The sequence below is a fragment of the Carettochelys insculpta genome, chromosome 19, assembly GCF_033958435.1.
Source record: "Carettochelys insculpta isolate YL-2023 chromosome 19, ASM3395843v1, whole genome shotgun sequence".
Classification (NCBI taxonomy): Eukaryota; Metazoa; Chordata; order Testudines; family Carettochelyidae; genus Carettochelys; species Carettochelys insculpta.
This window is the reverse complement of record NC_134155.1, coordinates 6,322,531-6,444,953: the sequence shown is the minus strand read 5'-3', so window position 1 is coordinate 6,444,953 and position 122,423 is coordinate 6,322,531. Positions and strand designations below refer to the sequence as shown.

Sequence of the window (122,423 nt, the reverse complement as noted above, 5' to 3'; positions counted from 1 at the left end):
TGGATTAGCACCCCAACTGGTGTGAACAGCACTCTGGGATCTTTAATCATCTCACGCAATCAGTTCCTAAATTTTACAAACCCATTCTCATTAGCCTGAACCCCAAAACAGTGCATCCTTCAGTGATCTGACCAAAGAATGGTTTCTAGGTAAGATTTTCCATCTTTATAACTTATAAACCTCAAGAGACACACTACACATTTAAACGTCAAATGCTTTAAATAAACATTTCTTACTAGTTCGTAATAATAGAATTATTAAAAGAGAAAATACAATTTACGTGTCACTATTTACACCATATACGTCTTCCAATTTGAACAATTAAAAGTAAGAGTTGAAAATGGTATATAGTCAATTTCACTTTCATGTTCAAAGCTGTAATGTTTAGATTTCAAATACAGAAGAGAAAATATAGGGTTGCTTGTTTGAAAATAACTATTTGCCATTTTTTTCTAAATTGAGGAAAATAATTCCTATAGATCATTTTACAAAGATAAAATTTGGGACCAGATTTAGCAACACCCTTTTCATTGATTAATTCACTAGGGCAAGTCCCCTGTCTCCCTGGACGGCCACCAAAGAAGTATCATATGATTGGTATGACACAGCCCCATCAAAATCCATCTCACTCTGACCCACCCACCCCCTTATAGAAATCTACCTACCAAAAAAAGAATGTTACCACCTCTCCTTGCCCAGCTCCCACATTGAGAAAACTTTCTCTCAAATGTACTCAAAGGTGGTGTGTCTCTCCTCCACAAAGACAACTATGCCTGCGTCCAAACAGTCTTTATGAAAGAAAACAAGGTCCCCAGCTGAAGGAGACAAATATACATCCATCCAAAGGCTACTTGGAGAGAGATGCAAAAAGGAGACCGACCTAGCAGGACACTAGTCTGAATTTACAGAGCCGGTTAATCTCTTCAAAACTTTGTGTTGCGTCAATGACCATCTAGTGAAAGTTTTGCTGGGGTGACGTAGGAACTGAGGCCCCCAACCTGCTACAGCTTTTTTTTTTGGGGGGGGGGGGCGCACGGGGAGGGGAAAAGCCAGGAGAGTAACACGTGTAGTTGTTTTATTTAGTTACTTTCTTATTCACTTAGCACAAGCCTTTCCCACCCCATGCTCAAAAGATTGGGGTTGAGATGCGGATTACAGGGGGAACTTCTGCACGGCCCAGGAAGAGGAAAATTACAGGGTTCCCCCAATTCCCTGACGAGAGCAGAGAGAAGATATACCAGGGGTTTACCCGCCCTACGATAGACCCTTGGGGTAAGGGAAGCCCAAAGGTCTGCGCTCCGTACCACACCTCACCTCCCAGGAGAGAAGAGGGGGGCGCCACACGGATCCCCACCCCTGCTACACAAGGGCTCATCGCCAAGCCCTCTCCCTAGAGCGAAGGAAAGGGCAACTACCGCAACCCCCGAGCGAAAGGAGACCAGCCCCCCAGCCTCACAGAGCACGCCCTTCCCTCCCCCACCTCTCCTCCGCCTCCATTTTGGATTCCCTCCCCGACCGGCAGACGGCCACACCTCCCAGCCCGTGCCCGGAAGAGGCAGGAGGTTAGACCACTCTCCGGACCCGTTACCTCAGATTGCGGGGTAGGGGGAAGCCATCCCCCCTTCCGCTTCTTCAAGTCTTCCCGCCTCCAGCTCAGCCTGGTCCATCACCCACCAATCACAGCTGACAGGAAGGGGAGCCACCACGGCCAATCAGAAGCCTCGACCGCCAAAGAGCTCCCTCCTCCGCCTCTCGCTGCTGGAGCCAATCACTGAGGCCCATATTCGTGCCAGCGGATGGGGAGGGGGGAGTCCCAGAGTTGCCTGGGTAACCAGGCGCAGGGGCGGGGGCTGATCTGCGTCCCGCCCAACCTCCTTCCCCTGGAGCTGACTGGCGCCAGCAGGGGCCCGTGCCCGCCCCCCACCTCCCCCGGAAGCACACAGAGCACGGGGCTTGCTGGGGTTGGGGTGTCCAGCTCCCCATTTGGTAAAGCCAGGCCCAAGAATGTTTCTTTCTTATGTTGGTGTCTACGACCCACAACCCCCATCACACTTGGTATCCGGCCGTCCTGGCTGGGGCACAGCAAGCTAACTGCAGGCCCTGCCTTCACCTCCACCTGACGCAGGTGTGTTCGTTTTTGCTCCCTTCTTACAACTGAGTTTACGACAGAAATGTCTTTTTCTGTAAAATGCTGCGCTTTATATAATTTTAATGAAACAGCCCCCATAGGTGCTTTTTTAAAACTAGATCAGCAACATCAGTTTTTAAAATGTGAATAGTAATATCAACATTGCTATTTCAGTAAGTATGCTAACATATCACGTGTGCAGTTTGAATGACTAGACTTTGTGACACGTGACACCATTTCCTACTCTAACCACATCTGTAGTTTTCCCTTTGCAGTTTGATCAATATTATGGGTAATGCCTCAGCCTCCTAGGACATTGAAATGATTAGCCCAAATGATGAAAGATTAAACAAAATACACAACATAATGCAAAAGTCACAAAACACATACATTTTTTTTTAATACCTAATAACTGTGCACCAGTTACATGGCTCCAGGACTGGCAAAAGACTACATCATTTATCAGAATTTTCCAGATCTGAAGAACTGAGTCTGTCCACTGAAAGCTCATCATCTAATAATTTATATTGTAAATCTTTAAAGTGCTAGAGGAGTGCTTTTTTGTTTTGTGACAATACAGGCTACCATGTCTATGTCTTATGACTTACATGAATAATGTTAGGGTTTAGTTTAAACTATCATTAGTAACCAAAAGCACTGGTCATTTGATGTCTAGTTTACTATCCTATCTGAAGTGGGGTATTGTTCCACACTGGTTCTTAATGGTGACAACAAAAAAAACCTGATACACTTAGAGTAAAGGAGTCATGGGAATCATAGCAATGTAGAGGTCGGGTTATTGCAGTGCAGGGTTGCAGCTGAGGTATGTGTAGTATTTTAAAGAAATTTCAGGCATTCAAGATAATGCAAGTAAGGTTCTTTATCTGGGTTGATTGTTAAAATGATGAAAGCCCTGTTTTAAAATAGGAGGGGTAGGGTAGCAGAGAGTATTTGGCAAAGCAGCTGTGGTTCTGGAGTTATCTTCCACTTGGTTCAGAGTCCTAAGATAGGACACTGAGAGACACCCCAGTTCTTCCTTAACAGATTGCCTTCAGGTTATGAAAATCTATTCCTGAAGAGATTTGAGAAAGGAGGGGTTAATTCATATTTCAAATGTTTACAAACAAACCCCAGCCCACTGAATAGGTAACTGGAGGCAGGGAGTGTAACTTGTCTATTGCAAATGAAGGGCTTGAACCTACAAACCTAATAGAGACAAAATTCAGTACTCTATTTTTTAACTTTTAGAACACAATTACATCTAACCCTTTTACCATTTATGAGGGAAGGTTTTGACTTCGTAAAAAAGTAGTTTGTAAAGCCATTTGGTTTGTGCATTAGAGGCCCGAGGGAAGTACTCCTTCACTAAGTCTGGCATTCAGTTTGGAAAATAATTTAAATTTGAAATTATCAATCCATACAAGTCCATTTGCAACAGTTTCTGAATCCATCCAAAACACATACATAAGGCTTCAGTTAAAAGTCCCTACCGCATATAAAATATTAGAATCTTGAGAAAGATGAAATTTAACTTATATACATATCTTACATCCATACATACAGCAAAAAAGCACACAACTTTCCTACTAACTGTGTATTAACACATGGTTATTGCAGGCTTTGACCAATCAATACAGCAATAAAACTGGAATGTGTATTCTACACTTAGTTTTGCAAATTTCAGTATTAGTTTTTCTGCACCTGATCAGATACCTTTGAAGGACAAGCTACACAAAAGTTAAGGCCCCAGTTTTCTGAGAATCAGGCCTTTTCTTCACATGAATAAAAACAGATTTAATCAAATGTAATGTTTTACCTTTCCTCTTTTTGAAAGATCACAGATGCTACCATTTTAATACAACAGAATAGCCTCTTACAATGGTAAGTTTAATAGCAAAATGCCTGCTAGAAGTATTACACTCACCTCACATAACATACCCATTTGCTATCATATTTATGGCTTTTGTTGAGATTGTTATCCTGGTACACCAAAAGCATTTGTGTATGGCTACAGAAGAGGCTGCTGAAGGGTGTACCAGGCACAATGCAAGACAGAACAAAGGCCTCATCCTGCAGTTTTCTTGCATGCTATAATTACGCCAACGTTTAAAGTTCTGAGTGCCGGAAGTACTGATGAATTGATCCTTTTAAATCATGAAAACTGCACACTGCTCCATTACATACCTCTTTTCTCAGAACCACTTTGCTATGGCTACAAATCAGCCATTAATCACAAGACAGTTTAGCTTTAATCACTTTGGCTTTAAGAACACAGGATTTAAAAATAAATCTGGATGATAAACCAAGAGCTCTTTTGCATTTAGCACTTTAGGTGCCTCCTCTTAAAAAAACATACTAAAGAAATTGAGCAGCATTAGAAAACTAAAGTTCTTAATAAGAATGTTTTGCAGTATTAACATTTGTTGAAACTTTTAAGACAATTTCAAAACTTCTAAAATGTCATCCCAAACAGGTTTGACCAATGTTTTAAAAGTTAACTCATTTGCAAATGAATTTGTTAGTATTTTGAGAGTTGCTGATTTCAACTCAAACCTTGTGAAGTGGTTTGAAAAGTGAGTAAAAAGACTTTTAGTCTTCAACGTGGTGAAACTGCAGAAGCAATTTACAGTGCTTTTCCAGTCTTGTCTTCCATGCTCTTCTTTAGGGACCATATTGCATCTTGCTTTGCAAGACACTGGTGCATTTGTCTGAGCGCATGCTTTTCAATCCCAAATTTTCCCTGCATGTTTTTCTCTTCACCAGCATGTCGCTGCACGATGGGAAGGCTCAACAGGCTAAGACAAACATCAGACTTATTTCACAGGCTGCTTTTGAAAAAAGCTGTTACATGAAAATACGCAGGTGCGCTCCTCTCTTGCTTCACAAGCTAAGCAAAAAAGAATTTCGCAACCTAACTCAACTAGAGCAGACTTCATTTAGGAACATCCCTTGAGGCAGATTGGCTTTCAGAGGAAAGCAATGCAGGTCTCCTTAAGAATTCTCCTCATGCTCAGTCCATGACTTTGTGTAGAGTCAAAATACAATTCCAATCCAATTCCTGATTCCCCTTTGGCAGTTGGTAACATCATCAAAAACTGTACATTGCACTTGCTGTAGTGCAACTTCATTTGTTTTTCCCTAAACTCCACTAACAGTCATGTTAATTATTTCAATAATGGTCCTTTCAATACACTGGCACAGCTGAACGTCAGGGTCCATACTTCCCATGTTCTTTAGTCCTCTCTTATAAAACAAATCTTTACAAAGTCCTGATTGTTCATTTGGCTTCTCCTTTAGTTGCTGGAGACCTATAGAAAGTCAGATAGAAACAAACATAGGTCAACAAAAACTGTTTTTTCTCCTATGTACATAGATAATATATCCCCAGATGGTGAACTGGAAATACTGCTACCACCAAGGAGTCAGTTCAGAACTCAGGCATGTGCTGATTTAATTCCACCAGCCTTTCTGGAGAACACTTCTGGCTGGTTTCACTTAGGTCCACTTGCTTTTATTTTTGGTTGGTTCTTTTCTGACAGAAAAACAATGGTTTTAATAACTCCTCTGGTAAGGGGCACAAGGTCTCACTGCACTCTGTGAAATGCTTTAGAAAGGGGAAGAAGCACAAACCTTGAGTGACATGCCCAAGATGACATAAGTCAGCAGTACAATTGGGAATAGACTTGGCTTTCCTGCGCCAGCCATTACACACTTCTCCACCCCTTACAGATGCAGCAGACATCACCCACCCAGGACGTTCCATTACAAGCAGTTTCTTCACTTTAGAAATGGAACCGCAGGCACTTACACCTGAACTTTACATATCTTTTCACTGTGGGTTACAAGCTAGCCACTAACAGAACCAGACAGACAATCACTTCTACTGTGTCCACCATTTCCCTTTCACAGACCATTATAAACGTACAGGAAAATGGAGTACAGCCTTGCCTACACTTACCTTTACTGTTGGTCTACTTAAACTACACAAATTGCATAGCTGAAGTCGACCTACCTCCTGTAGTGTCTTCCATGCAATAAGGTTAACAGGGACTGCTCTCCTGTTGACACTGGCTTCTTCTCATTCTGCTGGAATACCGGTGTCAACAAGAGTACATTTGGAGATCAATTTAGTGCATCTTCAATGACGCACTAAATCAACACCTGGTGGATCAGTCCCTGCCGGGTCAATCTCAAGCATGGTGTAGACGTATCCTAAAAATCAAGCTTCATGGGACATATTCAAAGGATAGCAAAAGGGCTTAACTTGGGCCTCTCAAATTAGGAGGAGTTGCACAACAAACCTCAAACAACTCTGGATTTTTACTTCACAGAATAGGGATAACACTGTGCTCTTTATATTCTTAGCCCAGTTCCAAAATGAGATATTCTACCCAATTAGAGCTTGTTTATACTTTAGAAGCAGAACATTTGATTTCATTTATTCTTAAAGAAGGAAATAAACAGTGTAAGTAGTCCATAAAGTATGCTAGAAGTCAAAAGCCTCTGTTCATCGGTTTGTTTCAAATCTGCTATCGCAAATACCATGTATCTCATCCTCTCATGGCTCCATCTGTATTTTTAAACCTGTCGGGACCACCTTCACAGCTGTCTCAAAACATGACTAACTTTCTAAGCTGTTAAAGATGCAATTACTGTCCTCAATTCTCTCTCTAGTTATGGAATACACAGTGTCATTACTTACGTGTAATAATAGGATCAAAATCTCTAGTCTGTGTAGCAACATCAGAGGCACAAACTTGTCCTATCTGTATCAGCAGAGACATAACATCATCATACAGTGGAGGAAAGGCTTGGCAGAAGGAGACCAAACAGGGCAGGGTTGGCATGAAGAAAGCATAGCGCTTCGTCTGAGTTAAAACTGGAAAGGAAGGAGAAAATGTGTAAAAGAATCAAGAGCTGTCACTACATTTATGATTGTAACCTATGTCTTAAAATGCCATTTAATGCTTTGTATGCTGTAAATCAAAACAACATAGCAAACATGCAGCATTATACCACACTTAGGGTGTGTCTACACTAGCCGGCTACTTCGAAGTAGCTGGCACAACATCGAAATAGCAAGCGTCGCTGTGCACTATTTCGACATTAGGCGGCGAGACGTCAAAATCACTATTCCTATCCGAAGATGGGAATAGTGCCCTACTCCGACATTCAGCGTCGAAGTTGGGCATGTGTAGATGATCCGCATCCCGCTACATCAAAATAGCGGGGTCCTCCATGGAAGCCGTCAGCTGAGGGGTTGAGAGACGCTTTGCCCAGCTACTGTGGGGCTCTATGGTCGCTTTGTGCAGCAGCCCTTAGCTCAGGGCTTCTGGCTGCTACAGCTGCGGGTCCATGCTGTGTGAATGGGATCTGCAATGGGTTGTCGGCTCTGCGGACCTCGTGCTGTGCAGGCCAAGGGTGTCTGGGAGGGGCCCTTTAAGGCAGCGGCTTGCTGTTGCCCCAGAAGGGCTAGTCCAGCCTGTGATGCTATCCCGCAAGCTTTGCTGGCCCCTTATTTTGACGGGGAGCACTTGTGTGTGTGGACACTCCGCACTTCCTTCCGGGGTGGCTCCTTTCGACATTCCCCGTCACTACTTCAACGTCGAACATCGACGGCACCAGCCCCCGGAGGATGTGTAGACAATAAGCATCAAAGTAGCCTATTTCGATGCTCTTACTTAGAAATAGCCTACTTCCACGTAGTGTGCTAGTGTAGACATAGCTACAGTTGTACGTCTTAGGTCAGGTTTACACTAAGAGATAAAATTTATTTTCAATGTGCAATTCCAGCTATGAAAATTGTGTAGCTGGAGTTGATGTATTGAAAATTGATTTTTGTCACTGTTCCCACAGTGGGAGGCTGCAGAAGAAACTCTCCCACTGACTTCCCTTACTCCTCATAACCACCAGGAGTACCAGGGTCAACGGCACTATGACAGTTCAATTTAGCACATCCTCACTAAGCATGCTAAAGCAAACCTTGAAGATCGACCACTAGTGTCAATCTTCCCATAAGCGTAGCTGTACCCTAAAAAACACAATTCTTCTGGGACATTAGCAAGATAAATAGGATAAAATTATGCAGTAAGTTTCCTTCCTCCTTTACAAGTAGGAAGGAATTCAAATTTCCTACATGCTAACCTCTTAAAGGTTACAGTTAAATTCTAACAAGTCATTAGAAACTCATAAGGGTAAGAGAACAGTTTACTGCAGGTTTACAAGTTTCTTCATTCTGCCCGGCACAACTGTCTAAAAGTTACATTAACAGAAATGAAGAATTAGTACAAATATAAATAACTATTTCTTAATTTTGGTGTTTCCATGAGAAGACAAATTAGCATACTAAAGGAGTATAGCAGAATGTGTAGTGCCCCGACAATAAAACTACAGCCATTTCGCCACAATTTTATTCCACTGTGTTGATGTTATCTGGATGCTTACCTGTTAACAGAGTTCCCATGACATTGATAGCTAAGCGAGCCACACTGAGAGATTTAGGTAATGCATACTGGATACACAAATATGAAAGAAGCTGGATGGCAAATATCTGTGGGGATCAACGAGAGAGAGAGAAAGAGATACACACACAGGTGAAAAAGGGTTATTTTTAATACCAATTTGCTTTGCACTTCAACACTTTCAGTCCAAAGATCCATACAAAATTAATTTGTGCCCATTTTACAGATGGGGAAACTAGACCTATACAGTTATGTTTGTGAAAATGTTTTCCAAAGCTAACACTAAGGAAGAACATGGAAATTAACTGAACAATGGAAAATGTTTTTTCAGCATTCCCCTGCAATATTCTGCAGCCCAGAGTACGATTTCTCCAAGGGTAAATACTTCCAGTGCCATACAGTACCTGTTTTTCAAGTTCAGGCTGAGCAATGAGCTCCGGTATAAAATCCAGACAGATATGCATGGAAGGAATACCCGCTACGGTCAGTGACAGAAGTTCACATGGATAACCCTATTTGAGCAAGAGAAGAAAATGTCATTCAATTTCATCGTCATACCAGAAGCTTAATTGCATTTCTTTTAAAGAAACTCTTTATTTCTGTTATTTTAAACATTTAACTCATAACACTTCCCAGTGTCCTCACCCAAACCAAGAGAAAGTGTCATCCAAGCCATGTTTGCATTGAGACAATTCATTTTGCTCAATCTTCAGCCTTTTTACAAGTACCACCCAGCAATTTATGCTAATGCAATCCTTCTCCTTCCATTCTCTCACTCTCAGCCAAGTTCAGGCTTTTGGCACAGGCATATATTAATAGGCTTAAAAAGCAATATCAACACAAGCCAATATACAGAATGCAGCCCCAAACACAGAAATTTCCTGCCAAGGAAAAAAGCGATGTGCACAAATGGAGAACAGAATGACCACTGCAATGCTATTTGTAATGGTGCATGGGTACATATGAACACGTGTGGTAGGCAGCAGAAGTTGCACCTGGCTGTTCCCCTCTTGACTACTGCTTTTTTGAGTGTCTGCATTAGTGCAGATATCTGCAATGAGCCGTGGGAGCCTAGGTGCCACCTCAGAAAATAAACCATTGCCATTCCTTTCGTTGCAACAGCGCATGAGCGCACCCTTTTGGGATTCATCCTGCGCTTCCCCACCCTCTATCACTTCCCAAAGAGCCATTACAAAAAACGTGAGAATAAGAGGTAACCAACAAAATACTGACCTGGAAGTGAACTAATTTAACGATGTTGGGATCTGCAATGTACATTTGATGCAGCAGGCAGCAGATGAGACATTGCACCTCTCGAAGATTGCACAAGAGGCTATCTTCTTCCTCTTCTAGACCCTTACTTTGAAGTCCAATGGCAGCAGCACTTTGAATGTTTTTTAGTAGGCTGTGAGGGTTGCTGCCCTGAGCTTTCTCCTCTTCTGTAGGTAAGCAAATCTCTAAAAGGATCTGCACAGCAGCACTGTCCTGCAAAGAAGGCAAGCGGCACAGAAGTTAATAAAAGAGAATGAAGCATGAAGTATGCATGCGTACATGGAATCATTTTAGTGACACAACCATTATATACAAATACGTTGTGCCTGTGGAAAAAGTTGATTCATAAATGAAACGGTTGCATGTGGCACATTTCTATTCATCAGATATGGTCAAACAATGAACATAAACCACAATAAGTGCTATTATCCTCCCAACGCATGAGTTTTAAATCAGTTGTAATGTGTTTCGTAGTTCTCTCTTCCCATTGCTTATAACGTTCAGCTTTTGTTCACTGAAGCTGTTGAACACTACTGCAGCTACCAGGGACTAGTTTATGGTTCATTAAAATCCTACTGTCAGCATAGGATGTACTCAGTCTCACCTTACCTAACTATGGCTGGGTCTACACTTGCCCCCTTCTTTGAAGGGGGCATGTTAATCAGGGCGAAGGGAGATTACTAATGAAGTGCTGTAGTGAATACACAGCACTTCATTAGACTAATTCTCCCCCGCGGCAGCTCTGAAGCTTCGAAGATGTGGCATGCACGTAGCTGCGGGCACTACTTCAAAGTGCCTTTACTCCCCAAAATTTTGAGGAGATCACAGATGGATACACAAATGCCTACAGTACACTGCATCCAGAGGACAATAAGCTAACCACAGAAGCATGAAAACCTCTTGTTGCCTTATAACGGATGTGAAACTGACTGCTCAATTACTCTCCCAGCTGGAGGCAAACAAGTGGTTACATACACTTGTTAGCACAAGATAGGAAAGAACCATGTTCGTAAAATAAAAAAGTACTCACAACAAGAGCTCTGAGACATTAAGGTAAGCAAACCAACCATTCCCTAGCCTTGCACTTCATAAAGTTACTTAACAAGAAGCAGCAAACATCACTGAAATGGCCTTCAGGGAGCTGTCACATTTGCTCATGCTCTATTACTCAAATCTTATGAAGGTTTAAAAATATTCCTCTGGACAATGGGAGAGAAACATAAAAAGGGTAAGAAAGGCAGAACAAGTTTCTATTCCACTGTAAGTGAAAGATGCTGTTCTAATGGTCAGCCATCAGCATGGTGCTCCAGGATAGAAAATAAATGAGTGAAAAGAGTTCAATCTATCAGATACAATTTGGAAGTTGAATAGAGAGTCAGTTTTCCACTTCTAGGAGAAATCAGCATAAAATGCAGGCTCTCTGCTTTCCCTATTCCATACATTGGCATGTAGCGGTTATTGATACTGGAGCTTTTATCTTTAGCTTTGTATCTTCATTACCATCCACTTCACCATATTACCTGGGCAGCAAGCAACGCATTTTTCAGCTCCTCTCTGGTAACTTCTGGGGCCTCTGGGCCCATCATATTATTTTGGGGTGGCCTGATGTCCTGCTCAGCTGTTTCCTTTAGGTGGGAACTAAGGTAGGCTTTTGAAGCAAGGAGATACCCATTCAACATGTGCAGAGTAATATCCATCAGAGGAGGACACCTAACACAGAACAGATGACAAACAAAAGGTAGTTAGTGGGTAGGACAGGCAGAGTGGGCACATGTGATAAAGCAGAGTAAGGAATGTGAAAAACCTCCTCTCACTGACAAGACCCCTACAGGCTTTACCTCAAGCTGCTAACCCAAGTTGCCATGTCTTAATGGCTATTTTAACCCAAGTTAGTTACCCTGAGGTACAAACAATTTTTGGGAGGTGGGGGAGCAGTAAGGAAGTTCCCTAGGTTGCAGGCTGAGTAATATGACAGCTCTTCCATAAATAAAACAAACTCCATAATAAAGAGCAGCATGTTTTTAGCCAAAAAATCTCCTCTAGAGTATTGCCATTTGACTCTGCCTTCCACACAAACCATGAGTAAATTGCAAAAGAAACTGACCTATTGTAACCTATGTACGAAAGGGAGCAGAAAAACACCATTGAAAGTTCAATAGTGGTAATGCACTATCGCTATAGACAAACATGGCTGACCTCCCAGCATTAGCAATTCTTTGTGAGTATTTAGACATGAAATCCAATTTGACTGGCTTAAGTCACTATTTTCCCTTCCATTTTTAAACACATGGGATCTTTTAGTCGCACTTGGATAGCCAGGGATAGACAGAAGGATGGGCTTTTAGTCTCACTCAATGCATGACACTAAAATGATGCCAACAGAGGGATACTGAAAAGAGCCTGGAGTTAACTGGAAAATACATACTCCAGCAAAACAACAGATCAAGCAGTATGGATACCATTGAAGCTGGAAAGGAGAGACACTACACAGAGAACATGAAAAACAAACCTAGATAAATGCTATTTATAAGTCAGTGAAAGAGGAAGGCTGGATGCCAAAGAAAGAAAGGCAAAGAAAAAAAATTAAAGCTTGAGAAGATTTTGAATATTAGAACATTTTACAGAAGTCAGCCAAGGAATACCATTATGTGGTAATACTTTAAGTAAACTCAATAAATAAAAAAATTATTTGTTTTACCCACGGTACTTTTGGGCCCCAGTCACGAAACAGAACCCTGTTTTTCTGCTAGATCCTATGCAGACAGATGGAAAAAGCACTTCTTGCCCCAAAGTGCTTATTGTCTCTGAATACAAGGTAAGAGGTCACAGGCAGATGCCAGTAGATGGGAGAGTACAAGGGAACAAATATTGGTAGGCGGTGGTCTCAGAACACCTTATTTAGCTGGAGTTTAACTTACCTGTGAACTCTCTGATCACATCTTAATACAATCAGAGGGTCAATCATCAGATCTTTCTGAGTATACTTTTGCTGTCGGATTATTTTTACTGAAGGCTGCAATGCATTAACAGTCATCACCCACAACCTACAAAACAATTTTTTTTAAAATCTAAAAGATGCTGCTTAAGTCAAACTGGATCACATAGATTAGACAACAGGTGCAATAAATGTGCGGCAGTTAATTACGCATTCTGGGCATATAGTTATAATCTTCAGTTTAGTGTGCACTGATTATACAATACTACTTTATGGCTTAAAACAAGACACTCTTCTTACAATATACACTTTCCTGGAACGTCATCCACCCAAGATGTATTTTCAGTGCAATACAGAGAACCTACTTGTTTTAAAAAGCAAGGTGTTACTACATACATTCTTCAAAAGTACCTGGGTCCTAAGATTAATATTCAGCCAGCTCCATACATGGCTGCATGTTATAAGCCTGTTCTTAAAGCAGATCTGAAGACAGCTGAGAGTTTCTAGGGTTTTTTTTTGTTTGTTTTTTTTAATGTGACCTTTATTCTTTTTAATTAATTTTAATTTTACGATGATAAAGGAAATTTGCTTTGGAAAACAGAGACAAAGTTTAACTCCAGCAACTTCATTTTAAAAAGGACCTGATCTTATAAGGTGCAAAGCCAATCAAGGTGCGATCAATTCCCTGGCTTACCACCACTAATAGGGGCTATGAGTCAAAGCTTAAGAGATGGGAGGTGGCAGTCTACCAATTTACCTGCAGCATTAAACTTGAACAGTAAGCTGAGCCTACCTCCTAGGCATCACAGTGTTAAGGACCATCCAAAGCTTATTGACTGTTTGAAGAATTCTCCGTGGGACTCCAGCATTCAGCAGTTGGTTCATATTTGATGTCAATACCTCAGCATATGGGATCAGCTCCCCAGCAGATAGTAGAGTTAAGTGTTCTAGAATCTGCATCACTTGGGTATGATTTCCTGGGAGCATGGAAAATGCTACAGAGAAAAAGCAGGAAGAATTTACATCATCAGCCTCGGCTTCTGCCCTTTTATGAATCCTTGCTTAAAATGAAAAAGTGATAATCTTCAGTACCAGCAAGCTCACTACTGTGTAGTTCCAAATGCAATTACCTGAGCTCAACCTAGAAGAAGAGGTCAGAAAGAGCAAACAGTTTCCAGCCAGTCAGCTGGAGTCACAAACCCAGTTTGCATAGTGAGTAGAATTAGAACCCACACCAAAGAAATAGCGTAGCTTTTCCTTGAGGAGAAGCATAAAACAGTAATAAATTTTTGCTGCAAAGTAAGAAGTAGTATTTCTAGTGTTCAATGAACTCTGTGAAGAGCCACTAATGTGGCTGTAATTTCAAGTAATTTCTGTATCCTAGGTAGGAATGCCAACTAACCTTATGGTACACATAACAGAGCTGACCTGTGCAGCACAATCCCATACAGGAGGAGCCACAATGGACATAATGAAGATGTTATACTGAAGTGAAAAAAATATACGTATTTTCCTATCTAGTGACAGTGTATTTGTAGTGGTGCATTTAGGAATCTGATCTAGAGGTTTAATCCCCTATCAAGCTATTATAATCCTCAATTGTCATGCACATCCAGATTCACAAATGAAAGGAAGGAGGAAACAGCTGAGCTGTGGATCACATGCACGTTATTTTCAATGTCTATGTAGTCCAGACAACGAAGATATTAGGAAGAAAAGAGGAATCTCCTGGTTCACAGATTACTTACCTTCTTGAAGTTGTTTGGGAGAATGCTTTTTGGCGGTGTTGGTAAGAAGCATCCGACGCAGTAAGGCATCCGTGCCCGTGATTTGCTCCTCACAGATCCAATCATTCACAATACACAAGTGTGGGTAGTTAGTAGCAAGGAGGCGCAGCAACGCAGAGTGCAAGCCTTAGAGAGTTAAAGAGAGCTCAGTCGCCAATCTAAATCCCAATACGATTGTGTCCCCCTATAACCTCAATCACAAAACTTGATTGAATGACATCTGGGAACATAATGCAGTGCATGTAGTTCACCTCAGCTGTATTAAGCAAGCTTGCCTATGTACAGCCTCAGATCAGAACTCAAATGCCTACAAATACGAAGGAAATGATGATGGGGCCTGCTACCTTCCCAAAATGTCAATCAGGTAGACTGAGAAAAAAAGTAAATTAAAAACACTCAGTCACTTTTACAGAGCTTTTGATATAGGTCAGATTCCACTGTCAGAAATGGAAGCTTGCTTCCCAGGTTTCAGAGAGGTGTATGGGATGGCTAGTGTTATATGGCAACTTTCTCTAAGTATGAATCGAATCTCACTCTAGATTGACAGAGTTTAAGCAGAAACACAGCATAATCTGAAGTACCAAATGTAGGAGAACAGCAAGTTTTATAATTAATAAAAACACATCACAAAGCAGGAGAAAGCTACTTTCTTATATTCTGCTCAACAACTGCAGGACAGCCAAAAATACAGATAATCCTCAGTTTCCTCTCCCTTATGTTATACACTCAGATATACCTCCCAGTTCCTGCTGCAGTCCTTGGGCCTGCCGGATAAGGTACTTGATTGGAATCTGATCCATCAGTGCTGAAGAGTAAGACTTGGGCTTTTTTTGCATGGCAGCTGTAAGGAAAGAGATTAAGAAAGAATTCCTACCGCCATTAAAATCTTATGTACTAGACTAGAAGGCACAAGTGAATTGAGAGCTCAGGCTGCCAACCTACTTGTGAACTGCTCACACTGCAGTTCATAAGGACAAAAGAATCACCCTTTTTTCTGAGGACTATTGATAAATGGAACTATTTAAATAGCTATCTGGAGAAACAGCAGCAAGAGGGTGAGGTCTAAAAGGAGTTTTAATTCAATTCTATTTTCATGGTCTTGAGACATGAAGTCAAAGCCATACACCAAGCACTCTTTTTTCAAAGCAGTACTAATAAATGCAGCGTTACTTCCCTGCATTTTCCTAGCATTTCTACCCATCCCTCATGCTGAATGACCCGTCGACAACACAAGCACATCTGAGGCGGCCATTTTGTGCCAGGAATATTACATAACTGCTAATAAATGATCAGCTTTGCCAACTGAAGGTGCAGTGAGAATTTCAGGAACCACACTATAGCTGGTCAAGATGAATTCTGATCAGGACACTTAGGGAATGCTCAATCTTGTGCAGAGTATCAGGGAATCTTTAAAGACCCCGTGAAGAGTTTCACCAAACATCTCACCCTTGGGTTCATGGACTGTCACTAGATCTTTACCGTACTAGTTTTGAACAGGTCCAACCCTTGTGTCTTACGAGATCACAGCTGATGTCTGAATGGGCTTTATTCAAAGAACAACGTGGACAGGTAGTGCAGGGCTGCGTAGAACGTATTCTGCCAGCACACAACGTACTCCAGCAGCAGAGTGCGAGCTATCAGCACAGGAAGAAGCTTGAGCAACAATACAAACCAGGGGCAGGCAATAAACAAGAGGCAGGCTTAGTCCTTGGCAGGCTTCCACCACTATAATTATCTGCGCCTCCACAGGTATTGGGTGATTGCAGTCTCATCGGCCGCAGGTTGCCATTCATAGCCAATGGGAGTGTTGGGACGCAGCACAGACCAGGACACCACTTCTTGTTGCTCCCACCGACCATGAGCAGTGACCTGTGGCCAACAGAGCTGCAAATTGCCAGATACCTGTAGAGATGACTAACCCTGGAGGACCAGATCCGACCCACAGCTAGCAAAAAAGCTTTGATATTTTCATCGCTAACTTAGAATGCAGTTTGTTACAGAAAAAACTGAGGTAACTTTTCTGCCAAGTTCCACCTCAGCTTGATCTGAAATGGCTGATTTAGCACAGACGACACAAACATGGCTACACAACTCCTACACCGAATCTCTAGAGTCTTCAGACCACTGATATAATAGTGTGTTACATATGAGAGTCCGTGCCAGAGAGAAGAGGAATATCAAATGGGTCTTACTGCTGTGCTTATTACTTCAGCACTTGAAATTCAGGCCACGTGATCTATTTTAGGCAGCCACAGTGCTTACTGCCATCAGATTGTGACACTTGTTCATACAAGAGCTCATCAGCTTCCATTTGACTTTCAGTCACAATGACATGCGCAACACTCACCCACACGTACCTAATGTCTTTGTGTTAGCCAGGAGCGCCTCTTCGTAAGAGAGAACATAATAGAGGACAAGCAGCTGGGCTGTGATACTGTAACGTGGATTAACGCGAGCATTCTCTCCCTGCACAGAAAACCATACAGAGGTCATGTCGCAACACTGCCCTTACTCTTAAAGGAAAAGTTTGGACTCAGCAGAGAGCATGGCAGGAAGGCAAGACAGCCAGGTTTCAGTCAGAGTGACGCTGTCAAGCTAAATTTGCCCCAAAGCTAGGGCTGCAAGGTGTTTTAAAAGAAGTAATTTAGAAAATGTCACTAAAATGTTTTCATCTCTAACATTTCTTTGGTTAGAAGCACTGATCTGCCTTCAGAACTCTGGAACAGAGCCCATTATGTTAGTTTTGGCCTCCTGTTCTCATGCCACACATAAACAACTGCTTGCCAGAAATGTAAAATAGGGCTCTTCTAATTAAAATCTGGTTTTTAACCTGGACGCATATGAAACAGCACGAGAAGTGTTACTGTGAAGGTCATCCTCATTTCCCACTTTAATTTGTTGCTGGAAAGAGGAATTATTTGACACCCATGTACTTAGAAGAGTCAAGGGTTGGTGGGGACCACAAAGACAATAAGTTCGGCATTTTCTCAGGAGCAGGGCAAAGTATGGCAGCGATAAACTCTGAAGGAAACCTCATTTGGCCATCTCTGGACACAGTTTAGGTGCAGTTTAGGACATGAGAAGTACAAGCAGGAAAACATAACTAGGCACTGGTGAGATTTTGCAGCAAGTTTCTGTGCAATATATTGGATGCTTATGAATCGACTCTTCTGAGAACAGATACGTGAGAAGTAAGAAATAACAATTTACCCCAGTAAGTCCTTGAAAAACATTCAAGATCTCCTGTTCTGTGATTGGCTGATTTGTGGCCTCCGGGTTGGATTTAGATGCAGGAGTAAGAACAGAGTTAATGTAGACATCAATAAGAGGAAGTAACTGAGGATGGAGTGGTGTGGTGGTTTCACACAGCTGTCTATAAATCCAGTCCTAAAACAAACACGTTACACTTAATAGCAGCAGCACAGCATGAACTAAAAATACTGCTTCTACTTTTAGGTGCAAGTACAATTCTTTTTTAACCAAACGAATTAACATAGATCTGCTAGAGGCTTACATTCACACTTTCAAAATAAAGGAAAACGATCAGCTCTGAACTGAGCCAAATATCCTAATCAAACATTGGGATACTATCCCCATGCTACAAAGCTCTAATAATACATCTTGGTCCTACTCAGGAACATTCTTACTCCTCCCTCTTCCTGATAAGGATTTTAACAAGTGTACAGGAGGAAACTGGGATAAACTGTGTGTGACTTGGGTTGTGAACACTGGCATACAGAGCTTAAAGGCTTGCACGCAAATCTAATGTACTGTAAAATCCCCAGTTACAGGATAGGGGTCACTCCCCAGCCAAATTAAGATTTCATTCATACGTTATGTTTTAATTTTCACACACACAGCGGGAATTTGTATCTCTATAGATTGGGCGTGGGGAACTCTTTTCAGGTCGGGGCCACTGACCCATACACAAACCAGGTAGGGGCAAAAAACAGCCCTCGCTTATGTAGTCCTCAGCTGAAAAAAAACAAAACAAAACAAGGCAACATTCACCTCACATGGCAGCCCCAGAGCCAGTATTTTTTGTGGGTCACTCAAGGCTCTGGACCTGGGCCAAAAATAAGGGGTTCAGTGTCGGCAGGTGCTGCCAGGAAGTGGGTTTGGGGTCTTGGTAGGAAGCAGGGTGCAGGAGAAGGCTGGAAATTGGCGGTTAGGTCTCAGCCAGAGCAGGCTGCACGCCTGGGCAGGACGGTTTATGGTTCAGGGTTCTGGGTCCAGAAGGAAGGGCTGCAGGGGGATGAGGGGTTTGGGAAGGGGGTGTGAGTGAGTGTGTGCGTAGGAGGGAGGCTGCAGATGGGAAGTTGCGATGGGAGGGAGGATGCAGGAACAGTCTAGGAGCATGGGATCTGGGCATCAGGGATGCACCTTACCTGGGTAGCACCCCTGGATGCACATGGCTCTGCACCCTCCCATCATCACTCCCAGGCACCGCCCTCCACTGCTCTGATTGATTGGCTGAAATTACAGCCAAACAGAGCAGCAGAATTAAGCCCCCGGGAAGTACTAAAGCTGCCTCTCCCCCTCCCTTCTCCTCAGCTGGGGAAACAGCAGTGAGCAGCAGTGGAGCCTGAGGTCAGTTTCAGCTCTATATCCCCCAGAAGAGCCTGCAGTCTGGATCTAGCCCCAGCTTGCCTTGGGGTTCCCCACCACCTACCCCACCCAAGGGTGGAGATGGGGAGCCCTGAGCCATGGGACTCGACCCAGATAAACCACAATCCAGATCCGGACCACAGGACAGGGGTTCACTACCCTTTCTGTAGAGTCTGTTTGGCAGCGGAAGTTATTAGCAGAACCTAAGCCTGACACTATGCAGAGTTCTGCAATGTGAATGGAAGACGAGTCATACCTTTATGGACACTTTGTGCTTGGTGAATGACCGGCTCCTTAGAAGCTGGTAGATACAGTGAATGGGCAAAAACCCAGTAATGTTGGCACTCAGATTTCCTGTCACAGGCACACGAACTGCGTGGGCAGTGACAACCTGTGGGGAAAATTGTAACATTCAAGAAAAACACTCTCATTCCTTCTCCATTATCAAATGATTTTCTACAGTAGTCGCACAAAAGCATTTCATATAAACATTAAGTACAAAAATCTCTGTTAAACGAATATTAAGAAGGTTGCAAAGTCAAGCTCTCAGAAGTCAGAAAATGATAAAATTTGAGTTTCACGGACAATTTTAATTTGGCCACTTTGTGTGATACACCATGATCACGTAATTAATGGAAATATCATGAGGCATATGCACTAGGGGGTCAAAATTAAGATTTCACAGGCAATTTTAATTCTGGCATTTCCTAAAATTTGAAAGCTTGATTTTGCAGCCTTACTGTTTTTCAAATGGCATGTACATGTACAATTCCCTAGGCTTCTCAAAAGAGTAAATTATGAAATAACGTCAGACAATCCATCCTGGGGCCGGCAGCCACAGGATTGATCAGCAGAGCTGGAACCTACAGAGCTATTACCGCACAGATCTCTGCCAGTCCAGACAGACTAATTGACAGCTATCACAGGTTGTCCTCCTCTTCATGACCAGCACCAGCAGGGGATGAGAGACACTACCAGTGGGTTTCAGAGATGTGTATGTGGCAGAGGAATGGCACCACTCAGGAAAAAACCAGTTACCTTGCCTTTCGTAACTGCTGTTCTGTGGGATGTGTTGCTCACGTCCATTTGAACAGGTGTGCACGCACCACATGCACAAGCATCAGAGAATTTTTTCCTTAGTGGTGACTACTGGGTCGACTGCAGAGCCCCCCGGAATGGCGCCTTCAGATGTGGTATGCACCTGCCACCCCCCTCAGCTCTTTCTTGCCCGACAGAGGAGAGGCGAGTTGGATGTGAAAAGGACATAACACATTTCAAAGAACAACAGTTACAAAAGGTAGGTAATGGGGGCTTCTTCATCGAGAGATTTCTCATGTGCTTTCCAATAGGTGACTCACCTGCAGTCTCCCTGGAGAAAGGGTTGGAGATCAACTGGCTGCCAACTGCAGGACTGCCCTATCAAAAGTGGCATCGCCTTGTGCCTGCGGGTCGATGACCTAGTGAGACAGGACGTCATGTATGGATGACCATGTGGCTGCCCAGCGGGTTGGGGTGCTGGAGGCGACCAGGCCCTGGGACGGTGCCAGCCACTGTGCTGGAGCTGGTTTCCCCATTGAGAGTTGCGACAGTGCTGGGCCAATGGTGTCACGACTGAGTTTTGCGGAGGCGGGGATTGTGTCACTACGGCAATCACGTCGCTGGTGGCTTCAAATGATTTCAGGAGTGGAGGGAGAGTCCAGCTCTTCCAACAAGTCTTCTTGACTGGGAAGACAAGGAGCACCGGACTTGATGAGCCCCCCCCAACAGGTCTGGAGTCGAGGAAATTGTGGCTTTCAGGGGGCCCACTGTATGGCGTGCTGTACTGAGGTCCGTATGAGGTGGTCTGCCTGGAGACGGGTCTCCAGCCATCCTTTTGTTCTTACACAGCACCATGGAGAGGGAACGGTGTCACAAGCTCGAACTCACCTGTGGTGAGGAGCAGTGATCCTTCGTGGCCTTCCGGCACAGCCCTGAGGGGTCCCGCAGCGAGGCTGGTGCAGTTTACCCACACAGAGCTGACTCCATAGTGGGCTGGAGATGAAGAGCTGTCTCCGTGAGTAGGAGCTCCAGGCAGAGGTCTCTTTCTTTTTTAGTGTGAGGTCTAAGGCACCTGCAAATAGGGCACTTACAGGTGTGACAGCCCTCACTGAAGCACTTAGAGCAGGAAGAATGTGGATCTCTCTTGCACAGAGGTTTCTTGCAGTCCTCACGCACCTTAAACCCCAGATCGCGACATGTCCCAGTCGGGGGAATTCCCCCAGGCTACCTACTCCACTTAGAACTGAACCGAACTAACAGCTACCAAAGTGCTTGCAATGTAAAAGGCAAAGAAACTCAAATGTCCATCACTGGCAGTAAAAAGGAACGGAGAGGGTAGGGGGATGAAAGTGTCCTACACACTGTGCCCAGAAGCCACCACACCAGAGGCTCAACAGCTGACCCAAAGGGTACCACTGATGGAAAAGTTCTCTGTCAGTCATCACATCTATTGGAATGCACATGAGCAATCACTCAAATCTTAGGTTCCATTCCACTATCCCTTTTACCCCAACCTGCGAGGCAAAAGTTTAGCAATGCTATAATCAGCTGTACACAAAGTCTTAAATTACCATCAGCTCTGCCTCTGAGCCTCCTTTAAAACTGGTTTGCTCTTTAAAAGTAGATATGCTTCTAATGCTTTTTTTCAGCTGTGATGTGTTTGTGCAGCCATGGATCATCATAGGTGTTTGGGAGGGTTTTAAATCACCATCTCCACAAAAATAAGCAAAAGCCACAAGACCCAGCTCTGCCAGTTCAGTACACAAGAAGCAGGACCACACTAAAATCAGAGAGGTTAATGACATAGTAGGGTATTATTCAGCATGGGTAAGGATCACAGGAACAGGTCCTAGAAGACCTTCCTTCTCCATTAGATCAACAACAATAACTCTGTCAACAGAAAGAGCAGTCTCAAATGCATTTTTAAGAGTTTATATTGAACTAACAAGAAGGAAAAAAAAAGTATGACAAAGCAAAGATACCAAAAGCAAGAGAAATAGATGTTCTGAAATTTTTAAAATGGTTGAAAAGAACCAAACAAAAAAATTAAAATGATTAAAAAAGCCAAAGACTACCTGTTCAGTGAAAATCTCCTGCGTAAAGATGGTCTTCATTCTGCTCAGCGAGCTGGGTTTAATAACAATCTGAAATAAATTACAGTGCTTTTGCTCTTATCTGGTCTGTTCAAATATGAAGAACATTACAAATAGCTTTTAGTGTTTAATCTAGTTCAGCCTGGTATGGCTAAAATTTGCCACTGCCCTAGTTAAAGCAATGTTCCACACGTTAAACAGCTATATTTGCTATACAGTTAATTTTACATTCCAGTGTCATGACTTCAAAGTTCTGTCTCTCTTCCCCACACTGAAAATTCAATGATGTGGTTAGATCTAGTGAAGTCAAAAGCTCCACTATGGGGAAAAAAAATGAATCCAAGACTCAGCTTACAAGTAAAACAGACCGTCAGCTATTGGTTAAGAAGTTCACATGATGTGATTTCTCTACTTTTTTTTAAATAAATTTACAGCTCCTCTTAGAAAGGACTTTGCATTACGACCTGCAAAAAATGAAGTTTGTTAGAATTCAGTGTCTATTAAGAACACAAAGTTAATTTCAATAGGGCAATTCCTTTCAAAAATACTTAGTCTGATCTCTTTATACACTATTTAGCATACAGAAGACTAACGTTAACAAGCATTCGTGTTTCAGTTCCACTACTCACTACATATTTTGCTTTTACACAAAGGAAATCTGTTTATGATAAGATTCTTCATTTAAATATACCTATGTTCAAGAACACAGTAAAAACACTGACTTTCAGTTGTCTTTAGATAGAAAAGTCAGATACCACGGGGGAAAATGGTGTATTTATAAGAAAAACTCATTTGGAGGAAGGCATTGAGAAGTTACCTTCATTCCCAAAGTAGAACAGACCAAATCAATTATTGCGTTCAGCTGATTACTGTGGAAATACATGGCGACCAGCAAGAGCATCTCTCCAAAGGAAGCAGACACTCCAGAAATGCTGTGGGAACAGAGATGAACAAGTGAGTCTCTCAAGAGGACATAAAATGTTGGCGTATTGGGTTAGTTTGAAAATTTGTGTCTCACCTTTCAAAGTACGCTTCTTCTTTTATCATCCAGCTCAACCACATGACCATCAGCTGCTCCTGTTCCGGAGTACTAAAAGAAATTCCAAAACAGCCCTTTCATTTCTGGAGCTGCATGTAATTTTACTAATAATCAGCAGACCCAAAGAGTTCATGTTCAACGACGTACAAACCAGAGCTCTGTGCTCTTAGGCTGAGAAAAGCTTTTCCTCACTTGCCCATTGGTGTCAAACAGGCTGATAAACAGGGTAACTTTTCAATTTGATACTACACATGGCAAAAGCTGTAAAAGATTTTACCCTTCTTAGGTCATTGTCCTGTTTTGAGAGCACACCAAGGGATCCTCAAAAAAGACAATTCTTGTTCCACTTTAATTAGGCCACTTCCATTTCTTTTAACAGCAATGAAGGGTCCTGTGGCACCTTATAGACTAACAGAAAAGTTTTGAGTATGAGCTTTCGTGAGCACAGACTCACTTCATCTGATGCTGGTCTTGGAAATCTACAGGGCCAGGTATAAATAAGCCAGAGCAAGGGTGGGGATAACAAGGTTAGCTCAGTCAGCAAGGGTGAGGCTTACTACCAGCAGTTGATCTGGAGGTGTGAACACCAAGGGAGGAGAAGCTGCTTTTGTATTTAGCCAGCACAAAAGCAGCTTCTCCTCCCTTGGTGTTCACACCTCCAGATCAACTGCTGGTAGTAAGCCTCACCCTTGCTGACTGAGCTAACCTTGTTATCCCCACCCTTGCTCTGGCTTATTTATACCTGGCCCTGCAGATTTCCAAGACCAGCATCAGATGAAGTGAGTCTGTGCTCACGAAAGCTCATGCTCAAAACTTTTCTGTTAGTCTATAAGGTGCAACAGGACCTTCGTTGCTGTTACAGATCCAGACTAACATGGCTACCCCTCCGATACTTTCCATTTCTTTTGTCAGCTCTGAGTGGTGGCTCAAGATAATCACCCAAACGTAGTCAGTGAAAAAGGAATACAGAAGGCCTAATCCAGGGGCCCAACTATAGCAACCTGCAGTGTCACATGGAAAACCAACCCAATGCCAGTATTCCACTTCCCAAAGCACTTTGCACTGGAGAGCTTGAGCTATGACAATTTAACCCCACCAGAGGGAGCTCCACCAGCTAGAGGAAGATGGAAAGTCCAAATGCTCTGGAATATCACTGCTCTGGGCCATGCTCAACTAATACCCCTAGGAAACCTCTGACTCTATTGTTCTGGTACCTGACGAGGGTAGAGAAAGCCAGGAGCATACAGAATGAGAGCGATACAAAGCGAACGCCAGCTGGAGTTGCAGGAGGACGACTTGTCATTAGCTGAAGTAACTGCTCAGCTTCTTCATCAGTTGGTCTAAACAGCAACAAAAAAAAGCAAAAGATGTTTCTCCCCTACGACAATTTCCCTCATGGCCAAAATCACTTCCAACCTGGCTAGAGACACTATTTACGTTAGAATTACAAGTTACTCTACCAAATCACTATGCCAATGTTTGGTTGCAAGAACTCAGATGCTCTCTCCCTTGGACTCAACCATTCACAACGTAACTGTTTTAAAGATTTCATTATAAAAATCTCTGCTTTAGAATTCCCAAAACAACCAGATCACTATCTCATGCACTCACAATTAGTACAGGTTGACCCTCTCTAGTCTGGCACCCTCAGGATCTGACCAGTGCTGAACGAGGGAATTTGCTGGTCCACACAAGGTCAAGACTGTCTAGCAGCATTACCAACACTTCCACTGCATACTGGGCCTTTTGAAGAAATTCAGAGGTAAATTACAGCTATATAACAGCCCAGAACGCTGAGAGCCAGGACTGGTGGCTGTAAACAAACTTTACGGAACCACAGGAAACTTGGCCGCATCCCTGATAAGTGGTCATCTGGTTAAATAAAATCATGATGAATTACGTTGCTGGACAAAAGTTCTGGATTAGAGAGGTTCAACCAGTGTCATACCTATACTCATACAACTAGAAACTGCTTTGTAAGAAGGTACTATGTTATCAATCTATCCACAGGAAAAAATCAATATAAAAATTAATTCAAAGTAAAAGCAATGTATTTTGTGACTTCATCCACCAAAACCAGAATTTTCAGCAGTTTTCTGCCTTCCGTACTGTTCCCAGGACATTTGAAAATGACTCTACAAGACTGAGTTTTATTGCAAAAGGGAAACTAAGATTTCTCATACGTCTCACTTTAGATGGTGAGACTTCTCACAAATGCATTCACCCTCAAAAGTGGAGGGCAGAAAGCTTTCCTGCTAAGAATGTAGCAGGAAAAGGAACTGAGCAGCAGTTTGCACAGATTTTAAGCAACGTACATATATTCTGCACAAAAGAGAAGGCACAATCTAACAATTTCAACTCCAACAGGTAAGGAGACAGAGCAGGAGAGAGCAAGCTGACTGCACTCTAATTCTTAAAGAAGGCAAGTCCTGCTAGGTAAGCACCAAAGACACGGAAGAGGAAAAAAGCTCAGAGTGGAACTGAATAAGGTTCCTAAAAGCTGAAAGGTCTTTTCAAATGGATGGACAAACAGCTAGTAATACCAATAGGAGGAAAATATCAATTACTTCAAACCAGCGATCCCCATCAACGCGCAATAGAGACGTAACAATGCACTGGCTTTCACAACATGCTCTTCTTTCAGGCCGGAATACACAGATACATTTGGCTCCATGTCAGCATCTGCTTCTTCTACAATGTGCGTGCTGCGAACAGTGGGAAGGATTCCCATTAACTCCAGGAGCAGCTGCCTTCTCATTTGCCAAAGCACAGAGCTGACATTCTCCTTTTTCCTCTGTGTGAAGAGCAGAAAGAAGCAAGAGACAGTACTTCAAGGAAAAGAAATCCATCTGGTCATTTTATTACAAGGTACCTTGCAAGGATTGGACAAGCTCAGTGAAAATACAACGTGGCACATTACCAATCATTTAATTGGGCACAGAAAAAACTTCATTGTGATGTACTATTTCAACGCGGTACAGGCATTAAATAACTGCAACAAGCCAACGTATCACTTTCTACTCCTGTCAGATTGACAATAATGGACCTATGGTCTAAAATTGCCTGGGCTCTAAACTCTTACTGGATCTATGGTCCCACATTCCATATGGCTATCAGACAACTGAAACTCCCTAAGAAAGTAGAGAGGGACCACTAGATGGCGCTCGTCAGTGACCCTATTCCACAACTGGAAGACCCACAAGAGTTGTGTCCATTCATTCTCAGCTAGAGGAAGGTTTCCCATAAGTCAGGCCTTGCAGCAAAGTATAAAAATAGGGTCCCTGGAAACAAAACGCACATAAAATCCAAACTGTTGAACTTTACTTGTACCAATTCCCAAGGAATTCTCAGATTCTTACCTGTTGTCCATTTCGGATAAAAGTCCCAAACCATGTCCGAACTTTTGCATTCGTTCCCAGAAGTAATCCACTCACAAAACACACCAGGTCGCTCACTCCATCATCTGAAGTTTCGTTCTTTGTGTGATCCAGGGTCAAAGCCACCCCCAGACCTGGTAGATGGCACTCTTCCACCTAGAACATAGCCAAAGAAAGCCAGTCTCCATTTTGCACCTTATCCTTAATGGACCTTTAGAAAACAATTTGGATTCTCATGCCATTTGATAATGAACCAATCACAGGCTTACCACCATGCCTCGGATCCTCAAGGCCTGGGACGGGTTCATTTTACACAGGTGACGGAGCGCCTCTGTCCTGCGACGGCCTCCAAGGCTCTCCTCATCTTGACGTTCACCATTCTTAATCAAACCTCTACAAACTAAACATATGGTGGGGGTGGGGGTTTCTGAAAAGCCGTATGATGTTCTGGACAGACATTCTCACACACAGCTCTAAGGTGGTCACTATTTCCTGTATGGATTATGGTTGCACCTCGCAGCCCGAGTCGTGGACTATGGCATCAACATGCAAAGTGCCACACAGAATAAAAAGACAAGTCTTTGCCCCGAAGCACTTACTGTCTCAGTACAAATTTAGACATGAGCCAACTGACCCCAGGCTAATGATAATCAAAAATGCTGAATAAACTGGAGAACAGGACAATGCCATGCTGGAGTGCCATCTAGCAGCCACGAGGGAAATCGCCCACTTCTGGGCCGGGAGTCCTGCTTATTCAGTAAATGCAGAGAGTCCGAGGGAACGTCTACACTTACCAGGAGATCAACCAGATCAGGGTCAATTTCACATGCTGAGTTGGGACACATGAAATCAAACTACCTGGCCTTGACAATCAGCCCCTGCACTCCTCATTTTCGCAAGGAGTAAGGCAGGTTGACAGAAGAGTTTCTCCCTCACTCCCTCTGTGAGGATGGCCAAACAACAGATACATCTGTTCCAGCTATGCGATTGTCCTAGCCGGAACTGTGTCGAGGATCAACTTTCAGGTCTATCGTAGACCTGGCCAGAGATAAACAGGGTAAGCAGTCCTTCCAGGTCAGCTTGAGGCATATACTGAGTAGGTACAGGGGAGAAACTTGGCACTGCTCTTGTCCATGCTGGTTTGCATACACTGACAGAGACTCCAGGACTGCCAGATATTTAGAAATGCAGAGACAGGCAGAGCAGTGAGTTCCAAATTAGGCTTCCTTATGAGAAGCAGCAGCCACACCACTGAGAGTGAGCATTAAGGGAGGGAAAGTAGCAGGACAGGAATTCCCCCAGACAGACAGGTTTCCAAACTAATTTTTTCAAGTAAGTATTCCTGAGCTACTAGAAGGTAAAGTACTTGGAATGAACTTGAACCTGGAAGGAATTTTTAATGCTCAAGTTGTTACAAACTCCCAGAAACATATACGGTGAAGAGCAAAAATTACAGCCTACCTTCGTTAAAGCTATCAGGGACATTGGCCACTAGGAGACACAAGAACCAGGCTCCATTTTTCACATGGAGCAGAGCTTCAGCCACATCAACAATGGGTAACAGCGAAGGCAGTTCTGAATGGAAACAGGGGTTTAAAAGTCATGACGCTTTCTAACACAGTTTTAAGTGTCAAACTGCACTAGCATTAGGCTTTTAAGATTAATGTATGGTCCACTTATCCTTCAGAAGAGCTGGCCATTAATTTTAAATCAGTTAATAAGAGGATTGCAGAAATTAGGGTGGGCTTTTAAGTCTCAAACCCTCTATGAAATTAGAACGAGTTTAGTCAGAGTAAAAAACAGCCAATTTAAAAATAGCATTACTGAAAGCTTCACATACAGAATAGCGCACCTGCTTGTAAAATACAGAGAACATCTGCGGCTTCCTCCAAATAGACAGGACTCTCGAAGAGTTCAGATGACTTGAAGAAAAACTCACCATTTGACTCCAAAACCTAGAACAAGAAAAGCTGTTCATTAAGTTGTTGTGCAGGCTTAAGGTGACTAAATAGCTGTGGCAGATCTCGGACTGCAGCCGACAGGTGCCTGATGGAGGGGGTACATTTTGGGTGCTGGAGGAACCCCTTTTTGTTCCCCTTGTAAGTTCACAGAGGGTGCAATCCTGCAGGCTGGAAAGGCAGCTGGGACTCATCAGGAGTCAGCCAGCAACAGGCCATAATTAAAGCGCCTATGACCAGTTAAGGCCTCCAGGCTTCCTATAAAAGGATTTCCCCAGGCAGCAGGAGGGGAGGGGAGTGGTACCGAACTGAGCACAGTCAGGTACCCCAGCAACATCGCATGGGGTGAAAGACACCAGAGGGTAATGGTGGGTGAAGAGGCCCAGGGAAAGGTCGCTGCCCTGGGGCAGGGGCAAAACGCCCCACCAGCTCCCTCCTTCCCTAGGGTCCCTGGGCCTGAGTCTAGGGCATTGGGCAGGGCTGGACTCTCCCCACCACTTCCCCGGAGGGTAGACCAACTGGGGCAGAGCCTGAGCAGCTCAAAGCTGGTGGAGAGGAACCTGCTTCACCCCAAATTCAGACTGGCCTGTGATGAAAATAGCTTGGTAAAGGGAGACCCTTGCCCTTGGGAAGTCCCAGGGCAACGAAAGGGGTCTCTGAGGTACACAAGGAGCTGCCTGGAAAGGCAGAACACTTAAGGGGCAGTTGAGGGGTCCATCACATAGTATAGCTGCCCACTAAGTTCCCGTGGATCTGAACTCAACATATGGTATATGTTAAGAATGGCCGATAAAAGTGAATATTTTGTCACTATGCCAGTTCTGCTCTCACAAGTTTCTTAAGAGCCACACAGCTGCTCGTAATATTTGATCGTCCGACTGAAATTCTGTAGAACAAGAAGCCTCTGAATTTCTACACAGCAAACCAATTGAACCAACAGTTAGGTGGTCCTCAAACTGGTGCCTCACCTTTTGGGAGCAGCTCGTTAGTCTAAAAACTAGGAATGTGGTTAAAAACAACAACAACAGACATTTAGGGCACTAAAGAACCTCAAATGCCTGAAACTACATCCTAATAGTAATTATTTATCTCATTAAAAGACTAAGTTTTCTATTAACTCTCTATGCTTTCTGTTGAGTGTTCTTAATACATATACTGTAGATAGACACAAACTTTCCAGTATAAAATATTTCACTATAGTCTGGTAGCATAAAAGGCTATGATGTAATTAACCTGCTTGTAACATCAGTTACAGCACCGTCATCTACTGAATCCTGGATCAATCATGCTGTAATACTATAAAAGGTGTGTCCATTTTTATGGTAAAAAGAACTAACTTACAGGAGAAGAATGCTTATTATTTGCGAGGTTACAGACTAACATGGCTAATACCCCTCTGAGACTAGTTAAAGTACAGCTATAGAAACAATAATGCTTGCTACATATTAAGATTGAAAGTAGTTTTTCTAACTAAAGAACACAGTTGACTGACAGGTATACCCCTCTTAAGTTTTCAGGAGGAACAGTAAAATAAGAATTCAATATGAAGGGTCAAAGTGGTCCGGCAATGTTTGCACAACAGGTCAGAAGTAAAATTTCAGGAGTGCCTACTTCACTTAAGAATCTAACTCTCATTTTCAAATGGGACTTGGGCACTTTAGAGAATTGGGGCCTGCGGTATTAAGTGCCCAAGTCACTTATAAAGATGTGAGTTAGATGCTTCTGAAAATCTTATTCCTGGCCTCTGAGATCTAGAAACTGGATTCACACAAGGTTGAAATACCAGCAGAGGTTGTCTAAGCAGGAGTCCTAGTTCCTTTGACAATTTAGCACAGTTCATGATTTCTGGTTCATGGCAGCCTGCAATTAAGATAGTGAAGGCAGTCAAGGGCAGTACTCAGATGCAATAGCAAGGTCAGATGTGGCGTGCAATACCGACTGTTTTTTTGCCAGGTTCTCAACATTGCCATCTATCTGGGGTCCTCATCTCCACCAAGACCACGTTCACAATCACTAAGGAATAATAATTAAACAAAGACATTCACCTTATTCATTATGGCCAATAATTCACTGAGCACAAGACGAAGCCGACGAGGGGAATCACTGTGCTCAAACTCCAATGTCAGACCACGCTGAAGCTGCGACACCAAGATGCTTTCACCACTGCCTCCTCCAAGTTTATGTCTAACAGATAATTAAAAGGCAAAAAACCACAGCTGTTTAAAAAATAAGGCACAGAAGTCAGTAGCATGTCTGAATATTTGGCTCTGATTTGGTTCTTACACCAAGCTCAGCACCATGAACATTTGAGCACTTTAAATATTAAGCAAGAAAGACAGCAAAAATTCACACTTGTTTTGCTGATTCTATGAAAATCCTTGATAGTCTTCTTGGGTCAATAGAAGAATTATCATAAATTTCTACATGACAAACCCTCATCCACTCACAATACCCAGGCGCCTCTACGTCAGTGGTTCTCTCACTTTTATACTTGCGACCCCTTTCCACGCTGCAAGCCTCTGAGCAGGACCCTTTTATAAAATAAAAACCACTTTCCATATCTTTAACATTATCATCAATCCTAGAGGTGAAGCTGTGTTTGGGGTAGAAGCAGACAGCATGTGACCCCCTCCCAAATCATAACCTCCTGATCCCTCAGTGCCATGACCCATCACAGAATCTCTGCTCTATTCATGCCTCAAAAACACATAGCCAAAGACAACAAATACATCCTTATGGTTCCAAGGGGTGGCACCCACTTTGAAGAGCCCCCTATTTCCCATCCACCCTCAGAAGCCCTAACTTCTGACACTTATTCCTTCTGCTAAAATATGATTGGATAGGACTTCCATTTGGAGGGCATCAGTGCTCCTTGCCCAGCTTTGGAGGTGGGAGAAGAATGTTATGTTGGGGGGTGGGAGGGGAATCAATAAATTCCACCTCTTCCCCTGCATGATGCCCTATCGAGCCCAAGGTACTAGAAACTCACATGGGGCGTGACGCAGCATTTTAGGAGTACCATTTGACCATTGGAATAAGCCAACAACATTAGCTATTGCTATTACCTTCTGGAAAATAATGGCACCATTACAGGAAATACTCATACAAATTTCTAAACAATCCTATTCACATGAAAAGCATATACTTTTATCTACCTAAGCTGCTGCTCTTTATTTGCATCCTGCTCCAAGGCATGAAAATCCACAGACAACAAGGCAACAATTGAGTTGACAGCTTCCACTCCTGAAAGGAGCCGCAGGATAAGTTTTTTATCTTGAGCCCAGCTTTGGCTCTGGTCAGCTGGAGCACAAAGGGCCATTCGCACCAAGCAAGGCAACAAAAGCCTCAGCTCTGGATCACTCAGCGCCGCCAGACGCACAACATCCACCTTTTGCATCGCTTCAAATGCATAAGGGCTGACAAACTGAAGGCCAGAACATTCTGCCATTTTTATCACCAACCCTAAAAACAAAACAAAAAGATAATTATCAGCAAGAGGGGAAAAAAAGCAGAGGCCTCATTTGCATAGGCTGCATCACAACTTTTGAGAGCTCTGGGTAGGTAAATGTGGTCTAGCAATTAAAACAGAATTAGGAGTCAGAATTACTGATTGTGTTCCTGTCTGAGGGGTTTGAGCTAAGAGTTAAAAGAAGGAAGCTGTGTCAAGACTCCTGTCTTCTACTTGCACCTCGAGGAGGGGAGAAAAATTTAGTAACCAGTATTCCTGGATGCTAGCTTCAACTGTCACTAAAACCTCATAAGAAATTGAGTTTGTAAGTATCTCCAAGATGCTCTGCAATCCTGGGACACCAGCTCTCTAGAATGGGGCACATCTCTGAGCTCCAAAGCAGTGATTCACTTTAACTGAATGAATCTGAAAGAAGTGGCAGAGAGCACCTGCAAGCCGTCTAGGCAGCAACCTCAGCTCAAACCCCTAAAGGTTTGAGGAAGTAAAGGGCACTGGTAGCAGTGCTGCGGCAGGGGAAGGGACACGGGGCAATAACGGGCTGGGACAGTCCTGCAGGGGCTCTGGGGCAATGCTCGCAACCCTGAGCTGAAAGCAGAACTGAGGCACCTAGGCCTCAGCTCTGAACCATCCTCCTTCCAGAGGGGAGGCAGGACCAAGGCAGCCCGGCCATGGGGATTCTGACAGCCTTACCCCGCACACCCCCAATCCCAACGTGCGGTCCGTGGGGGGAGGGGGGCCCTCCTACAATGGTTCCCTCCTACGACAAGGACCCAGGCGTCCAAGCCCATGGGAGGCTCTAACATCCTCGCCCCTCCCCCACAATCAGAATCCAGGCGTCCAAGCCCTGGTGTGTGGGGGGGGTCGAACAGCCTCACCCCTCCTCCCAACCAAGCCTCGGAGGTTCGAAACTTTCACCGGGAAGCGGTGAAGAAAGTCCCTGACTCCAACTAACCCTGGCCTCGGCCCCTTCCCCGGAGTCCGCCGGCGGCTCCGCCCCGCCCACGCCGCCACTACCTTCTGGAGGGGACCGCAGCCGCCCGTCCCCTACTTATGACATCACACCCGTCTCTTCCAATTACGCTGTTCGCGTCACAGGCGCTCTGAGCAACGTTAGGACGTAGGAGGAGGAGTAACGGGCAGACGAAACCAGTGGCGGGGCTGAGGGGGGCGAATGGGCGGCACCGCTGGCAGGCGCTCCGGAAGTGGCGTCAGCCAATTGCTGCTGGGTCCGCAAAGGCTGTTGCCAGGGCAGTCGTTGGTGACGTCAACCGCAGCCGTTAGAGGCCTGGGGAAATGGCGTCTGACACATCATTGACACAGTGACGTAAAGCGCCGCCCTGCGTGTGACGTTTCAACGCGAACCCAACCCTGCTGTGAGGGGCGCGACTCCCCCAAGAGGTTGATCATGGTTTAGGCGGGGCGGGGAGAGGGCTCGACTGGATGTCCTCTTGAGGTCGTTTCAAGCCCTAAGACTTTGAACACCCCCCCCGTAGCCCCACTCTTAGCATGATGAGATCACTGCTCCTCACGCACACCTCAGATCCTTTTCCCCCCAAAACGTGAAAGAACGAAGTTGCCTGGGGCACAGTGGAAGCGAGGCGTTATCAACACAGCGGACATGGGCTAGGGCTTCCCGAGAGGGCTCTGAAAAGCCTACACCAGAACATTGACTTCATCCTCATCATCTTCACCAACCAGCACTGGGGGGGTCACTGCCATGTAGTGTCTGACGCCTTCCTCACAATTACCTTCCAGCTCTTGCTGTCCAGTGCGGTGGCTTAGTTTCTGTACACTAGCTCTGCCCCAATCTACTATATCATCTCCCCATTCTTTGGGGGGGGCGTGTCTTCCTCTGCTGGGCTGTGTCTACACTAGCTCCCCAGTTTGAAGGGAGCAGGGTAAACGGGGTTAGGAGATTATTAATGAACATGCAGCACTTCACTAAGCTAGTTCTTCCCCACGGCAACTTTGAAGTGCCAGCTTGCCCACAGGTGCTTTGAAGAATTTAAACTAAACAAGTATATAAACATGTTTCCTCATCACATCTTTTTAAAGTGTTCCTTGCAGTAATTTTATATTTGACACAATATTGGGGCTGGGGAGGGAAGCTGCATCCGCTGCTACCCTATTCCATGCCTCCAGTTCCAAATGATGTGGGAAGGGCAACCCATCAGTTCACAACTGTGCTGTTCTACTGTATAATTTGTCTATACTACATCTCACCCAAAGCCCTTTTAGTCATCTTCAGTCTAAGCAGTAATAGGATACAGTTCTTTCCTGCTGTATACTTAAGTATTTGAAATAAGGAGACACCACAAATCAAGGCTTCATGAATAATTTATTCCATTTGAATTTTTTTTAAAAGTATAAACTTTTTCATTTCCTCAATCACAATTTGTACAACTCAGTGTTTATGGCATTCGGCAGCAATAGTGTTTGTTCCTTATTTGATTTTATCTCATATTAAATAAGACGACTTGGACCATTAAATGTCACTGCTGAATGAGACCTTAAAAACCTCCCTTAAAGTGACCCAGCTGTTGAGATTTAAGAAAGTGACATGTCCAGTAATGATGCCACAATTTGCAGTTTAAATCCAATATCTGTTCAAGGTCCTCAAATCCAGTTTGCTTGGAAAACCTAAAGCTATATTAAAACTTCCTGAAAAAGTGACCCTGAGGATTGTTGTAGGTCCCAAATCCAGTTTTACTATAAATGAAGTTTCACTCCATTGAAAATAAAGAGTACACCCACAAATAAGATTTCTAAATATGATCTGAATCCTTCAATTAAGATGAAAATAATTAATTCTTCACCTTAGAATGTGTGTCAAGATAGTCTGTCATACAATTTCACTTGAATTGAGAAACTGAGTTCTCAAAGAAAGCCCAGACCAAACCACTGTTTCATATAAAATTACATGGATAATATTAACAGACCGCTATATGCTATCCCATAGACTGTTTTGCTGCAAATTAAATGGTGCAGTAGAATTTAAAAAAAAACCTTTCATCTATTAAATTTGAATGTTTTTAAATAATGCAACATAATGATAGTACAGTATTAACAAATAGTGCTTGATTAAAAACATCTGCAAATCTTGGTAGCAACATATGAAGTTAAGCCACCATAGAAAGTAAATATGTAGATAAAAAGAACAGAGCAATCTGTGCCATACTGACAGCTGAGTAAGACTACAGCTGAGGATTTTAGTGATAACTTCAAATTTTTCCCATGTCAGAGTGTTAGATTTAAAAATTACACCTATTTTAAAATGTAAAGATTTTATCTAAGTATGCTTGGTGGCCTACTGGCCAAACAATAGGGTGTACAAAAATCTAATTCACGCAGTGTTAAGTCAAATCCAGATGACTGAATGGCTTGCATAAAGAAAGCATGGTTAATTTGCAGTGGGGGGTGGGTTTGGCCTGGCTGGAAAGATACCATATGTAGCTGTAATTTGAAATCCAAAATACGTGATAGCATTTTGTGGAAGTTCACCCACTAAACACAGAACTGCACAGACTAACACTAGGAACGAGCATTTTGAGAAGTTGCTGCCCACATTGTCCATGATCTGGATAAACTCCCCTATTAAGCTTGCACCTTTTGATCAATTCTGCTGTAAACTGGCTGTGACAATACAATTGTTCCCAATAATTAGTCATGTTTAATTTTAAGAGTGGAAGGCTTAATCATTACAAAGAAGTTTGATTCATAAGGTGAGAGAGACTAACTTACTTAGAAATAAGCCAAATATGGCAGTTAGCTCCTTGGTGCTGGAAGTTTTGATATGTACATTTCTGGCCATGGATGCCACCAAAAAGATTCAATCTCCCAGAACAAATGCTTTCTTTAAAAACTGCCACTTGAAAAGGGGCCTTCTGATCTCTTCTACTGGTTAATTTAGCCTTGTATGTTTCTGACTGCATCTGAAAAACTTCTACCAGCAGTTTGATGATAGAGCGGGGGAATGTCAGAATACATTTATTTAAACTATGAACTAGACCTCAGCAGTCAGGCAGCTGGCTCACTTATGAATACAAGTCACGGTCAGATTCTGAACAGCCTACTTCCAACAAGTTCCAAGCTAAAGAGGTTGTGTTAAGACAGATTTTGAAAATCAGCCATCTGGCAACACTGAGCTTAAAAAAAAATGGATACAAAGCTCTGAAAATTACGGACTTAGGAGCATCTTCTCCCTCAAAAGTCTCAGCTGCTTTGAAAAGAAAAAACTCCTATTAAAAATATGCTAGGTCAATATGTGGTATGTTTAAGCATAATCAAGAAAAACTGATGCACAAACCCAGTTTAACTTTAATATCAAAAAAGGTTGAAATCTGATTGTAGTACTGTTATTTTGAAGAAATGATTGAAAAAAAAAACCTGTCACCAATTGTACATGTTCTTTATACAACATAAGACTGCTAATATATATTAGCAAAGAGGTTATGTTTGTTCACATGAAGTGATCTCAGGCAAATATTTTGTATTTACAAAACATGATTTTCAGTAAGATAGCCAATTTAGTTTTGTAAATACAAGTGATTTTTTTTTTTTTGTTTTTGTAGAGAATTAGCAGTGGGTGGGATTTTAAAACTGGCTCCCTAAAGACTTTATAGGAAGGGTGGATTGTTCAAAGTTGTCCAGTGTTGATTGACAAGGGCACTGCAGGAGTACATTTTCAGTCTGGCAGTCAGGCAAATAAAGGAAGGAATTGCTCATGAGCACCCGTAGGGGCCATTTCAGAGCATTACAGATTTGGCATGGCAAGTCAAGGAAGGATTTGTTAGGCAAGGGGAAAATGGTGATTGTAGGAGAAAGCAGTAAACGAAAGTCCCGTGACTCCCGAATCCCTTCCTTACGGAGGCTTGGCACGTGCCCTGGCTGGAATCTGGAGGGGAAAGTCCACATGCTGGTGGCCTGAGACCTTCCCAACAATGCCAAAAATATAGATTAAAAAGGAAAGAAAAATGCTTCTTTCATTAGTGAAATCAAATCTGAATACCAGAATTCACTGAAAATCTATATACACCACATTTTAGTCAAGCACACACCAATCTTAAAGTCAAGATTGACTGGTTTTGCATTTGTAAAATGGCTAGAGCTGGGCAAAATTTCAGCCTACAGGATTCCTTGAGGGTAATTTCATTATGGTTTTCTCTATTTAAAATGTTCCATCTGACGTATGACGAGCACAAGCCTTATGGAACACGATATAAATCCCATTATGACAATATTCCTGGTTACTTACACTGGGTAAAAGATAGTCTTGTAATAACAAACCTTTCCACGTTAAATGGAAAAAGTGTGAAAAACTGGCCACAGCCCTGAACCATAATACAAAGTTAAATTGAAGAGTTTACTCATTTTATTCTCACTACAAGTTAAACCACCTACAGTATCACTTATATATTGCCATTATGTTACTCTGTAAAGGTGTGATATAAAATGCTGTAAGACCCGGTACCTTTTCAATTTATATAAACACAGTGAACTTCATTACTGTACATGTACTCTGCAACTACAGCTTAGCTGTAAATCCCCCACACACAATGGTATGGACATTAACCCCTCTATCCCCATTAAACTGTACATCAAGACAATACAAATTTACTGTCCCCACCCACCCCCTTACAAAAAAATAATACTCTAAAAGCAACCTACTGCAACTTTTAATTAAGACGATTACATATATTTTAGACCAATTGCTTTAAAGCAAGAAGGCAGTATAAACCTTCTAGGAAAATTTTTATAAAAGAGGTTAAGAAATATAAGACAATTTATACATTTAAAAACTTACAATAAATAAGAGATGCAGGCATTTTCTGAATACTAGGTACTATTATCTGATACAAGAACATCTTGATGTTCTGAAGCCATAGGTTGAAACCTATTGTTCCTCGTGTCTCTTCTCGTCTCCATGCTTTTAATATTAATTAAAACATGACTGGGTACTATGGCTCATTACTTTTCACAAATACTGTGACTGGGAAAAAGGGTTAACTTTGCCACTAAAATGTTATAATACATTTTGACTGATCAATCATCACTCTAAAAAAAGAGTCCTGTAGAGTCAATGAAACAAAGACAGCAGGACTATGTGCCCTTCAGAAGTCACAATAATATTTGTTGGAAGTAACAAGAATTATACCCCATCACACATAACTTGAACGGAGAAGAAATACAACTTAGTCCTGCAGTGAAATATCCCTTTTCCTTGTTCTTTTCTTACAAAGTTCAGATGAAGATCACAGCATATTCATGATAAAGTTATACAACTGATTCAGCACCACAAAATGAACTGGGAGACAGGACCGTCTGTCCTGGGTTGCGGGATCACAGGTTAGCCAGGAGAGTGCATTGTACTGTTCCAAAACAAACCTGTAAAGCAGAGACTTCCATCAAGCTATACATTTCTGATTACAGTAAATTTTCAGAAAGCATTTTATACGATTTTACAATAAACCAACTTCTCTAAATGCTAAACAATTATGCTGTTAGAGCAGGGGTCAGCAACTCCCAGCACTAGTTCCAAGAATGGCACATGAGCCACTTTTCATTGGAATGTGAGACAGGAGCTCAGTCTCACCTCTCCTCCCTCATGCAGCCAGGAGCTTGCTCAAAGCCACACCTTCTGTCAATTAAACAAAAGACCAGCTAATGCTGCCACTTAAATGGTAAAGCTCTGCATCTTAAATTTATTTACTAATGAAGATGTTGTAAGTAGAATTATAAGTGACTTTAAAAAATATCACTCGCACTTGGACCGTACATAAAGGTCAAAGTGTTAAATTTCGGCATTCTGCCTTGGAAACGTTGCTGACAGATGTTGAACTAGCCAACCTTGTAAAAAAGCTAGCCTGTGGAGTCACTGTTCTCAAAGTGAGCCAACAATGCTAAGCCTAATATTTTTGTCTGCATGGAAAACAATACCGCTACCCAAGTGTTCATATCATTAGGTTTAAAAGAAATCCAACAAAACTAGTTTAATAGTTTATCTTCTACCGATGTCTACATCTGTGAGATACGTGATCTCTGCTCTGAGCTCTTCCTACACCTGCAGCACCTCCAAGCCCCTTACCTAACTGTTTTCTTGGTAGCCCTCTTCCATTTGTGAATGGATCTACTTCCACTGGTTCCCTTATGCTGCCACTCCCACCCTGTTTTGTTGCATCCAACATTCAGCCACTTTCCATTAAAATCTCACCACTGCTAATTAGCCTACGTGCAACATACTAAAGTCGTGCCATTTTTTAAAAAAAGGGCTACTGCACAATTAAACTTTCAGCCACTCAGAGCACTGAATCCGATTTGTGTTGTCCTCCATGACGTATGCCCAGCATTCAATCAATAATGAATGCACCTTACTGCAAAGAGCCAGGGTGACATGATGCAAAGAATTGTGTTTATGCAAAACTAGAAGTGTTTCGTTTTTAGCTAAGTAAGAAAGCATCAATACCTGAGAACATCAGAAGTTTGATTAGAGTCAAGTGGGTGGGAGTGTTTACTGTGGAGTAGCTCGTCTGATTGCACTGAAGGCACATGGAGGTGCAAAGAGGCCTAAAGAGAGAACAGGCATGTTATCAAACACCACTGCATTAAAGTACAAAATGAACATCTCTCTTCCTTTACAATATATCCCCACCCTGAAATTACTTTTAACATTTGACACAAAGCCAGAGAATGCTTTAATGTTATACCCTGAGCTTGAACAGGAACCCACAGAACCTTCAAATATTCTGATCTACTTAAAATAAAAAAGGGACTGAAAATAAAAACTTAGCAGTGTTGCATTATCCACTTGCAACAAGGAAGAATTCTGTCCAGGATTTCTAGGGATATCTTGCCCAGATACTGCATTACCGTTGCTGCCAATAAAAGTACCAAGATCTCTAAAAATCCTAGCTAACCGCAGGAGTAGTACATATACATGATGTGAGAAACTCTTCTAAATAGAGGGGCAACATCTATCTAGGGTCAGTCTCCACTTACACTGTTTCTTGAGGAAGACCAAAACAAAAATTTAACCTTGTACAGAGATAGGGACAAGGCATAAAACCCTGCATTTTCCAAAAATCAATCAGATTGGGGGGGAGGAGGAGATAGAGCGATCTAGTGCAACTTTTTTTTATTATTGTTTCCAAATATGAGGTAGAGGCAAATTTGAGTGTTTAAACTAGAAGTCCAGACTAGAAGTGCTAGCAAGACACAGTAACTGCAGTTATTAACAGTAAACAACGCTGCAGGTGGTGCAAGAGGAGGAAAATCTTGTGGAAAAAAAAAAGATGTGAAAAGGTTGTTCAGAAGAGAACACTTCTGGACCTTACCTTTCCTGTTAACATTAAAAAGTTTTTTTTGGGTAGAATGTGAACAAAGATTTTTGACTCAAAAAGACAAACTTGCCTGGTTTCTAGGAAAACAAAACTGCATGTCTCTTGAAACAAACCTAAAATTACTGTACTCATTTGCTTTAAAAAGAGTTTAGAAGTCTAAATGTCGCTCTTCACATCATACTTTACACATTTATCTCTAAATGCCCACTGAATGTTCAACTGCTGATAGTACAGTACCTTAAGAAACAGGGGACATTGATTTTGTGCTTGAGGACATGCTGACCAAAACCATTCAGGCAATGGACCCGCTTTGGCAGTTGACACAAAGTAACCAAGGGCCAATGGCTGTTGAAGAATATTTGTTACTTCATCATGAGATTCTGTTGAAAGCAATCTATCCGTACCTTGACCCTGTGAACGGCAGGTAAATGTTGACAAATATCAGGAAGAAGCACAGTTACTGCCAGAATGGAACATTAGTTAGCTAATAAATCAGCTACTGTCCAAATTTTTGGATCAAACTGGATTGACTATGATGAAAGGCAAGAGGTCATAAAGCCTTGGTATTATACAGATGAAATCCTGATCTGAGAAACTTAAATTGGTAAACTGGTATTTACTTTGTAATACTTACCTTGCCCATTTCCCCTCCATGGGGGTAATGGGATCCTGGTGAATGTACAGGGGATCCAGTAGGGGATGCAGGAAGAATATTAATGATATCAGGATCAAGGTCCTCTCCAGTGTCTAGTAAATCAAAGATACCCATTCCATCTGCTCCATCTTGAAAAAAAATGAACAAACAACTTCTATATCTCCATACACATATAAACAGGAACAGATCTTGCTTGGAAGTCAATGAGTCAGTAGATTTGTGTTCAGTAACCTTACTCCCAACATACTCCCATTATTTTATATGCAAACAATCACTAACCATTGTTTGTATTGAAGGCAAGATCCAAATTTTCAGTGGTATAGGTTGACGACGCGACTTGCACAGAAGCAGACGTAGGGAACACAAGAATATGAGTGCATGATGTGTCCTGGGGAGTATTCAGCTGAGATGTCTGCATATTCAAAGTGGTGCTACGTCCAAATACAGAACCCGTTGATACAGAATCTTTGAAGACACAGAAAAAAAATATGTATTTTCCTTGAACTTCATACTTTTAAGAGAAACAAGCACCGTAGCACAAAAAAGGAGCAGTTTTACAAATACCTGGCATAATAACAAAAGACCCTTGTGGTTCCATTGCCACCAAGCAAGCACTGAGAATGCTGGGAGAATCTGCAGCAGATATACCACACATCCTACACATATCTTTTAGTCTTTTGCTGAGGGACTGGAGGTTTCGGCGACTCAGCAGACAGCTCCAATCTAAGAATATTAAATCATATTATTTTATCTACCAAGAAAATATTTTTGAGCTTTGTTCACAGAATAGAAAAGAGGAGATGGTCAACTTAATTAATTTGCATTATTACTTTTTGTTTATACTAATCTTCAAAGCTGTTCAGCAGTAAATTTATGAAAGTATTGTCAAAGATTTAGTTACATTTGTTTCAGTGGCTGGGAAAGCTCATTATACTGTTCACCTTTGTGAATTAAATAAAAGTCGAAGCTTTTCCACCAAGTAACAGCTCTAGTACCTTTTAATTCTCCATGACCTATCCTTCCTAAACGGCCTATTACCACTCTCCATGGCAATGAGCTCATCTGCACAAGACCCAGACACCATTCCCAGAGTTTCTGGAGACCAAGTCTACGGGCAGATCCTTTTTTCCTACGAGCCCTAGGATCAGGGTTGGGAGAGGAGAAAGAAAAAGAACAAAAAACAGTAAATGAAAGATTTCTACTCACATTTGGAATTAAAATTTTTTAGAAATACAAATGAATAATAATATTCAAACTAACACTATGTATCAGCAGACACGGGAATGGTGGTGTTCAGCCACAAGGAGTTTTTTTTTGGGAGGAGGTATAATCCTATAACGTTAGGCAACACTTACCTACTGAACGATGTAAATATGAAACATCAATACCGTATATAGTTTATTTATTTGATCAGTCATCTACTACTGATAATCAAAGCGAAAGAAAGCTTTGATCTTGCTTTCCTATATGATCAGCCTTCAATATGCATGCCAGTTTAAAAAAAAAAAAATCAATCAAAAACCCCCATGAAATGCTTCCAGAAATTTAGTTCCACAACAATACCCAAATAATACAGTTTATACTCAGCTGCTTGAGTTTGTTTTGCTAGGCTGTGGCTCCACAAAATTAATTGGACACATACAGACAGCACCACTGTGCTAGAAGAAATTTGAAGTTTTGGATATAGTCAAGCTACAGGTGCTGAGTGCACTTTGCTTTGCTTCTTACCTGTTTGGTACATCAATATTAATTATGCAAGTTTCTAGAAGTTCTCCATAGAGGTCTGTGCACGACGCAAGAAGCCATCTTTGATCATGAGATAAACAATAGCCCACAAAAAGCACATTATATTTCTGTCCAGCCTCTCCAAAAGTTTCTCCTAACTCTGTTTGCTTGTCCTTTACAGGAGCCAGTATAAAAGGGGGCGTGTAGAGTCGTATACACTCGGGTCTCTGTAAGAAATGCAACAGAAAATTTAAGTACGAAAGGACAGCTAATCATTAAGAACTAGGGTTCTTTAATCATTGAAATGAACCATTTACCTACAAAAAGAAATACAAGCTATGGAAATATACATGCAGTTCTGCCATTGACTTGATCTTTTGGTAAATATTTAGGGACTAATCTTCATAGAGCCCTTCAACTCTGCAGATATCCCCATCCACAGATAAAAAGCGGGTATCTGCAGCTCGTTTCTGCTGATATGGATGCATATGCACATACAAATTTTCTAGCTAGAACCCTGAAAATCCACAGATATCCACAGCTTGTTTTTGAGCATACAGATAGCTCTAAATCTTTAGCACTTTTCAGAACCTCAAGATACTCACATCAGGGCTTTTAAGGGCAGTTTCCATTGCTAAACCTGGACCAAAACCAGTCAAAGTTTTCACATTGGTTGAAGTTGGAAGTGGTCTCCGACATTGTGTAAATGCTGAAAATGCCAGAGATTTTAAATGTTGGGTGTAGATTTGCCTATCTTCATGTTTCACAGGTTGTAAGAGGTACTGACACGGAACAATCTATGAATGGAATTGAAAAATAAAATTACCAGTGAGTAATTACCAGTGAGTAATAATTTCAGTGCAAATTAGTCTTCTCCTTAGATTTTAAGAGATCTTTGGCTATTGCTTGTAAAATTACTTTTCGTAATCTGGCCTCTCGAGTTATATACAATTTTCTGGCCAGTCCTATGCAATTTTCTGGCTATCCTCTCTATATTTGGTTCTAGGATGTGAGGCCCTTTTGAACAGTCATCTCAATGGATGACTCAGACCAGGAGAATAAGCACCTTCACAATAAAAACCTCTCTCCACCTGTAAGCCTCCCAGTGCTTAAGGTCTTTTATCACTGCTAACTTCTGAAGTCCAGAGTGCTGAATAATACTGACAGTCCATGGCAGGGGGGAAGGGTTGGTTACTAATGACAGGACATTTCAAGTGCATCTCTCCCTATTACCATTAGCTGAGTGGAGCAAGAGCTCCATCTGTCTCATGCCAGACAGAAGGTTAAGGAGCCTGTTACAGGATTAACTTTTGATCGGTACTGTTGTAAGCTTCTGAACTGCTCTTGATAATTTTTGAGGCTACTTCTCACAACTTAAAAACAGACCAATCATACTGAATCCAAAGAAAACAAAAAACTTTAATGCTGAGGAAAATACTAGTTTCTCAAAACCCATCCGAAACAAAAAGAAATTTTCCCCTTTAAAGTCCACCCCTCAACCCCCCATGTATATGTTAACTTACCTGCACGGAAACTGTACTCCTGATGTTAGGTGGAAGAATCTGAACCATCTCCAGAAAGCAACGAAGAAGTCCAAGGGTCCACACGTTGGAGGAGTTGTTCTGCTCATCTTTCTTTTCATACGTGAAAGGATCAATTATATAAACTACAATTGCAGGTGGATAGGAGACAGCATGGGAATCGCCGTCTGTAGGGACTCCAACTTTATCACGATCCATAGTGCTGGAAGTTAATTTGAAACCAATTGCTAAAATATTCTTTGGTTTTTATGAAGTGTAGCAAATTGCCCAGTATGTATTACATTAAAAATGGAATTTGATGGCACCTTCTGACTAAGCGAAAAGAATTTTTTGACTTTACTAAGACCTTGCCTCCTCTACGTGGTGGACTGATGTGGCAGCAATCAATCCACTGACCAGTAATATATCATGCCTAACGCAGAATGCTAAAAATCGATCCGTGACCTCACTCCCGTCAACAACGGTACCCCACCAAGTCAAGAAGAGTAGCCAGCACTGACTACTGCATACAAAATGCTGTGGTAGGTATGTCGATTTCAGCTATGCTATTTGCATTTCTGACATACACTGACAGTGCAGCTAAGTGTATACAAGGCATAAGACATGAGGAATGAATCTACTGCATCATCTTTAATGATTTCAGTTTAGTGCACAAACTCATCAGCTTGCCAGTGTCTGTAACTATTCTTTTGTTATTTATCCCTGCAGTTTACCGCGCTCCATTACATGCAGTTCACCCTGCTCCATTTTCATCAGAAAATTTGCCCCGTGGCTTCAACTGGTAGCAGAAGCCAGATATCAATCATTTCCCAATAAAAGCTATCATTACAACTTTGAAACCAAAATCAGACTTCATTCTACAAAACAAGTTTCTTTATTCTCTACTACTATTTTCCTTCTTGAATATATAAGAACCTGCTTATTAATTTGGTTGAAAGTAAACTTTGTGAACAGATGTAGGGAACAGGGATTACTATTTCTTGAACACCAGCAGCTATTCAAATTCCTTACTTTTTTTTTTTTTTTTTTAAAAAGAGTTGGGGCCCAATCTTAATAAATGGGTCCCAAACCTTCAGAGCGTTAGAGATGTAGTTCAGGCCAATCTTTATAAAATACTGGCATCTAAAAAACAAATTTTCATCTAACTCATGTCATCTCAAAATTTTGATGTGAAGATAAGGAAAAGCTTAAACTAAAAACAGAACATTGTCATCAGTTGTGTAGGCTGATTTTTTTCTCCTTTTTAGTGAGAAGTAATGCACATTATGAGAAGCACAACACATTACCTTTCAGAGACTTCTGGGTGTGGTTGTGGAGGGACAGAGGAAGTTTCCCCAGATATCCCAGCTACCTGAAGAGCTGGCTGTTGCTGCTGTCCCCCTGTCTGTCCATTCGGAACTGTTGTAGCCTGTGTAGGTAGAGAGGCACTAGCACTGTTCATGCTGCCAAAAGGTGGAAATGAAGAAGGCTTGTTTGTTGATATTCCACTGCCTATGTTTGTGGAAGATGAAGGAGTGGTGGTGGTCAAAGTAGAATTGGTTGTAGTAGCTGCAGAAGAGATGGCACTGTTTGAGGTTACCGTCACGGAACAGCTAGTAACAGCTGCAGTACTGGACGATGGAGTGTTGGAATTTCCAGTGTTACCTGCCAGTGATTGAGTAGATGCAGACTGACTCGCGGGGGAAACTAGATTTGGCTGAGAAAGTAAAGAATTGTCTAATGGCTGAGAAGCAAGATAAGGACCTAAAACAGAAACAGAAGTAAATTTAAAAGTTGGAATTTAATTTTTTCAGTCTGATATAAAAAGACCAATGAAGAAAATTTCCTAATTTTAGTGTTCATTTTTTCATTGCATTTTACGCAATGCAAATTAGAACAGTGACTGTTTTCAGATTCATTTTCACTCCATTCAGTCCTTTTTCAAAAAGATAATTCACTAAGATTTTGGGGACTAATACAGAGCTTTGGTCGCAGCTCTGTTACAAATGAGCTGACAGCTGAGCAGCAAGTCAAAATCAGTTACCGTACAAATGGCCAGCAGGATTTATTATGAAGTAGTCTGACAGAGTGTGCTACATATGACTTCTTATCTTTAAATTCTATAATATTAATTTAAAAAACAGTATCAGATGAAACAAGAAAAGCTAAAAAAAATGCGGTACCAAGGTCATATCTGCAAACTTGAGCGTAGAGCTTGAGTTTGGAAAATGCTTCACTATTGGCATTAGCTGCCTGAGAGAACCAGTCTGTGACCGATTTTTCAGAAAGTTTCTTTGAAGCAGTGGATCCAACTCTCATGATGCCATCAGAGAGCAGTTTACAGATAGGTCTATGCTGGCCAAGTCTGCAAGCCTAAAAAAGTCAAAAGACAATAAAAATGAGACAGTAATGAGTTCAGGCTTTCAACATTCCTGCATTTGATACATGGAATTCACCACAAAGAGAAACCTTGATGTTTGCTTTTCTCTCTCTTTTTTTTTTTTTTTTTTTTTTTTTTTTTATAACGTTGAAGAACATACCCCTTCAACTTGGTTATCAAACTGAAAAACTGCTTTATAATTCTAGAAAGCTAAGTGGTTGTGCAATGTGCATATCCTGATATTTGGTTATCATAAAGTTTACCAAAGCACTGGGGGAGCGGGGAGGGGCGGACAGGCTATATCATGCCTAATTTTGTATCTTAAACCACAGGTCAAAAGAATACAATTATTTAATTGCAATGAATTAATATTTGGTATTTATTTAAAAACAGTAATACATAGTTTAACCACTTGATGGCATTGATAAATTAAAAAAAAAAACTGCTTGGAAAAAAAAAGCTATATCCAAACCAATACAGATGAGCATGAGAATGTGCCTTTATCTTCCAAATATTTAACATCCATTTTAGAGGCCTCCGAGAGATGCTGCTCTGTGCAAGAGTTTCAATGTAATTTGAGACCCAAGTTTGACAAGTGAGTATAGAATACTATTCTTTACATAACCCATTATACTGTTGTCCTTCACATATCATACCTCATATACTGCAGTCAGATCCCTAAAAAAGCTTTTTGCTCCATTCAACAAGGCCTCATTCTCAGGACACACAACAACGTAAGCGATGTCTCTTTGCGATCCGTAAGGCTCCAACATCAGCCTCTCCCAGTATGGCAAGGCAAACGGAGACAGCACCAGAAAATCATAATCATATCCCAGCAAAAACGTTGGAATTGGCAGTGGTTCTGGTGACTCATCGGTTCCTAGATAAAGATGGAATTTTCCAATACATTAACAACAAAAAACAGGAATCTAGCAGAATCAAGGTCTCTTTGCCTTTATAAGCATTTGTTACTATATAAAAGTCAGTAAGTATCTAACCCTGTACCTGAGTCAGCAATTTTTATGGCTACCTCCTGGATCCACCAGAAAAAGATTCTGTTTTTGTTATGGGGTTCAGGGGTCCCCAAGCGCTGCACCCCGTTCACCGGCAGGAGTAACTCTCACTCAGCAGGAGAGCAGCGGGTTTATTAGCTGACAGGACACAGCATCTTACAGAAGAGTCAGTACAACAGGCAGAGACAGCCAGTTCAATCCATGCTGGGAAGAGGAGGCCCCAAGGGGCCCCCCGAGCTGGTGCCTCGTCCCCTTCTTTGTCTCTCTCTCAGCCCAGAGTAACTGCTTTCCAACTCCCAGTTCCAATTCAAACCCCTCAGGCTCCCCCTCCCCCTCTGTCTGCAGTCCAAGAGGTGTCACCTGGGTTACCCTCAGAGCAGGAGCCCCACACCCTCTGTGAGCCAGACACGCATCTCCCACTACAACACAGTATTATTATTATTAAGTATTTGTATTACTGTCAGGGTGGATTAAACAGTGATTTTTTTAAAAAGAAACAAAGTGGATTTTTTATAATTTAAACACATTTTCCTTTTTAAAAAGGCTTATTTAAATTAAATTTATCACAAACTATGTTAAGACCTTTAATTTGCCATAATTGAAAATAAAGCTATGAAGCAGTACTTGTATGTAGTTACAGTCAAAGCCACTGAACTGATGGTTACTGACTAAACACCTGGGCCATGTCTACACTAGCCCCTTCCTTTTAGAAGAGGCATGGTAATGAGTGAGTTGGACAGATGCTAATGAGGCCCTCATTAGCATAATGATGTCTGTACACGATTCAAAAGCGCTGGTTTGAAAGTGCTGCTTTCTAATTGCGTGCCACCCGTGTAGACCGGGGCATTTCGAAAGGACACGCTGTACTTCCAAAGCCCCTGCTTCCTACTTGGTTTTAGGAAGAGGCGGCTTTCGAAGTCTGGGTGGTCCTTTCGAAAGGCCCCCACCTACACAGGCAGTACGCGACTTGAAAGCAGCATTTTCAAACCACACATGGCTGCCACTATGCTAATGAGGCACTGTGTATTCATGGCAGTGCCTCATTAGCATCTGTCCAACTCGCTCACTACCATGCCCCTTCCAAAAGGGAGGGGCTAGTGTAGACATAGCCCTGGAGTATTTTGAAGTGCTAATCAAGGCAGAGGGAATATTTTCATGGATTTGTTTTATTCAATGTTTACTTTGATGACTAGTTCATTCAGAAGTTAACAAACTGACTGGGATCAGGGGGAGCGCAAGAAAGTTGTTTTCTTCTTCCGATCTATGAATAAGAATTACAGGAGAGTGGAGACTGAACTCTAAAATTTTGGAAGAACAGCGTGACCAGAAACAAATCAGTTCAACTGCAGACCACACGTCCTTTGTTTAATAAATCAGTTTTAAATGCAAAACCTGTTTTGGACAACATTTTTTTGTTCTTAAGTACACCGCACACTTACAGCAGTTTTAACTAATAATGGCACAATGCTGGCTTTGCGCATCTCTAATACTTTCAATTTCTCTCCAAATACAGCTTGACAAATCAAAAAGTACAAAGAAAACCTAGTAAACATGAATCCAGCCACCATTTTCTAACATAACAAGGGATGTAAAAATCTCATTTAAACATTAAGTTTAACCAGTTAACCCATCAAATGGGGTTGGTGGTGGTGGTCAAGAGACACTGCTCCGGGAAGGCTGGAGTGTGTGTCTCACCCCTTCCCCTGCTCCTTTTCCCCTCCACCCCCAGACAATGGGCCCTGTAGGGCTGGAGCAGCCCCCTGCCTACAATAGCCCTCATCAGTTAATTGTAACTGGTAAGCCTCATCTGTTTAGGATGAGGTTTACTGGTTAGTCAGTTAATCATTAACATCCTAATCTTAGTAGATATTTATTTTTTTTTTAGACACACACACACACTTTTATATCATATCATATATATATATATATATATATATATATACATATAGAGAGAGAGAGAGAGAGAGATTGATTGAATGAATGTCTGGTCCGGTCCTCTCTGGGCAGGCAACATCTGTGGCTATACGAGGATTGTAAGTTAGTATGTTTTAATGGTTACCACCCAATGACAATCAACTTTTCTTTATGAAAGTACACATGCAAACCAATATTAAAAATCAGTGACTTCAGAGGTTCCTGCCTGCCACTTGAAATCATAATTTAAATTGGTAATGTAAATCACTTATTTTAAATCAATCCACCCTAATTATGATATTGAATAGAGAGGACCTTCTCAGGAGCAGTCTTCCATTTAGCAAAGCATTGTAGAAGTCATTAAAAGCAGTCCCAACCTCAGTTTATAATCTAATTAGGAAATGATAAAACAATGGTGTATGTATCAGACTGGCTGAAAGAGGGAAGGCGATGCAAAGCATGTTAGATATGTGCATGGCTAGTTATGTTTTTGTCATTTGTTTACAATTTATTATAAATATCAGAAGTCAGTTGATAAAAAGGCCATTCCTCTTTCTTGTTAGTGAATCTAGAGCTGTATGAATGATGTATCACAATAATGTAACACTCATCTTTGCACATATGATTTCAAAGTGAAGCTGTTCTGTGCATTTGTAATAAATACAACAGGCCTATTTCTGAACTTCTGTCCATAACACTAGCATCAATAACATCCAGTGGGTTAAAAAGAAAGCACAAAATTATATTACACATTAAAGTTTCTTAACCACAACTGTTTATTCCAACTCCAATCCCACTGCTTTACATAACTTCAGATAATTCTTCACTCAAAACATTACAAGTAAAACTGAGCGAATTCAAATATATTATTTTAAAACCATTGCATGTATATTAGAAATGTAAATATTTTCTGTGTATTATAAAGAAAATAATACCTCTAAACCAGGGGTGGCCAACCATTTAGGAATGAAGAACCACAGGTAGCGTGCAAAGAGCCACATTTATTTTTTATCAATCTATATATCGATCTAGCTGTAGCTACAATATATATCTATGGATAGATCAACAAACATGTAATACCTGGCTCAATGCCCTCCCCCTCCCCAAGAGCCAGGCATGCCTAGTCCCCAGCTCTAACCCAAGCCACCCTCCCCTCGTCAGTCCCCCTCCCTCTCCCACAGAGCCAGGCACTCTCAGCTCCCCCATGCTCTAATCAATGCCCTCACCTTCCCCCAGGCACCCTCACTCCCTCCCATTGCTCGAACTCAATGTTGGTGACTCACTGGAGCCACCGCTACCAACCTGCACTTCTCCCACCAAATGCTGGGGCGCGTGAGCAGTGCAGCAGACAGTGCTCAGGAGCTGCATTTAATGGCTCAAAGAGCCACATGTGCCCCAAGAGCTGTGGGCTAGCCACCCCTGCTCAAAACCAATGGTTCTTGCTATTTTAAATGAACCTATAAAATTAGTTTACCATAAGAGCCTCGGCCAGCCATTTTGTGAAACTGCTGCCATGTGAGGGGGCCCTGCACACCCCAAGATCGGACTATTCGCTTTTTCTGAATAGCATCCTGAAGAACCGGCTGGAGTGACAGAAGCATGCGAAGGATGTCCTGTGAACACTGCATGCTCACATCCACAACTGAAAAAGAACAAAAAAAGAAACTCACAGCTTAAACAGACATTAGAGTTGCAAAAAATTTAAAGTCTCCTAAGCTAGATGTAGAATCACAGAACAATAGAGCTGGAAGAGACCTAAAAAAGCCATCAAGTCCAGCCCCCTGCCCTAGGCAGGGCCAAACTCATGTATTTCAGGATTTAAGCAAAAGGTCAATTTCTTGAAACATATATCCTGTTCATGAAGGCCACATTACTATTATCTTCAAGGTTTTATCATACGTTGTTTTGTTTTGATTGCACATTGTGTACAACAGTCCCTTCCTTGCAAACTTTAGCTCTCCATCTTTTACCTTTCTCTGAACTCTAACAATTGAGTTATAGGCATGTTTTAATTTTATAGTTTTCAAAATTTCAGTTATTTTCCTTTCTTACCAATGTTTAAAAAAAAATCACCACCACCACTGCCTGGTGGAAATCCTATGAACAGTATTCACTATTTAGGAAACATTTGTCAAACTCACCAGCTGTCTCTGATATTTTAATAAGCTTACTTTCAAAGTTAAAAAATGGATGCTTAAAACTAGGATTAAAATTCTGTGGTCCCTTTTTTTAATGAAGCATTTGTCCCCCACCCTTTAATCAGTATCTGACAAAAGAACATATGCCTCAGTACTACTCTGTGCTTCAAAAATAGTGTGTGTACAGAAGGAATTCCCAAACGTGAACCATCAGTGGTCAAAGAGCACCAGCTAGTGGTGTGTAGAAAGTTGGCTGTTTCCCTCCTTGCTAGGTATTTTAAACTGCATTCATTATTGCCAGAATGCCACTTTTCTATGTGGAAAAACTGCTGTACTACTGATGAGATTATTAGCAGGAGGAGAAATTTGACTACCAATGTGAGAAGGGGTCCCTAAGGGTGCTAAAAGGAGAAAGTAAAGTTAAATTTTCCTTGGCTCTGATGATAGGACAAGATGCAATGGGCTTAAATTGTAGGATGTGAGGTTTAGGTTGGACATTATTTTTATTTAAAAAAAAAAAAACAACAAAACCCACCACCACCACGAGAAATTATGGAAACTTCAACATTGGCGATATTTAAGAGCAGGTTTGACAAACATCTGTAGGGGTGACCTAGATGGTGTTGAGTCCTCTCATGAGTGCAGGGGACTCTGGACCTGCTGACCTCTGTAGGTCCCTTCAAGTTCTAGTATTCCATGATTCTATGGGACAGCAGATTAACATGAGATCTCCTCTAGGAAAAAAGCTTCATGAACTTTGTGGTCTATATTACATAAAAGCAGTATTATATTTTAAGAAAATGCATGTTTCACAGATACTAAGTTTACGACCAAATTTTCCACATTGTTAGTATCAAGAAGCATGAAAGAAGAAAGCAGGCTGCAGAAATGATAGCAGCACCACATATCACAAATCTTGCTATTGCCCTACGACCACACACAAATTAGGATGTGTGAGTCAGTTGAAACAAAGCCTAGCATTCATCAAATTCTGTAGGTCAAAAGTAGAAAGCCGTGTATCCTACCATATGCAAGTTATTCAAATTTCAAGCTGCACAGAAAGTGAACAAAAATGTATTTGGGAAACCAAAGTACAGGACTTAAATGTTCAAAATAGGCAGAAATGTTTTGATACTGTAATCTGTAAATGTAATCGTGCCACTACAGAAGAATGGGGGAACAACAACAAAAAAAAATAAAAAAAAATAAAGAGGTTTTTGGTTTGTTTGTTTTTTTTAAAATCACTGAAGATGGAAATGCATTTTTTTTAAATAAGGACAACTGTTTGATTCTTTACAAATTCTCCTACACTCAAACCTCCTCACTCTACCTTCAAAAGTGAGATTAAAATAATTACCATGCTTTCTTGTTTCTATTTATGAAGCCTTAAATACAATTTCTACATAAATTAATATAATGCACAGCACTGTAAAGTATCTGCCATATGTATCCCATATTAACAAAAAAAAGACTTGCATCCAAAAACACACACACACACACACACACACACACACAGCTACAACCCATTGCAGGAAGCATATTATTAATAATACAACTGTTCAGTATCACCTATGTTTCCTATATTTCTACTCAGTACTCAGATAAATTCTCAAAAATATCAAATAAAGGACTACACTTGATAAAATGTCCACACTATGTGCACCCAGATTGTGCTTGCTCAGAATTCAAATCCTTATGGCTGGTACATCCTTTTTAAAGTTGGGTCTAGGCAAATAAAAACAGTTAGAATAGTGATTTAGCACCTACAAAGACCAGAGGCTTGGAGCAGCAATGAACATCCACTCAGATGACTATGTAGTAGGATAAGTCAATTGGCAATCCCTACTCCTCACGCTATCAGAGGTTTAGAAGCAAGACATGCGGGGGTGGGGGGGGGGGGGGAGAAAAAACATAAGTAGATTTACCATTTCTTTTTGACCAATGATGCAAGCAAGAACTTTTCACAAGTGCTTCATCAACTTTTCCTCCGGACATATTGTCCATGAACTGGCGTCCATGTTCCAATGCTAGGTAGCAGTCATTGCAACAATCTCTTTCTTCTACACGTACCAGGTTGTTAACTGCACCAACTCTGGGTATAGGATCTTGATCTGCTGCTCCAAATGGTGAAAACAAGTTGGTACACTGATCTTGCAGCAAAAGTATTAACTCATCAGGCAATTTCTCAGGTTCTTTCAGTACACCACCCCGCTCAACACAAGCGGCTCTAAGAGCTTCAAAACGTTTCTCTGCTTCCTTGCCACACTCTGTATTACGACCAAGAATATCCAATTCATCTTCAAGAAACAGCCCAGAGTTGTTGCCAAACTTTCTATTCATGACAGCACTGAACCCACAGGTACACCTATACTGCGCTTCTTGTGCTGGATCAGGAATGTAAACTCCAACATCAGCACCTTTGATGTTCATGTTGCAGACACAGATGCAGCAGCTATCAAAGTTACAGTCTTTGAACAGATTCATTACTGATTCTGAAAGGATGAGATTCACATAAAGACTGTGTGCCTCAGGGATGGAAGGTACAGTTGCAGGTTCAACTGAATTTAGTGGTCTGCAGGTTGATGGCGTCGATGCTGGTGAATACAAATCAGAATTTTCATATTTGACTGAACCTTGAGCACTGGCAGGTCCACCTGCTCCACGAGGGGTACGAGGTGTCCTTGGTGTTCTAGGAGTTGGAAACCGAGGAGTGGAAGGAGATGGGAGAATTCCTGCTCCACTATTACTAGGAGGTGCACTACTGGGAGGCATGCCAAACGGAGTATGAGTCTGTGGTGTGTAGGCTGGGCCATACTCTTGATCCATAGCGCTTCCATCACTAGGAAAAGCAATATGGAAAATATTTTTAAATGGTGTGTGTTTTTGAAATACAAGAGCATTAATTGTTAAATAAGCACCTTTCAGATTCACTTTTTAAAGAACGGTAGTAAATACTAACACAAAATGCAATCCAAATCAAAAACTTTATGCCTGTTTGTTCTAAAAGACTATGCAGAACTGTTCTATATACATGAACAGCAGTGCTAAAACTCAAAGAAAGCTTCTGGGAAAAAAATCTGATTATGGCTATTATTTTTCTACACATACACAGTGTAAAGGGCAACTATTTTGTAACAGGAAAAAAGTGTGAAAAGAAAGTGACATGCATCACTAAGAACATACACTGACTTTGATAGCAGTAAACTGCTGGCTCAGCAAAGCATCACTTTGAAACTTTTCATACGTTCTTTTCTAGTCAGCAAAACATGTCCAAAGACTATCAGGCTAATGAGACCTGAAAATACTGCTTCTACACAGCTCTGACCCAAATCAGAAGCAACAAGTTGTACTCATGCAGTGATTTAAATGACAGTTTGTGAACCAACAACAAAAGCAACCTTATAAATATACAGTCCATGTTCACCTTCTACTGGTAGGTTAGGAAACACATGAAGGAGCAGGGCAAAAAATTCCTCAAGATAACAAATAAAATGTGTTTTCTGAACAGCCAATCAATACTGAAAGCGCCTAATAGGGATACTCATTTCACTACAGCTGTGACTAAGGGTGTCTACACTGCAACTAGATATCCACAGCTAGTCATGCTAGCTGTCTTGGGCTCCATCACCAGACTCAGAAACTGTTTAAATGCAGCACAGATGTTCAGCCCTGGGCTACGGCTTCAGCTTGGGGACCCTCCCAATGTGTAGGGTCCAATACCTTGGTCTGCACCCTGAGCCAGAATGCCTATGACACAATTAATCAGACCTTAACCTGAGCCAGTCCCAAGCTCTGTGAGCCTGAGTCAGCTGCAGCATGGATGCATGCTCTCATCACCAGCAGATGTCACATCAGGCACTGGTGTCTAATTATAAAGGATAAAGAAATGAACATGGGCAAAGAAAGTTTAAAAAAAATCCAGCTCAATATTTAAAAACCTGATATTGTTTAAGACCTGAATTCTGGGAAACAACAAGAAAAGCACCAGCTAACCCCCCCCAGTTACTATACCACCACCAAAGGGACATGAAATCACAGGCTTGCATTTAAATCTTCATTATTTATTACAGTTAGATTTATACCATCAGGCTTCCCTAATAAACCCTTTAATGTTTAAATGGAAAAACTATTAATTTCATTAAAATATTCTAGTATGTGGATAACTTTAGCAGATTTATACAACTTTTTTTTTTTAAAAACACTGAAAATCTATTCATCATTCACTGGCACAAAGCTTACCCCTCTTTGATGAATGGCATGGTAGGTCCTGGAGGAAGTAAATCCAGTTTTCCAACAGTCCAACTCTGACGGTAAATGCACTCCTCTGGCAGCTTAACAGGAGGGAGACACTGGCTGGGGAGTGTCTTTAGTGGGGCAAACATGGAACAACCCACAAAAGCCTGACTATTCTCAGGCTTATAGACATAGGAATAATCCTACAAATTAAATAAAGAAAAACAACCACCAGTGAATATACTAGATTATATAAATCTAGCAACAATATTAAAAAGTAATTAAAAACTTACTTCTAATTTAACAGTCTACATGTAGTCCCTGCTATTCATATTTCTACATTTAAAATTGAGAACAGTGAGAATACCCCAACTGATTACATACTGACACAAACAAAAGGCCAGGGCTTATAATTTCAATATGTATTTTAGTTTACTAGTGACTAAACAAAAGAATGGCTCAGTGTAATTCAGTACATTCCAGAAGCAAAATTATGGGTTTCACCTAAGAAAATATTTCATCTACTTCTATGTCATGTAATCAACAATTACTTATGCAGTCAATGTGGAAGGAAACTTGCTTCCTATGAAAAATTCTAGAACTATTCAGATTATTCAAATTTGGGAAAGGCATTTATGAGTTATGTAACATTGCTTACCTTGATTTCAGATGGTTTTGGACTGCAGAATCCTTCATCTACTTCAATTCTGAACTGAACTCCTACACTAGAGCTATTCCCTTCAAGTATGGTACCTCCAAGTGTAGTGTCCATACTGCCATATTCCTTATTGTTCATATTCATTGGTGAAAACCCCATAATATGTTGTTCCAGTGATGGTGGTGTTGGATACATTTTATGCAGATCTGCAGTGCCTGTTTCATATTAAAAATGTACTTCAGAAGATATGCCACAAATACATTTATTACCCATTTTCCTAATTTTAATTGGTCTTACACAAACTACAAAACTGAAATTTAAACTACACAACATCTGAGGAAATGGCACATTTGAATTATATTAGTAGCCTAAATAAGAGAAATGGGGAGGGCGGTGGACTTACTTATGCAGGACAATGGGTCCAAATTCCCTGCTTTTGACTCTTTGGAGTTGGATTTGTCCTCTGAGCCATTCACTGTTTTTTTAGATCCAGGCTACAGAAAAGGAGGAAAAGTTAAGTCCCATCTGAAATTTTCTTTCATACATTTTAATTTGCTATCAGCAAAACTGAACAGTAACAATGTAAACCAATAATATGTCAACCTTGAAAAATAAAAACATATAAATTTCCTCCTTATTGAATGCCTACTGTCTGGCCATGAGTCATATTTAAGGACTCAGTCTAGTACTGTGTGTGTTAAAAGAACATCAACACTGACTCAATAAGAGGCAAGCACTTACAAGAAAATGTAATATATTCTTACATTTGCCATGAAAATAAAGGGAAGTGTCAGTTACAGTTTTCCTAACTATACTGTTTTAATGTATACAATACAGGACCATGCCGGAAGCCTTGTTTGAGAGGTGATGTATTTAGCCACTTTCTTACATCTTTATGCTCCTAATGTTATAGTCAATAGCCAATTGCATTTACATTATATACATTTTCGAGAGAGAGATTCTCAAACTTATCCATGTTCTAGGATAAGCAACATTTTTCCCTCCCCACAACAATACTGCACAGCATGTTTCAGTTTAAGACAAAGTATATCAAGATCTATTCCACACAAAAGACTTCGTATTAGTACATGCCAATCAGAGGTGCAATTTTTCCTGTAAAAGACTTACATGCCACCCAAGACTGCCGTAAAATTCTTGGATATTAACCACTACAATGAAATTTGATAGAAGTACACTTTAAAATTTCTCACCTTTTTCATTGTTTTATGTAATAAAAATGTATATTAGTGGGTATGTAGGTTAAACAAGTAGAGTGTAGGCTGCAAGAATGTAGTGCTGTTAATAACATCATAGGTTTAGCCCTATGTTCAAGACAAGTACATTCTCTTTGACCAATGTCAATCAAAAGTCTTAGTATAATTACATATAATAGACTCTTGAAGGTCAGGTACCAGTCACCAGGAGAAAAAATATTTTAAAAGTATACCAGTTTTTAAAAAAATCCTTTTCCCTATACAAAATTTACATTAAACTTTAAATAAATTTTAATCTAGCAGCTGCTGTTACTCTTCCAAGCCACTTACTGTTAATTCATCTTCATCAGAATTGAAGAGATTGTCAAGGTCGGTATAAGATACTACCAAGTCTGTTTCATGAAATAGACTAGTTGATGCCGTACGAGCATGAGCAGCAATACGTTGTGCATCTATAAAGAATACAAACATTGTATGCTCAGATTCACACTGCGGACACTACACATTTGTTTAAATTGGGTATTTCCTTTTAAATACTATGTAACTGAAGAAACCCAAATGCATCAGTTTTTACTGAACCAACACATGCACAAGTAAGGACCCTTTGCTTTTTACTATGTTATTTAATATTTTTCTATCCAACATATTTTGCTAAGTTCAATACTGAAAGTTACCTTCTGAATTCCAGAAAAAATATAAATACACTTGGAAAATTGCACGGGATGCACTATGAATTCTGTTATTCATTCTGTAAATCACTGAAGTTTAAAATAAATTTGTTTACCTTGCTTGACAGAAGGACTAAACAGTGACATAGCATCTTCTCCGTCATGGGATAAAACAGCAACATTCGAGGTGACATCTTCACCCTGGAAAAAGCAGCATGTACAGAGGAGCTGTGTTTAACGCAACTCTACATTACCATACATTTCTCAAAACAAAAGTTCAAGATTATTGTTTTGTCTTTGATATTTACATTATAAGGATCTGTAAGCTTGTTAAAAACTTCCTGAATAGTTTAAAATAGTTCTATCTTCTTTCTTAAACTTACAGAAGACACAGGACAGATACCAATCTAGATAATAAACTGTTACACAACTAAAGCTGTTCAAATGGCTAAGGAGTCCTGTAAGCCATTCAATCTTTACTTCAAAAGTGTATTTAAAAAAAAAAAAAAAAAAAAAAAAAAAAAAAACCACACACCTTACAATTCAGGTTCTTTTTCCTTAACATATTTAATGCGGGTAGAGGGGAACCCTTGCACTATGTGCTTTCACTGATAGTTTCTGCTTGAATGTAAGCATTTTTCTTTAACAAGTATGGTATGTACTACCATCTATGCTCAGCATAATTTCAGTAACATTTGATTATTAAAATTAAAGCAATATGTTTTCACCCAATTATGGATTTATGACATTCCTTTACTCACCTTGGGTTTTCTTCCAGCTTCTCTTTCACTGTTCTGCCTATCCTTTTTGTTATCAGGAAACAGGAATTCCACATCATCAACAAATGCATAAGGATCAATTTCAGGTTCTTGGTCAGCTTCAGATACTACTGCTACTACATACTGATTTTTACTTTGATATTGCTGCACCAGTTCATATGAAACCTTTAATGGCTTCCTACACTGCACCATTAATCTGCACAGAAGAAAAATACAGTTACAGAGTTGCATCAACCTAAATTAAAGTATGAAATATCATCTGCTTTCACACAACTCCAAAAAAATTTTAGCTAACATGGGTTCTCTTCAACCCTTCTGGAAGAAAGTTATGTAAGTGATTGCTTAAAGTCTCTACATGCCGGTCACTTACAGTATTGCAGCCAACATAATTTCTACATGGTCCAGCTTAACTCAGACAAAAAATGAGAGATGGTTCAAAGTCTCACAGCAGATTAAATGTTTGCCATTTTTGAACAAGCACAAAATTTCAAAACCAACTGCACTAGTGTGTACTGAACTGTTATCTATTAATGACAATGTTAAAATTAGTGATTAATAAAAACATTTTCCTAAACTAGACTTTTAATATTCTGAGCATTTCAACCAAATCACACAGAGAACTGGGAAACTGACTCTCTTCAGGACATGGGTGACTCCAAAGAGTAACATATGCAATTACAGTTTGTAGTCACAGGTGGCTAGTCTTTGTTTCATGAAGAAATTTAGGTATTCAAAAGAGTAAAGACTTTCACCTTGCATGTGCCACTGAACTATTAGTCTAAATAAAATGGAGCTTACAAAGCACTTAGGTAACATCTAAATTTGTGAAGAGAGTATCTCAGTAAATACTAAAATGTCCAACATTCTATTGCATTTATACACAGTAGTAACATTATCTGCAATTTTTCTGCTGGCACGACATACAACAGTTAAACTTACAATCTATATGTCTGGAGCCTAACCTTAGAAGTTTTCTATGCTTATGAATTTCAATTTCTAATTTGACATGAAGGTATAAAAAGCAGAAAACAATGTTTATATACCCGTCCCCCTCTTTGCATGCTCTGCCCCAAAACAGGTGACAAAACAAACAATCTGCAATCAACCAAAGAAAGGGAAGGATGTGAACAAAGTATGACCTTCAAATAGGACGGTACCAATAACCTCAGAACCAAGGTTGCTTATGATGCCTGTGCCAGACTCGGATTCCTTTTCTGCTTGAAAGTTGTTTCTTCTCCAAACCTCCACAAAAATGGGCAGTGAGAAAACTGGACACATTTTAAACATCATGTTTGCATAAACTTCTATTATTCCCCATATGCACCAAGATCATGGGTATGTGTTGGTGCTCAATTCATTCATGCAATAAGCAAAAATGATACATAATTTAACAAAAGTTATTTATGGTAAATAAGTTTCACAGCAAAATCACAGCTGTGGCTACAAAAATAACCAATGCATTTATAGCTTTCCCATCTTTCAGTCAATACTAGCCCATCCATAAGTGAAGTCAAAGAGACTCCACAAGTACCACTGCTTGTTTTGATAGTCTGACACAGGGTTTCCCAAACTTCCTATAGGTGAAACCCATTTTTTTTCAGTACCTTGTTTTGCAGCCCAGAAGTACAAATGCACATTAAAAAAATGAAAAATGAATAAATTTTCATTGTTTATTATTTATTCACAATAACAACAGTACATAGAGATAATCTGCATATTTTCTAAACACTGTTAATCCCCCCCCCACGTCCCCCAAAAGGACCAGTACTGGGCCACAGACCATGTTTTGGGAAATGCTGGCCTAAGAGTAACTGCAGTACTGACTAGGATAAATTTGAGAGACACCACAAAGAGGTCTACAGAAATGAGTAAACAGCAGCAGCCATTTCAGAAATTATATTTATTTCAGGGAGGAATTACCTCAACCTCAAAGTTACATATGTGAGAAGACATACTGATGCTTTAGGGCTTTCCCTCAGCATCTCAGACATCTTGTCAGCGTAAGACAAAGAGTGGATTGGCTGCAAAAGCATAACTTTACATTTTTGTCAAGACCACTTTGAAAACAGAGCAAACTTCACTCTTGATCCCATAACCCTGGAATTGTTTAAAATAGTTTCTGTGGAGCATCTTACACCTAACAGGGACTTCAACCCACAGGCAATAATGACATGCTTGATCAGATCTTGCATCTCCAGGATGATCTCCAGGAAGGGAATGAATTTGCTGCAATTGCACGTCATAGCAGGCATTTACATTTGGAGCAACACCCGATATAGATGGAGCCTTTTCCCTTTCCCAATATCCTACCTAAACTAACAAAGACTTGGAGAACTAACTCTTAGAAACAAGTAATTTGAGTAGTAAGAAACACCTCGAGAAAATATCTACGAGGAAAACATAAGCAAGCTGTTCTGGAATAATGATAGTCAAACTGTTAAACTAAACTAGAGGCTATTAAAAGAGAAATATGAAACTTATTCTGACCAGAGTCAGCCCTGAATTAGAATATATATTTCTTTACTGTCTGGCAGGGTAGGGAAAACTTACAGTTGAATGCCCCACCACTATATATACACGCATACAGGTCTGGGAATAGTTACCAGATACCTGCTAGCTGGAAGACTAAAACTATCAACCAAAGGCCAATATAAAAAGATAAAAGAAAGAAAATCTTCAGTACCTCTGCTGCTCCTCTCAACATTTCAAAGCAACAAGAGAGCAAAAGAATTATGACTGTTATTTGACTACTACCAGCGAAAGGTTTGTGAATGGACAGTGAAACTGACAGTTAATTTCGTTCTGCCACTCTGGGAGACAACTGTAAGCATGCAGTTAAACTGGCTACTTTGAACCTCAGTAAAGAACACTGCAATTGTTTGAAAAGAAAACCTGCCAAATGTGAATTGAATACAATCATTTGGGTTAGAACTTTAAAAAAAATATGCACAAATAAAAGCTTAAATCTTGCAGACATGGAAGGAACAAGCACCTTCTTTCACCAGGAAAGGCTCCTCATTGGTGAATAATCGCACTGAGAGAGTTCTTTTACAAGCCCTGCATACATATATTTCATTTGTGGTTTACAGGTGCTGCCCTGAGAGTACAACAATTAGAATAAAATATGTTTCATGAAGATTATTTTAAGTCCTTCTGATCATTTATTTCCTGAAAATACTTCCTTTTAAGTTCCAACACCTACTCTTTTTAGCAACCCAAAGACATTAAGACTTTATGATTGCACACCAAGAAACTGGTATATTTCTAGCAAGTTAACTCTTCATCACATAGTAATAAAAACAGAAAGAATATGGTTCATTTTGGAAACAATACACAATTAACAGGACTGTTGCTCAAACATATTTCTCTACTGTGAAAGTCATCAGTATTTTTCAGAATCAGTTTCTGCTCTACAAGAATTTGTCACAACTGAGTTGACAAGAGAGAAACTTTTCTTTCGTCAGCACTCCTATGCCAGTCTAGGGGTACAGCTACACAAACTTATTTCAAAATAACAGCCATTATTTCAAAATAGCTTTGTGAGCGTCTACACGATGCTTCCGCTATTTCAAAATAAACAGCTGGATTTCAAAATATGTAAACTTCACTGTGTGAGAAACAGCCCAAATTTTGAAATAGGTATTTTGCAACAGGAGCCATGTAGACAGGGAATAGAGCCTATTTTGAAATAAGCCATAGGGCATCCAATGTCTCAATTTCAAAATACGCTCTACTGCATCTAGACACTCTATTTTGAAATGCATTGTGTGTGTAGCAGGGTTATTTCAAAATAAACTATTCTAGAAAATACCTTCTGGAATAGCTTATTGCAAAATAGCTCTGCTATGTAGACATAACCTAAGATAGTTTCTAAAAGGAGACAGGTCCACAAAAGAAAAACTGGTGTAAGAGTTGGTAAGGATCTTGCGCAGAACTCAACTGCTAATGCATGTATCTGGAGTACAAGTTTCATATATGAACAGGAGAGATGCTATTACTTTTATTCAATCAAACAGACTTTAAAGCTGAAAGTTACTGTCTCTAACTCATTCCATAATTTATGAAAACTAGAAGACTACTTCTACACTAGAGAGTTTTGTAGCCAAAACTCGTGGAGCATCTACACACAAAATGAATTTTGTTGACAAACTGTCAAGAAAAAAAAAGCCGTGTAGATGCTTCCAGGGGCTCTTCTATCAAAGAGAGTGGGTCGAAAGATTAATCCACTTATGTGTGTGGACAGGATCTGCTGACACAAGTTTTGTCAGAATATCTTTTCTGACAGTAACTTCTGTAGACAAATGCTTCTAGTGTAGGCATAGCCCAGAATTCTGAAAAAAGGCAGAAGATGAGTTTTTCTTTTGGGTGATGAAGTGAACTGCAGAGTGAGAGTCGTAAATTAACATTTTGGGCAAAATGATAACACCTCACTACAGCTGAGCTTCTAAACCTAAAAGAACCTGGACTCTTATCCATGTGAAACTGAACACAGTATTTCTTTAACAATACTACACAAAAGTAATTTATAAGGGCTTGATCAATCCTACTGAGGGCTGAAACACCAGTTTCCAAAAGGAACCTAGCCAAATAAGAGTTTGGATGCCCTGAAGATAATTTAAAAAGTAAAAATTTCCATCAGATCTGAGAGTTATCTGTATGCACCAGAGATACCTTAATATTTACTTTTCTTTAACAGATAAACTCAATCTCTTTATTAAGGCACTTCTGCAAGACACAAAAGAACTGTTAAATTGAATAAAAAGAACAGATTGTAAACAGAATATATGATCTGCAGGAATGATAACTGTACAGTCCCTCGACCTCAACAACCAAGCCAACAAGCAGATTTCAGATACTTTACAGTAATTCTGCCACCCATTCTCCCCTTAAAAACAGAGATCTTCCAGGCAGCATAACGTCTACTGTTCCCAGTAATACCAAGCATGAACTTCCTAAAGGTCACTACGATCTACTGCCTTCTTCCCCCTCGCCTCACCATAGCTTCTGAAACATTCGAAACAAAGCTAAGGCAGACTAAACAAAGACAATGTGTGAAACAGACCAACTTTTCTCAGACTGAGTCTTAATGTATAAAATAAAGACATCTTTTGGTTAACTGATAATCAATTGGACTAATTCCATTAAAGTTTTGAAGACAGAATCAAATTATCCATGGCACAGAGTCCTACTTTCCTAAGACTGCATACTAAGTAAATCTTACCCAAAGTAAAGCTGATCTTCCAAGCTGAACTGCTATTACATCTTTCAAATATTTCCCTGTCCATTCAAGAGATCATCCTCTAGATCTCGTCAGTGGCTATGTGTACACTACAGAGAACTGTCGACAGAAGTTGCTGTCAGAAGGCAGCTTCCAACAAAACTTCTGCTGACAGATTGCAGCCACACACAAAAGCAGATCACTCTGTTGATCCACTCTGTCAACAGAGCACAGCCAGACTGCCCAGCCCTCTACCAACAGACTGGCCAACCAAAAACAAAATAAAACCAGGTCTGCCTGGTACCTAGAAGTCCTGTCAGTCAACAGAGGGCCTCCCAGAGAATCCGCACAGCTTTTTTTCCCCCCACCAGATTCTGTTGAGAAAGGTGTTCTGACTCATGGGGAGAGGCAGAAGGCTGTTGACAAAAGTGCAGAGTTCTGCTGACAGTATGACAACAGAACAGAAGGCATTTTAGCGTGGATGCTCGAAGAGCTTTGTCAACAAAGTGTAGATGTAACCAATGTGTAATGTACACTACTACAACTATGTTGCAACATGAGACGAGTATTTTAACAAAAAAAATCTTCCAACATTTTAGATAAAACACTAGTTTAATGTTTTCTGTAAACTTACACACTCATCCCTCGATTAACGAGCACTTTACTAACGAGTACTCGCTAAAATGAGGAATATATATACCTACCTTTACTCGTTAAATGACAACTTCCCCCACTCACGTGAGCAGGGTCCCTGGCCCGGGGGGTGGGGGACGACACCAAGGAGACCCGCAGCCTCTGGGCTAGAGCCTTCTCCTTCCCTTCCCTCAGACATGATGCTGTCCGACAGCCCTACAGCTGGGGGAAGAGCGGGAGAAGGCTCTTAGCCTGCTTCCCCCTCCCCTGTATTGGTGGGAACATGAAACTGAACAGCCATGAGCTGATCAGTTTCCAGGTCCCGCAAGCCATGGGGAGACTGGAACCAGCCTGCCCCTGGTTCCCAGCTCCTGCCACCCTGGGAGCCAGGAAACTGATCAGCCCTGGTGGTTCCTGGCTCCCCTCCCCCTGCAGGAAAATTTGAGTTATGCAGGAGTTGCAGGAACAACCCCTGGGTAACTCGAGGGTTTACTGTATTAGTCCCACACCCACCCTGCCAACTTCACCCTCAGCCAGGTTTTAACCTCCCCCACCCAAGGTCCCAAACTGCCCCTAGCCTTAAACCCCCCACAGCAGGCCCAAACTGTCCTCAGCCTTAGAGCCACCCAGCAGCCCCAAACTGCCCCCAGCCTTACACCCACCTGCAGCCCCAAACTGCCCCCAGTCTTACACCCACCTGCAGCCCCAAACTGCCCCCAGTCTTAGACACCCCCACCACCACATCCCTAAATGGCCCCAGCCTTAGACACTCCTCCTCCTCCTGCAGCCTCTTCACCAGAACTTCTAGGCTGGGTGGCTTCCCCAGTTCTTCTGCTCCCAGCAACTCACTCACATGTTCAAGTTTCAGCACCTAGGCATAAGGTAATTGCTATTTCTAGGGACAGAGATAGCTGCCATCTCCTGCAGCTCTCTCTATTGATAGATATCTGTATGAGGCAGCAGTGTTAAGAAACTGCAAATTGCTTCTTTAACAGCCACATGCAGTTTGGAACTGCCCAGCTGGCAACACTTAACAAATCCAATGGGACCCATGTTTGGGTCCCAACCCATAGGCTGGGAATCCCTGCTCTACAACATACACTACATCCTATTTCTGGTACCAAACTATTCAAATACATCAGAAAAGTACCTAAACTCAACTGGTTTATGTCAAGTTACAAGCACTTGGAACAAACTGGAGACTTTCACATATATTTTAATGGGAATTTAGTGTCGCTCTTATGAGTTTTCACCTACAAGCAGAAATTTGGGAACCAATTATGCTTGTATAGCCAGGGATAAGTGTATAGCAAAAGCTTTCTCAAACATGTCCCTCCAAAACAAAAGAGCAGTCAAGTAGAACATTAAAGACTAACAAAATAATTTATTAGGTCCCACGAAAGCTCACCTAATAAATTATTTTAAGTGCTACTTGACCGCTTTTTTGTTTTGATAGTAATATAGACTAGCATGGCTCCCTCTCTGTTACTATGTCCCTCCAACTGAGTCTACTTATACAAACAGCAAGGATCTCTACACAGAAAGAGCTATCAAAGCCATCTCACTTGAACTCACATCTAACAGACTGTAGAATTCTAGCTTACAGAGCCAACTATCAAAGGCATGTTTTTGTCTTTTGTGCCAGATTCTTCTGATCACAAGGAAAGAGGCAGAAGAACACAGAAGGATAGAAAGTGTCTCTTTGGAGCCCATTAAGAAGTCATCCTGGAACAAACTGGAGTTGCTCCGAAAAACGTTCCTGCTCACCTCTACGAAATATTATTTGATCTTTTCAAAGATTCAGACAAGAGGAAGAATTAAACTGGTACTTAAAAGCAGGAAGGTTAAAAATTAATTATTTTAAAAAAAATTAGATCAATTTTTGATTTAAATCTAATTGATTTTTTTTTAAAAATCAATACTAAATTTCTCATTTAAAAACAACAAAATTAAACTTCACCACAAACATGCTACATGTACACTTATGGCCTCAAAAATTAATGACTCTAGACTGTTGAGCCTAACTAATGGCTCTTGCTTCTTCAAAGCTCTGGGCATTCAATTTCTGTATCTCAGACTAAAAACTAACATGTACAAAGAAATGCACAAGCTGGATATGATTCGTTTTGTTTTATGCTTACATGGAAGCAGACCTTGGCCAAGTATGGCAGAAATAGTTAAGACATTTTCTTAGCAGACAGACAGACAATTTACAGGCAAAAGGATGGAGGCAGCACAGAAAGGAACAATGAAGTGCACTAGAAAAAGGGAAGACATTATTCAGCACACAGAGATTCCTATATTCCCCCACACTTTTGCTTCAGAAAGAACTCTCCTGACTTCTGGATGTAAGAGAGAACCTTTCTGAGAATATTTTGGACACATTCGTTCCCTGGGTAAAAATGAAAAATGCATCAAGTGTAAGCAGTACAAAATAATGCAGGGCCTAGTTGCAAGAATGAACATTGACAAGGAATATTAACAGAGAGGTAGCTGTGTTAGTCTGCACTCCAACAAAACAAAGCAGCAGAAATGTAGCACTTGTAACAAAATCTGATGAAGTGGGTCTGTTCCACACTGAACATCACTGAATAAATCATTTTGTTACTCTTTAAAGTGCTACATTTCTGCTGCTTCTTTTATCACAGAGGAAAACTGCTTATTGGGAGAAAATGACATGGATATGACAGAGGCTCAACTAGTTACTAACTTGAAACACTTCACTTTGAAATGCACCCTTGACACACACTATGGTTTTAGAGTGGGATTTGACAAGTAAATTCCCAAGAGGTTTGCTGTGTTGGATGTTACTAGGAAAAAAACAGTAAGGTCAGGCTGACAGCCCTGCAGCTAGGGGAAGGAAGGAAGGAAGGAAGGAAGAAGCAGCCAGGAAACTGACCACCCCTCGTGGGCTGGTCAGTTTACCAGGTCCCAAAAGTGGTGGGGAGCTGGGAACTAAGTGACAGCCTGGCTCCCCTCCACTTGCAGAGCCAGGAAACTGACCAAGGCAGCAATCCCCTCCTGACTTAAGGGTTTACCATATGGCAGAAAAGCCAGGAGGAGTTAACAGGACTCAGCATGCACCTGAATCAGAGGACTGGAGGAAACTGACCCAGGTGATAGAACTCTTTTTCTGTGTTCACTTAAAAACAGCATATGCATTTTTACTTAACAGGCTAATCTGTACTAATGCACATTCAAGGGGAATGTAGAACGTACACATAAACTCAGCAATGTCAAAAAGTCTGTACTAAAATTAAAAAAAAAAATCCAGTTTTAAAGGCGAATTTGACAAAATAAGTCAAGTCTCAGTTCAGTCTCTCAATAACGAAATATGACTTGAGATTTAAATAAGTTAGAAAACTCGTCTGACAGAAAGATACCAATCCTCCTTCTAGACAACTAGTGATTTTTTTTGTATGTCCATTGGGTGGGGAAGGATAAATACACTTTGCAGTGCCAAACAGCCACAAATCAACTACAGAAGAGAAATTAATTAATTAATGGAAACAAAGTTCCTTGATTGTGCTCTTTCATTTCTCCTAATTAAAACAGAGTTAGCATGGTTCTTATCCACATGCCTAACTTTATGCAAGCAAGAAGCTTTATTAAAGTCAATGGCACTACTCACTCTCACATGTTTAAAGTTAACTATTGCTTTAAGTCCGTAATAATATCAGTCTCACATTAGCAGAAAAACTTGTAGTACCAATTCTGTTTTATGACACATTTCCACATGGTGAAAGACCCTTGTTTTCTGATAACAAAAGAACACCTACAATTCAATGAACAAAGCCAAAGCCAACCTTTCATTTTGATGATTCAGCTCTGCAATGAAAAATCTCATTACATTATAACAAGCTTTCAGTTGTTTCACTCTGAGGACACCTACAATTTTCCAAACTCAGAAAAATGAATGCTAAGTCTGTTGAATTAATGGCGTTCCTAAAGGGCTACTATGAAACTCAAACATCCTTCCATAAAAATCAATGACTTTTTGAATGAGATTACAGTTCAAATACAATATGTAGTATTAAAAAAAAAAAAATGAACTGATACCACCCTGAAAAAAAACAGCAAAGTTTGGCATTTTGTAGTGAGTTACATTACTGAGTGCTTTGAAAAAAAAAGTACCTACTCTGTAACTGATGTTATGTTGTCATGTACAGCTGGTCCTACTGGATCATCTCTGAATTTGTCACTTGGAAGTTGTGGTGGTAAAAATTCTATATCCTTTTTCTTTGGAACTTTATAAAACTTCCAAGTGGTATGAACATCATCCTCCTCCAAATGCATTGCAGTACCAACATACGTTGTAGATTCTATAACTTCTGGGAACTGAGGTGGGTAAGGTTGAGACAGTGGGTCTATCCTGTCTTCCATTGTTTTTGTGGGAACCAAGGGATCTGGTGTTGGCATCTGATAGAAATGCTGGCTCTGAGGAGTAGCAGGAGTTTTAGTTACCCCTTCATCAACTACATCACATGGGTGAGGACTAAGTGGTGGTGGTTGAGGTGAATTTGCCATTTCAGTGCTAGGCATCTGAGGAGTCTTTGCTACATCATTATTAGTCCTGATATTTGAAAATCTAACTTGACTGTCTGGTGCTGTCATCACAAGCCTCTGACTTGCTGAATCTGCCTCCATGGCAACATCATCACTAATCGATGCACGATGGTGAAAAGGAGTCAAAGGGCGTTTTTGTGGCTTATCCCCCTTTTCTTGCTTGTCATTTGTCTTGTGCTTTGGAGCTGCTTGTTGTTGCTGGCCTACAGGTGGTGCCTGCCCCTGCTGGCCCAAACTTCTTGTTTTAAGATTTTTGTGCCTAGAAAAAAAATAAAAGTGGAACATATTTCAAAGAATCCTTGAAGTATATCTATACCTGTTCTTCACTTACTATGAACCTGATTTTTCTTTAAAAATAAAGAACAACTAGAAGTTTCTGAAGTGTCCTTGAAGGTATTAAATAGTGAATCAGGAAAAATTTGGTTGCCTAGTTCTGACAAAGACAGACAACTTGGGTTTGATTATACAGGTTGAACATCTCTAGTCTGGCAATATCTGGCCTGGATTTTAGTAAACCAGACAGCCTCTTCTCATTGGTGTAGTCGAGTTTTCCATGGTCGCATAAAGTGTGTTTACAGCCACCAGGCTGAGTTCTTGGTATTCTCTGCTGTTATTTAGCTCTAAATTTACCCCTACATGTCTAAGAGACCCTTGAGCAGTGGAAGTGTTACTGCTAGACAATATCGACCTCCCACGGTTTGACAAATTCTCTGGTTCAGCACCAGTACAGTCTTGGGACTGCCAGAATAGAGAAGTTCAACCTATATCTTTTATTGAATCAACATCTGTTAGCAAGAGACAATCTTTTGTGCTACATTTCCTCAAATCTGGAAAATACTTAAGTAACCTATCTTGAATTCACACCTTTAGTTATTTCAGATTAACTTTCCTGTCTGCTTGTGCAGACAAACTCTTAAATTCAATCTGTCACAACTCAGCCACATAAAATCTGATATTCCACGTAGGAGTACCAAAAAAGTCCATACCCAAAAAGCCCCATCCAGGTTACCACTGGTATAAACAGTACTTCAATCAATATGAAAACAGAACTGTTACTGAGTTCTTGGAAGCCTTATCTCTGCGCACACTTTTCAAAGCAAAAAAACAATCGGGAAATCAGAACACAGAGTTGCTCCAGTGGTCTCTACTTGTTGGACATTCACAAGAAGAAAGTTCTGCTGAATGCTGTTAAATCAGCTATAAATGCACCACAGTGCTGCAGAATGCAGCCACTTTTCTCCTTGGTAGGGCAGCATCTGCTTCCCAAATCCTCAAGGCCCCATACCACAGCAGCTTTCTTCCTAGCATCTTCTCCCTATGCCTGCCAACTCTGCACTGCACTAGCCAAAGAATCCTAGACTTTATACGCTCCCAGGCCTTTCACTCCCTCAGAACTCCACACCTCAATTCAGAAATCCACATTTAGCTGCCAAAGAGCATTGTGCTGATCCGTGCAAAGAGAAAAATCCAGCTGTTAGTCCAACTGTAGGTGTGAGCCCTTCACCAAGAGTCTATAATGAAGTTTAGGACTCAGGACACACAAACTAATATGTTAGCTTGCAGGTTGCAGACAGTTATGGTTTAGTATTCCCAAGTCCATCATTTAAACCCTTCCTGCATACTTCATTTTGTCTATATTATCGGACAAGTCTACTGGGTACAGTACCTTGAGCAATTGCAATTTGTCCTCTGTGTGGATTCAACAAAATCCCAGGATGCTACTTTGTCAACCGTCTCTTCAACACATAACCCATTTGATGTAGCAGAATACTTTCTCCTATGAGTAAATATGGGGGATTTATTTTACCTAGGATGTATGTTGTCTCTTAACACTTAGGATAAAAACTACAAGATATCAGAGTCCACAAAAATAATAAATATTATACAAAACAATTATATTTAACAGAACTGGCATTCACAGTAAATTTCTTTAAAGTGTTTCAAAATGAAAATATGCTTTACTGATTTACAGCCTTTAGTGGCCTTGTTTAAAATCATATTGTGCAGCAAGACACTCTACAGTGTTTATATTAAATATTATGCTTTTATTATGTATGCAGCTTTAATTTCAGTTTCAGAAAGGATTACATACTTGTTCTGTGCTCTGTTCATATTGCATTCTTGCCAAACTCGATCCACCACCTGATTAGCTAGTTTTCTAGGGATTTTGCCACCATGATGGCTAGTACTGTCAGAGCTAAATCCATCAGAAACAGAAGAAAATTTCACCCACTTCTGGGCCGACAGAGCATCAACTGAAAATACAAAAGCAGCATAACAGTTAAGAAAAAGATTTTAACCAACTGAGCAACAATGATTATAAAGGTCCATATGATTCGAAAACCGTTTCAGACAACGTGCAAAACAAACACCAGCCTTTGAGAGATGTATTTTGTTTTCTCTTAAAACTGGCAATAAAAAAAGGTAGAAAAAAATGTAGGTACCTATGGCAGATGTTAAAAACAGTGAGATATTTCTGTCTCAAAATAAAGTGTACATGTTGAAAATGGAGTTCACAGACCACCTCCATTTCTATAGAGGCAACACAGCGTTTAACAGAATCACATTCCTGTTATAGGAACACTATTAAGCTTATGCAGTAACTAAAATATTTTGGGATCATATTAAAATATTCTTGCTGTTTTTCCTCTAACTTTGTTTCCACAAGTGGAGTGACTTAAACCAACTCCCTGGAAAATAAGGTGTATTACTATTCTGCAGCCTCTGGTCAATACTTTTAATTCATGAGCGCAATATTAGAAAGAGAGACACTCTCCCTTGAAAGAAGATATACACTTAGGAATACCACACCCCTCTTCTCAACAAATAAGTTTAATACGTATTTCAAACCAAAAGCAGTACCAACAAGAATTTAGTATATATTGTGTAATGTGAGAGAGTGTGACCATATAAATAAAAGCACAAAACATGTAATTGGGGGAGGGGGGGGAAAATCAATCCTTAACCACGCAGCTTGAGCACGAAAAGTTAATTTACAGTCTAATCCCAAAGCCACTGAAGTCTATAGGAACCTTCACAGTGAGTTCTGCAGGTTTTAGATTCAACCGCTAACATGGCCTTGTGCATGGGCTTCTGATATTACCCAATTATCCAACATGTTATTCAGTAGTGTACACACATACATAATTTACCTGCATTTAATTATGTAAACATTTTGCAGGATGTACACTCCAAAAGCAGAGTTGTTTAGAATTGTGCAACAGGCACAAGAGAGGTTTTTTAAAACCTATACATTGTATGAGGGACATAACAGAAGTCACCCTGCTTGAGATATTTAAAACTAGACAAGGCATCGATAGAGTATTATACATATAGACAATACGAATTGGTAGGAAGGGGGATTGATGGTCAATTCAAAAATATTTAAAATCACCAATTTGAATCACCATGCAGGCAAATGTTCATTGTAACAGCTTTAACTATTTCAGATTTGTATTACTTATGGTAGTTATTTTCCTAATAAATGGTTCGTTCTCTTTGGTTGGTATAACCACTAAAATATTAGATTTGCTAAAAATATTTTTATATATAGCTTTTATATTAAATTTGGTACTTTGCACTAACTAGTAGGAGACATTATTATACACATTTATTTAAGCAGTGTTTAAGAATTCCATATTAATGCTTCATGTCAGAAAATGGAAAACGATGCATTTTTGTATTTACTAAATATTTTTACTTGTGATTTATGTTCTACTTCATTTGGATGAAAACTGGAATTCAATTAAAATGCACGAACACCAATATTTTATTAATTATATACCTTATATGTGCTGGATACTTAAGTATCAAACACTTGGCTCATGTTCTGGCTTTTAAAACTAATTTATAAAAACAATAATTAATTGGAGTCAGTAAATTGACTGATTAAGAATCTGGACCATGACAACCAAAACTAAAAGCCATTTAGGTACCAAGCATGCAGTTAAGTATGAAGTGAGATTTTTTTGAAAACGTCTAATTCCCACTGGAATCAATAGGGATGGGACCCAAACTTCTGTTAAGTGCTTTTGAAAGTGTCAGTAGGTAACTATCTGCATCTTTAGGCACCTAAATATTTTTGATAACCTGTCCCTATGGGCTTCAGTATTTTTGAATTAGTAGACCTCATCCCATTTTTTATTCACAGACTGAAAAACGGAACTTGGGGTGGGGGGGGGAAGCTCTTCAGATTTCTCCATTTCCAAATCAGTTTTTCCAATTTTGAATGAACTAGTCCAAAAGTGAATAATATTCTGTCTGCAGCTGCTATCTAGACTGAAAACAAAAGTAATTAGTGAAGAAGTTTTTCCACAGCAAGAACCTCACCATACTTACATTTTGAAAAGTAAACATCAGCATTTCCTCAACTGTAAAAACTGAAAATGCAGATACTTAATGCAGTACATGACAGTGGTATTTATAAAGTTTGAACTGACCTTAAAAAAATCTGAATATACTTTCCTCCAATTCTGAATACATTCAAAGAAACATTACCTCATTAAAAGATAAAGAGCATTCATAACTTTATTTTTTTAATTCAGCATTTTAATTATGTTCACATGTAAATTCAGGCCTTGATAGAAGTTTGAAATTATGATAAAAGACAGTTATCTGTTCTGTAACAGGTGTTCTTTGAGATGTGTTGCTCACGTCCATTCCAAGTTGGGTGTGCGCTGGCGCACACCCGGTTCTCAGAAGCTTTATGCCCTAGCCAGTAGCCATAGGGTTAGTGCACCAGCCCCTGGAGTGGTGCTGATACGGTGATCAATATACGCGCCACCCGACACGACCCCACCCCACACTCAATTCCTTCTTGCCAGCTACTCCGACAGTAAGGAAGGCAGAAGGGCTTTGGAACGGACGTGAGCAACACATCTCGAAGAACACCAGTGACAGAACAAGTAAGTCTTTTCTTCATGTGATTGCTCATGTCCATTCCAAGTTGGGTGAATACAAGACAATGCCTAGGAGGTGGGGTTGGAGCCTCAAACAGACTGCAGGACAGCCTTGCCCACTGCAGTGTCTTCCCGCGCATGTTGCTTCGAAGTGTAATATGCTGTAAACCTATGAAATGAGGACCAATTGGCCGCACTACAGATGTCCTGGATAGGCACCTGCGCCAAATACGCCACAGACAATGCTTGTGCTCTTGTGGAGTGTGCCCTACCCGGAGGGGGAGGAGCCCCTGCGACCTTGTAACACTCCTTGATGCATGTCACTATCCAGGAGAAAATCTACTGGGAGGAGACCAGAAGGTCCTTTATCCTATCAGCAACTGCCACAAAGAATTGCTGCATTCTTCTAAAGGGCCTCATCCTAGCCAAGGTATGTAAACATTGCTCCCTCGGGGAAGCATGGGGCTTTGGGTAAAATACCAGTAGGGAAATATCTTGGTTAACATGAAACATGGAGACCATGCTAGGTAAAAACTCAGCATGAGGTCTCAGCCTAACCTTATCCTTCTGAAACACTGTACACAAGGGGTCCACTGAAAGCACCCTCAACTCAGATACCTCCTGACTGAGGTGACTGCCACCAAAAAAGCTGTTTTGTAACTCAAACAGCAGGGAGCAGGTAGCCAGGGGGTTCAAAGCCCCTCTGCCACATACGCCTGGCTAACACCAAGTTGAGATCCTATGGAGGCAGTGGTGCCCATATCTGGTGTTTGATTCTTTCTAAGCCTTTCAGAAATCTTTTCACTATGGGGTCTGCGATTGGACAGCAATCATGCAAGTGTCCTTCCTCCAAGCAAATCAAACAGGCTAAATGTGGGGTGGGAGTCATTTTTGGGCATAAATTTGCCACATTTTGAACAAGTCTTAAAGCCTGTGGAGCCAGACATTCCCCAGCGCCAGGGGAGACAGAAAGCCCTGCCTCAGCTATCAAATACTAAAACTATTTACAATACAATAGGTTACAAGCTAAAGAATTGAGCAGAGAAAGCAAGAGCTCCAATGACCAGCAAGACGTTGAGAAAGAACTGAGGACGGCAGGGAGAGGAGTGGGGAAGTGTCAGGCGGTGCATGTATTAGTTCCATATTGGCACCACTCCAGGTGGCACCACACCAACCCTATGGCTACTGGCTACAGCAAAAAGCTTCTGGTAATTGGGCGTGAGCCTGTGCACACCCAAGTGGAATGGACATGAGCAATCACTCAAAGTAGTAACATTTTTAAAAGTAAGAAAAATGTAGAATTTTTTTTTAGGGGGAAAAAAAAAAAAATCAGACTTTAAAACAAATTTTTAATTTAATTTTATCCACTCTGTCTAATGAAAAGTCTCAGGGCAGTGACTATTTTCCAGAGGAACACCTCCACTACTAAACATTTATGAGAGAGGTAATTGCGTTAGTCTGTATCCACAAAAACAACAAGTCCTGTGGCACTTCCTATGCTGTAGACCAAAAAAATCTACTTGCCTGTAACATGCCACAGGACTCTCTTTAAAAAAAAAAAAAAAAAAAAAAAAAAAAAACAAACCACTACTAACACTAAGATCTTCCTCGACCATTCAGTTCTGAGAGATCTACCCTGATACAGATTGTAATTTAAAACCTCAACATTACTTTGGCTCACATGCTGCTCAATAGTACTTGTAACTGTTATGCAGAAACTCTGGTTTGGGAGCGAAAAGGTGACATTCCCAGCTTCTTTACAATGCTTAAAGGCTGATTAGAGAGCATTTTTATAATGGTGAAGAATGCTGCTTGCCTTCTCATCTGTAACCAGTCACAGGTGGTGTTTTTGTATTGACAATCATTTTGCAGATACAAATTGTATACAAAATTATCTTTATTTTTAAAAGTATCATAATTCATATATTTGTAGGATTAGAATAGCAGTTCAAGAACAACGAACTAGAGGTTAAAAATCAGTTGCAAGGTGCACTATGAATATTAGCTGAACATTCCAACAGTTCACTTTAAACGGAAACCTGAGGACTTTTTTTTTTTTGGGGGGGGTGGGGAGGGGCAGGGGTGCAGATATTGACATATACCTGTCTGAACTTCCTCTGGGGACGTAGGTGGAGTCAAAGTGACTGAAGACATGACAGGATCTCTTGTGGAAGCAGGCACTTGGTGGACACCCAAGCAAGTAGTTGAACAGTGAGAAACCCCCACAGTGCTAGGAGCAGGAACATCTGTTTGAGGGACTAGAACAAAGCATGCCGGGTAGACCATTCGCACACCAGCTGAAAAAGAAGCATGCCAGTTATTATACATTTAACTCAGGTCATTGTGTACCAGCTAGATGACCAACATCAGATTCTCTCTCTAGCGTTTAGGTTTTATTTTTATAAAAAAAGTCACATTGCAATATTATCTACTGCTTTATAAATTATACGAGAGAACTAAAAGAATCCAGAAAACAAGATAAGTTGATGCCATTGATGTAGCTCCTTTCACAAATAAATGACTGAACAGCAGACAGACACTCCGAGAAGCTGGGTTTTGTTTAATTATGAGTGCTGCCAACACCAGTGACCATTCTTATTCAGAGCTATTGTGATAAAATCTAAAACCATTTTTCTATACAGGAGTTCCAACACATAAATGGCTCTTATGCCACCAGCCATAGTGATGAGCTTTGATATCATTACAAGCACCCCCCTTCCCCCCCCCCCCCACCATTATCCCCCGTCCACTGCTATTCCAACTGTGTTACTTAGCTGTCAATTATTTGTTTGCCCTGCGTTTTCAATTTCTCTAATAAAGCAACTTGCTTCAATAGCAGAACTTCCTGTTAACTCATTCATAATGCGCATTGTGGTAACTTAACTCTTCAGATAAAAATTTCTTTATTTTAATCCCTCCCACCTACATCTATATGTTTCTTTGCTATTAGTAACAAAACAGTTAACTACACTAGTAAATAAGGAATTTTTAATAATTCAGTCTTGTAAATAAGTCATACATTTGTGCTGGTTTACACAGTGAAGTTTTGTTTTTTCAGTTTCTTCCATTTTTCTTTATTTAAAAAGTATGGGAAAAAGATTACCTTGTATGTCTTAATAAGAAAATTAAGCCTTTAATTATAAAAAAGTTATTTCTATAAAATTAAAATTATACTGTATGTCATCTGTATTATACTCTTCTGTAAAAATTCAGTCTACTCTGAATCTTTCTGTACAGCATTTCAGCTTAGCACAGGCTACATTTTAGAGAGTGACGGAATGCAGAACTAGGCTGTTACTTGGTCTGAAGAGAGGCATGTGGAAGTGTCGGAGGTTGAATCTATACTTATGTGAAGATCAACACACTTAGGCAGATCTTTCGGAGTTCAGTTTTTCATGTCTGGTATAGACATGGCAAAAATCGACCTCTCTGGGCTCGGCCATCAACCCCTGTACTCCACACTATTGTGTGGAGTACGAGACATCGGCACAAACCTGTAGCAGCCCAGACTACAGTAGGGAAGAAAGTAGATTTAGGTATATCACTTCTAGCTACACAAATGGCATAGATAGAAGTGCTTATCTGACAGTGACGTTCTTCTCTAGTGTAGCTCTAGCTGGGGTGGGGGGGAAGGAGGGGAGGATTTAAAATACTTCAGTTTCCTAAAAAGCTGAAAATATACGTTGAGTTCCCTTAAAAAGAAACTTCACAGGCTACCATGACAAACTAAAGGTCTCTGTGCATCCAAGTAAACACATTCAGGGTGCATCCCACTTGCATTCTCCTTTCGAAAGTATGCAAATGAGGGAAACTGAATATGCAAATGAGGTGCATATTTGGCACCTCATTTGCATATTCTTATTTTAAAGAAAACCCATGTAGATGCTGCCCTTTCGAAAGTAAGCTCCATCTTCAAAAGAATCCGTCTTCCCATTAAATAAAGGGAAGAAGGATTCTTTCGAAGATGGGGTTTACTTTCAAAAGAGCAGAGTCTACACTGGTTTTCGTCTTTCAAAAGAAGCTCTTTTGAAACAATATGCAAATGAGGTGACATATGCAAACATGCACCTCGTTTGCATGTTCAATTTCCCTCATTTGCATGCCCCTTTCAAAAGAAGAATGCAAGTGTAGATGCACCCTCAGAGATTCCAATTAGATTTGCAACTGTCAGAATACTACCATGACAAATGGAACCTCCTATTTGACCCCCAGTTCTTCACTCCAGTTAAAAGGACCTGTGACTATCAGTGTGCACAAATCACTGGAAATGTCTTAGATCACTCAATGATGAACTCTCCAGTCTTTTCAAGAACACTGTTGACTGGCTGGTATGGAAAGAAGTTATCCTTGGCCTACTATATCAGATTAAGAGGCTCAATACTAAGGTTTATTATGCAAGCACAACCAGTGCATCTCATTGCTTCCTTGTATTACTTGTCTGCTTGTTGTAGCTACACATTGTCTACAGTCTTATACTGTAGAGAGCAAACTCTGGCCCATCATACCCTGCAGTTCAGTCCCTAAGCTCCCACTGGGGAGCAGTGTCCAGATGGTGTTCCCAGGGGGAGCCAGCACAACAACCGGGCAGTGCAGCAAGCAGGGGTGGTCAGGCTCCTGTCTCTCCTGCCTCATCCTTAGCCCCCGCCACGCACCCAGGCAATGCCGTCACCACGCTACCAGTCCAGATATGTCCTAGGGCAGGGAGTAGGGAGTTGAATGGGGTCAGGGCCTGGGTCATGCCTGGATGTTTGGGAAGGCTTCCCACCAGCTCTCCTTTCCCAAGCCTCCAGACAAAATTTCTCCTCTACTCAATGTGACCTTCCTGCCAAAAAGGTACCAACCCCTGTTCTAAACTCTAGACGGCAGGGATCGTCGCTATTATAGTTGTAGAGTACCTAGCACAAAGAAGGCCCTAGTTAGGAAAATGACAGATTTACTGTTACCCATGAATTACTGCTGTAAGTCAGCCTCCTTCAGCGTCCAACTTGCACACAAATGAGACAGCAGTGTCATGGAAAAAAAAGATAGTATGTCACATCATATAATTAAAGCTCAGAATCCACACGTCAACAAATTAAGCTTGCATGGCTCACCCTGAATTTGGCATTTCTTAAACCCCCCCCCTTTTTTTTTTTTTTTTAAAAAAGGGGGGGGAGACAAAGATATTAGAATCTGCACAACATTCCGTTATGAATCATTACGAGGGTTTAAACCCTGAGCTGTCACACCACAGCAACTCAGAAACAAATAACTGCATTAACTGGCAATATTCTAAAAGTTCTTGGTCCATAGGGCTTTGCTGGGTTCAAGAAGTTTCTGGTTAGAATTTAGCTTGGAGGGTGAAGGGAACTGGGGAGGGCACAGTGGACAGGCCTCAAATTCTTCTCCAGTGCCCCAGACATCATTTTAAAGCTTCTAGCACCCACGGCTGTGAAGAAAACAATGGAGCTGAGGCCCAAATATTTAAAAAAAAAAAATCAATAAATAAAATAATAAAAAAAAAAAAAATCAATGCAACCAGGTCTATCCAAGTTTGCACAAAAAACTGAAAACAGTAGCTCTGAGGAGTAAAACACACAATTTGTCTGACTGGGTTTACTTAGATGCAATCACAGCTACTTTAAATGTCAACACTGCTAATTATTCCATTGCTCACGTCACATAAGGAAAAAAAAAAAAAAAAAAAAAAAAGGACACAAATCGACTCTGAACAACCACTCATTTTGCATAGGCCTTGAACACGACATCCTGAGACACAAACGGAGATAAAAGGAATTTAATTTTTCTGAAGGAGCCTTAGCTTTCCAATAATTGAAATACTCCTTGAGCAGATCTCAAGATGGAAATTTTCAACTGCCATTTACATTCTAGCCACAAAAAAGTTCTTATAGAATCCAAAGTAAGATTCCCTTCTTACTTGCACCAGGTAATTGACCAGGATGTGTCACTTAGGAAATCATTTTGGCTTGTACAGCAAAATAAAGGTAATTAAACTGTTCTTCCAGACAATGTACAATATACAGCAAAGAATAAAATGTCAGATTCAGGAACCTCTTACATTCAAAGATTTTCAAGATCCCTGTTCACCTTTCAAAATGAGTCACCTTCTACTTGGCAGGAGTATTTCAGTAAAGCAGCAACATGCATTAAGATGACATACCTACAAGGACTTCCACAGCAGCCAGAGAATCATCTTCCCAATCCATCTCTTGTTTTTCCTCAGAACCCTCCTTCAGGTTAGATGTGATAGGATAAAATTGTTTCCATTCACCAATCAGCTTTTTTGTGGAGGAATCCGAGAGCTTGAATGACTGCCCTGTGAGCGTGCCATTTAATCCAAATGGACTTAAGATAACTAGATAGACAAACAAATAATTTTAGGATACCTGGGGAAATGATTTGCACCTCCTCTACTACTAGGATTTCAGCCAACCTCTATTATCAAGTAAACCATTTTAATGACTGGTTAGACTTCACCTTGCTACAATACAGTATAGTATACTAAGAAGAACACTGGACCTCTTATTATGCTCCATTAAGACATCTATGTAACAAAAGAAGATGAATTATGTAAGAATTAATGTACCGTAACAGCAGAAATTAATCCACCTGAACATCTGTGACGGAAAATTTTGTTGTGAACAGAAAGGAGTATGCAGCTGTCTGTGCACATGAACAAGCTGTGCAGGTAAAAATGAATCTGTGGCATCTAAGCGTCTGGTTTAGCTTTCTTTATGACAGTGATAACTTGCTGCTCAATGGTCTAGATATAGTCAGCCGCCTCTCCTGTTTGTTACAATTCAATTATGACTGACTGACTACACAAAAGGAAACAGTATAGTCTTGCCCACATTGTGAAAGTAAGCTGTTATCAATGGGCCTCAGCAGCAGTGCAGTTAAACTAGTTCTGAATACAATTTAACTGAAATCAGAGTACACGTCCTACTCAGCACCATTTCTGAAACAGTTATTAACAGACAAGGCAATGTGGTCCCATGTAAAACAACCAGTTATAACAGTCAGCACGGAAGCCCATCCTCTAAGATAGGGGTTTCGAACACAGAACATATGGACAAGATCCAGTCGCGAGAGCTCTTCCTGTCATCAAAAGGATCCAGCCTGCAGTATTTTTGGAACTGGAATTGGAGAGGGAATTTATGGACAAAAGTAGCTTAAGCTCCTCAGTTTCCTCTTCCTTTCCTGTTCACTTTACGATCCCACTGCCATACAACATCTTTTTGAGCTGGAACTGCACAGCTACCAACCTTTATGCAGTTCCACAGGTAATGTTTTATGCAATTTGTAATTAGGTAATTTACATGTGGCCATAAAATTAATGACACACCTAATGCATGACATTTACCTGGGCTAAATGCAGACAGGGCCCCCCAAACATACAAGTGCCAAGAAAATGTAACTGAGGCAGTCCTGTCAGAAGGCAGACAGACAAGAAAAGGGCTTATTTCTTGAGGACTTTGTCTTGCTATCACTGCTGAGTCTGCAGAAATGGGGTCCTGCTCTTCCACCCCATGGCCTCAGCATTCCCTGCTGCATCCATTGATCTTGACAGCCCAGCACCAAGATTAGAGAATGATTCTTTATATCCTCACCCCGCTTTAGTGGCAAAAGTGAAGAATTTCCCAATGGACAAAGACACAATGTTTGTTTTAGGGGTGGCCAGGAGATAGGCGGAGCAGGAATCCCCAAATATGGATGGGAATTCTGAAGTGTTGGGAGGGGATGGGAAGCAGCACAGAATAGGACTAAATTACAAGGAGGGGGGGGTGTATGGATCTACAGAAGGTAAGGTAATGAAAAAGTAAATAAAGCTATAAAACTTTCCTTCACATGCAATATCTAATCATCATCATTAGATGATATTTTACAGGGGGACAAAACCAGAAAGCCTGACCACACCACAGAATGAATTTGACACCCCTGCTCTAAGCCAATCAATACACAGGAAGACTTAGCTACTGCCAATGAGTTTTCATACAAAATTTAAGTTATGACATAACCTAGTGGCCAAAAATGAATAAAGCGGCACAATGTCATACAAATCCACAAACATACTTTTTGCTGCTGCTCCCTCTCCCCACACTTCGGCATCAACATTTTTTAAATAAATTGAAGGATTGCTCAAGAACACAAAGTGACAGAAACCTACCTTGAAAAGGGCTGTTAGATTGCTGGGCAAGGGTTAGGTGTTCTTCACTAAGAACATACACAGGTTGGTGCTGGTTGATTTCTACACTGGTACAAACATTGCTGTCCCCATGCAAGAAAAAGGTGAAAGAGCAGGACAAATGCTCACTGTGGAAAAAAGAGAAAGAAGGTTAAATAGGAGTATATTCATAATGAAATCTTAAGGAACACTGCTAAAAGAGCTTAACTGATTGTTTTGTTAACAGATTTATCTTCACTGACTAAATCTAAAATTGGAGAACATGAAAAATTTACAGACCCAGAATTGAATACTAACAAGTTCTAAAAAAATTACAATTTTGAATGATTGAATTCAGAACACTTAAAGTCTCTCTTGTATCACTACACAACGCTCTTTATTTAAGGCATATATACTTTCTCAATTGAATGAGCACTAGAAACTTCATTTCAAAGTTTTTACACTTTTAAAATTTGCAGTTAGCCTGTGCCTTACAAGGCATGCAGCAAAGTCCTTTCAGAAAAAGTTTATTTTTCCATTTCCAGACATCCTACTCCACTTAAATTTCATTTGTACATTATAAAACAAGGGGAAAGCCCTAACAATGAAAAGTATAAATGACAACAAAATTCCTAGTTACTAAAGAATTAATGCAAAACAGGCTTCCCTGTTTCTGATGTATTATGAGTCTACCCTTTTTCAAAGCGAGCTGAAAGTGTTACCGTGAAGATCAAATTAAGATAAAAAAATTCCATAAAGAGGAAATAAAACACTGAAATCCCTCCTCAATACATCTCAAAATTAAAAAGGATTATTTATATAGTATTAATGTATGAATTTAAAAGAAAAAAAAATCTAAGGATTATAGGTAGTTGATCTTAACTCACCAATTAAACAGAAGTTCTTCACCCACACACCTCAAGACCTCAGAAGCATTTTTCAAAATTTTCAGTTTTGTTTCTTTATTACCACCCCATGAAATCTAGATTCTAAAACACGAATCCTTTGATCACTTTTAGTTTACGTACAACTGCTTGTTCACTTCTGAGTAGGATAGCTAACAAAGCGCTGAACCACTGATGTTTTTAGTTTGTTTTGCTTAATTATGAAAGACATCAATACCTAACATGAAATACCTGCCTTCCTACAATCACATGAAACTTATGTGGGATACACCCAACCTTGTAGGCATGCTTTACATCAAATATGCTCACATGATCTAATTCCCAAGAAAAACACAACTCGAAGTCCCTACCAAAAATGACACAGAGAACATTTTTTCCTCTAATGTGGGAAATTAAGGAAATTTTTTCCTCTAATGTGGGAACACAGCGCACAGTCAACCTGTGGAACTCCTTGCCCGAGGAGGCTGTGAAGGCCAGGACTCTATTAGGGTTTAAAAAAGAGCTTGATAAATTTTTGCAGGTAGGTCCATAAATGGCTATTAGCCAGGGATAAAGTATGGTGCCCCTAGCCTTCAGAACAAGGGCAAGAGATGGATGGCAGGAGATAAATCACTTGGTCATTGTCTTCTGTTCTCCTTCTCTGGGGCACCTGGCATTGGCCACCGTCGGCAGATGGGATGCTGGGCTGGATGGACCTTTGGTCTGACCCAGTATGGCCATTCTTATGTTCTTATGTTCTTAAATTAATGAATCCAGGATATGGAAGATTTTTTTAAAAAATCCCAAAGTGACAGAAGGCAGGCCAACTTCTGAGCGCCAACTTAAACGCCTGCAAGAACTGAAAGTAAACCAGAAAGTCACCAAGACACTGCTTAAATTGCCAAACTGAAAAAGAGAACAATCGTAAGTTCAAAGAAATATATATCCTAAATTTGCAAAGGACAACATTTGAGTCCCATTAAGCTATTCAAATCTATATGGAGAATGCAGGGAGATCCTTAAGAACCCACCTTGTAAGCAAATGAATGGGGTATAAATCCTGTCCAAAAGAAAGGTTATATCAAACACCTACTGAATCTTCATTCAAAGTACACACAAGCAAGAAAAAATAAAACTGATGTATTACTGAACATCACAAGGGAAAACTATTTCCACTTCACTATACATGAATTACTATATTCTAAAGGAGGCCTGATAAGTCATTTGACAAACAAACATCAGATTTTGCTGAAGAGGAAAGCAGAGTAACTCCTTCCAAGAGAGAAGTGCATGTCATTAAGTCACTGAAGCAAGCAAGCAAGCAAGCAAGCACGCACAATGCCCCATGCTGAACCACATGCCCTCCTCACCACCTGTTATCAACGCCCCAGAATGCTGAGGGAGGAGGTATGCTTACAGAACGGCCAGCAGACATACAAGGGGCATTTTCTTAAGAGTAACATATGACTGTCATGCCACTGGTCATTCATAAAGCTGTTTTCAAAGCCTCCCTGATTAACTGCACCCCTCGCTGTGCTCTCCTTATTGCCATGGTGCCTGGTTGCTCATAATTGCTGGCCAGGTGATCAGCCTCAGCCCTCCAGCCTGGTATGAAAATTTCCCCCTACTTCTCACATAAATCATGATGCATGCAGCAGGCTGCCACCATAAGAATGTTGCTTTTACTGAGGTCTAACCAAGTCAGGAGACTCCTGAACCTCGCTTTTAAACATCCAAATCCACATTCTACCACCATTCTTCACTTGCTCAGCCTGTAGTTGAACTTCTTATATGGTCCAAGCTCCCTGCGTATGGCAGCATGAGCCAAGGGAGCAAGCCATCCAGGATCATTATTGGCATCTCCACGTCTCCAATAGTGATTTTCTGCTCTGGGAAGAAAGTTCCAATCTCCAACTTTCTGAATGGCCCAGGATTCTTAAATATGTGCTCATCATGCACCTTTTTGTAACATCCTACACTGAGGTCAGTGAAACAATCCTTGTGATCCACTAACACTTGCTACACCATTAAGAAGTACCCCTTGCAGTTTATGTACTCTGTGGCCAAGATAGGGATGTGCATCCCATATATTGCCCCACTGCCGTTAGAGAACCCCATCACAGTAAAACCGTCCACTATGTCCTACACATTTCCAACAGTCACTGTCCTTTGAAGCAGAAGGGTATTGACTGTCCTGGCTACCTGGCTCACAACAGCCCCAGAGTGGGAAAATTTACAGTCAAATTGATTGCCCACTGACCGGTAGCTGTCTGGCATTGCAAGCATCCACAGAGCTACTGCCACTTGCCTCTGAACTGTCAGAGGTTGTCTCATTTTGGTATCACAGTGCCTCAGGATGGGGGAAAGCAATTCCCCAAGTTCCATGAAAGTGGCCTTATGTGTGTGGAAGTATTGTAGCCACTGCTGATAACCCCAGACCTGCAGAACAATGCGGTCCCATCAGTTTGAGCTTGTTTCATGGCACCAGAACCAGTGCTCCACTCTGTACAAAGTACTGAGTGCAGCCAGCATCTCCCCATTCCTCCCTTCTGGTGTGTCACATTCGTATATGTCCCATGTTCTTCTCAGAGTCTTCATCACTCTCACAGCTATTTAGGTTCTGCACATACTACAGAATAATAAATAAAGTGTTCATAATACTTGCCACAACAGCTTGAAACTGTACGAGTTCCATGCTAGCCTTGCAATGGCATCTATATGGAATATGGAAAAAAGGGGTGTGAAAACACTTTTTCTATTGTTTTCCATAAGGAGGGGCAGGAGACAAATACATTATGGGATGCTGATGACACATAGCCAGAGCCACCCATGGCACTTTTGTCCCATCAGACATTGAGACAAAAACCCAAAATGCAATGGGGGGCAGCAAGAACTGTGGCATATGTACTGACAGTGAATTGCTGACAAAGTCAAACCTGTCCATCCTAATGATGCACTCCTTCAACTTAATGTACCAGTGAGGACATGCACCCTCAACTTTACGGAACTGGATGCTACAAAAATTGGCCTTAAATTCAACCTAATTTCTTAGTGTAGACATCCCCTCAATAGCACAAATGCTTAAAGCAATTGAGCTGTAGGTAATGTACACCTACAGAAGAAATATAATGTGATTCTGGAATCAGTAATCACAGCATCCCAATAAAGACAAGATTTGAATTGATTTAAAAAAAAAAAATCTTCATGACAAGCTGCACAACAGTTAAGAATCATGTGACTAGCAAATAACAGGAACTCAGGATATTGGAATCCAATCAACTGGATCCTTAGCAGTGTTCCCTACAAGCTGTGCACTTGTGCAGCTACTCAGAAAAGATTCTAATGCAGCTCAGCTAATTAGGAGAATACCCACAGCTAGGTTTTTGTTTCCACTGGTGGTGCACATTTGCACATGCCTTGATGCACATGAAATTTATTCCACCCATGGATGGAAAAATTTAGAAGGAACATTGGCACTGTAGGGGTCTTATGGCTTCCTCATCCATAAAGATACCATTTGAGGCCAAATGAGGGTATAACAAATATTTAGCTGGGCGGTGGGGGGGGATAATTGGTATTTACAATGTATCAAGAAATTTGATTGCTTGCTAACATGAAGCTAAGGTGTGTATTTACCTCTCTCATGTTCCAAAGGAAATAATTAAAAAATTAGAAAAAAAAAATACTAGCTACTGTATTTTTTCACGATTTTAAAATACTAATCTCTGCAGGTTTTGAGCAAAAATTGCAGTGTGTACAGTTAGAGAAATAGAGAATTTTAGCAGATTTCAATTAAGTGGGTTAAGTTTTTCATTTTTTAAGCAGAAAAATAAGCCTTCAGTTCTGCTTATATCAAAAATATGAACCATTTCTTCTTATGTCAATTAGTGGGTCAATTCTGCTGAAGCTCTTGAAGAGCATTAGGCCAGTCCTCCACTCTGTAGATAACTTGACTGTTTTGAGGTTCACTCAAGAAGAAGGTAACCACTGATTAAGACTGTGGCTTAATTCTCACTGCACCCCAGGGCCCACCCACAATCTTGAGTGCATGCCTACTTAAAAACACATGCATTACCAAATTTATTGTTCAAGTAGTACATGACCAATGAAATACTGAAGTCAACTGAGGCTTTTCAAGTTCCTTATGAAGTATTTAGATATATTTTTTTAAAAAAAACACTTTTCTGTATTTCTCTTTTCCTGCTACTAACAGGAATTTATACAAAACTGGATCTTTTGCATCGTAAGAATTTCATCTGTTCATACTGTTATCCTTTACCATGTGAAGTCATAATCCTATAACACTTACATCATCAAATGGTTACTGCATATATGATTTATTGTCTTGAAGGATCTGTTTTCACCTAGTATAAGGAGGACGGAAAAAAGATGACATGGTATGTAAAAAGATCCTGCTTTTTCAAAATCCTAATAAGGACTAAAGCAGGGAGAGGGATCTAGAATTTTCATGTACATGATGTATACTCAAATTTAAAAAAGTACCCTACATAATAGCTGAAGAAATTACCTTGCTATTTCTTTGCACATATAATGGAGTCTCCTCGAGTACTAATTTTACATCAAGAGCTATAATGAGATCTTTAATTTTAAGGAAAAAAATATAAACACATACACGTGTGCACTATCGCATATTTCCTAGATATCCATGAACAAAGAAATTACAACTAAATCACAACTGACAAAATAAACCAACTACATTTTATTGTAGACCCTTGGGTTTTTACTTCAATTGTTTAGTCACAAAATTAAATAATTTGCAATGGGTCTCCCTGTCATGAGAGAATTAAAGATGTTCTATTGAAATTAAATCTCACCAGTAATCTTGTAAAGCATGTAATCATCATCATTATCCCCCCCATTTTACAGCACAAGAAGCAAAGCAGAACAAAAAAAAGTTACTTTCTGAAGCTCAGTAATTGGCAGAGCTAGGGTCTGAAGTCCAGAGGTTCCTGTCTCCCAAGTCCATATCTAATCTCTAGAATTTCTGCCTATTCAGGGAGTAGAAACTCTACTTGACACATTACAGCTCTAATAATAATATGCATTTGTTTCTGAATGCTATGTAATTTTCAGTAGGGTAACTTGGGAGACACTGGCCAAGACCGAGAGAGTTCTCAATATCAAAATCTTTGGAGTACTGTGACTGATGGGCAACATCACCACCATTCACTGATGACAACAAATGACAAACAGATCCAGAATAGTGTAGCATACACTGGCACAAATGTACCCAAGTTGTTATTTTTAAAATGGTTTACATGTCAGCTGTTTTTTAAATACACTATCAAAACAAAAAAAGCAGTCAGGTAGCACTTTAAAGTGCTACTGGACTGCTTTTGTTTAAATACACTATTAGTGATACACTAAAAAAAGTTCTTAAAAACAAAACATAAGAGATCATTTAAGCTTGTGTGCAATTCTATTTTAATAGCTGTTTCCTCAGAGGATGGCGAGAACACCCAAATACTAGAGATTGAACCTCTCTAATCTGGAATTCTCTTATCCAGCAAACTCCGTAATTTGGCACAATTTTAGTTAGGGGGACAGCTACTTATTATGGGCCTGGCCAAATTTCCTTATGGTCCCATAAAGTTAGTTTACAGCCACCAGCCCTGCCTCTCAGCATTCTGTGCTGTTATTTAGCTATAACTTACCCCTAAGTGCCTAAGAGCCCAGTAAACACAGGGGAAGTGTTAGGAATGTCCCAAGGGTGCCGGACAAGAGAGGTTCAACCTGTACTTAAAACAGAAGAACTTAACACCAGTCTCCCCTACCCCATCCCCAAAAGAAATGAGGAAAACTATACTTTTGTTTTCAATAGGAATAACCTAGCGCATTAAAATAAGCAGAGAAAAATAAGTCTCCAGCAGGGTTTCTCAACCTACGGGTCAGGACCCAAACACAGACAGCTATTACATTTTAAGGGTCACCAGATGGGCAGCTGTGAGCCACATGTGGCTATTTAAGGAGCCATTTTGCAGCTCCCACCATTGCTGCTGCTCACTCCTCCTTCCAGTCCCTGCCCTGCTACACTGAAATGAAACTCAATTTAATTGGTTTAATGGCTGACGGGAGGGATCCAGCTGGTATACCAAACAAATTGAGTCCCCTTTCAGCATGGCACAGAATGGCCCACACTGCAGATAGGGGCGAGGGAGCAGGAAGGCTAGGGGCAGCCATGAAGAGGCGGCAGCCCAGCGAAGGTGCAGCGGGGGACAGCAATGGTGCTCAAGAGGTAGGTGGGGGGCATTTTGGAGATGCCAGGGGTTTAAGCCTGGGAGAGGTGAATGGTTTGGGGCTGTGAAGGGTTTAAGCGGGGGGAGGAGGGTTTGAATCAGGATTTATAAAAAAAATTTTTTTTCCAGGGGAGAACCTTCTCCCTCCCCCGGTTTTGAATTGCCTTGGGTTACAAACTCTTACCGAATTGTCAGAATGGGTCACCATCTCAAAAAAGTTGGGAACCACTGGTCTACAGGAATTATACACCAGGTGACATGCTTAATATACATAACATTTTCCTTGCCATTCTCTTTTTCCCAGCAAAACCACAGGAGATTTGTTAACAGAAGAGAAGCAGCAGCTTCCTCAAGACCACCTGGCTTACCTACTCTTCCCTAGAGGAATATCTGTGGAGAAGTTGGTCATATGGCTATAAGCCTCACACAATATGAGCCATGAACAGGTCTTTTCCTTCCCTGCTGGCCTCATGAGAATTAATAGCAGGGCAATGGCCGCTCTGGACAGCAGCCTTCTCTGTGGACATGTACTTCTGTACAGGTCTTGGAGAACTTTTTAAAATTTAACTTTGAGGCCATGGAAAGCAGCTTCCATTTGGAGAGAGGAAAATGCAGGAATTTACCAGTTTTTCACTTGCCTAAGAACAACTATCACATGAAGAAGAAAGTGGGTTGCATGCAATGTTCCCTCTAATTTTTTTCATCCATGTGCAGAAAAAAATTGTGCACCTTGGCACGTGTGAATGCGCAATACCAGTAAAACAAAAAACCTAGCTGTAGGTACTCTGCTGATCAGCTGGACAGCACGTGACTCTAAGAGGCTGCACAAGCACACAGTTTACAGGGAACACTAGTTGTATGAATCAGCAGCTCATTAGGTTGGTATTGTAGGGATTTTTGCAGATTAAAAATTGTCAGCAATTACTTAGATTATTTTTGTTTTTAAAACTGGATTGGCAACCTCAAAGCACTATTTATGGCTCAATTTATTTATTTCAAGAGCTAGTTCCTTAAAAGAAAAAAACATATGAACCTACTGTACTACAATACCACTTGTGATCATTCAATCAATTGTGCCTTTTCTTTCACTCTGTTAGTTTCTTTATCACATCAGGCTTCATATGATCTCAAGCACAAGATGGACACTCACTGTAAAACACAGTGACTATTAATTATCATTAAATTTTTAAAACTCCTCTGCTTTAATAAAATATATGCAACTTGTAAAAAGCTCAAGACACATCCATATTCGCACAATTGTTTAAAACAGACCAGAAAATACAGATGCTACTTTATGTACTGGCAGGGCTTCCTGTGTCTATGAAGTAAATAAACAACAGCAGAGAGCTGATTTTGATAAAGAAAACAGTTGCTAGCAAAAGTAAATGCAATTTCTTGTATGGTTCAAATGAACTACATCGTCATTACAAAGGATTGATAACAAACTCCTTCAACAATTTCCACAAATTTCAGGGCTTTTTTGGGGTAGAGGCTGGTTTGTTTTTCTGGGGGTGGAGGGAGAAGTAGAAAAAGACAAAAATACGAGAAACAAGTTTTGAGGTGCACGTGGATTTAGTAAACCTAGACAACAAATTTGAGCAGATTTTTTCAAATTAAATTCCTGTTCTGAGACTTTAGTTAAATCCACATAAAGATGGGTATGTTATGTCCAAACTGTTTGCTTGTTTTTTTAAAAAGTATGCCTTCTCATACATAAAAACACTATACTTTTAAAATGTGAGATGCACACAAACCCAGACGCTTGCAATTATACCCAATACTTATAAAACAATGGTTTCATGATCATGTATCTCAAAGCCCAAAGAACAAATATTAAGCGACATTTATATTCTGAATATTTACGAAAGCTCAAATTTATCTCTCAGTTATTTAAGTTCTAACAGTTTCAATGTAGAATTTACTTTTGCTATAAAAATAGAACAGTCTGGACAGAAAACACAGCTTTGGAAGATACAACCAAACATTGTTCTATTTGAGGACAAAAGTATATATCAACTTTCATTTAATGCTTGGCTCATTCTGGAACAAATGAGCACATTTCATAATACATAGATTAGTCTCTTCAAATGAGAAAATTCAGTGTACGCTGCCTTTGACATACTAGAAGTTAAAGGAATTAATATGCATTATATGTTTATTGTATGACATTGTTTGGACTTAAAAACAGAAAGACTAAAGCATAAACCTGTTGTTGAAACCAACTGATATCCACAGCCATCTTACTTTCACATTTTCCAAGTGAAGTCACAACCATTTTAATGTCTGCTAATTCAGTCAAGAAAAGGCTGCTTTCTTATGTCAAGTGCTAAATTTGTCTGCTAACGGTCTCTGTAGCAACCCAATATTCCAAAGAGACAATCACGTGATCAATGCCCTCAGCTCCTGCTGTTTATCTTGTACTGTCCTACTTACAGCAATTCTCACTTACAGCTGTCTACAGAAAAAGGAAAAACATCACCTGCTCTCCAGCCACTATAGCCTTATTAGATTTGCTGTAAAATTTGTTGACATTGAAGATCAACATTAAAATAATTTTTATACAATACTTATTTTAACAGTATAGAAACAAGTAATATGGTTTCAAACTCAAAATACTGAAGCACTATATAAGAGATATCTATAGGCTTCAATGTAGTGGTGTATGCAATCCTAACTCCCTCTGTTAGGATGCTGAAAGGAGGAAGAGAGGCCTTTGATCCTCTTGGCAGAGATGAACTCATCCTCCTACAATCTCAACCTTCCAAAAAGGTATCAGTCAGAGTGAGTGGCCTTTCTGAAAAGGGACGAAACTAGCTACCTTGGAGCTATTCCATAACAATAAGAGGGACATTGGTAGTAGACTGCAAAGTATGAGCTTCAGGTGCTGCAGAAACACGTGCTCAAGGCCCAACTATGACCCTCCCTACTTTAATAAAAAATAGTTTAGACAAACATTGCAAAAAATCATTTCCCTCTGAAGTAACTGCTGTTACACTGCAAACAAATTCTCAGGTAGGCAGACAGCCAAAAAACACAACACAGCATAACAGAGTTCACCAGGGTTGTAGGAGTATAAGCAACAGTCACAAACCAATGCTATGTGTAAGACTGGTACATCTGCCCTCTTTTTGAGCAAGAACAGGGTGGTGAAATAAGTTGTTAGTTTCAGAGAGCAATGATATGAACACCTTCAAGTCAGAATGTAAGCTTAAATTAGGCTACAAGCCTTCATAATGTTAACATCTAAAATGCTTTTTTCAAAGACTGTTTTGGTTGTATAATTATTGAATTCTCTGTTCTTTAGATCAGGGGTTGCCAACACGAAGCTCTTTAGCCATTAAATGCAGCTCCTCCTCGGTGTTGAGCACCAGAAGGGCAGGGGGATTGGGAGGGCACTGAGCCACATATTATATATTTTTATATATAAATCAAGCTAGAGACATAAAATATATAAACACATGGCTCTTTGCACTCTGTGGCTCTTAGTCCCTAACTAGTTGGCCACGTCTGCTCTAGATTATATGATGCAGGACATTTTTCTTTTTAAAATTGTATTTAATCAATATCCCAGTTTCCTGAATTTAAACAGTAAGATTTAAACAGAATTACCTGAGGAACGTGTGCAGCTAGTTCTGTTTTGTAAGCAATGATAGTTACATTTAATACTTAAGCTTTGCCAAACAATTTTCAGTGCACACACCACAGAGATGAGTTCTATTTGCCACCATAAGAATGGGTGTGTGGTTATACTATGTTATGTCCTACAGCTAATTTACACATGCATGCAGAGAGCTCCATAAACGCAGCTTTCTTTTAATCAAAACTTCTAAAAAAAAGCAGTTTGCGCTGTAAGATAGCCAAAAAAATTACCTTCCATATATGTTGTTCTTTGAGATGTGTTGCTCATGTCCTTTCCAATTAAGTGTCTGTCCATACATGTGTGTGAGAGCTGCAAGATTTTTGCCCAGAAGAAACTACAAGGTCAGCCTGGGCTCCCCCTGGAGTGGTGCCATTATGGCACCTAATATATAACCTTGTTTATCCACCAATCCCCCAGTTTCTTCTTGCTGCTACTCCCACTGAAGGGTGCTACCGAGGGCACTGGAACTGATAGGAATACCACATGTTGAAGAAGAATTACCCTTTTTCTTCAAGGGCTTGTTCATGTGCATTCCAATCAGATGATTCGCAAGCCAAAGCTTTAAGAGATGGGATCAGAGTCATGAGTGCATCGGTGCACTACCCTACCAAGGGCATACCAACCCTTTCCTTCTGGGTCATGGCACAATGTACAGAAGTGTGGCTAGATGACAGTGTCATTGCCTTACATATCTTATGAGTTGGAACATGAGCAAAAGCCTCTACTTGAAGCTATCCAGGAAGAGATCCACTGAGATGATACAAGCTGGCTTTTCTTACTATTTCAGCAATTGCTAGAATATCACATCAGTTATTTGTAAAAAGTGCCTAGTTCTCTCAATATAAAAGGCCAACATCCTGGCTATGTCTACATTACCCAGACATCTTTCGAAAGGAGCACTGCGTTCTTTTGATTTATTTTCAAAAAAACGCTTTGTGAGTAGATGCTCTGTGGGATCATCCGAAAGAGCCCCCCTTCTTTCGAAAAATTTTTCAAAAGAACTTGCTAGTGTAGATGCAGCCCCTATGTAAGCCCAGGGTGTGAATCTGTTATCAAGTCCTGAAATGCTGCTTAGCATAAAACACCAGGAGAAATACATTTTGATTGATGTGGAACTGAGAACTCCACATTCCGATTGACGTGGAACTCTCAGGGAAGAGCTCAGGATGAGGTCTCAACTGCACCTTGTCCTTGAGGAACACGGTAGGGGGGGCTTGGATGTTAGGGCCCAGAGCTGACACCCTCCTGGCCAGTGTTATAGCAACCAAGAAAGTCAGCTTATAAGAGAAAGGAGGTAAAGCAGGGAATATGTCGCTAATGATTCAAATGGAAGACCTCTTAACCTTTGTAGAACTAGATGAACATCTCATGGAGGGACAGGGGGGAATATCTAAACTTTTTAAGAACCATTTATCCATGGTGTCAGAGAGTACTGTGTGGCTCTGTGGAATGCAGATATGGAAACCAGGCGAACCCTTATAGATGGAATTGAAAGATCTTGCTTTTTCAGATGTAACAGTTAGTCTAGGATAAGCAGGACCAGTGCTGCACCTTTGGAAAAAGTAAGTTTGCCTGGACATTGCCAAGAGACTACTTGTGTGCCCGGACAGACCTGCTGAGATGGTCTCCCAGCTTGTTCTAGACCCCAGGAACATAAGATGCTTGCAAGTAGCCTGAATGTTCTATACAGAAGTCCCACAGATGAAGGGCTTTCCTGCACAGGGGAGGGAGTGTGCATCCCCATTTGTTGATATAGAACAAGCATATTGTCCATCACCATGGACACCTAGTGGATACATGTATGCAAATGGTCAGGTATGCAAGGCATACTGCTCTCAACTCTCTAACACTGATATGTAGAGCTAAGTTGGTCTGGGAGCAGAGACCTTGGGCCCTGAAGTCCCCTAAGCATGCCCCCACCCCAAGCCCACATCAGACGTATCTGTCACTAGTAACAGAGATAGTCAAGTGGGAGTGAAGGGAACTTCCAAGAGGCTGTTGGTGTCGTCCAACCACCATTGTAACAAGTCTAGTACAGGGCCCAGCAGGGTAAGCCAAGCATAGGCTATGATAGGCTGGTTGGTATACCAATGCTAGCCACATTTGAAGAGGCCTGAGCCTGGCATACAGCACCACATAGTTACAAGGGGCCATGTGCCCAAGAAGTTTCAGGCAATTCCTTGCTGTGGTGATAGTGAACAGCATGAGGCTCTGGATGATGTCAGAAACTGAAGTCTAGACTCTGGTAGACACGCCCTGGTAAGCTTTAAACCCTGGAGACCAAGACATGCCACAGTACAGAGAAAAGGGGATAGGAATTACCACCTAAAACTATTTTGACTACTCACAATTATCTATTAAAAATATATACACTTAAATACCACTAGTAGCTTTTGCTGTTAGCAACAGTAAAACATTTCAGCTGCTGTCGGGGGTAAGGAGGAACTGGGTGTTTGGCAGGTCAGAAAGGTTACATATTAGGCACCATAATGGCACCATTCCAGGGGGCCTCAGCATGATCTGACAGTTGCTGCTAGTCAAAAAAGCCTTCTAACTAACACACACACACACACACACACACACAGTCTCACTCTCTCTGACTGGAATGCTCATGAGCAGGCAATTGAAGGAAAAAAATTAACAAACATAATTAGGTTAACCCTCAATTAAAATTCATACCTGATCTAACATTTAAACTAAAAATTAAAGTAATAGAGAGACACAGTGTTAGTCTGTATTCTATCAAAACAAAAAAGCAGCTATTTAGCCCTTTATAAGACTAACACAATAATTTATTAGGAGGATGAGCTTTCATGAGACAGACCCACTTCTTCAGAATCACAGAGTCTGTGCTTTATATTGAGTCTGTTCCAGTAAGGATATCGATCTGAAGTAGGTCTGTCCCACAAAAGCTCATACCATAATAAATTATGTTGCTTGTCTTTAAAGTGCTATATGACTGCTTTTTTGTGTTGATACCATAATATAATTCACAGAATCAGCAGACCTAAGAAAATGACAAGCTTTACAGCTGTGGTGTCCAACATGCTCCCCATTCACCATGTGAGCCGAACAGGGAGCATATTGTGCTGAATGAGAGTCAGCAGGCTGGTGCGGCAGTTCCTCGGGCACCACGCGACTGCAGCGACTCAGGTGCCACATGGCTGATTTGGTGGCAACGCAATGGTGTGGCAGCTCTTCAGGCGTTGCATCACCAGAGCCACCCAGCCCCTAGCTGCACAGCCCCCAGAGTCACACGGTGCTGCACCCGAGGAACCACCCCAAGTCAGCCACATGATGCCCAAGCTCCCAAGCCGCTGCCACATGGCTCCCAAGGACCTGCTGCACTGCCACCTGAGCTATCACATCAGCTCTCAGGGCTGCATGGCATGGGCAGAGTGGCTCTTGCAAGTCACCAGGGGAGGGCAGTTGGGGCCATGCGGCAATCAGGTGACTTCCTTTTGGAAACCACTGTTTTAGAGCATTCCAACCAGAAGTAGCAGCAGCTGTGGATTTAGAACATTTAACTCTTTTCCCCTCAAGTCTTTCATAAGAGCACAGTAACTTGAACATTACACATTTGGCTACTTTGTTTTCTGGCAGAGACAAACAGGTAGGCAACACACCCTAACAGCATAGGAGATTCTCAGCTGTCACTTTAGCAAGTTTAGTCTTGCCAAACTACACACAAGTTCCACACCAAAGTTGGCTCGCTTCAGTGTGTTTGGTGAGTTTCTTTGGAAAACGTAAAGCCTATTGCCTTACGGCTATGCCAGAAGGAGACTGGAAGGACAAAAGGAAAGGTAGGGATATTGAAAAGGCTAATCATTTTGTGTGCTTTCAGTGGTAAAGCTTTTCTTTTTTTTTTTTTTAAATGAATTATCTTACCTAATAACTATTCAATAATAGTCTTTGAAAAGGTTTATTCATTTTAGAAGTCAGGTCATAACACTTATTTGGCAAAGAGCATACACCATGGAACTGTTATTTCCTTTACCACCTACTCATTTACAACCACAGCATGACAAGACCTTAGGGGCTACATTATCAAGAGACTAAACACCCAATAATGACTAAACAGATTTTGCTACACTCATTTCTCTCAGGAACACATCCTCATACACTCTGGGGTCACATACAGCATACCAAACTAAGAATTTCCCATCTACTTGGTGATCTACTGCACACCCTGGGGCGGGGGGGGGGGGCGGTGAGTCTGGGTCCTTGGCAGTCAGTCAACTACAGCTACCAGATCTACATGATAAGACAGTTCCAGAGTCGTGGTCCACACTGAATAGACTTAACATTTACAGCTATGGACTGTCAGCAAAAGCAAAAGCAAATGCAAATAATAAATAAATAAATAAATAAAATCACACTAAGGTACACTGGGGGAGCTTCGGATGGACAGACATGTGTACTCCAGATACTCCCATGTACTGTTGCAGTAAGTGTTTCAGTAACAGTAAGTGTGAACAAAATAAATAATTTGCCCCCACAACAACTCTCTCTCTGCTCCCCTGAGGAACTGGTTTAAGAAAACAGATATTTATAAAAAAAAAAAAAAAAAAATTAATTATATATCTACCTACCCACCTACCTGCCAGCCTGGCATCAAAAAGGTACAGAAAAAGTACTGCTAACCCCCCTGAGTGAAAATTCTTTAAAAAAAAAAAAAAAAAAAAAAAATCACAATGGTTCGGCCTATATGACATGAATCGTCCTTGTGCACAAGTAGCATTACCCAGTTATCTATGGTGAATCTGAATCTAGAAATGAGATAGGGAAGAGATACTGAGAGAAATGGACAATTTTCCTGTGAACTATACCATTCTCCTCACACCAGATACCTGTCAGAATACCTATAGTGACCTATTGTTATCAAAACTACGTAATTTTTTCCTCTCCTCACACCTCCCAAAAGAATTAGTAGTTAGTTGTGCAGAGAGTCAGTAAACACGCTGACAATGTAGGATATTATTCTGGGGTTCTACAGACACCCAATTTTAGAAAGAAGGTGCTACACCTTTAAATACATTTCTCCATATAAATCTAAGCATGACTTAAAAATTAGCCCAATCTTAAAACAGTGAAGTTGTACACTAAATTCCATTTCAAAAGTAGAAAGCCATTTACAAAATACTGAAAATTATCAAGCAAAGAAGTTTAACAGATATTGGTTAGTCAAAACTTCAGCGATTTCACTGCTGTTATACAGGTGCTTCCCATTAGTTATTTCCCCACTTGTTACATAAAAAGCAAGTTATCATCACCTTAATCCAATAAAAGTTCATAAAATTCTGTAAAAGGTGCAGTAGCATAACTGAAGACGGGTTCAAATAGGTCCTTTGCAATTATTTTTCCTCATAATTGGCCATGCCCATAACACACAAAGACAACATTGTCCTTGAGGCTTAAAATACCCTCTTTACCAATGTTCTACAGATCCTGTTGCCAGCAAACAGGAGAAATATGAGGGAAAGAATGCACCAAAGAGAAGTTTAGGCAGAACAGTGTGCAAATAAAGAAGCGGAAAGGATGCTACAGCGGCGGCGGGAACAAAAAACCCAAATTTTGATTCAAAAGCATCCCGCGGGGGGCGGGGGGGGGGGGTGTCACAAAAAGGTTTCAGAAAAAGCCTAAAATTACAGAAGGAGAGTCAGAAGCTTACTTTCCACCCGTTTTAATACTACTGCTACATAACATTGACAGGGTCAAGCTGAGTTAGAACCATGCTGAAAAACTGCTCCAGCCGAAACCACTATTTTTTTATGTCCTCACCCAAGAAGTTCTCCACACCCTTCTAGTAGAATCTATTCCCAGACAGACAACCCCTTTTTCTGGCTAAAGGAGTGTTTGACGTTGTTCCTCCTTCAAATGCCTCAGGCTAGAGAGCCATGCCTGGCTTATCCTTTTCTTGGATACAGTCTTAAAAATGATCCCCAGGCCCAGAAGTTACTACTCAAGAGAAGGCAGCATCAGTATCGTCCTTGCCTCTGTAACAGGCACAAATGAATGGGACTAATTGGCAGCTCACCACCTCTTTTTTTTAATCCTTTCTGGAAGTTTCTGCTTCTTTATGTACTCTCTTCCCAATTGCCAAGAAATCCATTCATGTTGGGGAAAAGAAAAGCATTACAGGAAAAATCTCCTGCTGTTCTGGTGAGGGTAGAACAACCATCAAGCCATTGTCTTCTATTGAGAATCAACCCTACGATACCCAGTATTCAAGAACAGTAACACAGGCAGATTCTCTTGTAAGACAATCTTGATGAATGTGCAGAGGTAGGGTCCAAAAAACACACAAGATCCACGGTCCCACACCAAATTCAGACCACAAAGTATGAGATTGTGCCATTTAAATCATTTCCTTTTCAGCATGTAATTAATTAAAACCCACCACCATAAATAGCAAAGCAAGCAAGCAAAATAGGATTGAGATACTATTCCCTACCTTTTATTTATAGGTTTTTCATCTTTCTCATATGGCTTCACGAACCACTTTCCGATGCGCACAAAATTCCGGTTCATTAGACACCTCTCCAGCAGGTTGTGAACTGCTTTGAAAAGCAGAGTGCGACATTCATAAGACAGCCCATTCTCCCATATTCCATCTTCCTCATCTACAGAGCAAAGAAAAGAGGAAAGCCTTTATCAGTATATGTTTATTAAACTTTTAAAGACATCAATTCCGGCGATTCATTCATGGCATAAATGACATTCACAGCATAAATGACATATTAGTTTCCAGAATGTCGCAGTATTTTTTTTAAACAATCAAAGAAACATGAGCCTTAAAAAGTAGCTGACAACTGATCTATGAAGTAACATTTGCTGTATGTTTATTTGATAAGCATAGTCACTATCTTTTTTCCCCAGCGTAAACAAATTTAAAAAGCTATTTCTATATGCAAGAAAAATACTTAACACCACTATATTCTGAATTGTAACACCAGCTTGCAGGTTGGCTCAGACTTTTGGTAGCATGTGCTGTTTAATGAAAAGGCAGTTGAAAATTATGTTTATTATAAAATAAAAAATAGCCTTAACATTTAATCACCATGTTGTTCAATAATCTGACTACAAAAATTAAGAGCTGGAAAGAACAATAAGCTTCAGCAATCACAGCTTCTCTCTGTTATCTGTCTTCCCCTTCTTTAAACAGCAAGCCTTTAAGTCTAGGCTCACATCACAGCAAAGTAAAGAAATTTATTTGGGATGGACAAGTATTTACCATCTGGCCACAAGTCAGTCAGTCTTAAACAAAAAAAACCCAAGATATTTCTTGGGCAAAGTCTACTGTCAGACGTGCTTGGAAGCTGCAAGAATTCAAACAATTTCTAGCTCATGTAGCTGAAAAAAATAATTGTTCAGTCTTCAATTCTTCAAAATCTCTAAGCTCCCTCCTATCTTAATAAGTTGGTCTCCAGTGAATTCATATTTGTTCCTCTATCAGAAAAAGGAAAAACCTAACTTTACAGAAAAATCGAAAGGCAAAAAAAACTATGACTAATCTTAAGTTTAGTATGGTCACCGCTCATGCTAGCCCAAAATCAGCATATAAAAATATTCATTAACCCTAAAAGGTTTTGTATTGGTCTGAAGTTTCCACAGCCAGTGGGCCACAAGATACAGAGCCATAATTATCCCAATACATTTATTACAAGCATTTTCAGGTGGCCTTCACTGGCTCAGGACATGGATAAAAAGAAGCTGCATGCCGCATTTGAGGGTCCTAGCTGATCATTTAGGAGGAGGAGTTCTTGAACAAATGGACTCACAGACTGGCACACAGACTCTCACAATATATAGTACAAGGGTGTCCAATACATTTGCCACTCACTACATGTGGCAAATAAAACACTGCATTGTGGCAAATACGGAGGTAGCCACCACTCAGCTCCTCCTGAGAGCTATAGGGCAGCACACAGGGAGTGCCATCTGTCCGCTCTGTGCACATACCCCACCCCTTGGTGGGACAAGCATGTGGCAGCCCCAGCACTGGCTCTGGCAGGTCTGGCAAGTAGCAGGCATTAAATTAGAACATAGGCAGGATGGCTCTGAGGGAGGAGGAGGGCATTTATTTAGAGGTGAGGAGCTGGAGGTGCCTAGCTCTATGAAGTTTTGTATTATAACATGACAAACATGGAAAGACGACAACCACAAGTGTGGCAATCTTTGAATTCCTATTGGACACTATCGATACAGGAGATTAATTTTAAGTTAGCTACATTCAATCCGGACCTTGTTCTCTGAAACTCTGGAAGAGTAAAGAACATACTCTCTTCTCTCTTTTCTACATCCCCCATGACAGCTGCTGAAAACGAAATATATGGAGGACGCTGAAGCATGTCATTTCACACTACTTGGGGATTAATAGTGAACTAGGGACTGAGTCTCCTCTCGAAAGAGGCTACCTATCACCCTGCTCTAGGATCTCCCCAACTGATACAAGTAGAACTACTTTAAAATATTTCTGTTTGGTCATATGATAAAAGTATCTCAGGGTCAGGTGTATCAAAGACTCCTGAAAGATCTAGGAATATTCAATACCAACCATTAGATCAGTGTTAAGGTACCTAATAATGCCATGTGCTATTCAAGAGAGGGAGGGAGACTAAGAGTATGTCTGTACTTACCGAATTGAAGCATCAATCTCCTGGAGTTTGCTTTTGCACATCTGATAAAAATGTGTGAAATCGATCTCTCTTGGGTCCACAATCAACCCCCCCCCCCATTGCTGTTCTCATGAGGAGAAAGAGGTTGGCGGGAAAAATGCTTCCATCGACCTCCCTCAGTGAGGGCAGACCTTACAGTCTACTGCAGATATGCAATTCTAGTTACAGCAATTCTGAAGCTAGAATAGACATGTCTACAGTTGACTAATATAGACTGATTCTAAGCAAAAGCCACTGAAGCCCAGGAAGTAGAGTTAAGGTAGTTCTCCCTTACTCAACACTGTTTGAGCAATGCAGTCAAATAAGTCCCTGATAGAGCTCATGGGACTGTACCCTCCCCAACTATGTGGAAGACAGTTGAGGAGGATGAAAAGCTGTGAGGGGAAAACCACTTTAGACCTTGAATTCAATAGGATGAAGCCCCAATTTAGGTTTGGCTTAGGGAACCTAAGCTAGCTAAGCCCAAACTGTGCTCAACCAATTCATCTATCAGTAACAAGCCAATGAACTGCCATATAAATGTTCATTAGTCTCTATCCTTAGGATTTCTGCTGCCTTTAGTTAGGTACAACAGCCTTGTGGTGCTTTATGATGTATGTAAAAACACAAGTAGTCCTGTGGTACCTTAGAGAATAACTGATTCTTTGGAGCACAAGCTTTCGTAGCAAAGACCCACTTCATCAGATGCATGACAAAGTGGGCCTTTACCCACAAAAGCTTAAGCTCAAAGAAAAAAAATCTGTCTGTAACGTACCACAGGATTTCTCATTATTTTTGCAGATGCAGAGTAACTTGGCTACCCCTCTGGTATGATTTATGTGCCAGCAGAGTGCTTCACTGTTGCTGTGGGAGTTCATGTGGCAGAAAGGATAAACAAGCAACAATGGAATGAGAACAGATGTGAAAGTTCTGGTGTGCACTGAGCATATGTAAGAGCATGAACAAGATGGAGGCATTTTTCTGTTCCTTTATCTTCTCAACATACCTGACCCTGTGTATGTATGACACCTATCACAGTGGAGCCCTGATCCAATCACTATGGTTCCTGGTTGCTATGGTCATAAAAATAAGAAAAGTCTCAAAGCAATAATGAGAGCCAAAAAAGTACACTTTAAAAAAATTCCTCTTTCAGGCATTCAGTTTTAGAATGAATAGTGTAATCGTGATTATCTATGTAAGCCTCCTGAGTTACAAACATTTATAGGGCAGGAGCAGAAGGATCCCCAATTCCTCTGGTTCCAGCTGCACTCAAACCTCTCCTCAAATGGCAACTTGCTGCAATGACTCTTTTGATCAATACAGCCTGACCTAACACAGTCAGGGTTCAATGAACATATAGGAAGAGGAATGAAAGAATTGTGTTAGACACCACTTAGCACACCATGGGAATGGCTGTCAGAGCATGTTGTTTGAAAGACATTACTTTAACTCAATTTCTTAGTTCTTGTAGGTTTAAGTTTTAGTAACAGCTATTTAAAGAATTTCAAAACACTGGTACTTGCTTTCAAAGCCAACAACTAGAAAATACAGTAATCCACTACATAAACAAATTACAAGTAGTGCTCTGGAATAAAAGCACTGATGTTGTTGCTCTTTACAACTTTAACAACCATATGTTATGATGACATTTAAGCTAGAGGAGATTCTTGTTTTAATATGTTCAGAAGTAAGCAAACGCACTTGGGAATGAACACCTTATCTTACATTCAGCTTTGCAATTCAACACATGCTGATCAAGCTGCAGCAAACATGGGCAACAGAACAAAACAAACATTAACTACAAAGCTTAGTACTGGACTTTAACTGCACGATAAACTGTCCACCATTTCAAAGGTTAAATGGTTGATTTCTATGTAGCTTTTCAAAGGATCTCAAATTTACAAATAAAATCTTGGCCATCAATTAGTTTTATTTCACTTCTAAGAACAGGTATTTTCAGTTTACTTGCCAAATTTTGTTTCGGGGTAGTAGTCTATGGGTAGTGGAAAAGAAAAGGTACTGAAAGGAATCTTTGCAATGATTGGCCATTTGATATGCAGACCCTGTGTTACTGCAAAGTGTACACTAAAGGAAGGGAGCCTTTTCAAACCATTTCATTGTCGTACACATAGCCACTGGCTCTTATTTTCGTACACAGACACTAGAAAATGTTAATCCACCAAAATCATTGGTTTTAAAACTACAAATATATCCATAAGGAGTCTGTCAATATCAGAGTTTAGCATGCTATCAGGATTATATTAGCATTCATAACTAATCTAGTCTGCACTAACTCATTCTTGATAAGACCTTTGATCCTTAGGGCTACGACTAAAGAACAGACATGCATCGAGATTCAACCTCAAATGAATTGTAGTGCATACTAAAGCCATAAAAAGAATATTGTTATGAAAGTTTATAACAAGCTTATTGGAATAACAATAGCAAGATTTTAACATGCAATCATTTAAACAGTCCAAGGGTGACCATATTCTACTGGGAGGGCATCTAATGTCATCTACCACAATTTATAAAAAAAAAAAAAAAAAAATTAAAGACTTTCATTACAACAGATTGCAAGTTACAGGCGTTCTGAATCAGGCCAGGATTTATTTCAAGTATTCATTTCCTTTATCTCAAGTCTTTGGCTCCTGAGAGCCATTTTACATAAAGTGGTTATTTTATTATTACTGAATATTATATGTCATTTTAAGCCATGTTAAATAAGTCTATTCTATTAAGATAATCAAGATCATACTTAGTGGTGGTTATCAACTAATGAAAATAATTCTCCCAGATAGGAACAAACCTAGCAAATATGGATAATTCACACCCATCTATGTTCCAATACGGTACATGATAGTAACCTAGATTTTGAGTTTCAGAAATGAATGTCTGTGGGATACATACAAGCACTGATTACAACATGCAAGAATGAATATACTTTTAGGCCAGTTCACATACCAATATCCAAATGTTTGTTTTTAGAAAAGTGGTTTCTAAATTGTACCACAAATGTTCAGTCCCTCAGAAATAAGAATTCCAGTAATCTTAAAAAGACCTGGGATAAGTTTAATACAAGCCTTTCTAAATAAAAGGCACTGTGCAAAGTTTGGAGGGGGAGTACATGATCACCATATGTAAAATTTCACCTTTAAATAAACCCAAGAAGTTCAGCTAACAGTCTCGCTTGATGTACAGAACAATTTAAATACCATCCACCTTCTCCTATGCGCTAATTACCTGGAGAATACTTGGTAAAACTTGATGCTCTCTTTGGATGCGTTCTTCCCCAATGGGCATGCAATTCATTACCATAAATATGAATCTACACACATAGGGACCTCCCAGGGAAATCCTGAGACACCACCTCCAAGTCTGACTACACAGTAATAACCAAATACAAGAGGCATCCACCTTGCAAAATAAAGACAAATTTAGATTATTTTGAAGGCACAGGGAGAGCTTGAAAGGTTTAAATTCACAGCCTTGAAAAGTCCCTTACGTACTCAGTTTAATATTTGTAGAAATGAATGCAAAGGTGGACAAATTTCAGAATTAGCAGTCAATTTTCATTCTAGCTTCAACAGTGCCAGGATTGTTTTTAAACAGTTCTCAAGACAAGGCTATAACTCAGTTTACAACAGTGCACGTGCGCGCACTTGCACACACACTGTTGCTGTCTCTGGTGAAGCAAGTCAGGTCCCAATTTTCCTAGTTGAGACACATTCTGGAAGAGCTCTGCTTTGTACAAAGAAATTAACAATGTCCAGACAACAGCAGGTTGCAGTTCTAAAAATACCCCAAAGGCTACCCCCTTCTCCACAGCCCCATGCATCTTCATTAAGTTTTGAGTACTTAGGACATTTAATGTGCGATTAGACTGTGCTTAAAAAGAAGGGGGCCAAATCTACCTAAGACCTCTAGAAGCCATCACACAGGCAAAGAGCAGAAACTGGGAAGAAACATGCTAATACAGGCACAAGAAATTATTAACCCCATATATCTGGAACACTCAACTCAGATTCTGATGCTCTTCTCTGTAGACAGAGGAACTAATAAGCTGTTTTAAGTTTTGAGGATTTGTGTTTTATGAGGACACAAAGTTCTGTTCTGCCATGAAACAATTAAGTTTTTCAAATTAAAAGTAGTCAACACTGTACATTACTCACATTAACTCTTTTGAAACTCTAACCTAGTTGTTTGGACTGGCTGCTTTCCTTTTTTCAATTAGGCAAATCAGCTGGTGAAGAAAAACAAAGTTATTTCCTCTTTTCAATTCTACCAAAATATTAAGTGAGACATTCTCAGGTGCACACAGTTCAAAGTATTAATGACCTAGAAAAATGTTCCACAGGCCCCATTAAAAACATTTACATCTCTGCACCTGCAATCATCTTTGGAAACAAATAAACAAAACAAATGAAAAACAACAAAAAGTGATTCTATGAAAGAAGTGACCATTGTTGATAGAATAAGCACAAAAAAGTGAAGCACTAAGTAGCAGCTCCTGCCAGAACAGCAGCAATACTTGGGAAAGACTTTGCTTGAAGGAAAACCAGCATTAAATCTTTTACCATTATCAGCCAGCCCTAAAACGCAACTACATAAGTCTTAAAAAAAAAAAAACTAACATTCAAAGTTTATTTGCCCTCTGTTTTTTGAGCTTTTGTGGTATACACATCACAATTTCAACTTTTTTTAAGTAACCACAAGGACAAGGAAAAAAAACCTCTCTCTCCTTAAATGAAAGCTGAGACCATCACATCACCTGGAAATGTGACTGTGTGTCATAAAATATGAAGGCTGGCAATACTGCTTTAGTTGCTAGAATATTTTTAAACCTATCTTACTGTTCTAGTTACAGAACCATAGCATGAAGAAAAATACCTCTAACTCAAGACCAGCCAAACTGACATCCAGCAGACTACAGACAGAGGACATCGGTTTAAATATAATATTTTCCAAGATTCCAAATGAATGGGCTTTAGATAATCTCTCAGACAGTAAATGTCTAGAAAACATCTGTCTACTTGGGGTGAATGACTTCTACTTCCCCACAGAAAAAAAAGAGGGAAAAGGTTTTTATTAAAGGCATACTCAAGGTTTTTTTAATATATCTCACTGATGGGGTAATCAGTATATAGAAAAAAATTAATGCACATTTACAAATGCACTTGGGACACATATACACCAGCAAGTTCTTGTGGAAAAAAAATTTCGAAAGAAGGGGCTCTTCCAAAAGATCCCGCAGAACATCTACACACACAAAGTGTTCTTTCAAAAGAAAATCCAAAGAATTTGGCACTCCTTTCAAAAGCGCTCTTCCACTCTCATTTCAGGAAGAACGCCTTCTTTCAATAGAAAGTGTGTGTAGACACACGCTGGGGCCCTTCTTTCAAAAAAGAGGAGTCCTCATGGTGCCAAATTCCTGGCCCGTTCTTTGCAAAGAGTAGGGGCTGCACAGATGCACTCTACTGAAAGAGCAGATCAATCTTTCAATCCGCTTTTGTGTGGATGCGCTCTTTCTAAAGGATTTTTTTCAGATAATATCTTTCAGAAGAACTTCTTTCAAAGGATCTTTGCAGTACAGACGTAGCCTTGAAATTCATGGGGGGAGGGGGGAAAAGGAGCTTTAAATTCCAATTTCCACAAAGGAAAAATAGTTGTAAGTACAACTGCTCAAAAAACTCACAACCAATTGTTTCATACTGGTTGGTTTTCCAAGATGCTCTAGGTCTCAGAGCAACAGGGGCAGCCAAGTAACAGTACAGTCACATCAAATGCCCAAAATAAGCAACTGGGGAAAGGGAAGGAGTGTTTTTGTCCTCCAGTCTAGTTCAGTTAGTATAATCTCAGAAATTACTAATAACTTAAGGTTTAAAGTTATTTAACATGAAGAATTTAAGGGTTTAAAAAAAAAAAAAAGGAGAGGGTGAGGGAAAGGAGAGGGTTGTTTCTAAAAGAAACGTCGATATCCATTTAATCATATTAACAATATTCATCTGAAGCGTTGTGTGTACATGAATCTGGTACAGCATCAAGAACTATACTGTTGCAATACAGGCACTCAGTGTGGTGTAACAAAATGAGCAGAATTAGCAGTGGAGGTATGGTGTGCTAACTTAGTTTTGTAGCAATACAGAAAGTCAGTCCATTTTCATTATAGGTGCTCTAGGATCTACATGCTGCTGCTAAGTATGAAAGTATGGTTTCATTAATGCAAAAAACTTGCAGTAAATTTTGAAGAAATCTGTCATTAAGTTTCTGACAGATTCTCTCTCTCTCACATACGCACGCACACACAAATTGTTACTTGTCAGCATCCTTTTATTGTAAACCATTAATTCCTTAATGTATACTTACAGTAACACAAAACTCAGATATTCAATATGCTAGAAGTATACATTTTCAAGACTCCATCAGACTCCAAGAACTTTATTTCCTCCAGTACTGCAGAGCTTGCCTCTACTGAATGCACTGCTGTAGCACTTAGTGAAGATACAACAGGGTGAACCTCTCTAATTTGAAATTCTCGACCAGCAACATTTATAATCTGGCATGATTTTAGTTAGCTAGATGACCACTTGTGGACACGGCCAAGTTTCCCATGGTCCCATGAAGTTTATTTATAGCCACAAGCCCTGGCTCTCAGTGTTGTGTGCTGTTATTTAGCTCTAATTTACCCCTAAATGTTTTCTAAAAGCACAATAAGCAGTGGAAGTGTTGTCAATGTGCTAGACAATATCAACTTCCCGTGGTCCAAAAAATTCTCTTGTCCAGCACTGGTCAGGTCCAAAGGGTGCTAGATCAGAGAGGTTCAACCTGTCCTTAAGCCAACACAAGAATTTCTTCCATTGACATTAAAAACTCCACCACACTGAAAGGCAGTAGCTACAACAAAAGCCCTCCCATTGACATCATGCTGTCTACTGTGGAAGTTTGGTTGGTATCAGTTTGTTGCTAATCCTTATTTATAACAACATAAATTTGTAGAAACAGCATCAATAACCATAGTTGTGAACCAAGCTATTTCTGATCATATTCAACATTCAATAAACAATCAGACACATATTGGAAGAGAATACAAAGAGTGTTTTAAGCAATAGTAATCTGTGTATATCACAAATAAATTCACGCTGCTCTTTGGATGATCATTTTAACATCACTTTAATTATACTTCTCAGCAGGTGTATTGTGTTTTCTTTCTTGTATCAGTTTAAGCATCGATTTAAAAGCTCATCCTTCAGCTTACCTCTCCCCACCTCAGTAAACTCAACTTCCGTTAAAGAGCTTTCATTCAATAGCCCTGTCATATACCTACACTGTAGAAAAATCCAATTTTACATTAAATCAACCCACACGCCATACTGAAGCCTCAACTTTCTAGTGTTGGGGGGTTGGCGGAAGGAGAAGAGGAGGGATTGTCAGCGCATATACTATGAAATTTTAATAAGCATAGCAATATACAAATCAAGTCTTAAGTCAAGCACTACAACAAAAAGCCATATTCCAAATTTACATTAAAGGATTACATTCTGAAAGGACGGTCTGTAGCAAGGGAAGCAGCAGGAGCACCTATACCTCCTTCTGAAAGGTAAGGCCTGGGGTTGGGGGGGGGGGGGGGGGGAGAGCGGGGGGGGGGAGGTTTGCAGCTGGGGAGAGTTAAGCCTGATGGTGGGCTGGGGCCGTGGGTGGGGGTAGGAGGGTTAACCATGGAGTGAGTTAGGGCTGGGGGGGGGGGGGCGCAGAGTTGAGCCAGAGCCTGGCAGTGGCCAGGGCGGAAGACCAGGGCAGCGTGGGTTGAACAGGAGTCAGATGGCGGGGGTGGGGGTTGAACCAGGCCACCCGGGACAGCCAAATAAATGAGTTGCACTCTACTCGCATTAATGAGAGCTAAGCACAACTCAAAATTGCACATTTCAAGCCTTCACTGTTCATCATTCACTTATGAAAATGGTCTACATATGATGACACAAGTTTCACATGCAAGAACAAGTTCTAACTATGCCCAAATAGAGCAGACCCATTAAAAATGGAATACATTTAACACCACACTTTAATCCTATTTCTAGTTAACAAAAAAAAACAAAAACAAAAACAAAAACAAAAAAAGTACACTCATCCCTTGTTAAATGTGTACTTCATTTACAAGTACTCGCTTAAACAAGGGACACATTTACCAACCATAGTTCACTCTAGGAACGAACTTAACCCTGCTCATACGAGCCCTACCTCTCTCCCCACGACTCCAAACGCTCTAGTCCGCCACTCCACCAGCCCCACAGCCCCAACCTGCTGCAGCCTGACCCCCTGCTGACTCTGCAGCCCGACACCCCACTGCCGCCTGTACTCCCTGCAGCCCTACCCTGCAGCAGCCTGATGCCCTGCAGCCAGACCCCTCTGTCGCCTTACACCCCGCCCCCCCGCAGCACTAAACTACATGGTTCCCACAGCCTGAACACCCCCCTTCCCAACACCACCTGTACCACCTGGGGGCCCCGCAGCCCGACCCCCCTGCTGGCCCTGCAGCCCAACCCCAGGGCCACCTGTACCCATGCAACCAGACCCCCCCGCCCCCCTGCAGCCGCTTGTACACCCCCCCACGACCAGACCCCCCGCAGCCCCTCAGCACAATACCCCTGCCAGCCCCACCGCCAGACCCTGCTGCCGCTTGTACTCCCTGCAGCCGCCTCTAACCGCCCCCCCCCACCTGCAGCCAGACCACTCTGTGGCCACCTGTACCCCCAGTGGCCAGACCCCCCCACCTGTAACCCCCGTAGCCAGACCCCGCCTGCAGCCCTGCAGACTGATGCCCCAACACCTGTATCCCCTACAGCCTGACCCTCCCCCCCCCACCTGTAACCCCTGCAGCCCCAAGGCCAGACCCCTGTGTGCCGCAAACTGCAGCAGCCTAAACCCTCCCCAACCCACCACCAGATTTTAACCCTCCCTCCTGCTCACAGCCCCAAACTACCCCCAGCCTTTAACTCTCCCCAACCCAAGGTTCAATCACCTTTCAAAAGCAGCACCACCTGCTGCCACTCCTTCCCAGAGCTGGGAGCCCTAGGAACCTATCAGAGACTTTTACATGTAATTTAATAGGAATTTAGTGTCCCTGTTATGAGTTTCTGCCTACGAACCAACTGCGCTCGTAAAAGCGAGGGATGAGTGTACTTGTGTTCCACAAAACAGCCTCTCAGCATCCACATTGTTTGAACAGTTTCCTTCCCTGAGAACCAGTTCAGATATTAGCTACAGCCCAAGATCACACCATACCTACTGTCACTATATTTGCAAAAAGACACAAAATAACCTCTTCTTTAGAGAGGTTAAACCTTTGACAAAAAAAGTCTGTCTAGCATATCCAGTGATTTATCTTCCCTACCCGTCATCCCAGAGGAAACTCATTTTAAAGAGTATTTGCTCATAGGAATTTTAAGATTGCTTCAGTCCTTTAACATTTTCATGAAGATCAAGTTTAGCTTGTCAAGCCAGACATGGCATCATGGTGTTTTGACAATGTGCAGAACCTGCATATGCCACAATGAAGAGAAAATTGCAAGCAAGTTAAAATATGAACTGGTACATTTAGCCACATTTAACTTAAAAATAATATTTTTTAAGTTTGGAGAACAATTATGCACACAGCTACACTGAAAGAGTTTTGACATACATCCCCTTCAGTGATCAATGATCAGTAAATTTCTTAAGGCACATTCCACAAATGATGTTCAGTCTGAAAAAAGGGTATCACCACATGAATCTGAAGTCCACATTTAAAATGCAGTAGCAATTTTCACTTTGCTTCACAGATGTGAGGAAACAGACATATTATTGCCAGCACAGTGAAGAGCTGGAAGATTTAAAATCAAGAGTACCTTCTAGCTACTATGCACATCACGTAGCAAGATACAAATCAAAAATAAAGAAGCTCTGTAAAGAGACCGTACAAACAGCACTGAACAATACTTACTAGCACAGTTTTCTGGAATGCACATGCCTCCACATAGGGAGCACCAGAATGCCTAAGAATATGCTGTGCAGTGAACTTTAAATCTACAGAAGGTCTACAGCAGGCAAAGGAAGAGAATTATTTCTATACATTTTAACACACAGACACATCAGAAACTACAGCAGACAACTAACCCAGGTTCACTATATGGACATCTGGGTGCTAAGTTTTGTAGTGTGACATATATCAAAACGGAAGAGTATACATTAACAGCAAGCCCTGCCAACTAAGTGAGTAAGCCATTAATGAAGTAGTTCTCCAGCTATTTTGTGGACTACTTCTAGCAGCTTAAAGAACAGTAGTTGATCACATGATGTCGGCTCTTACACTGTTTTCTATTAGATGTTAAAGATGCCTTAGTATTTAATTGGTCCACATGATTTGGAAAGGGGGTGGGGAGAAGAGATTGATTACAACATTGTCCCCCCATTATGAAAATTTCAGACTCCCTGCACTATGTACTTCCCTGACCACCATGCAGCAGTATCTGTTGCCATTTGGAATCCATGAGCGCCCAAGATTGCTTGCCATTTTTAAAACAGGTGACAAACAAATATGCACCCTGCACACATTTCCGAAAAAGCTTTTGGCTATCAACCATTATTTTGTCTTCTTATAGCTTGCATGTTCCTTTACACCTAACGCAGAGCCAAGACCAAATTACTCTCCCAACAAAGCATGTAGGGAGCTGGCCAAACCAATAAGGGAGTCTAACAGAATGGGTGAAATTAAACAAACAGGACCAAAAGTAGTGAAGTACACACAAGTGAAAAAGAAGATTGTTAAAAGCTAAGAAAAGATGAACCAAGGGAGGGAAGGGGAAAGAATTCCACATTTTACAGCTCATCGCATTAAAGGTGTAACTTGGTGGCCAAAGGCACAATGGTGGAATCCTTAAGATGTGAGTGGAAGCCGAAATGCAGCTACTGCTTAAGAATATAGTTTTGGAGTACAGTAGGAACCTATGCAAATATTTAAAGACACTACCAACTTCAACCCCCACGTTTATATAGTTAGACACTGAACAGAGAAGGCACACCACAACTACGGCTGCTCATTGCAGCAAAATACTATGCTGCAACATTCTGAACAAGTATATATCATGCAAGTGTCCTACTTTACACTTTTCTAGCAGGGATTTACTATGATTGTGCCTTATTGTTGCTACAAGATATTACCTTTGCAAAGCTGCCATTGGATAAAATAATGCCTGATATACAGAGAACATTGAAGAGTTTTCCTGAATGGCACTCTCAGAAAAGGTGCAATGGAAAGACATGAAGAGTCACTACCTTTGACTAAATCCTCTCAAAAGCTATGGCAACAGGATGGGGGTGGGGGTGTAGAACTCCTCAAATCACCAACCTCTACCAGCAAGGATCCAAATTTATATCCAAGGCTTGATGTGGACAGTTCAGATACAACCCCCTAAGAAAAAACAAATTTCAAACATTCTGCCAGAATATTAACTTCCAAAAGGCAAGAGAAATACAAAGAACCCTAAAGAATGTCACGTGTCACATCCCTCAGCAGGTTGCTCATTCCCAAGAGAAAACTTTCAAGACACATGCAATGTCAAGCTACAACTCATGGCAAATCAAAAGTTGTCAAAAAGTCTCAGCTCACAAACAATTTATGGCCTCCTAACACATTTTCAGCTCCAACAGGAGGCCAAAATCTGTACGTTACTGTACCCAAGCATAACTGGAACAGAATAACTACTGCCCTCTCAAATCACTTCTCCTAGAAAAAGATTTTCACTAGGCAATTAAGTGGCACACACTTTAGCATCCTGATAATGTTTTTAAAAACAAGTTCCCAATACTGTCTGAAGAACGGTCAACACCCTAAGCTTGCTCAGCAATAGTTTTAATAACACCTGGTAATGCATTATAGCCGCACTCAGTTTTCACTAAACAATATAAAGAGGATCAGAACAGAAAAAACCAGCCCTCACCCTGGAAACAATTTATCCTTTTCCATGAGGAGTGCAATAAAGGATAAAGCAGAATGGAACCATAAAGATTATCCACCAACCAAGAATTCATTGCTATGTCTGTGGATGAGGCCAAGTAATAACTGAATCCAAGCAATATAACTCACCTATGCACTCAAATTTTTTGTACAGAAAATGAATGGGCTTCAGGCAACTTCCTCCCCTGCCTCTCTCCCAATCTAGCTGCTTCATTTCATATAGATCATTTATGTAATTAATGCTGGTTATACAGCTCCAAGCAGGCTAGAACATTTTAAAAGATGATAATGGTTTTTGCTGGTGCTCCCCCGCTCCAAAAAAACATCCTTGATGGAATCAGAGGTCAGGCATCTTTAACCACCAGGAAAATCAAAAAAAAGTCATGAGCTGTTGGAATCTGCATGGAAACTCTTGCACTGAAACTGGCGTAGAATAGAATCTATATTGAAATGCAGACATCAATGGTCAAACACCTCAAACACAAACCAATATCCAAAACAGCTCCAAAGATACAGTTGAGCAAGCAAGCAATTCTACATAAGTATTCCACTAGTTCTAAGTAAGGCAATTCAGGAGTTCATCACTTCCCAGACGACACAGGTCAGATCATCTCCATTGAAGCCCCAAAGATAGTCTCCGAGGGCCTCAGAGACTAGCTCAAAGAATTCAGCTGAAAAATATCCCTAAAGCCCCTAGAGGTCAGTGGTATATTTAACAAAGTTTCTCCTGATTATTACTTTAAAAAGTTACCTAATTAGTGATTTTTAAAAGTGCTAAATGTTGCCCAAATAAAATTTATCACACTAAATACGCTGGACAAACTCAGAAACGTCATCTCAGTCCTATGTGAGCCTGGGATTTAATTTCATGCTCGTGAGCTATTTAAAAAAATATTTAATATTTTTGTCTCACGCTATGCCTTAGAAGACAACATACCAAAAGTCTTACACAGAAACTTATATACAAGTGTTGGTCTTTACTCAGGAGCAGACCAGGACAAGAACACATGGAATCTAAGTTTACATCTAGTTAAAAAGGGACAAAGGATGGTCCCTGCACATCAGGACAGAGAACAATCATATGGCAAACTAAGGAAACTGTAACATGACTATTCCATAAGAAATTTTAAAAATGTTTCCATTATCAGGGTTGCTAGTAGTAATAGTACTACTAGTAACAGCACCATTCCAATTCCTGCTAACTCAAATACATTACTGGAATCTTTTCCAGTACACAACATATTTCCATTGCATAAAACATGATGCTTCTTCCTATAAAGACTGTACATATGGAAATTTTACAGATTACAAGACTATTTTAAAGAAAATTGCTCAGCAACACTTCAACTTCATATATGCTTTTTGACAGGTCTACAATTACACAGACACTATTAATGTATTCTGGTTCTCACAAGCACCATTTATTCATCTGATCGAAAATGTTTCCCTGGAAAGAACAAGTACCCACAGACTTCCATTTTCATCAACAGTACTGCATATGAAAACTAGACTTATTTTTACAATTCTGCAATATGAATGGTGTTCATTATTCTAAACTTTAAATACGTGACTTCTTAATATTACCATATAAAAATATGTATCTATAAGCCTACTAGGGAGATTCTATACAAAAGGTAGTGGTTAAAATTTAGCTTTCCAAACAAAACAGGAAATAATTATCTGTCAACAAGACTATATTTAAAACATTTCAAAAGAAAACTTACTTTTCTAAGCTAAATATTTTTTAAATAAAATGTCTGAAGTTAGGCACTTAAAAAAAAGTCTGTATTTAGACACCCAAGTAAGAATAGTCTGACTTTTAAAAGTGGTATGCTCTCACCAACTTCAATGATGACAATGTACTTTAAACAGGCATTCAGCACTTCTAAAGAAAACCAGAGACTTAATACACAAGATTCACAACACCCAACTCCCTAATATGCCTTACGAGTTAGGCACCTTTATTTTGAAAGCTTTGACTATGTCTATAATTCCAGACACAACAACTTCACCTGGATCCTTATCTCTCCCCCAGAACACACACCCTTAAAAAAAGCAGGGAGATTTAAGGTCAATTCTGATCACCTACAAATGAGGTTACATCAAAACTCTTCAAAAATATCATCCCACACCTGAGACACTGTCACAGACTCCTGCATTTTTGTTTCAGAGACAAAATTCTGTCCAAATTTTAGACTTACTGTTTCAAAGAGCATAGGATATTACAAATAAATTAAAGGAGCAAAAAAAGTTTCTCCTTGAAAAACTGCCACCCCACACACAGGCTATGTCTACACAAGCCCAAAACTTCAAAATGGCCATGCAAATGGCCATTTCAAAGTTTACTAATGAAGCGCTGAAATCCATATTCAGAGCCTCATTAGAATGCCGGCAGCCGTGGCACTTCGAAATTGATGCAGCTCCTTTTCGAAAGGACCCCGGCAACTTTGAAATCCCCTTATTCCTAACAGCAGATAGGAATAAGGGGATTTCAAAGTTGCCGGGGTCCTTTCAAAAAGAACCCCATCTGAACAAGTCGCACAGCTGCGAGCCGCGTCAATTTCAAAGTGCCGCAGCTGCCTGCACTCTAATGAGGTGCTGAATATGTATTTCAATGCTTCATTAGTAAACTTCGAAGAGGCCACTTTGAAGTTTTGCGCTAGTGCAGACACAGCCACAGTTGTATCAGTACTAACTCAAGGCAGAAGTTCGGTTTTGAGATGTCACCACCACAGTATTTGGCTTTCTAGGAACATCATAAATGCAAAGTGGTTGAAGGTGTATGACATATTACGCTATAGGAAATAAAACATTTGTCATCATCCACTGTAGTGTTTGTGATGTTGGAACATATTAAGTATGTTGTTGACTGAATGAGTAGATATTTTGTTGAGTTCATTCTGTTTTACCTGAGAGGTCATGATGAATAAGATCAGTAAAGTTGGGATCATCGCCCCACCAAAATATCCACAGCTCTCTGCGTCCAGGTCTCTGATCACGCCGCCAAACACTCAGTACATCAGCCTTCAGACAGCGACTGAAACTGCTCAAAATGGGATCCTCTTCCGTAACCGGAAAGAGAATTGGGGCAGATGTTGGACCCTGCCATACATATCGTTTCCATTTAATCCCAGTTAAGTCAGCCTGCAAAACAAACAAAAAAAAAAAAAAAAAGGTGAAAAACATTTGAGGGGGGAAAAACCAAGGTTTACTAAACCTAGAAGTTACTTTCAGTTCACTAGGAGCAAGTTACAGATAGGACTCTTGGCAAAAAGCCACCAGCCATAAGACCCTAGTTCTGTGATTTATAAAAGACACAAAATAATCCATGATCCTATGTTTTAAACAAAATCTTACAAAAATATTCTAAAATGTGCTGTGCTGAATGTAAAGGTGAAGACAGCTTATATATTAAAGTATGAGCTGCACCTTGCCTAACGTCAATCAACCTCTCTTTAAATAAATTGCTGTAATTATTAATACTAGAAACAAAGTTGCAATAAAAGCGTTTGTCTACCTAGAAGATACATGAAGACAAGCTCTGGGTAGCTCAACATTTCATCTCTTTCACCAACAGAAGCTGGTCCAGTAAAACTTCACCCACCTGGTCTCTCCAAATTGTTAAATTCAGCAAAACTTGATTAAAAATTAGAGTGAACAGCAACTATTAGCAAAATAGTTTTCAAACTACTGTAACTGAATAGTTATAGACTAATCATGTATCCCAGCAAATGTTATTCTCTTTAGCCTTGATCCTACACATGCATGTTCCTTCTGTGCATTTTAAAATTACGTGACGCTTTCAGGCAGTGACCACCATTAACTTCCAGTCCTCTGAAAGATCTTTTGGTAAAAACTGAATTCCCCATATTACAGAAAGTGAATACTTCTAAAACGAGGAATATATCAAAAAGTTGTGACTTCCATGCATCCACTCTACCCTATGCCATCTTATTCAGCTCCTTTTCCCACATCCACAATTAAATCCCAAATTATTTTTTCTGTAAAGACTGCATTTAACAAATCTGAAATTGAAGATACTATCCTGTTAGGTCACAATAATTTGTCTTGCTCTGTATCCTCCTATTCCCACATGTACTTTCTCTCTATTATTAAACTACTGTTTACAAAGCAAAAATTACCAAAGAGCTCAAGTTTGAACACTGACCACTTGTTAAACAGACCAATGACCTCAAGATACATGGTAGGAGGTGCCAAATGGATTCAGTCTCATAAAGGAACATATACAAGTGGTTTCTAGCACTTACTAATACCATCCCCACTTCTCCCACAAGGTTCTAACCTCCTGTCCTCCCTCCCCCCACCCCAGTTATGACAACAATTTGCACTGTTTATCTAATAGGAGAGCCTCCCCCACCATAGTAGGAAAATGAGGTTGTAGACTCAGGGTTGTTAGAAATCTGCAACAGTTGGTACTTCTGAAAGACTTTAAAAATGTTGCTCGTATGGAGCTGCAGGCCTAATGCAGCCTTCATACTGGTATCCCGCAAACATACACAAGCTGTCCAGATTCCCCTCCCACAAAACATACACCAGCAAGAACACTCAGATGTAGGTTTTACTTACAACAGCCTCCATAATAATAAATACAAGTCAGCCTGATCTGAATTAATTTGTGTTAAAAGGAAAATGAGACATGTCAGCAATCCTCATAGCCACAACAAAGTGAACCATTGCCCAATCCAAATCAAACTGGCTCTAGGAGCTGTCAAAGTGAAGATTAACAGGTCCACAACAAAAAAAATAAAATAAAAGATGTGAAATGGTGCATAAGGATAGAATGGCATGTACCTTTTCTAAAAATGAACATAATCACCAAAGCCATTTTTACAGGAAAAAAATGGCAAACAAAAGAAAGTACTAACAAGCAAGGAAAAAATTAAGGATTTAACTGGGATTTTTCTGGAGCATTACTACGCGGGTGAAGGAGCATAAAAAAGTTTGCCAGACAAAGGGGAGTAGTGGAGCTACATACCTGCTGTCAGAACTAAAATAAAAATATGAAAAGATATAGCTAAAAAGATTAATAGAAAGAAGAAAAAAGTTCAGGGACAAGGGATCAGAATTGGGTAATATTGGCCAAAAACAATAGAGAGAAGGACAGTATTATACAGGCAACAGTGGGGGGGGGGGGGGTGTAGGTAGAAAAAAAAAACAACAGAGGGACATAGGAAAGCTAGCTGGTTCCAGGCAGGGCCTACTCTGAGGACTCATCCAAGAGAAGCTATGCTAAAAATGGCTGCTTTGCTTCCACTACCCCTTCTACCCCCCGCCATGCCTCCACCCCTCCCCCGCCAAAAAAAAAAAAAACACCTCCTTCCCTCTGTGTATAGTGTGTCTGCAGCTGGTGGACACTTACCAGACAGAATAGGTTGGAATGGCAATCCTCCAGGCTGGCCCCGTTCGGCACGAAGCAGGAACTCATCCTCACAGCCACAACCCACACGCCATTATCCCACAGCCTCCGACAAGAAAGAAAGAGACAGAGAGAGAGAGACAGACTGAGAGGGGAGGGAGAGACACAGAAGGGAAAGGGGGAAGGTTACACACACGCACAAATAATACTATTAAAATAAGGGATTTTTTATACACACACACACACACACACACACACACAGAATAGTGGCAGGTTAAATACGCAGGAGGGGAGCAGTGAAAGGTGAGTAAGGGTCAGACCCTTTCCTCCTCTTTTGCCAAAGCGGGGGGGTGGGGGGAAGACAACAACCAGGAAGGGGGAGAAAAGAAGGAAAGGGTCAATAATCCAACGATGGGAGATTAAGAGATACAATCCTCCCCGCTTCTCTTGTTTACTCAGTCGAAGACCAAGGGAGAAGACTAGGGTAATTGATCCAACAAGGAAGAGAAGTGGGGTAATTAATCCAATTGGGCAGGAGGTAAAATGGGTTCACGACCCCTTCCTCTTATCTCAATCGCCAAACGAGGGGAGTTGAGGAATAAATAATCCAACAGGGGCAATTAATCCAGCAACCTCCCTGCTCTTCCTCTTGTTTTCTAAATCTCCAGATGAGAGGGGCAAATAGTAGAATGTCTAGGGAAGAGCAGATGAGAATCGACAGAGTCCGTCGGGAAGAGGAGAAAGTGGGGGTGTCAGATTCTTCTCCCCCTCAAGATATATTCCAAATAAATTAAAGATTAGGCCAGGCAAAAACTTCAACTTTCAGAAATCAAATGTCTTAAGATTTCCCACGGGTGGGGTAAAAATTTTCCTGGGGCACACCCCAAATCCGTAGAGGGGTCTTCTAGCGGACCCCGAAAACCGCTCAGCAGCAGTCCAGCGAGGTACGTCTTCGTGCGCAGATAACCCCCTCCCCCCCAAAAAAAATCCTCTTATCTGAAGGTTGAAAGAAGCCGAGGCGTCTCCGTTGCGCGGGCAGATTCTTCGCTGGGGGCGGAGGAGACTCTGGGGCTGAGCCCCAGCCTCCTGAGAGCTGGGGAGTCCCACAGAATCTCTCGTCAGCAGGGGCCTACCCCCAAGTTGAGCTGAACCCCCTGAATCTCCTCGGAAGGAGGGACTCTCCGACCCCCACCAACGTGCCGAGGGGGAGGGGTCCCCTCCGCCGGCGCGAACCCAGCAAGGCTTCCGTGGGAGAGGTCTCTCGTGACGGGGGCTGAACCCCGCGATCTCCGGGCGGGGAGGCACCGCAGGGTCTCTTCGGGGGAGGGCCCTCCCAAGGGCGGGGGGGAGCGAACCGCCTCAACGGCAGCGCCGAACCCCCAGATCTCCCGCACTGGGGGCCGCACCCCGGCTTCTCCTCAGCTGAGGGGGCAACGCCACACGCTCCAGCCCCGCCGTCGCCGAGACAGAGGGACGCGGCGGCCGCAGTCGGTGTTCCGAAGCCCCTGCCGACGGGCCTCCTCTCAGCGGTGCCTCTGTCGGCGGCTGCCCGGCCGCGGCATCCTGAGTGCCCGGCTCCCGTCAGCAAGTCGCCCCCATGTCGCAGGTCGGCCGGGAGGAGGATTCTCCTCCCGTCTAAATTCCGAGCCCCTTTTTCTTTAATGGCGGCCACAGGGACAAGAGTCTGGGTCCCCCCCCTTCCTCGCCCTGATTGGTTGCCGCTGTGCCACGTGACCTTGAGCAGCGATGGCCGCCCTCGGGTTTCAGAAAAGGCGGCCGCAATAGCGCAGCCAGGCCAGCAGGGGCTCTGACGGCGCCCGGGAGCTGGGACAGCGCGGCTCGCTGCTCGTTGAGAGAGTGCCATCTAGTGGGGCTCCCTGGGGTGGCGCACTAAGGTGAGTTGCGCTTTGGAAATGAGTTTAAACGTAGATGAACAATAGGAAGTCCTATGGCACCTTATAGACTAACAGATATAACAGTCTATAAGGTGCCACAGGACTTCTTATTGTTTTTGAAGATACAGGCTAACACGGCTACCTCTCTGATACTTGTAAACATAGCAGCTCATTTTACCTCCAGGCCTCAGGTTTGATAAAAGATTTAAATTCTCTGTCCCTAACTCCTAGCCTACTGGCCTTTGACTCCCCCCTCAAAGAGCTCTCCAGCAGAAGTAAGCCATAGCTGCAGCCCCCAGCCCTTGAGCAGAAACCAGCAGGGTTCCAATTCTCACCTCAGGTCCATACCTCAAGTAATTAGCAACATAGTCACCTGAAGGACCTGCCTGTAATGTAGAGATGTCCCCCAACTCCCAGCCTAAAGAACTCCTCCTGACCAGTGACAAGAAGGGCTGAAGTCTTTTCCAAATATTTACACAGGCTGATAGATGTCAAAGCACAAGAGGAAACTGGTACTCTGCACTTACAGAGTAGGTTTTGCGTCTTAAGCATTCTTAGGAAAGATAGGTGAGATGATGAAAAAGTGGTTACTTGCTCTTCTGATGGTTATTCTTCAAGATGTGTTGCTCATATCTATTCAAGTTAGGCAGGTGTCCTATTTACACAAGAAAGAGCTAGGGAGACATGGAATAGCAACAAGTACTCAGCCACAGTTCCAACAGCTTGCACAAGTGGTAAGAAGGAAGTGAGGGGCAGTGGGGTCATCAATAAGTCTTTGCAGTGGCCCCACTTCAAGGGGCTCCACAGCCCACCCAATGGGTAGCAGCTAGGATAAAACCTTCCCACA

At 40.8% G+C, this 122,423-nt stretch overlaps 2 protein-coding genes across 5 annotated transcripts; both read right to left on the bottom strand.

Annotated features, from left to right (window-relative positions):
* Positions 1-4,004: 4,004 nt before the first annotated feature.
* INTS2 (integrator complex subunit 2) lies at positions 4,005-33,196 on the bottom strand. Of its 3 annotated transcripts, XM_075013839.1 has the most exons (25): positions 33,118-33,196; positions 31,852-32,158; positions 30,742-30,880; positions 28,591-28,693; positions 28,200-28,313; positions 27,008-27,138; positions 26,721-26,894; positions 25,929-26,155; positions 24,576-24,701; positions 23,341-23,412; positions 23,140-23,254; positions 22,305-22,373; positions 19,448-19,582; positions 17,794-17,970; positions 16,941-17,049; positions 15,320-15,424; positions 14,545-14,709; positions 13,590-13,791; positions 12,780-12,905; positions 11,382-11,571; positions 9,823-10,074; positions 8,994-9,101; positions 8,573-8,678; positions 6,831-7,007; positions 4,005-5,436 (listed from the first exon to the last, which is right to left on the bottom strand). In XM_075013839.1, the coding sequence occupies exons 2-25, from the start codon at positions 32,142-32,144 to the stop codon at positions 5,267-5,269; spliced, it is 3,585 nt and encodes a 1,194-aa protein (XP_074869940.1). In that variant the 5' UTR covers positions 32,145-32,158; positions 33,118-33,196; the 3' UTR covers positions 4,005-5,266. The 3 variants fall into 3 exon arrangements, with proteins under 3 accessions (XP_074869940.1, XP_074869941.1, XP_074869943.1); XM_075013840.1 differs by lacking the exon at positions 12,780-12,905; XM_075013842.1 differs by lacking the exon at positions 14,545-14,709.
* A 1,288-nt stretch (positions 33,197-34,484) lies between these two features.
* Positions 34,485-121,363, bottom strand: MED13 (mediator complex subunit 13). Of its 2 annotated transcripts, XM_075013445.1 has the most exons (31): positions 119,685-121,363; positions 117,214-117,448; positions 100,113-100,281; positions 82,881-83,026; positions 80,874-81,068; positions 76,816-77,010; positions 71,908-72,070; positions 71,482-71,592; positions 69,388-70,074; positions 59,381-59,594; positions 58,736-58,820; positions 58,282-58,403; positions 57,141-57,231; positions 56,738-56,952; positions 56,086-56,282; positions 53,772-54,685; positions 51,183-51,350; positions 47,438-47,661; positions 46,585-46,774; positions 46,067-46,165; positions 45,709-45,970; positions 44,405-44,624; positions 43,487-43,678; positions 42,885-43,108; positions 42,152-42,294; positions 41,721-41,879; positions 41,436-41,621; positions 41,136-41,284; positions 40,739-40,912; positions 39,628-39,728; positions 34,485-38,549 (listed from the first exon to the last, which is right to left on the bottom strand). In XM_075013445.1, the coding sequence occupies exons 1-31, from the start codon at positions 119,748-119,750 to the stop codon at positions 38,417-38,419; spliced, it is 6,429 nt and encodes a 2,142-aa protein (XP_074869546.1). In that variant the 5' UTR covers positions 119,751-121,363; the 3' UTR covers positions 34,485-38,416. The 2 variants fall into 2 exon arrangements, with proteins under 2 accessions (XP_074869546.1, XP_074869545.1); XM_075013444.1 differs by having other exon boundaries at positions 45,709-46,165.
* Between the last annotated feature and the right edge of the window lie 1,060 nt (positions 121,364-122,423).

Coding starts and splice junctions, on each gene's coding strand:
- INTS2 (XM_075013839.1), bottom strand. CDS start 32,144: ATGGCAGAATGTTCTGGCCTTCAGTTTGTCAGCCCTTATGCATTTGAA. Junction 28,694..30,741: donor TATTGGCCATAATGAATAAG/GTGAATGTCTTT, acceptor TTCTTGTTCTAG/GTTTTGGAGTCAAATGGTGA. Junction 26,156..26,720: donor TTATCCGAAATGGACAACAG/GTAAGAATCTGA, acceptor CTCTTCACACAG/AGGAAAAAGGAGAATGTCAG.
- MED13 (XM_075013444.1), bottom strand. CDS start 119,750: ATGAGTTCCTGCTTCGTGCCGAACGGGGCCAGCCTGGAGGATTGCCAT. Junction 59,595..69,387: donor AACATAACATCAGTTACAGA/GTAGGTACTTTT, acceptor TCTTCTGTGCAG/ATTAATGGTGCAGTGTAGGA. Junction 42,295..42,884: donor AATATTGATGTACCAAACAG/GTAAGAAGCAAA, acceptor CCCTGATCCTAG/GGCTCGTAGGAAAAAAGGAT.